This window comes from Cupressus sempervirens, chromosome 1, assembly GCF_028749045.1.
Source record: "Cupressus sempervirens isolate cs-2001-9-10 chromosome 1, ASM2874904v1, whole genome shotgun sequence".
NCBI lineage: Eukaryota > Viridiplantae > Streptophyta > Pinopsida > Cupressales > Cupressaceae > Cupressus > Cupressus sempervirens.
In genome coordinates, this window is record NC_143118.1 from 482,272,017 (window position 1) to 482,416,195 (window position 144,179).

The 144,179-nt window shown below is 34.3% G+C and overlaps 1 protein-coding gene across 1 annotated transcript; it reads right to left on the minus strand.

The window, feature by feature from the left end:
• Positions 1–56,059: 56,059 nt before the first annotated feature.
• LOC149578368 (protein TONNEAU 1a-like) lies at positions 56,060–112,193 on the minus strand. The gene is made up of 8 exons (XM_089828552.1): positions 111,787–112,193; positions 93,372–93,504; positions 76,518–76,606; positions 76,288–76,413; positions 57,637–57,794; positions 57,436–57,527; positions 57,058–57,271; positions 56,060–56,500 (listed from the first exon to the last, which is right to left on the minus strand). Exons 1-8 carry the CDS (start codon positions 111,871–111,873, stop codon positions 56,443–56,445), a joined length of 957 nt encoding a protein of 318 aa, XP_089684678.1. The 5' UTR covers positions 111,874–112,193; the 3' UTR covers positions 56,060–56,442.
• Positions 112,194–144,179: the final 31,986 nt, after the last annotated feature.

The following is a 144,179-nucleotide window of genomic DNA, read 5'->3' on the forward strand; positions in this document are numbered from 1 at the left end:
ATGGGGGGGTTTAATGGCCCTATGAAGTCGATACCCCATTGTTGGAAAGGTTCATCAATTACTATTAGCCCTAGGGGTAGAGCGACCCATGAAAAGTTGACATTTTTCACAGTTTTTTACAAAAGAATATGCATCCTTAAACATACCTGACTAGTAGAAGTAGTCTCTAAGGATTTTGAAAGCAATTATAGTAGATGAAAAATGTCCCCCACAAAAATTTGAATTGTATAATTCCATCAATTTTTTCTGTTTCTCATTGTCCACACATCTCAAAAAGGTTCCATCCACTCCTCTTTTATAAAACACACCATTAGAAATTACATATTTTATTGCCTTCATTTTGTGATTTTGTTTCTCCTTATAACTCATATTTGTGGGGCATTCACCATATGTCAAGAAGTATGCTATATTAGAGAACCAGGGATCTATTGAACTTACCGACAAAATGGAAGGCATTATTTAATTGTCCTCAGGGGATGACTCTTTACTTTCAGCTATTAGTTTGCATAAACCTTGTCCTCTTATCAAAGAGGTGGGTTTGATGGTTAAATCATACTCTTAAACCTTCGCTACCCACATTGCTCTTTAGAATGCTTTTCACTAGTGTTTCAAGTACATAAATAGTTGAATGAGAGTGTAAGATATAATACCTAAATTTTTTTATGGCCTTTACCACAACAAATGCATTTTTTTCCATTTGAGTGTAATTGAATTCATGTTTCTTCAAGGGAATGCTCGTGAAAGCAATTAGGGCTTCATTTTCTTTATCATCCTTCTGAGTTAAGATACTTGACAAAGTATGTTATGAAGTGCAACAATAAATAATAAAATCCTTTTTAAAATTAGGACTTACCAACATGGGGGTATTTGAAATAGTTGTTTTAATATCTTCAAAACCTTTCTTACCCTCTTCTTGCCATCTAAAAGGGTATTTTTCACTCATCATACTCAGCATATATCTCACTTTTTAAAATAATTCAGGAATGAAACTTCTTAAGAAGTTAATCTAACCAAAAAAAGACTTTAAGTCACTCCTGTTGGTGGGCAAGGTTAACTGTTGTATCGCCTTTACTCTATCTAGATCTATTTGTATGCCTTTCTTTGAAAAAATGTGTCAGAGCAATTTGCCTTCTTCCACAAAGAATATGGACTTTTTAGGATTAAGAGATATACTATGTTGTCTACATCAGTTTAGCACCACCTCCAAATCCCTTAAATGGTGTTTCCTTCTTTTGGAATATATGGTCAAATCATCAAGGTATATTACAATTATTATATCCTTCAAATCTTTAAAGGAGCAATTCATTGCTCTTTAAAAAGTTGCCCCTACATTGATCAAACCAAATGGCATCCAATTATAAGCAAAGGTCCCTTAGGGGGTTATGAAGGCTATTTTGTATTGGTCCTTAGGTGCAACACTGATCTAGTTATATCTAGAGTATCTATCAAGCATTGACATGACTTCGGATCCAGCAACTATTTGTAGAATATGATCCATAGTGGGGAGCGTGTAATTGTCCTTGAGGCTAACCTAATCCAATTTTCTAAAGTCCACACAGATCCTTATTTCACCATTTTTCTTTCTCATAGGGACAATATTCACTATCCAAGTTCAGTGATGAATTGGATATATTATGTGGGCCTTTAACATTTTCTCTACCTCCTTAAAAATTGCTTCAGACACCTTGGGACTGTAGTTTCTAAGATTTTTTCTAAAAGTAACTACCTCAAGCTTCAAAGGTATTTGATGTCTAAAATATCCATTTCTAAAGTTCTTCAAGTCTTCATATTCCCATGCGAAGACATCTTGGTACTTGACGAGAAGTTTTAAAAAACCATCTTTTTCCTTTCCTGAGCATGTCTGGCCAATGGAGATCCATTTGGGATTTTCTTCATTACCATTATTTACTCTATCATGTTCCTTTAGATTTTTATTTAGATCATTTTATCTTGAAATACTGCTATCATCTTTCCTTCCAAATAGATGTTCCAAAGAAACTAATCCCTTCGTTATTCTATTTCCTTTTAGTTGAACAATTTACCCTGAATTAGCCAACTCCTCTCTAACTACCTTGTCGTCCTTTTCTAAACCTTCAAAGAATATGTCAGCGAAATTTCTAGCACACTCAATAAAATCTCTTAATGGTGCATTATTATCAAACCTCTGCTAATGATTTACATTATCTAGGACTCTCAGTCTATAAATCATTTCAATTCTATAGGTGGCACTTTTTGAATTTTTGGTGTAGTAACAATAAAGAAGCTGAAATAGCTAAAGAATCAACTTTGGTATTTTGACAATGAGGCACAAATTCAATAGAGAAAGCATCAAAATATTCAATCTCATCCAATGCTAAATTTTTATAGTGCTTCAATTTATCATTTTTCATAGAAAATTGTTTCCTTACCTATTTTACAATAAGTTAAGCATCGCCTCTCACTATTAGTTGCTTTATCTTCTTTTTCTTGGCTTCTTGTAGTCCTAGTAGAAGGGCCTCGTATTTTTTACTATTATTTGGATTGTGGAAATCCAATTTGAATGAGAAAGGAAACACTTCTCCTAAAGGGGAAATCAGAACTGCTCCTGCCCCTGACCTTGAATTAGAGTAGCTACCATCGAATTCCAAAATCCACGAGGTGTCATTACAATTTCTTTTCCTATATTCCTTGGGTTTATCATCAAGAAAGATGACATAATTTCCAAACTAACACTCTTGATACAATATTTGGGCCTTTGGATTGTCTGAGGGCACCACCATGTATTTATTCTTAGATTTCGGTTCTAGTTTTATCCTTTTTTTACCCACTAGGATATAAGCCTCAGACCAATCCATGTTGATCTCTCCACCAATATCCTTGCAGAAGGTTCTACTAAGTAACACCCACAACTAGCTAGTATATCAGCTACTAAGATAGTCAGTTTTAGCCTCTTATCTGAGCAAGCATTGAGAACTTCTTGTACATCTTTCACCTGGCCAACAAGGGGAACTTCCTTTCCATCTATGGAATAGAAATGTTCATAGGTTTTAGTGAGGTCCAAGCTAAGGGCTTTAGCAATAGGGGTTGGCATAATGTTGTCAGAGGCTCCCGAATCTATCATACAATTACAGAGCTTTTGTCCATTTAGAAGCAAAGATACATAAAAAGGATTTGGTTTTATTTCTTCTACTTCTCCTTCTATAGTATTCACAACTAGCTCCATATATTTTTTAGATACAAAAATTGGTATCTTTGGGGATTCTCAATTTTCAATCGTATGGTCAGCAAACTGGGCATTAGTAATAGGTGTACCTTTCACATACTGAACTAACTAATTCAACTCTTTAGGGTTCATTCTTAAATATTCTACTAGAGAAATAGATATGGAAGAAGATTTACAGAAATCTCCAATGCCAAAAGAAGATGTACTAGAAAATGTTTCTATCCTAAATAAAATTTTGAAATTTGTGTTCTTTGCTGGATCATTGTGTATGTGTTCCTTTCCTTTAGAACCTAAAGTAGCTGTGTTAGTTCCAGGATAAGGTTTCTAATTGTTTTGGTTTCTGGTCATGACAGTGTAGGCCAAATCTTAGAGCATCAGGAAGGCATCTCCCCACCTTTTTTATTCAAATTCATATTCAAGAAAATAAGTATTTGCATCTTCACTTTCAGTCCTTTCACTTGCAACTAGCAATTCAGTGCCAAGGGCATCCTTTGCTAGCTAAACACATCACAACCAATCCGTTCAAGTTTCCCCATCATGGTCCATTTTCAAATGGAAAGAACACATATTCTCTTTAGGTGCTCCCTCAATTTGTAACCCTAGCTGAGAAGCTATCAAGAGTAGGGTTTTACCGTGACCTTGTTGTTGTTGGCATCTATTAATGTCTTGATAGGGGGATTGGTAAGGACCATGAGGTCTATTCTATTGCCTTTTCAGCATGGCTATATCATTCATCAACCTTTGCATGAAAGGATCTATGGGGGAAAAGGTAGAAGTAGGCCCAAAAATTTGAACATCTCTCCTCCATTTGCCAACAGTAATGAATGCATCTTCTAACTAGATAGCCAATCTTTGAGCAGTCGCTAAATCAGCAACTGCATCTTTAATGAGGTGAAAACTTACATCAGGGGGAACTGTGTTGACAAAGAATATTTTTTGATTTTCCCCATTTGGTCTGGAGGTAGTTTGAATTCTCTCAATCAACCTATTGAATTTTGCTACAAACTCCCTCTTGGGCTCATGCATTTCCTTCTTCAATTGACTTAGTTGAAGTAATAGAGAGCATTCATTGTCAGGGATCTTGAATCTAATTTTGAACCCTATTTTCATGTCATCACAACTAGTTATAGAATGATGGGGTAGGTGATTAAACCAATCTTCGACAGTGTTAATTAGCATTCGAACAAACAACCTAACAGCAATTTTTTGGGTAGGGACACTTATAACTCTACAAGCCATGTGGAAGGCACTCAAGTGGTCATCTATAGAAATTTTTCTATCCCCACTGAACTTAGGTAAAATTTTGGTTGCACCCTTGGGTAATGCAACAGGATTGACCCCAAGATTCAACCAACCTATATTTTGCACCCACGGTTGGTTGACAACCATGGTTGGTAGCACAAATTGCAATGGTCAGATGTTCAAATGAGAAGGGATTAGAGCTTTCAATGGAAGTAAAGATTGTACCAAAGGTGAGAGAGGGGAAGGTTTTGGGGGAGAACTAGGCTTGCTACAGGATTTACTTTTCTTCTTCTTTGGGTCGTTAAAATCAGGCAAAAAACTCAAGTTTTTCAAAGGTTGAAAATTTTCATCTAAAATGCCCCTTTCTATTTCTCCTCTCATATATCTCCTTTCAGTCAGGTCTACTTTTTATTTAAAGTCTCACGAGGGGTTAAGTGAATCTATTTACCACCACTTCTTCTTGGACTTCTGCAATGTCTCTCAAAAGTTCAGCATGCTCTTCTTCCCTTTCAAGCACAATCAATGCTTGTTGAAATTGCTAATTATTTCGGCATGATGTCTAGGAAATAGATGTCAAATCAAAGATTACGTCTTCCTGTGTGTCTTCAAATCTAAGATTAGATTGCAAAATAGGAAACACATTATCACTCAGGAGGACCATTGTGATTCATTATTACTTCATAGGTCTTAGTCATTTTTTTTAGGGACTTTCCCCAATAGAGTCACCAAAAATTTGTTAGTGCACTAATTGTCTTTTCCAATCAAACAATAATTTACTCTATACCTAGGGAATGGAAAATCCAAAAATATTCACAACAGTTGGGAAAACCTCATATTAATTATTTTCCCTCTGCATTTATAGGTATAGCTCCCTTTTGTAAAATTTGTCAATGGACTCAAAGAAATTAACAATAATGAAATGCACACTTTTTGCCAGAAAGCCCATAAGGAACTCTCATGTACTCTTAGGTACTAAGGTAAAAATTCACATGTCTATTTATAGAAATGATATGAAAATCCCAAAGTCTCTTCATCAACAACAATCTGACTAAAAACTAAATACCATTATAATTCAAACTAATTGTGCAAGAAAATAAAGAGCATAAACTACGAGGAAATAGCATCAGATATCGTATACATAATTATCAAAGTTCACAAAGTAACAATGATAAAATTACTTCAATTACCAAGTTTCAAAGCATAGTAGAAGGTGGTAGATATATATATTCAAAAACTTTCTTTAGCACCAAGTCTTTTGAAAAACATTGACATATATATTCTATTTGTCTATCACTATTTCATTCTAATTAACTTCAAACAAAACTAACTTTATCAAAGTATATTCTAGCCTTCTAATCTCTAACCCCTAACTAGTTAAAATTCTCCAACATTTATAGTTTTTACATATCCAAAAAGGCCTCCATTAAAGCCTAGCCTTTCGGTTAAAATAGTTACAAACAATAAAGACAATTTTTTTGAGACAATTCCAAAGAGAAAAAGACAGTAACTAATTTGATTAACTTTCATCACCAGTTTTCTCTTCATCAACCATGGTTTGTTTCACCAACTTCCAGCTCTTGAAGGAATTCATGAATTCTTGCATTTCATAGGAGTAAGGGTTCTTCAAACTCAGCAACTTGGATCTGCAGACATCTTTTTGCCATTTGAACTCCTTAATCCTTTGACTTTGCCACGACATGAGATTCATGTTTAAATATAACATAGACTCAATATTTGCTAGCATAGTGAAATTTCTAGTTGCAGGTGTATCATTGTCTATTATTTTCATTATTGCATCACTGAAGATTTTTTTCAACCCCTCTGAGTCCATATTGCCATCCTCGAATTGTGGAATTCCTATGGGGTTTACAACATTAATATCCTTCAGGAGTTCTTTATGCATCTTGGAAATCTCAATTTTAACTAATTGCATTTCTTTAATGGCTTCTCTATAGATAGACTCCTTCCAGCCCATATTACCTTTTAGGATGAATAGCATGCACGAATTCACAATTCAAAGGATTTTCACCAAGAAATTTTAGCAGTCCATATTTTTCAACTTCATTAACCTGGAACACAATGGCCTGATATCGATTTTGATCAAATTCCCATCATGGTATGAGGGTTTGAATTTCACCCAATAGTGTTTCTCCCTTAGTGCATGTAGTAGTGAAATCCAAAATAAATTTAGTGCCTTCTTTGATTATGGAAGCTACCTAGTCTAGCATCGTGTCTGAGAGTAGCTTTCCTTTCTGTATTTGTTTGACTAGATGTTGGTTGTCTGCAGAATTAGGATCAAAGGATTGTGGGGTTTGAACCACTGGAAGAGCATCAAGATTCATTAATGAATCTATATAAGCATCCATAGTAATCACCAATGCCTTGAGTTCTTTCTTTTCTTTACTATCCTTTTTCTTATTGGGTCAGCATATGATCCACAAAGAACTTGAAAAAGTGATTACCTGTGTCCCTGTTAATGGTTCCTAATTCCACGGTGGTGACTTTAAGGCCTTTAGTATCAATCTCCCCAGATTCATTCTTTTTTTTTATGTGGCTACTTCCATTGTTATTTTTTTGGTTATGGGATCTTTGATCAGATGAGCATCACATTTTAATTTCTTGATCTTAGAGCTATGGGTTGCGTATTTGGTGACAATGTCCTTTACTGGTGTGGACACAAGTTGTAGGTTCCTCTTCTTACTAATTGAATTGGACAACTAGGATGGGATAACAGGAGTAGTGGAGATTTCCTTGGATTCTTTGCTAGGAATCATGAACTTGGGTTGGTCTGACCTAGGAGCTTTGATTAGTTGCACATCACCATCAGGGTTATCTAAAAAACTAAGTCCATCACCTAGACTCTATTGTTGAGCTATTATCTTTTCTTTTATAATCTCTTATTACATAAGTGCCTCGGACTTGTTTTTAGACCTAGTCCTAGGGGTCATGTTTTGTGCAAGAGATAGCATTCTTCTTTTCCTATTAGGAGTCGATGAACCACCTACAACAAGAGACAAAATCAAAATGTCAAAAGTTAGTGGTTTAGAAAAAGAAATTTTTTTGGGGGATTTTCTAGTTGGTTGTTCATTGACTGTCCTCATGCTAATTCTCCTTAGCTAATTGTCCATGTGAGTGAGGATGGACCTGGTTGTCAAATTTATATCATCATCTTCTTCTAGGTTCCAATCCACTTCTAATTGTTTTGACTCAGTTGCTTCTTCCCATCCTAGTTTGACATTGTCTAAACCATCTTCATCCAATCCTTCCAATTCAAACTTTAGTTTGAGGGAACTAATTTTTTGAAGTATTAATCTCGAATGATCTCTTCTCAACACTTCCTTTTCATTTTTTCAATCCTGCAAAAAATCCTCCAAATGTGGAACTATGGATGATTGGCCTTTTAAACCAAGGACTTGAGCCGCAAATCCTTTACTATCAAATCCCTCCTTTCCTGATAGGATCAAAATTAAAACAAGGAAAATTGCTTCCAATGACTGAGGCATTAGTCATGCTAATGTAGGCTAAATGGCCAAGTTTGATAGAGAAAACTAATTCCCAATTCTCTTGAGGCAAGTTATCTTTAATCATTGAGAAGAATTGCATGTAGACCTCGGCCAGGACAAAACAATCAAGTGCATAGCAAAGCAGTTTCACCAATTCTTCTTCAAACCCGCCTACCCTCAAATAGGTGAATTTAGGAAATTGGATAAAATAGCTCCTATATGTTTGAATTAACCTTTGGGCTTCTAAGGATAACCTTGGCATTGGTGCCTTCTTTAAGCTCACATGCACACTTTCTATTAGCACATCATGTACTTTCCTAAAATCTTCTAACACCCTATCCCTTTGAAGTAGAGGGCAATATTGGTAGAGGGTTATATCTTCACTCTAGGTTTCATGTGAGAGGGAGGTAATATTACCGACACAAGTGATGCAATAAGTCAAATAAGAAGCCATGTAGAAATTCTCTCTAGATTCTTTAGCGTGCTTGAGTTGGCTCCTTAATGAAGTAGTAATTACCTCAGCCCAATCTAACAACTATTGTCCTTTTAGAATAATCTCTATATAGTGATACATCCATTCTTCAAAAATAAAAACATCAGTTGAACCTTTAACCCAATGTAACAAAACCATGAGGTCATGAATATGGGGTTTCATATGGTCTTTAGTGACTATTTTAGATAGTCTTGAACCACCTTTGTAATTGGTTTTTCTATCCATTTCTTGCCTAGGATGCTACAGTGTTTACTTGGGTTCTCCTGATACTCAACCAGAGACTGGGTAGGGGTAAATGCAGCAAAGGTACATTCAAGTAAATGCAAGAGTAAGGAAATGGGTTCTCTGGAAATAGCTAACCCAAGTTCTCAATCATTGTTCTAGAATGCTTTTAGTCCTTACATCATAGTGATCAATACAAAACTGAAGTAATTCAAGACTCAACAGAGCAGAGGGACAAGTTGTAGCTCAATTAGACTGCTGGTTAGGAATTCTAAACAACCATTCATCTCATTGGCCTACTCGAGAAAATTAGCTTGCAACTTTTCCAGCTTGACACCCTCCAAATTAGCATCACAAATGACAAGTTTTTTGCATTCTAGACTTGAAGCATTCTCAAAGAAATGCAAAATTGACTTCATTTCAAACAAGAAAAATAAACTCCAATATGGATTCTTTCTTTGAAATGCACACAGAGGATAGAAAAAAGGGAGGGGTTTTATGTACTCTCACCTATAGTTCGCTAACAAAAATTAGACCCTTTTCCTTCTTTTTCTTCCTCTCCTTCCTCAATTCATTCTTTTGCATGACAAACAAAAAGAAAGAATTTATGTTCTTTAAAAGGAAGGGAGAACATACAAGTGGAAGTACAGCCTCATAATGAGGCATTCATGGTAAATCAGTTGCGGCCAAATATGCACATTGGAAAACCCATGACAAGACCCCTTCATTTAATAACTTTCTTTTGTGGTTTTCCTTGCGATGATTACCATCCTCTGACACACAATCTATTTTTTGGGTGAAATATTTCCCTTTCCAAGTCATGATTACAACTTCCCTCATGTTTGAGATTAAAGCATGACCCCAAATTATTACGTTCTAACATATTAATCAATGCCTCAAGAACTGAGAACCTTTAGGAAAACATAACCACTCTTTGCCTAAAAATCTTCAGTGATAGAACCATTTCGAACTACTTCAAACTGAGCTTCAAAGGGGTTTGAAGTTCTTTGAAAGAAGAGCTTTACAATATTTAGTAGGTCCCACCTACAGGAAAATGGTCAGTATAAAATCCTTTGATTGAACTGCTTTGAATTGCTTCGAACAAAGGTTCCAAGGTGTTCAAAGAGGTTTAAAGACACGAGAGATTGCAATGAATAACATAAAGTAAATTCTTATATGCAAGGTTTGATGGTATTTAAGACATGTGAGACTTAGGAAGATTTGTTTCAACAGATAACTTGGGTGTTTCGAGGGAGAATAGAGAAAACTCAAAATAAAAGGCGAGTCAAAATAAGGCTAACATCTACCAACTAACTAAATGAAAGAAAATAGTGAATCATGGGGGTTTTCAAGCAATTGTTTAAAAAAATTTGTGGTTATGAATGATTATCAATTTATGGATATAATATTAACTCTTATACATTATATAAGATAGGAGCATAGAAATCTTAGAAATATCTTATTATCCAGTAACTATCGCAATAATAAACTTCTCCAAAGTGTGAGCCTGAGATAATGAGATCCTTTGGTAATGGTAAAAGGGTATGGACATCAGGCTCTTCATCCACACTTTTATTAACTTTCCTAATCAATATATTCGAAAGGTTTTTAACACCTATTAAAATATATCTGACTCTGTGACAAAATCTGGTGGAGAATGAACACCCGCGTCATTTCCCTAGCCTATCCAAAATACCTGTTGAGAAAATCATAGAGTGTTTTTTCGGTATGGGTTGAGGCAAGGCTAAGAAAGCTTGTGTAGTGAAGGACAAAGAATACTAGAATGCAAAATCAACATAGAGCTTTGGGTCAAAACTAGAGGAGCCTAATGTTTGTAATGCAAATTGGTATAATTATTGTAAAAAAGACAATAGAGCAAGAGAATTTTCCACTGGGCCATTTTTAGCTAGGCAACTACCCTTTCCTCTTGTTAGACTGAAAGCAAGTGCCAAAATAGTGATTATGGTAATGTATCTAGTAGAAATAAAAGTTAATCCATGAACCCTTACCTTGAAAGAAAATTCCAAATAGAAGAGGATGAGAATGAAAGTTAATCTGTAAACCCTTACCTTCAAAGCAAGTTCCAAATAGAAGAGGACAAGAATGAAAGTTAATCCATAAACCGTTACCTTGAATAGCATTGAAAAGATCTTTGTCACACCTTTGAAGCCTCCCACCCGCACTCTTCTGCATGAATAAATGAAGTTTCAATTTTATTTTTTTTGTTTATATCCTCAACAATGTCAAAATTTTGACGATAGACTTAACTATCATCAAAATTTTGACGTTTCAAGATCATTTTTTTTTTAAAATGAATTTGACAAGCTAAATTGGCCTGCCGTCAAAATTTTAGGCCAAAAATGACCCCCAAATGTACTAGTGCCCTCATCTCAAATTGGCTCAAATGACCTTGTATTAATCATTGTAAATCTTTATCATGTTTAATAATAGTCCTATCAAGATCATTTCTATTCAGTCATAGCCCGTATCATTTGATGAAAAATAGAACTAATTTGAATGAATTAAAGTTAAACTTGAGTATATGATCCAAAATGCCTTAGTATCAATTTTTAGATTGTTGAGAATGTATAGCATTTCTAGATGAAATATTGGTGACCTTGAAGATTTCACTTATTCCAAATTCAAAAGTTTTATTTTTTTCATCTAACCTTTTTATGTGAAAATTATGGCCATGGTATTACATAGCTTTGTGGTCTTTGATCTATAATTATTCAAACATGTCAAGATTAATTGCATCGATCTGTGAGTTGATATTAAACTTATAAGTCATGATTAGTAATCTTTTATTTACCTTTCTATCTATTAAGTCATATGTCAGATCAAGTACCATTGGTGTAATATTAGGATCTTCATTATGATGAGCTTCTTTAACCAATGATGCAACACCGTCCCATGTTAATGAGTGACCATTTTCTTGAGACTGTTGAATCCATACCATCATCCAATCAAATATTGTTTTCAATATACAAATGTAGTGCATCTCACTCACAACTATAAAGAAAAAAACTAGACCAGTTAGAAACAACTTATATTGATGATGGATAAGAAATAATTAACTACAATAACATCTTATAATTACCTCTCACTTTCCTCTCATCACATACTCTCCTTTGAATATATTAATGGAGTTGGGATCCCAAATGTGATCTACATGAATCTTTGATAGAAACTTGAGAACATATTCGCTAATGTACACCATGGTATGGTATACCATATATCCCTCTATCATAGAACCCTCAAGATGTTCTCTTTGTCGAACCAAACCCTTCAAAAATTTCAAGTGTTTCTCAACCATCCACATTGACCTAGCTTTTACATATCCACACAATTCAATCTCCTCAACTTTATGTATGAGGTAGCGTTCTTGAGCACTGAAAAAAGTTGAAGGTAGACACTTTTTCATTTCACACATAAACTGTGAAATTTTTCTCTTCCAATATTTTATATATTTTTTATCAATTTATTTAGATGATAACCACCTAAAAGAGATTCAACACACAAGAACATATAAATGAGATTATAGAGAAAAGTATACAATAAATTACATAAAAAGTAAAGCAAGTAATAAATATAATATATGTACAAAAAATCTAAGAAATAACACTTCTAACCTCATGTATTTTCTAAGATCATATATAACTTATTTAATACTATTGTCAAACTGGTATGGGAGGGATAGAGGTAGGACATACTGCAATCATTAAAAAATGATCTTTTCAATATATTATAAAATAAAACAATGGGTAGTACATGCAATTTTACAAATATATTATAAACAGAGAACATGAATTACCTTACAAAGGTATGCCAATCATGTATTTTCAACCCTTTTCCAAAATCACCTTTCTTCAATACAAGACTACTTATATTTGCAGTAAATCATGGGGTAAATTTTGTGTTTTTTATGACTTCTTTTGATGTATCACTTTGTCGCTCTATTAATAACTAAGGAAGGGCACTTGTATTTATTCAGTCTCCCTTACTATTGAATTCAATGAAATTTTTCAAGGCATGATTGGATTTATGAATGTCATTACAAATTTTGGTAATTTTTTCTCTATCACGCCTTCCATCCAATATTTTCCATAGTGTCTATCTTACATTATTTCCAATATTCATAGCATCAAGCAAATGCATGATTGGAAGATCATTGTAGTACAGTAATCTACTAATTGAGTAGGATAAATTTTTATTCCTCTAGGAAGTTGTTCATTGATGCCTTGACAACCTTCATGAGCATCAATTACATCATTACTAAATAAAAGACAATATCAAAATATAAAATTTAAACTTGGGACCACAAATTAAACATTACCTTGGCGATTTAGTAAATCATATTCCAACTTCCATAGATGAGATGTCATTCTTTGTGGCCTTGATTGTGTCTCTTATTTCCCATTAAAAATATATTTTTTAGTAATTTTATACTTATGATTATTGTAGATAAATTTGCTAAACTCTTCGAACACCTACTTTCCTAAACTTCTTGAATAACGAGATTTCATCTTCGGACCACAAACTAGACATGCAAATTTTCCCTTTGTCTGAAGATCTAAAAGATCATGTACAATTGGATCATGTAAAATTATCATGTGTAATTTAAACATACAAAAATAATGTGTAAGTACTATAACAGACCAAAAATATGTGACCGTAACAATATAACATACCGTAAAAATGAGTTAGCCTAGGGGCATCATGTATTGTCCACACAAGCATTGCATGGAATTAAAATTGTATGTCCTTTTGGTCTAGACAAGTCATACTTAGTGACCCCATTCCATAACTTCAACAACTCATCAATAAGGGGCTCAATATATACATTCATATCGTTAAATTGGTACTTACCTACTAATTGAATGAACAAAAATATTACATAATTATTATAACCATTTTGATGCACTATTTATAAATTAATTTAAATAACTATTAAATGAAAAAAATACCTGGTACAATCATTGACAACATTATGTGATCCCTCTTTATGGACATCCAATGAGGAATGTTATTGTTAATAACAAAAATAAGCCACACTAAATAAACAGATCTCATATCTCCAAATGGATTAACATTGTTCACTACCAATGAAAGCTTAAGATTACAAGGTTCTTCTTTAAAGTGTGACCATGTTTTCTCTATGTCTTTAAATGTAGAACCATTCATAGGTATTTTCATAATCTCATCTTGACTTTTATTACGTGCATGGTAATCCATAAATTGTGCCATGCTATTGCACCTAAATAATGGTTCAAGACGTAGAATAATGGGAATGTATTGAAGAACCTTGTGAGGCACCTTTTTTTCTTATTTGATCTTACTGATATCTACTAATATGACAATCAGGACATTTTCTTGAATATTCATGTTGTTTATGATATAGAATGTGATCATCGAGACATGCATGTTTTGTCTAATACTTCATTCCAATTTGATTCATAATGGTAGATAATTATTCATATGAATGAGGCAAAATGTTTCATGGTGGTAACAAAAACTCACCTATCAACCTACAACAACAAATATGAATTTTTCTAATCCTTCTTAGACTATTCATAATGTTATTGGCAAAGCCATTAATCTAATCTAATCTTTTGACAATTGTGTTGTCACCCACAACTATAGAGAAACTAATCAAATTGTTGACTGGCCTACTAATGTGGCATGCAAAAGTCATGAAAAGTTAAGTTGGAATCAAGGTGATATTATTCCTATCAAGGGGTTGTCCTTGATTGAGTATGATAAAGTTAGAAGCAAACAAAAAAAAAATCATTAATGATGAATATGGCATCAAGGATTAATTATGATTTGGGTAGGATTGGGAAATGACGGGTTATTATGAGTTGAGTAGTGTCTTGTCATTCATTGCCACACAGATTGTGGGTCTATTTTCTTACAAAAATCCTTTGTTGCAATTTCAGCACTAGTTTTTTATTACAAAGTGTTTTTCTGAGGACTGAGAGCACTTACTTTAGTTTGAAGAAAATGGGAGGAAGGATAAAGAGGATTGAACTAGTGAGTTGCAAAGAATGGAAGAAAAAGAGTAAAATTTGGGACATTCTAGAACGAGGGAATTTAACAGGATTTATGGAGAATCTAAAAGGTAGTAACCCTACTATTACCTACCAATTCATCAAAACATGGAAGGATGGAAGTATTTTGGTGGGTAATTATAGAATAGAGGTTACTAAGGCTATTATTGCTAAAGCTATGGGTCTTGACATTGAGGGTATCAACTTCTATTGAGATAGGAAGCTCTCAGATCAGGCAGTAGAAGATTTTACGGACATGGTTAAGGAGCACAACAGGCTGGTGAAAATTGGTAATTCATAATTTAGCCCTGGCTCTATTTATTGCCCTTGGATTTTTGTATTGTTTGTGGTGATTGAATATCTTACTTTAGATGGCTACTTTACAAAGATATATGGACACCATTCTATACTAGTTAACCATTTCAGGCATAAGGTTAGGCTCAATCTCCCCTTCTACCTCAGGCAATCATTGGGTAACACTATATGATCCTGTGGGTGATCATGCTTGTCATGAGGGATTAATGCTTCTAGTTATGAACCTTTTGAAATCCAAAAAAGTGGATAGAAAGCATCTGAGCAAGAAAAACTTAGATTGTGAGATGGAGGGAAGTGAACTGATGGAGGGTTTTGATTAAGATATAGAGGATGAGGTTGTTGAGTTTGAGGTTACAAAGAGGAAGAAATGCAATCCTAGGAGCTTGTCTAGGAAGAAAAGGAAGAAGAAGGAGATTGAATCTGAACAAGCACTGATTCTAAAGAGGAGCAAGAAGAGGGTATTAAGAAGAAATGTATCTCAAGCAAGATTTCTAGAAATAAAGGAAAGAATATACAAAGAGATTTTGTTCATTTTGATGATGAGCTCCTAATTAAAAGAATGAAAGAAAAAGGAAAAATGTACTTGATCAATATTTGGATATAGATATAGGATTTAAGGAGGCTAAATTTGAGAGGAACAAACAAAGAAGGAATGAGGATTACCCTATGCATAACAGGGATGAGGATGACTAGGGATTTTTTAAGGGCATATTTAGTAACCTAGGGTTTATGAAGAAGGATACTAGTAATCTAAAGTAGCCGATGCAAGACATCTTGAGAGAATTTGATTAGCTTAGCAGGGCGGCTAGGTGAGAGAGAACTATGGGTTAACATATTGATAGACTCTTTGAGGTTATTGCCAATGCTGAAGAGGTAAGAATTTGATGAAACGTGTTCCACCACTTCAAAAAAAGAACAAAAATCTAGATCATCTGAACAAATACTTTCACAAAAGATTGGATGGTCTGAACAACAGAGTGGGTAATTTGAAGAATACGATTAAGAAATTGGTCGATCAAAATTGCACTATCTTGAAGACAGTGGCTGAAAACTTTAACACCCTATTGAATAAGCTCAAACAAGGTAAAGGCCAAGGCTCTAAGGCTATAAAAGAGTACTAGGGTCCTAGCAAGCATACAAGGGATAATTCCAAGAAGAGTGAGGTTGTGGAAGAAAAAGAGTTGGATGATATTAAAGCCTATGTAGAAAACATGAACATCTTGGTAGACCAAGCAGCAGATTTTTTGAAGACTTTGTAGTTGTCTCGGTGTTGTCTTTTTGCTTTACTTCTGTTGTCTTTTTATGCATAGTTGCTTCCTGGCCTCTTTTTTAAGTTGGTTTAGCCTGCTCTTTTTAAGGTTTTGAGGCTTTTTTTCTTCTGAGCTACTTTTCTCTTGTTTTTATGATACTTTGTACAAGGTTTCAGATCCTTTAAAATGTATTTTCACATAATCAAAAAAAATATGAATTTTTAATATAATGAATAGTAATGGTGTGCTAACATTGAAGATGACATCTTGAATGCATTTTTCTTACACCTAAATGAGGATGAGCTGATTTGGAAAAATGATCCCAATGGTGTACTCTCAATTGCCTCTGCCTATAATGATTCCTTTGTTGATTATGAAAAAATGTGCTGGGCTAAGGCATGGTTGAAGGGTATGACACCCAAAGTCAATATTTTCTTTTGGATCCTTTTGCATAATAAAGTCCTCACTCTAGTTAATCTAAAAAAGAGAGGGATAATAATAGATGTGTTCTCTATAAGAATGATGGGGAATCGGTTGACCACATCACTTTGCATTGTCCTTTTACTAAGAAGATTTGGGATAAAATTTGCAGCTTATTGAATGTTGAATGGGTTTTCCCCTCCACTATTCAGTTGTTCTTTACTAGTTCGAAGGCTCCCTCTAAGAATACTCTAATTGCTAAACTATGGGACTTCATTCTTCTATATGTGGGATGGGGTATTTGGAAGGAGCGCAATGATAGGATCTTTAGAGATGTGGAATCTAGTCCTAATCAGCTCTTCCATAAGATAAAGATTCTTATGATTGAGAATATTAAAACTATGGGATTTGAACAGCAACCATGTAATGATTGGGAAGCCTATGTTCTTCATAATTGGAATTTGAAAAGTTTGAGTATGGGTGTTCATAGACCTAATCCTAGGGAACATGCTAGATGGGATTTTCCTCCTGAGAATTGGTTTAAGATAAACTTTGATGGGGCATCAAAAGGAAACTCGAGAAAAGCAAGGTGCGGTATTGTGATTAGAAATGCAAATGGTGATAATATGGGAAGTATGGCTATACCAATTGAAAATCAAACTAATCACGTTGTTGAAGCCTCTGCTACTCTTCATGGTCTTATCTATGCTAAGAAAATAAATATGAAAAATATATGGGTGGAAGGGGATTCATTCAATATTATTAATTGCCTTAATAAAATCTCTATACCTTCATGGACAATTAGTAATATTATCTATGAGCCTATTAACATTATAAATTCCTTTGATACTTGTGTTATAACTCATAATTTTAGAGAAGCTAATGGTACTGCTGACTGGGCAACGAATGTCGCATGTAGTAGTGATCATATTATCATTTGGGGAATTAATGATCCTTTACCTATGGATGGGCGACAATTCTTTCATCATGACAAATGGAGGTCATTGCAAAAAGATTTTTAAATATGATAGTGTCAATACAATGTAATTATGTGGAGATAAGTGGCCGCGGGTGTTGGGTTATTATTTTCAATGGTATTAGCATATTTTTGCATGGATTTTGGGTTATTTTTGTCATTCTCTTGGTTTTCTATGAGATTCTTTTTGTCATATTCATTTAGGGGTTTTAGACGAAGAATAACTAGGTTTTTGGAGACAGGAAAATGGGAGGTAAGAGGAAAAGGGTGGAACCAATGAGTTGTTCGGAGTGGATGAAGAAGGAGGAGGTGTGGGATATTCTGAGGAGGGGTAATTTCACTGAGTACATAGAGAGGCTTAACGGTAATAACCTAGTCATTACACAGCAGTTTATTAAAACCTAGAAGGAGGGCTCAGTTATGGTGGGTAATCAACGAATGGAGATTTTAGAGGATGTGATTGCGGAGGCCACGGGCTTGGAATTGGATGGTATTAATTTCTATAGGGAACAAAAACTCTCAGACAGAGCTATCGAGGAATTTTTGGAGTCCAAGCATGAGAAGAGTCGTCTGATCAAAATAGGTAATTCCTATATCAATCAAGCCTCTGTTTCTCACCCATGGTATTTTATTTTTTTTGTGATAATGGAGTACTTAACTATTGATGCGAGATTCACAAAATGTTGTGGGTATCATTTCATGTTGGCTAACCACTTTAGGCACAATGTTAAGATCAATTTTCCTTACTATTTGAGGCAATCTCTTAGCATTTTTTCCAAGCTATTCAAAAAGACCCGAATGGTGAATATTTCTACCATGAGGGTTTCATGGTTCTCATCATGAATGTATTAAAATCTAAGAAGATTGTGAGGACTAGAGGCCATCTGAAGGATGCTAATTATGATATGGAAGGGAGCATACCAGAGAAGGGTTATGACTCTGAAACCCAAGATGAAGCTGAGGGGGGTGAGGAGAATTTGAACAAGGGCATTGGTGGTAGTTCAAAAAAGAAGAAAAAAGTGTTGGTTCACTCTGATTCAGATAAGGAAAGTGAATTTATGGAGGATTTGGTGAGGGATTATAAAAAGAAAAGTGAGAGTAAGGGAAAGAGGAATAAGGGTATCCATGTTGTGAGGGCTTCTTCCCCATCGAATGATGAGCCCTTAGCCCATACGTTGGAAAGGAAAAGATATCCCTCAAGACATCAGGAGAAGAATTAAAGGTATAAAGGGGAGTCGAATAATGAGGAATCTAAGGAACAGGGGATACACCTTCATTTTGGTGAAAAGTTTGAAGGTATGCCAGGGTCTATAAAGGGATGCATGGTAACCATAGTACAATTCTGAAAGAGATTGGGGTTATGAAAAATCAAATATAGATGCTTGGAAGGGACATGCAAGCTTTGAGGAAAGAAGTTGGGCATGCCAGAAAAATTTCTCGTGGTGAACACACACTTGGACAACATATTGATAGATTAATGGAGTTGATGAAGAGTGCAGAAGATGTTAAAAACCTTATACAGAAGATCTCGTAGTTGGAGGCAAAAAATAGGGCAATGGACAAAGAGTTGAGTGCCAACTAGGGGAAGATAACAAAATTGGAAGCCAAGATGAACAGTCTAGAAAATTGGTCAAACAAATTGTTAAGAATGTGAGCACTCTGCTGAAGAAAGTGGAGATTGAGAAAGGCCAGGACTCCCCTCAAGCTGTGGAGAGTCAGGGTCCTAGCAAGCATACTCAGCTCACTCAAAGAAGATTGAGGACACGAGCAAAAAGGATGAGGTGAAGGCAGTGGCTGAAAATATGCACATCATTGTAGACCAAGCGTTGGACCTAATCAAGTCTTCTTAGCTGGTTTTTTGTTCTCTTTTTCAGCAGTTCTCTCAGTGACCTCTTTAGTGTTATTTTTGGAGGTCTATTACATGTATGCTCTATGTTGCTCTCTCTGTTGCTTTCTTTTCTGTTTCTTTCTAAACTTTTTGTATTAAGGTTTCAAGTCCTTTAAAACTTACTTTTACTTAGTCAAAATATTGAAGATGACAAAAATGGCATACCTTAGCATACGTGACATTGCTACATTGGATAATCATTCATAAACTTCAAGTTCACCAACAACACTACAGCAAAGAGAACAGTTGTTTGGGAGCCTTGGTATAGGGGCTTGTATGCCTTCTCAAGTATAGGTATATCAAGACCATCTTCATCATCATTATCATATGTGCTAGTACCATCATCATGATCATCTTCATTAGTTGCACCAATACCATCTTCTTGAATCATGTCCTCTAGCACATTATCATCTTCTTCCATAGGAGCATTATTCTCAACTTGGATATTCACACCTCCATGTTCCTCCAAGTAGAAATCCACATTCACTAATCAATGAAAATTGTGGCCTCCTTCAACGTGACCATGTTGCCTACAATGAATTTGGGATGTTGTGATTAGAATTCTTCGATTCTTTAAACCCTTAAATTTTTTGCAATGACAATTACATTTATCAACTTTTCTTCACAAGACAAAATATATCTGCAAAAATATTGGACAGTTGTACTTAATGTTTATATCTGCATGTAATTAATCAAAAATATTGGACATGTACTTAATGTTTATATTTTCACATATGCTTTTGAAAGAAAACTTTGGTCTAATTAATGTGTATATCTACAAATATATTGGACATGTTGTACTTAATATTTATATTTGCCATATGGTTTTGAAAGAAAAATTTGGTCACTTAGCTCAAATTCACCCCTATTATAATCAATGAAAATTTTTCTACTTAAAATTTTCCTTGATAATATCCTCATTTGTGTCACTTCATTCTTAATTCTTCTTGAAGATGTAAATTCTTAAATATTTATTATTTCACTAGTTTCTGAACTTCATCACTAAAACACCTAATTTTTGGTGTTTGAGTGTTTTGGTGTGAAAAATAATGGAAAACATGTTTTTTTCACCTTAGAAATGCATTTCCTACTATTCATAAAGGTTTGGGATCAGTTGGTGTCTATTAGGATCAAAAATGCAAAAAATTGTCATATTTGACAAGAAATTGCAAATATGCAAATATGTAATTTTGGAAAAGTTGTCAAAAATATCTTTTTGGCCTCCCAACATTCATAACCATAAAAATTTGGTTTGAATCGATTGTATGAAGGTATTTAAAACTCATTATATCCATATCATAACTAATCACCAAGTTGTACGAAACAATCAGCATTTTATGAAGGGAAAAACTTATTTTCTAGAGCAAATTTGTTTTGCATAGCTCTATATGGATAGGTATGGATAGATGATGCACATGTGAATTTGGATGCCTATGTTACCTTTTATTTCAATTTATTTTTTTGAATTTTATTGAGTTTCGAGGTACTTATAGAAAATTTTCAAACTACAGGTCTGAAACCCTCATATCAAGGGTTTGAAGCCAAGAAATAGCCATAACTTGCAATTTTACTGTTGGAAATTGATGCCCTTCAGTGAAATGAAAGTAGGTAGGATGAATTTTGAGACTTTAAAGGCTTAGGACAAGAAAATCCCATTAGCCACTTCAAACTTGATGCCCTAGGCTAAATATTACTATGTATTTAGCCTTAGAATATGTTGTTTGAGCAAGTAATCAACAAGGGAAGAATGTGGGTCAGATTTTCTAGACACAACAATTCATTCTTGGTCTATAGGAGGTCACCAAACTAGTAGATCATTTTTATGCACCCAATGGAGCCAGTTCTAGCAAGCCCTAGCCTAATTTCTAACCTATAAAATAAAATCTAGAAAATCCTATAATTGGAAGTAATTATAGTTTGGACTATAGTAAGAGTTGTCAAAACAACTCATATTTGGAGAGTTGTTGCCTATAAAATAGGATCCATAAAATCCTATAAATATTTTGAACAAAATGTGTGTGTGTGTGTGTGTGTGTGTGTGTGTGTGTGTGTGTGTGTGTGTGTGTGTAACATATTATCTTGTGTATAATGATTTTTGAAATTTTATGTTTGGTTCTTTCTAAATTTCTATCAAGAAGATGAGCCTTAGAGATTATCATCTATTAGAGAGATTGGTTTTTTGCCTTTCTCTTAAAGTAATTGTATTTGATCCCAATCTCTCTTTTTCCAAAACTATTTAGCAACCTCAAAATAGTTGTATTTGATCCCAAGCTCTCTTTTTCCAGAACTATTCAGCAACCTCAAAGTGAACATTCAAGGCAGTGAAGCAAGAGGTATGATGTCTATGTATGTTATGTATTCAAAAAGAATCTAAGCTATTAATAAACACTACTTTGATTAGAGAGTACAAGGGCTTGTTTCACATCACAAAGGATACTTCTCACTCTAAAATGTGGATCCTGAACAAGAATTGGCATTAAATGATAAGATAGGGTGAGAAGAAAACAAGACATAACACTCTAAGCCAACCTTATTGGAAAGCAGGCTAAGAAGTAAAATTGAATAGAGTATCTCATGCTCCAAGTAACAAGTGTTGCTTTTGATCTAAGCTAAGTACTTGAATTGAAACTTTAGCTAAGTTATTCAAAGAATGTAATAATAATGGAAAAGAGTAGCAACATTTAAAGCCTCAAACATAAGTAGAACCCTACAAAATAAAAATAGTATGCCATGGTCCTTTCATTGTTGAAATGAGAAGCAAGCAATAAGATACTACACAAATTACAATATTTACATAATTTCTTGTGTGTATCCATAAATGCTTAGAAGATCATGCAAATACTCTCCCACACTTCTCATTCATCTCTCTACTTCTAGCATCACTACAAATATGATATAATTCTACGTATTCAAATATTCTTCAATTGAAAGAGTCTCAAACACAATTCAATTTAAGAAGCTTCACAATTAGAATTATAAGAGTTAGAGTCATGACAACATTAACTACTCACTTGACATAATCACGATGAGATTAATATTAGAAAAACTTTGAATCAAGTATGATCAAGTGTTAAATTGATACAAACTTCACAAAAATTCAAATTTTGGGCCAATCATAACCTTAACATAATATTGGCAATAGCATATCGATGCCCATCAAATTCAAACATGGTCTAACATTTTCTACTATATTGTTTTTCAGATCTTCTACATACTTTCATTCTGTAGTTGTTGTCAATTGACCTTTTGTTGTATATATATTTGTTTTTTCTAATGAAACAGGCATTAATATTAAAAATGCTTTTCAAAAATATAAATATATCACTTAAAATGGTGAGTAAAGCTAGGCATTAATATAGCAAGAGAGAACCTTAATCATCATATCCAAAGAGAGATACAAATATGATAAGTAGTAAGAGCTAAAGCACCAGTAGTAGAAGGTGAGTCACGATCATCTAGTTATTAGCTAAAGTAATTTATAAAACATTCAATTTAAAATATGATCTTGGGCCTTTATTTACCTAGCATCAATATCTTCAAGAATAAATTTTTGAAAAAATCTTCTTTATACCTATTATAATTGTCTATGGATAGCCATAAAAAAAATCAAGTATATGATAGGTAGAGCAGAAGAACTTAGAGAATACCAATGATCCATGAGTCAAGGAGAAAGAAGGTGTTAGAAATAATAGTCCACCAAGATAAATTGGGGGGTGAATCGGTTATCCAGTTAAAACATTTATCAACCTTAATTAATCTTAACCCTTCAATCAAAGTAAACAGCAACCATAACAAGATGCACATACACAATTACACCAGATTTGTTAACTAGGGAAACCCTTGATCAAAGGGAAAACCTCGATGGGAATGATACCCACAAAGATATATTGATATATATATTCCTTGTTAGAGGATGGACCCTATTATGAGTCTATAAACACACTCAGTACATAAGAGTCCCTGTTAGGATATTTTGAATCCTTGTTAGGAGTTGTGCCAACTCTATTAGGAGTTGTAGAAGGCAGAACGACCCACTGTCCAAATAGCTTCTAGGGCAAGACCACTAGACTCCATTGTCCAACTGATCTCTCAACTATTCCTTGCAAAATAATTGTTTGTACTATTCTTTATCCTCTTTCATATGTCTTGTCAACTGGGCCAATCATTGTCAAACCTTTTAGACCAAGTCAGAAACCTCAGATTCAAATATCAAACCTCAAATCTCCAAATAAAACCTCGGCAATGAATTATTCTAAAACTTCACTCTGCTCTGCTTATCTTCACAATTACTCAAAGTTCATCCCTTTTCTCCTCTTTTTTTCTCTTCGTACTTCATCCAATCATTTATCTATAACAAAGGAAAATGCCCTTCTTTTATACCAAGTCCATAAAACATTTCCCTTGAGTTGTTTATTTCACCTTCTCAATTAATTATTATAGGACCTCATTAAGAACATGTTTTACTTAGCGGTAACATCAATTTGTCGCCTTGTAACTTGAATAACTTTTTGTATGCTTTTGACAAGAAATATTAGTCACATCATCTCCAACATGTCTTCTACATGCCTTTAACTTTTCTTCTCAAAATAACAACTCTGCTAAGAGATATAACAAGTTTACCAGAGCATGCTTTTGTAAACTCTATCTCAGAACAGTCTTCACCAAAACTTGCATAACTCCTTCCAGACTTAATATCTTTTGCACCCGAGGTTAGTTCCATATACAAGACACTTATTAGTATCTCCCTTTGACCTCTCTAGTGAAAATACTCAATGATCTATCCGTACCAACTTGATCTTTACCGATGTTCTTCTGTCAAATACCACAAAAAGCTACTATGTCTCCATCAATGACAAATATAGTCATGAATGTAACATATCATCATGATAATGATCTAATCATGTTTCTACGATACTCTCCCATAGGAATATCATTAGCATTCATGTTTCCAATGGGAGGTGTAGTGGTGATTAAGATGATGAATGAAAAATATGAACAACCAACTGAGCTTGTGGGAATTATTAGGAATAGGATCACCAAAGTCTAAAGGGAGGAGACAAAATTTAATTTGAGGTTTAGGAGGAAAAGAAGATGGAGGAGAAGTATTTGAATTAGTATAATTGTCATTTATTAGTAAGGTAAATAATGATACTTTCATGAAGAACATATTTGAAATAAGTTGAGGAAAATGCATTAAAAGATGTAAAGGGAAAAGCTAGAGCTAACTTCTATGTAGAAAAAACAAAATCCTAAAAAAAATTAGCCCTCACTGTAGACCAGTCATATCTAAAGAACATTATTTCCTTCAAAAATATCTCTTGAGTTCAACCTTAGACAAATCAAAATCTGATCAAATTTGAGCATAAAAGGTATAGAAACAATTGCACGAGATGAAATCCACCTTTATAAAAATCCTAACAACCTTTATGATACTGGTGTTGGGTCTTGATCTTGATCGGCTAAAACAATAACTTCAACTATTGGTAATAAAGCTACTGGATATGGTCCATAGTTTTTATAGACACTTGGAACTGAATATGCATATGGCCCTATTATCCTCGAATCTAATAATGGATTTTCTCGATCCTAATTTGAATAGGAATTGGTACCCTTGGTCACCTACTCCTGCAACTAGCTACTTAGCCACTCTGATAATGCCAACAAATTTCTCACATGCCATGTCCCAATCTCGAACACTAGTATAAAACTTCTCACAAATCTCACACCCTAACAAGGGATATCACTAACAAATGGTATGCATCAGTCAATGCTGCAAAAATAATGGTTTCACTAGCAATTTGAAATAACCTACTGAGAACTATATTGAATGGCAAGACATGTCTAGTGTTGAATCTACATAATACAAGACTAATTGAGTCAAAACTGTCAATTGAGCCATTGACACTAACCTGAAATCGCTCCCACGCAAACTATTGCCAAATAATGCCAAATGCATCTCCAAGTTCAGCTCCCCAGAATGTAGACTTCCAAAGTGTGTAGACCTCCAAATTAGCGACTACCCAAAATGCCCAAATTGTGAAATAAATCTCGCACACACCTTTTTTTTTTTCTTTTTCTTTTTGTTTATGAACCTGATTTGGTCAAAATTTCAATATAAACAAAACAAAACAAAAAAAAAGAATTGAACAAGCCAAAAAAATACCTTGGTCAAAATTAGAGGTCAAAAATTGACCTCAAATGTAGTAGTGAAAAGTTCCCATAACTCACTTTGAACTACCTTCAAATGAGTATGGAGTAATGTTTGGTTGCTTTCAATGCTTAATCTTGGTTTCAGAAAGTGTGCATGACTCACCCTAGTCAAGAAACATGTAAACACCACATTAACAAAGAAATTAAGCTTGCAAAACTAAGTCCCCATTGACTATTTAGCATTTTTAGCCTTAAAATTAGACATTAGCATGTGATGTTTAAACTATACATGTGTGTGTGTGTGTGTGTGTGTGTGTGTGTGTGTGTGTGTGTGTGTGTGCGTGTGTGTGCGTGTGCGTGTGTGCGTGTGCGTGCGCGTGTGTACATTAAATGAAATATTTTGGATCCAACTATGTATTCTCAAACTTTTGCTCCTTGACAACATATTTTTATCTAAAAGGAGAAAGCTAAATTTTTGTTTCGAACACAAACTCTTCACCGACACACATTATCAAGCCTCTGAAGTAGTCACTTTCGAGTTTTTGTTAAAGTCCAAATACAAATGGGAAGTGTAAGGTTTCTAAAGGTCAATGAGACTCATTTAACAACATCAGGTCAAGTTGTTTTTTTTTTTTAAGAAAAAGTGGCAAGCCACTTTAAATTTATTAAAAATTAAATTGGTTCGAAGGTTAAGGAGGAAAGAGTTAGAAAGAAAATCTCCTATCCTTGCTCAAATACAAAGGGAAATGCTAACGATTGATTTTAGCAAGAAGAGAATTAGAAAGCAATTGATCTTGACAAGCCAATCTAATTTCAGACTCAAGAGCCCATAATGAAATTCACCCCTAAATTGGCAAACCAATCAGCAACTTTATTGGCCTCCCGATAGCAATGAGATATTTTGAAACTTTGAAAATAGGGGAGGAGTTTCCTAACCTCGAGAAGGATGTCTTGGAGTTCCCAACTGATGACTAAATTTGTAATGAAAGATGAAGTAATTAGTTGGGAGTCCCCTTTGATATGGACATGCTCATAACCATGAGAGACAACTAGATGGATCCCATCTAGTAATGCACTAGCCTCGGCCACATTGTTCGAACCATCAGGGATTCATGAGAACGTAGCCTTGAGTATATGACCAAAGGGATTGCGTAAAACTATCCCAATTCTAGATATGCTTGGATTCCCTTTAGAAGCATCGTCAAAGTTTAATTTGACGAAAGGAACTATTGGTTCCTCCAACGAACATACATTCTCATCTTAGATTTAGAAATCTTCCCAACTAAGGATCCCTTGAAAGGAATTTTAATAAGTTTCCAATTGTTCAATATCACATTGTCTATTGAGGTAAAAAGGGAGGAAAGTGACTTTGCACACATGGCATAAGTGTTAACTGATTCTAAAATTGTATATTCTAGCTTGTCACAAACTCTCTGAACTGAAGAGAAATCCTTCATGAAGATCGTTTTATTTATTTCCCACCATATGGCCCACACCACAGATGATGAATAATTTGCCAAATTTTGGAAAAGAAAGATCCTTTATCTAACAAAGGCCAACCAACCAAAACCTGAGTGAGGACTGAAGGGAAGAGAACCATGCCAGCAGAGTTTGTTGAGTGCCCATGTCCAGCAAATTTGGGGAAACTCACAATTCAGTAAAAGATGATTGACATCTTTTGTGACCTTATCACACAAAACACAAGAGAAAACCTTAGCAATACCCAACCTCTTGAGTCTATCACTAGTGAGAATCTTATGTTGAAGAGAAAGCCATAAGAAAGTCATTGCCTTGGGGAGTATGGACTTATGCCAACATAATTTACCTTTTCTCTTGGATCTAGTTGGTCCTCCTTGAGTAAGTGATTTGTAGCCATCCTTAACATTATATTTGCCACTTGAAGATTTGGCCCATATTAGTTTGTCCTTCTCCTTGGAATAAGTAATTCTTCTCTGATTAAGAATGTTAATGAGCTAAGATTTATCATTATCCATTATATAGATGTCTGACGGGTCTTTCCAAACTGTCACTAAAAGTCCATCATATTGCTGCAAATGGAAATCATCACAAACTTTTGTTCCCCAACATTGCTCCAAAGTATGTTGGGCATGTGGCAGGATTGCTAATGAGGAGAGCAAGGGCTTGTCATTCCATAACCAGTCCAAAATAAGGCCTGTTTGCCTGATTTGATAACCCAAGATAAATGAGGCAAGATGATGCCTCTGATTTTCATCCTAAAGTTCTATATTGTCAATCCCTGAGGAGGATTCCTAATTGTGAAAATGCGCTCTGATTTGTCACTGTTGAGATATTTTGCTCTGATGATCTTAGCCCATAGAGAGGAAGGGTTTTTAAAGAATTTCTAGGAAAGTTTGGCACCTAAACTAAGATTCCTTTCATTCAAATTATGAATCCCCAAACCATCATCCTCTCTAGAAAGACAAAGTTTATCCCAACAAACTAGAGTGGGTTTCTTCGAACCTTCCAAATTGTCATTCCAAATAAAATTCCTATAAATCTTTCTAAGAGAATCAAACACAGATTTTGGGGCTGAAAGCACCGACATAATATAATTTGGGATGGTGCTAAGAACTTATTTGACCAAGAGAATTCTCCCTACAAATTAAAAGAAAGTCATCTTACTTTCCAACTAGTAATTATGTCCCTAACTGCTTGAATAATGGGTACCCAATAAGCAGATTACTTGTACCTTGGAAGAAAGGGGTGCCCAAATATTTGTTCGGTAGATCAGCTACCTCAAACTGTAAGATTCTTTGAATATCCAACTTCACTTGTTGAGTCATATTAAAGAAGAATGCTTTGAATCTATTTTGATTTAGAACTTGGCCTGAGACTAAACAACATGTTTGAATGGTATCCCTGATAACTAACACCTCTCTAATTCCTCCTCCAAATATTAAAGTATCATTTGCGAATAAATTGTATGTACAAGAGATCTGAGACTGATGTATTTTAATGTCTTTCCAAACCCCAACCCATGTTTGTGTTGAATAAACCTACTCAGACCTTCAACTAAGATCCCTTGGTCTACTGGTGAAGTTGAATGGCTCACAAAGAGCCTAAGAAAAGACCATTTCACCTTGTCATAAGCCTTTTTCATATGCAATATAAGAATCATAGTTGGAGAACCTAAGGCCCCGTTTGGTTGCTGGAATATGAGTGGAATAGGAAAACGAAATTAGAATATGTTTTATATTCGTTGTTTGGTAAGCTCAATCGGAATTGGGAATAGGAAGACATATTCCAATTTTGCCCCTAAAATGAGCATATGTCTATGCCAAAAAATATCTGTTATTGGAATAGGCCATTTCCATTTCCATTCCAATTTTCCATTAAATTTATTTTTATTTTTATTTTTTTCAAAAAAAAAAAAATTTAATTTTTTTTTTATACTTCTACTTTTTCAATTTTTTTTGTTAATTTTTTTTTAATTTTTTTAATAACATTTTTTTAAATTATATCTATTTGTTTAAAAATATGAAAATGAAAATGAATTAACTAAAAAAATAATAAATTAAAAAAAAATTAAGAAAAATATTTTTAAAAATACAAAACTTAACCTTATTCCTATTATATTTTTGTACAACCAAACAATAGATTAACATATTCCGAGTCGAATTCCAAGTGCACCAAACATGATTGAAATTGCCTATTTCTATTCCCATTCCTCATTTCCATTCTCATTCCATTTTTTTATTCTAATTTTCTATTCCTATGCCAGCAACCAAACGGAGCCTAAAAGATTAATAGAGTAGAGGACTTCATGCGCCACGAAAGTACCCTCCATTGTTTCTCTGCCTAGAACAAAACCACCCTGCTGCTCGGAGATGATAGATGGGATGATTCGGGCCAGTCTTGAAGAAATTGTCTAGCATTTTGTAATTGGTGTTCCATAAAGCAATGGGCCTAAAATCTGTAAAAGAGATAGGATGCGAAGACTTCGGTATCAAAGATATAAGAATGGTTTTAACTGTTTTAACATGTTGCCATGAATCCTAGACTCCTCTGCAGCATGTAAAATGTCTGTCCCCATAAAATCCCAGAATTTTTGGAAAAAGAGGGGTGAATCCGTCCGGACCAAGAGTCTTATCCGCTGCCATAGCAAAAACAATCCGCCTTAACTCCTCTAGAGAATGGTTCCATCAGCATTAAGTTATCTGAAGCTGAGACAAGAGAGGGAATGCAGTCTAAAACCTCAGCGCCATCATGAGAGATAGTTTTTGAAATGTGAATCTTGTACCAATGCCATCATGGTCTAATAAAATTATAAGTAGCCACCATCACCAAAGCACAAATAAGGGAAGATTTTGCTCATATGTCACGATTTAAAATGCCTCATTCAGAGTTTATCTCAAGAAATGCTATGATCGATTTAGAAGGCACAAGATGGCTTTATTTATTTAGAATAATTGTGAAACTTTCAAATGTAAGGAATAGGCGTGGATGCTAAGTCCCGCAATATTTATTAGCGTAGCAAGTTGGAGGTATTTCTTTTTAATATGGGCATGCATCATTCATTCAGTCATGCTTAGAAGCAATCTGTTGTCAAATGGTGCAAGTGTCTTCACAGACAGGTATGTGAATGGGAATTATCTCTTGTCATTTGTTGGTCATCTAGCAGATCCACAGTATTGTGATACATCATAAGCTTGAGTGGAGAATTCCCAGAACTACTTAAGACTGATCCACAATCCTAAGCAAGCAAGCCTCTGACATAAGAGATAAGTAGTTACATTTCAAGTAAAGGCAGTAACAGAATTCAAGAGACAGAAACTTGAACAAAAAAGAGGGTAGTTGCAAAATTGAACAGATAGGTAGAGAAAATCCATAAATTAACAATCAAAAGAGAGGAATTTTTTTCCCCAAACCTCCATTAAAATTCTGATTTTGTTTTTAATTTTGAATATAATCTTTCATATAGAAGGCTAAGATCCTTATATATCAATTTGATCATGAACATATAAGCAATTTAATCTTTCATTTAGTTGTTCTCTCTACAATTGTAATCCTTCCTTTGTGAATCTTCAATTGCATTTAATCTTTCCTTCAGATCCATGTATATCCTAAAAACTTTGGGTTCTTATATGATCTAAGAGAGTTCTCATTTTTCTGGTGTAGTTGTTTGTGTGTTTTGGAGTGAATGATCTTTATGACAATTATTACAAAGTCATAACTACATATGTATCATGGTGATGAGTGGGCGTTGAAAAAACTCAAATTCTATCATACGATGAAGTTAGTCCTTTCAAATACATAGGAATATCATTAACTCAATAATGATCTATCTAACTATTAGTTACAATTGACCTTTACTTCTAGGTTAAATGAGTCATTTTGATAATTATTTCTAAAAGGTCAGTCTTCTAACTAACAAATGCATTGGTGAATCTTCACGGCAATACCATGTTGATACCCATTTACAAACCAGTCTCATTGTCACAACCCATCTTGCCATCATCGTAATAAAATGGAAAATGTGTTGCCACGTGGATTTTGTTAGGGAAAATGATTAATGGATAGATTTATTTCCTTCATTAACATCTTAATTATTTAAGATCGACTATTACCTCATTTTTATTGGATAAGGAAGTTATTTGGAAAAGTCATAAATTGGGTCAGTTACACATGATAGTGGTAGTTGAATGAGTCTATGCAATATTCTTGGGTATCACCATTGGGACTTGGTTGGGGAACTAGAGAAGAAACAAGTAGAGTAAAAAAGGGAAGAAAACTCACAGTAGCGATTATAGGTTCCCATTTTTGCACTTCATTTTAATCCTTGTGCTAAAAAATTAAGAACGTAATTGAGTTTGAGAGCAATTTGGAATATTAGTTACATTTTAGATTTAAGAGTTCATTGTGTTGTTCGTGCACATTAAACACTTTGTAATCCATGTGCAAAGTAAGTACACATTTTGTACCCTCCTACAAAACTAATTTCAAGGATTGAGAAAACATAGGCCCGATTGAAAACGTAGAAACTTTCTTCATTGGCCACTGAGCCATTTCAAGATAAATGAATGGGGTAGTTGTTGTAGTTGGCTAAATGTTATGAATAACTCCTATTTGAGACTAGAAACTATTGAGGCAATGTTCTTTTTAATTTCTTTCAATCATAAGTAGCTCTATGTATAATCACTTTGATAAAGTGACATTCTAGAAATTAAGTTAGAAATGGTTTGCAATTAAATTATTGTTTTTCTTATATGTGAAATTATCCTTGCATACAACCTATGGAAGAAAACATTTTAAAATGGTACCAAAAATAATCATTTCTCTCAGCCCGTATAGGAGGAAATAGAAGGCAAAAACATGGATTATAATCATTGTGTAGGGGTTGAATAGAATGGAAATGACAATTGTACTCAATTCTCACTTCCTCTTAGCACAAACGTGCATAGATCATGTTAATTAATATAATCCAAAACTTTATTAGAGTAACTCCTATCAACAGGAAACATAATCCATAATCATGTTGATTCCTCTAGCCATGGTGTTGGTCAAGTAGCATCATTTCCTTTAAACTAAATAGTTAAGTGGAAGAACTAAAATAATTTGTAGTGTATCTTAAACATTGTACGCATCCATTATGCATTGTACAGAATCTCGATCCTAGTCTTGGTAAGCTAAAATCGTTATCTAGACAAGATTTTATAGATATGTATGTATGTATGTATGTATGTATGTATGTATGTATGCATGCTAGAAATCATGTGTGTGTGTGTTCACATTGTTGAAAGATCTTGAATGTACATGAACTACGATAACCTTGGATGATAATGGAGAGTATTATTTTTTCTAACTTTCTTGGTAATGATAATGTATGTCCTTACGTTATTATATGTTGGGGTAGTGAATGAAAGATTGTAAAATTATAGGATGCAAATGCTACCCCACATTGTACAGTGGCACTACCTAATCCCAATGTGCTAAATTGGTGAGTGAACTTCACAACCACAATACCCCCTAAGCAAAGTGAAATGGATGAGTTAAGATCATATCTAAATAGATAGGAAGTTCCCATAAATCATGGACTAACGTCTGCCTATGTGTTGATGGTCAGCAAGGAAACTTCTTGTTGAATGTATTTATATTTGTATAGATGTGTCATTTAGAACATCATTGATACACTAAATTATGATCTTTCTGCCATGAGTGCCAACCGACTTAAATCTGTTATACAGTGATGTTGGACTATCTTACAATGAGGATTTGAATTAGTAGATAAACAAGTTTTATTTCTTGGGGTTGGTGAACACCATTAATAAACCGAGTCACACTTTGAGCTATAAACTCTCTATTTACCTACAAATTGATAGATCAAAGTAGAATGGATTTAGTAGTACATCATTTTATATTAATTTTTTATTGATTCTTAATCCACTTATTGAATGATGAAGGTGACAGTTAAGTTCTCACTACAAGTATTTGACTATGTTCGCATAAGAGTTGAGTTTATTGTATGCATTTATTAAAAATAACATGGCATTTGACCACTCTTCTTCTACCAACCATCATATTTGCCTTGAGAGAAATTAGGTCCTAGGCAACGAAGATAACTTCTTCAAAAGGAAATTTTTGGAAGCCATCGAAATCATGATTTACCCAACCAATCTTAATCCTAATGATGGTTGGATTGTTAGTGCTTTTTGTCATCATCTTTAGTCCTTTGAGCCTCTCTCTCTCTCTCTCTCTCTCTCTCTCTCTCTCTCTCTCTCTCTCTCTCTCTCTCTCACACACACACACGGACATTTTTCCCCCAAATCCCCCATTTTCTTCCTTTCATTGGTGTTGTTTGTTTCCTCACCATGGCATAGTTTTATGTTTGTGTAGTCCAGCTTGGTCCTATTATTTAATTATTATTTTTTACTTATCTTTCATTTTGCAGTTTTGTTCTTATTTCTACTTTTTTCGTATCCTTTTGCTTTATATTTCTCACTTGGTAATATGTTCTACAATTAATTATTATTGCTAAACTTTATTATTTTTTATTTATTTTTTAAGATTTGATAATATATTCTATAGCATGACTTTTATATAGATTTATAATAGATGTACACATACATATATGCACACACACACACACACAGGTGTGTGTGTGTGTGTGTATTGTATTATATTATTATATAATATTATATATCTTTTATAATATAAATATATATATATATATATATATATATATATATATATATGGATGGATGGATGTATGTATGTATTTTATTTTATTTTATTATTTCATATATTATATATATGCACATATATATTATTATGTATACACTTTTATATATGTTTATTATATTATTCATATATATTTGTTGATTTTCCTCTTTTTTGAGTCGTTTACTGTATACTCCTCTGCTATATAATTTATTTGCATTAGTTTTTATTTTTTAAACTGTTTATTAACTTTATGTTTTTTATTTCTCTCTTAGTTACAACTCATTATGAGTGTGTAATTGATCTTATTCCAAGCTCTCATATTTATTTGAATCTCAATCTCACCCTATTTAATCATGACAGGTCTGCAATTTTATCAATTTCTCTTTGCTCTCTCTTGTTTCATCTTGATGGATCACAGAGTGTGATTTGAAACTTTGATGCAAAAGTCTAAACACAATCAAACACTAAAATTCTTACAATAATTATCATGCATTGTGGAAATCTTTTCTCATTGATAATAGGAATTGTTCATTGTTTTCTTCATAATGTTAGATATTAATGATTGCCTATGCATGGGTTGTGTTGGTTAAATACAAGTGACTGTAAACAATGTTCATGTCTTTCAATTAGTGTAAGATCTTACATGTCTGTGTAATAGTGCACATGGAATTTAATTTAATTTTGAACCTTAATGCACTCTCTAAATTTTCCTTTGAGGATGAGTTTTTACTTCCTTATGGTTTAATGTGGCAATTTGGAGGAGATAGAAATGGATACAATATGTTTTAATTTTTTTTTATCAGATAAATCTAGAGCTTAAAGTACTTTGGACAAAGCCATTTATTTTGTTACATGTGTGTAGATATGTTGTTATTTTATTTTCCCTATCATATTATGTAAGTAGGCTACTTAGACATATGTGGAAAGTAGTATGTTTCATGGCTACACCAGATCCATCTAATCTTCTTATTTTGAATTGCTAGGCTTTTGATGCTAGGGTCAGGATGTTTTTCATGTTAGGAAGGACTAGGACTAGTAGATGGACATATGCTTGAGGCAACTTGTTTAAAACTCTTCATGTGATGTAATGTATAAAATCATCTTATATGATGTTATTATTGTAATTAATCATTCTGATGAAATGTAGTTATATATTGATGCACCCATTTGTATAATGTACAACCAAACATATAGATTCTATGGTCAAGTGAGGGTTGAGTGTAGGTCAACATCATGGAATTGACATTTTAATTGCTTAATTAATAAGCAATAATGTTTATCTTGATTTTGGTTAATGACATGGTTAACTACTTGTTAATCATTATTATGGTTTAGTCACTTGAATGGTTGAATAGTCAACTAGTTTCATCTTTGAATCCTATATTTCTCGCACTTTTCGTGATGTGGCTTTGTTAAAGTTGTAGCTTCAATCGGATTGTTTTGATCTGACATACATTATTGTTATTGGTAATCATCATATATTCTTATCCATGTCAATAATATATATTATTGTGTATAATACATATATATTATTGTATATATATATTATTATTATTATTATTTATGTTAATATAATATTATTTAAATTATGATTACATCATAGAGACGTATCTCTTCATGAGACATGTCTCCTCTTCTTATATTTATATGAGATCCAAATCTACATTTGGACATCATCAATAACAATTGTTATGATTCTACATTTGCAGAAATGATACTAAAAATTAACATGGTATCAAAGCAAGACTACAAATGTATTGATCAAGAATTTAAATTAACACGTGGAAAGACTTGATCAGCAAACTAGATAGTTGGCCCTGCAACTATTCATAACATAGTATTGTGAATTGAGGGACCCTAGTTCTGATATATGCAAAAGGAAATACAATAAAAACCTGTTGTGATCTGAGATAATCATCTGAAATTATTTGTAATAAGATCAACACATAAATCTCTATATTAGAAAATGGTACGTGTAAATCTAGAGGAAGTAGCAGATTCATGTATGACTATGAGATACTAGAATTCTCAATATTGTAGGGGTCCAACGAGATCTTAGGTCTCAAATGTTAGTCACTATCAAATATGGTTGGTTATAACAATGAATGATCAGTTGTTAAATACGATCAAGTTCATCTATACAAGCTCGAAGATACATTTGCTATGAATTGATGTGAGCAAGTTCATCTAGTGCATTAAAGTCTTTGTGAATAAATGGTAGGAAATCTTGAATATGAAGTGATAAGATCACATTGATGTACACAAAAACAAAATTATGTTTGAAAGCATCGTTCACCGTGTTAGACATATAAGAAAGCAAGTTCGTCTTCAGAGCAGAGTTCGGAGGAGAAAATACATATTGGAATGAAGTATTTCTTTAGGGACCCAATTTCTTGGAATATAATTGCACGAATAAAGTGTGTCAGAATAATGAGGCAATACACATAGGATGGAACTTATTGAGCAATAGAGAGATGAAGTAAAGAGAATGACGTGGAGTGGGGAGTTCATAAGAAGCACCGTCAAGCACTATAGGAAGAAACCAAATACAAAAATTCCTAACATTGGAGAATATAAAAGTTGGAACGGAGTATCATAAATAGTTTCCAAGTAGGCTCCTATAGACAAAGATGCTTGCATCAAGACAAGAACATAAGGGGAGAAAAGAAGGAATTTTGGTGGGCATATAGATGGCATTCGCACACTGCCAGAATAAACTGTAAATCTTGCCTCCATCTAATAACCCTCAAGAATGATGCATGGGTCAACCGGAGATAAAGGCATTATTGCCGAGAATCCTTACAAGTTGCGCAGTAGAAGAGGGTGAACGTCATCGGCATATTTGTTTAACCATTAATTGTGTTATAAGAGGAGTATTTTCTAAAGGGACAAAAAGGAACCCGTACATGTAAGGAAACAACTAGATTATGGGGCCAGTGTAAGGATTATTTTTTAAGGAGTTGTTTGACTGATCTAAAAGTTAGGGTTGAATAATTTAATGAAGAAGAGACGTTTATCATAACATATTTCTTACTCAAAAAGTTGAAATGTTTTCCCACTCATTGCTCCTTCTTGTTGCGAAGCTAAAAATATCAAAGAAAAGACTTTCTTAGTGGGTTGGGGCCTGTGTTTCTTCCTCATCTAACAAGGGTTATGGTTTGTTGTTGTATAAGGATGTTGTGGTTTCCCCTCCCTCTATGGGTTGAAATCCTATGGGTAATCTTTCTAGTATGGTATTGCTTGTTTCTCCAGATGGACTTGATGTCAATGCTTTGGTTTGGGAGGAAGAGGCTTCTTTGGTGGAGGAAGGTTGGACAAAGGTTAAAGAAAAAAAATGCAAAAGATCCCAACAATTCTCTGATCAGCTTCTTTATTCTCACTCTTTCGGGACTAAAGGGTCCTAAATAGTTTTATGAAGTTGTAATTTGGTGGCAAAAGTGAACTGTGTTAGCTATGTGGCCACCCTAGTCACTTTTTCTCGTCAGTGACTTATTTCTCCTCTGGTCTATTGTATTTTTTTTTTGGGCTCCATTGAAAATTTTGAGATGTAAAGGATTTCAGGCACCCTTCAAAACCTATTTTACTTGATCAAAAACATATTTCTTACTCCATACCAATTCACCAATTCAAAGGGAATTTATGAACTTTCCACGATGGAAGACCCTTTAATATGGGGAAGGTGAACAAGTTTGCAAATAACACAACATACCTATAAAAGCATTGTCCTGAGAAGGCGATAAGGATAATGTAAAAGATAAAATATGGAAATGATATTTGGAAGAAACAATGGGCTCATTGTTGTCTTGTTGCTTAAGTAAGAAATGGTCATACTCTTTGTGCACGTCAAAGGCCACCACTAACGTAAGATGAGGATAGTATCACCCAATGAAGGTGGGGTTATTTTGGTGGCAAGACCCTAATTGGGGTCAAACAAGTATGAAGACCACATGGGGATTAAAGAGTGTAACACCCCACTTATAATACAATAAATTAAGAAATCCTCAAAAATCAACATTGGAAACAATGCAGAAAGGCGATGGTTAATAATAAGACCACATTGGACAAATCATAATTTGAATTTGACTTTTGATAGAAGCATTGTAATGTAGCAAAATATGTGAGCCAAGCTCACCATTAGAAGTAGTTGTAGGTGGTGTAAATGGGCCTACAAGAAGGTGTGAGTGGGAAAATTAAACCCCACATACTTATATTGTATGGTATCCAACGTTGGTTTCTTTGTCATTATCTGAGCACATTGCAGGAGAGGATGATTCTTACAAGGAGATTATGCACTAATCTCAGCCCTAGAGACAGGTGTGGTATTGCTCAGAGAAATGTGTACTACATCTATGTGTACTAATAGGAGACCCCTGTATTTGAAGAAGACATAGGACGAGTGACGAGGAAGGTGTTCAAATCAAATCCATCCACGTGGCACCCACATGATAAATTATCTGACAAGTATGCGGGTGACGAAAGGAGTTAAAAGGCACATCACCTTATTTCACTTTAGAAGAAATGAGAAAATTATAATTGGTCAATTAACCCTGGGTAAGTCAAATCGGAAGTATAGTGATATCCTTGGGTACCCACCCAACACAGTAAGTATAAAGGTATATTATACTTTTTTAAATATTAATCTTTATGAGATGATATTTTTATAAATAATAGGAAAGTTTTTAAATATATGAAATAATAACATATGTATTATTGTTACATATAATGGAATTGGTAATATAAAATAAGTTAAACAATATAATTTATTAGTATTATGTCTAGTTACTAATATTGTTATTAAATATAATGAAATATGAAATATAATTATAAACAAGGAAAATAATTAATAATTAATAAGATGTCATCTTGAATAGAGTAATTATGTTATTTTGAAGGAATAATATTACACTATTATGAATATTATGAATATCTTATTATTCCTTATATTATCGTTATCTTTGAGTATTATAGTAAGCACAGTCTTACTTTTGTATTTGTACACATACTATAAGAGTTATATGCTTTGATCTCTTCCTCTGAGAATGTTATTACAGGCAAAGGGAGATTAAGATTTAGAAGGAGCTTGACATTTCATTATGGGAAACCTTGAAAGAGAGGGAATGAGATAGACGATATGATTTAGTCAACCTTTGGTGATTTTGATCATTGATTCAGAGGGAGTAAACAATGTTGAGATGGATTTCTCTAGTGATCAATAAAATTTCCGATGTCAAGAGGACCGTGATTCACACATAATGACCATGTGATTTTAATGGGCCTACCCCCTATGTACATCATGCATGAGCAAGTGATGACTTCTAAATGATGTCACTTGTATTTGTAGAAGTTACTGTAAAGAAATTTGAGTTGTTGTGAGATGGTAATGAATTTTTTAAGAATTCATTTGAACCATCTAGAGTCTCTCCTTGATGAATGAAACTTGATGTATGAGTTGTAGAGTCATTCATGTAGCACAATCATACATAATTAAGTTATTGGCGTATTGTGGACAAGTTTGACAAAATGGAAGGACATGTTCAGTTCTACTGTTAAACTAAATGAATTTTTGGACCTTCAATGGATGGAAAGAGCAACTTGGAACTTAGAAAGGAGTCATCATATTTGATTCAAAATTGTTCAACAATATAAAAATAAGTGGAAATTTTACATTGTGGGGGGAATAATAGTCAATGTTCCATTCCCACTTGAACCTTCTTTAGAGGGGAGATGTTCCATTCTCAAATAATCTAAAAAGACAATTTATGAATCTCCATGTGTAGATAAGTATTTTTATCTTCTACATTTATCTACTATTTGTAGTCTCTCTTATTTCTAATTCTATACATATTATAAGGGTTATTTGCCTTGATCGTTTCCTTTATGTTTGAGGGTATTCTTACTAGAAAAGAAGGTCGGTACTTTACATATGCTGCCAAATATTGTGTGGACTCAATCTAATGATAGTAGCTCCAAAGACCGTGATGATCAAGATGGATAAAGTGAGGCTCTTGAAGCAAACATCTTTAATGATTTAGATTATCAAATTCTTCTATATTAAGGAGTATGATACTTCTTCTAAGGTAACGTAGGAGCTCAGAGGGAAAAAAAATTGAGGTGCAATCCTTTGTGAACGATATTTTCTCTATGAGGAGAAGTTCTAAGTGAAACTCCTTGTAATGCATTCTTCTCTATGAGATAAAATTAATGTGAAAGCCTTTGCACCACCCTCTGACTGGGTTCATGGTGGTTACTATTTCACATTTGATATGTAATGAAAGATGACAATCTTTCATTGACATATATAAACATAAGGTAAACATTGTAAGATGACGGTCTTATAAATGGTAGACCTGTTATCATGACAGACTTTATTAAATTGTTGTCCTAGAGTGTTAGAGCCATGATAACGAACAGACAGGAAAGGTAACCATTGTAAGATGGCGATCTTATAAATGGTAGACCTGTTATCATGGTTCTTTGGGCTGGATTTTGTCGAACACTATGATAACCAACTCATCATGGTTCTTTGGGTCAGATTTTGTCAGACACCATGATAACCAACTTGTTATGGTTCTTTGAGCCAAATCTTATCAAACACCATAACATAGTTACTATTAGAGACCACACTTAAGGTGGTGTTTAAGCTTATATTGAAGTTATGGAATTTAGTTCAATTGTGTGTTATAAAAAGTGAGATGATATATCTTCATATACTTGAGAGCATAATGTGTTCTATATTAGTCCTCCCTAAGAGGGAGTGTTAAAGTTGTAGCTTCAGTCAAATTGATTCGATCTGATATACATTATTGTTATTGGTAATCATCATATATTCTTATCCATGTTAATAATATATATTATTGTATATAATACATATATATATATATTATTGTATTATATATATTATTCATGTTAATATAATATTATTTAAATGTTGATTTCACCATAGAGACATGTCTCTTCATCAGACATGTCTCCTCCTCTCATATTTATATGAGATCCAAATCTGCATTTGGACATCATCAATAACAATGGCTATGATTCTACATTTGCAGAAATGACCCTAGAAATTAATAGGCTTTGCTTCATAGGACAGGGATCTTACACTCTTAAAAAAGAAATGTTGGGAAAGTGTCTTAACCTTTCATTGACATAAGGTTACTATTTATAATTAGTTCACATTTGGGCATGGATTGGTCCAAAAGCTTTCTTGAAGCTACAAATTGACTAAATATGTATGTCAATAATTTTTCATTGCAAAATCATCTCTATATTTTGTAATGAGCCTTGCTCAAATTGATCACAAATTACCCTAATTTTCTACTGGTAATAAATGGTTACAAGATGCACAATGAATATAATCCTTCCTTTCACCTGTTAATGCACTAAGAAAAAAGGATGCATCTACAACCAAGACATCTTTACAAGATTTGAATACAAACTAATATCAAATCCAAACTCTGGTATCATATATATAAATAAATGCTTAACTCTGATAAAGACTGACACCTATAGTAGTAGCATATAATATGCATGAATAAACAAGAGAAACCTATTTTTTGAAGTTGCTTTGAGTCTCTATTGACAATGCAATCAATATCTCCAGGTATTATGCCCTAATGACAAGATAATGCGTTCCTACAACAAGCTCCTGTAGAAAATTCCCTACTTATTCTTCCTCTTCACACCTGGCCCATGGCCACAAATTTGGCACAATGAAGTGATTGTAATACCACCTCTAATCGGCGATAATTCAGGTGATGTTTCACACCCTCAAAATTGCTATCATTGGGAGTTTTCGTTCCCAAAGACAAATTGATTATCTGCAGGCCCTTTGCTCCACAAATACATAGGCAAATGTCAATAACAAATCCAGATGCCTTCCCATGAGGCTCTCTCCTCTATTTATATTATTCTTGTCCCCCCTTCTAGAAGAATCATAAGTGTTATCTTATCGCACTATTCTGGAAGCTTCCTCCTTTCCAATAATAGATAAGTTGTGCTTCTCGATGATTCCCTAATATTAAATTAATTAAATATAAAGTCATCTCTTTTTTAAAAAAATTTAAAGTATTTAATGACTTTATAAGAAATCAATTTAATTATTTCCACTTAGCCTTCAAAGGACGAAAGACTAAGAAATATATTGAGAGGCTAAAGAGATGGGGACATTATAGTTCGCCCCTCTGAAAATTGCTTGTCCCCAAGCAATCTCAACTCTGGATGTTGCAGAATCTCTTCACTCTCCCATGTAGCATCCTCAATAGGTAGGTTCTTCCATTTAATCAAATATTCTCTAATGACATGGATTCTCAATCTCTTCTCTCTAAAATCTAGTATAGCCTCTGGTATCAAAATCAACTTACCCTCATCGTCTAAGGGTGGTAGAACTACAGAAGGAGCCAAATGATGTCCCAATGCTTTCTTGAGGTGTGATACATGGAAAATATTGTGTACTTTGCTGTCCGCCGAAAACTCTAGCTCGTAAGCCACTTCACCCACACACCTAATGACCTGGAAGGGTCCATAGTATCGTGGCTTGAGCTTCTTTGCACCACTCTTCTTGAGAGTAGACCGTCTGTAGGGCTGCAACATCAAATACACCATGTCTCCAACCTCAAAAGAGTGTTCCACTCTCTTATGATCTGCATATTGTTTTTGTTGGTTTTGTGCCTTCTGGATGTTTTCACGAAGAGCCCTCATGATATCATGATTTTTCTGTAACATGTCTCTGACACTAGGCACTCTACTATCACTTATCAACAAATCAAGAAAGCTAGGAGCCTCATAACCATACAAGGCCATGAATGGTGTCATCTGAATAAAAATATGGTAAGTGGTGTTGTAGCAGTACTCACAAAGGTATATCCACTTGACCCATCCTTTTTGCTTCCCAGCAATATAATTTCTAAGGTATCCTTCCACCCATTTGTTGACTATATTTTTCTATCCATCTATTTGAGGGTGGTAACTAGTACTCAGAGAAAGCTCAGTCCCACACAATCTAAAAAACTCCTTCCAGAAATTGCTCATAAATCGACTGTCTTGGTCACTAACAATGTTTCGTGGTAATCCATGCAATCTAAACACCTCACGAAAAAATAGTTCAGCAACCTGTGTGGCTGAAAATGAAATAGTGATTGGAAAAAAATGTGCAAACTTGGTCAAGTGATCAACCACCACATAAACACAATCCTTGCCTTGCACTTTTGGCAACCCTGTGATGAAGTCCATAGATATAAATTCCCACTTCTTGTTTGGAATTGGAAGTGGCTGTAATAAACCAGCAGGATATGTACGGTTTTGTTTGTTTTGCTAACAAACAACACATTCTCTAACATATCATAGAACATTAGATTTTAGACCCTTCCAAGTGAACCTCTCCCAAATCTTTCGATAGGTTTTGAAATACCCAAGATGGCCTGCCAATGGTGAATCATGAAAGGACCTCAATACTATGTTCTTCACTTTTGATCCTAGAGTCAAGAAAATCCTCCCCTTGTAAATGATAAGATCATTCACCACCATGTACCTATTATCATGTAGTGACCCATCAATAATACTTGAAGCCCAAGAATCCTTAGCATATTCTGCCACAATCAAATGACTCTAATCCTCTAAAACCTCAGCCATAGAGCTCAAATGTGGTCGGCGAGACAAGGCATCAGCAACTATATTTTGTGAACCTTTGACAAAAGAAATGTCAAAATCATAAGATTGCAACTTACTTGCCCACTTTTGTTGACAGTCATTAAGATCTCATTGCCCAAGGAAATGTCTCAAGCTATTATGGTTTGTTTTAACAATGAACTTACTACCCACTAAGTATTGCCTGAACTTGGTCGATGCATGCATAATGGCCAACAATTCCTTGTCATATATACTGTAGCTCCTCTCAAGGCCCCTCAACTTCCTGCTTTCATATGAAATTGGACGTTTGTCTTGCATAAGGCCAGCTCCAATCCCCTCACCTGAAGCGTCACACTACAACTCAAAGGGTTTAGTAAAATCGAGCAATGCAAACACTGGGAAAGTAGTCATAAGTTGTTTGAACATCTCAAAGCATTCATGTGCCTCATGAGTCCAAACAAAACCCCCTTTCTTAGTCAAATCTGTAAGTGGTGCTACATGGCGAGAATACCCATTGACAAATCTGCAATAGAATCCACATAAACCCAAAAATCCTCTAAGTTGTGTCAGATTCATTGGAGTAGGCCACTCAATAATTGCCTTGACCTTATCTGGATCCATTTGAACTCCTCCTGCACTAATGATGTGACCCAAATACAATAATTCTGTCATGCCCAAGTCACATTTAGATTCCTTTGCATATAGAGATTCCTTACCAAGAATACCCAAAACTATGTCAAAATGTGCAAGATGCTATAAACCAAGATATCATCAAAGAAGACTAACACAAATCACCTCAATTGTAAATGAAAAACCCTATTCATAGTAGACTGGAATGTAGCAGGGGCATTGGTTAGCCCAAATGGCATAACCACAAACTCAAAATGTCCACAATGGCAACGAAAACTTGTCTTCTCAACATCTTCTTCTCTCACATGAATTTGGTGGTAACCTGATCTCAAATCAATTTTGGAGAAGTACTTGGCACCATGCAATTCATCAATCAATTCATCAATCCTTGTAATGGGGTAGCGGTTCTTGATTGTTCTCTTATTAAGCATTATATAATCAATACACATCCTTAGAGTACCATCCTTCTTTTTAACCAATACTACTGATGAAGAAAAAGGTGACTTACTCGGTCTAATATGCCCCATAGCTAGCAACTCCTTGATAGTTTTCTCTATCTCATCTTTAAGCCGCTTAGGGTGCCTGTAAGGAGTGACTATAACAAGCTTAGCACCCTCCTCCAATTCGATGATGTGTTATATCCCTCTATCTAGAGGTCTACTAGGTGGAATCTCGCTAAAGACCTTGTCATGCTTGATCCTCAACTCTTGTTTATCAGGATGATAAATAGGTTTTTGCTTCTCTTCCTATGTTGGCTTCAAAACACAACCTGATGCCCACTCAACCATGTCATGACACAAGAGATGTTCCATTATCCTGAGAGAAATAGTCTTGCAACCGGTGTCTCTGAGTGCTTTCAACACATGAGTTTTTCCATCCATCTCATGGAGGTTGAGGATGAATATTCCTATGTCATGTAACCATGTCATTCCCAAAACCATATTTGTGTCTCCCATGTTCACCACATAAAAATCTGCCTTGAACTCATAGTTATTCAAGCGCATGGGAAATTTTGAATTCATTTTGTCACACCTAAGAGTGAAACCATCAGCAACCTTAACTCGAATTCCCTCAAACTTCTTAGTCTATATACCACACCTCTCAACAAGCCTAGTATCAATCAAATTGTGTGTCACACCTATATCAAGACGAGTAATAATCTTTTGACTAGCAAGAACCCCTCGCATCCTAAAAGACCCTTCTCGCTGAATACTTGTGAGATGAGCCTCTTTAAGATTTACTTCTTCCTCTAATTCTTCATCATGTTCTAATTTTTCTAATTCTTAATCATTAATTTCATATTGCTGGTCTGAATCAGAATCTTCAATTAGTGCCCACATTGCATGATTTGACTTCCTCTTAGGTTTCATAGGGCAATCACGGTTAATATCATATGGTCCCTTACAATAGAAGCATAGTTTCTTCTTCCTCAAATCATTAAGAGTCTCATGGTCAAGTGGAAAAGTAGACTTATCTTTAGCTTTGTCCTCCTTCTTAGGAAACTTCTTGTTGTCATGACTGGAAAATGTTCCTTTTGATGTAAACTTTCTAGTAGGGGCAACAAACTCCATGCCTCATGCCTTCTTCATTGCTTCCTGTAGTGAGGGAGGATCGAAAGCTTTCAACCAACCCTTCAATGGCTCCATCAATACTTCCATGAATAAGACCACCAATCTTCTTTCACCGATGTTAGGAACCATGACCGATAACTATTGGAAGTCATTCACATAAGCATCAAGGGAACCATGTTGTTTTAGTTGTGCCAGTTCACGGAAAGTCACCTCAGGATCTTTGACATCAAACTTTTCAATCAACCTGTTAGTAAACTCCTCATATGTAGTGATAAGGTTATGTCCAAGAGTGACTAACCCATGATACCACCACTTGTGAGCAGCTCCTTCAAGATGTAGTGTGGAAAATCTTATGGCATCCTCTTCAGGCATTGGTCTCAAAGAAAGATAATTATCAAGCTTTTGAACCCAAGACCTAGCTGTGCATTTGTTACTTCCATCATAGTAAGGCATGGAAATCTTACCAAGTGTTTGTTGATAGTCATTTCTTGGAGCATAGTGATCATTCCTTCCTCCTCTCCTATTCCTTTGATTCATGAATTGATCAAACGTCCATATTTCTCTCATATCAGGAGGAAGATTGGTATACTCCAAGTAAGCCTATCTACCTTCATCTCCAAAAGAAATAGTTGGAGTAGCATGTGGTTGTTCTTCTCTTGGTATAAAGGTGGGAAAAAGGGGCCTAGAGGTTGATCCTCTAGTTTCTTCAGCATGATGTATAGACCTTCCCTCATTATTTCCACTATGTTTAGCTATGTTTTGATTTTGAGTGGCTGTGTTCTGATTTTGAGTGACTTGCTGATCCATTTTTGCTAATAAGCATGACAACATATCAAGCATGGTATCAAATTTATTTTCAGCTCTTGCATCCCTATTTTCTTCTTCTGCCATATTTTGAATTGTTTTGCTAGTATTTCTTTTTCTTAATGCTTTTGAGGATGTATCCCCTTCAACCTACGGATTCTGATATTGTTGTTTACGTTGTTCCCTGTTATAACATCCGATTTCTCTCTCACTCATCTTTTGTTTGACTGTTCACAGGATGGCAGGATGAAAGGCTCTAATACCATTGTAATGATCCTTGCTCAAATTCATCACAAATTACCCTAATTTTCTACTGGTAATAAATGGTTACAAGATGCACAATGAATATAATCCTTCCTTTCACCTGTTAATGCACTAAGAGAAAAGGATGCATCTACAACCAAGACATCTTTACAAGATTTGAATACAAACTAATATCAAATCCAAACTCTCGTATCATATATATAAATAAATGCTTAATTCTGATAAAGACTGACACCTACAGTAGTAGCATATAATATGCATGAATAAACAAGAGAAACCTAGTTTTTGAAGTTGCCTTGAGTCTCTATTGACAATGCAATCAATATCTCCAAGTATTATGCCCTAATGACAAGATAATACGTTCCTACAACAAGCTCCTGTAGAAAATTCCCTACTTATTCTTCCTCTTCACACCTGGCCCATGGCCACAAATTTGGCACAATGAAGTGACTGTAATACCGCCTCTAATCGGCAATAATTCAGGTGATGTTTCACACCCTCAAAATTGCTATCATTGGGAGTTTTCATTCCCAAAGACAAATTGATTATCTGTAGGCCCTTGGCTCCACAAAAACATAGGCAAATGTCAATAACAAATCTGGATGCCTTCCCATGAGGCTCTCTCCTCTATTTATATTATTCCTGCCCCCCCACCCCTCACTTCTAGAAGAATCATAAGTGTTATCTTATCGCACTATTCTGGAAGCTTCCTCCTTTCCAACAATAGATAAGTTGTGCTTCTCAACGATTCCCTAATATTAAATTAATTAAATATAAAGTCATCTCTTTTAATTTAGTTTTTAAAGTATTTAATGACTTCATAAGAAATCAATTTAATTATTTCCACTTAGCCTTCAAAGGACGAAAGGCTATGAAATCTATTAAGAGGCTAAAGAGATCGGTACATTACATATTTGAAGATATTGTAGTCCCTATCATTGAAAGTTTCAAAGTCAAACTTGAAGAAAGGTTCCCAAAAGTGGTTGCAAGTAGTGTAGCAAGTCATAGCTTGATAAAGCACTTCACAAGTGATAAAGCCTCATCAATCAAACTTTAAAATCAAAAATTATGTTCTCTGATAGTTGGTTTCTTGATATGGGAAATATAAAAAAATGTTGCACATATAAATGAGTTGTGGACAAAAGTTACACGTTGGTGTGGCTTTTATACATGATGTGTCATCGAGTTGATAAAGTAAACACCATTTTTTGGCAATTCCATGTGTTGATGTCTCCTATTAATACTAGTTGACAATTTCACATGTTGGTATCTCCTATATATTAGGTGCATGAGATGGAGGTTGTGTGTGAGCCTTGTAGTATTGTCTCTCACTCTCTACTTGGTGTCATTCCTATTAGAAGTTACTATCCTAGGAGAAGCTTACATCGTATGTACATTGTATAATGTTCTTAATTTCTGAAAAATACATCAATCAACTTTTAAACAAGTGTTTCTCTTCCACAAGGGTTTTCCCCTTGTAAATCATTATCTTATAGTTTGTTTATTTTATTTATTTTATTTATTTTATTTATTTTATTTAAGTATTGTAAAGATTTGGAATTCTCTATAACCCTCCTCCCAAAACTAGTATGTGAAGTTGTTATGTCACCTTAATTTCTCAAGGAGAAAAAGGAGAAAGGAAAACTACACATGAAAAAAGCACTCTCAAAAGAGATGAAAAGATAAAGAGGCCCCAAAGAAGAAATTAGAACTACAAAATACTTCACATTTAAATGGAACAAATCTTAATAGAAGAATTCACTACCAAAAACAACATTAGTGTGCATTAATCTTAAATATTAAAAATACATTATATACTCAACTTCTTCTGAGATTCTCATATGCTTTCACACGATAGTAAATCCTACAAAATTCTTACACTAGTAGTTGCATGCTTTTGTACATGCAACGAGTGCACCGATAGGAGATGAGATTTAAGAGAAAAATGTAGAATGAACATTAAATAATGTAAATATCATTTTTTTTAAATGAAAATAAAAAATAAAATAAATTGAAGATTAAAATATAGATATAAAATTTATAGTATTTTAAAAAATTGAATTTTTTTAAGAAACATGTTCAATAATTTCAAAATTTTACAATTAAATTCAATTTATGAAATATGAAAAAAATAATCATCTTAAAAAAACCTCATCAAAAAATCTATTACGAAAAATTAATAAGAGAAATACAAAAAATATTAAAAAATAACGACGTCTCTAACAAATATTCCATTGAATAAATAAATTATAGAAACTGAAAAATAATATTTGAAGGAAAACCTAAACTAATATAAAAAATAATTTAAAATAATTTAAAAACTAAAACCTAAATCAATTTTAAAAAATCAAAGTTAAATAAATAGAGATCACAACATAAGCTAAAATGTGGAGATCACAAGTAATTATTTTTTAAATAAATAAGAAAAGAAAAACAATAGTTAAAAGTGGATATTTAAAATATAATCTTACATGAACAAATTAGATTATTAATATTTTTCAATTTAAATAACATAATATTTACTAAAACATTTTAAATGGATTAATTTTTTTTTTTAAGAGGGGTAAACGCTTTGACCTGGAGCTATGAACCAGTGAGGCCACAAACGAGGGACCTCATCCCCATGAGATTTGAACCTTGATAGCAAGGATAACAACATAACAACTTAACCATCATAACATGCCACTATTGGCATTTTAAATGGATTAATTAATATTATTTATTTAAATTAAATTTATAAATATGAAAAAAATAATCATTTAAAAAAATTCATCAAAAAATCTATTATGAAAAATTAATAAGAGAAATACAAAAAACATAATATATCTAACAAATATTCTATTGACTATATAAATTATAGAAATTAAAAAATAATATTTAAAGAAAAAATTAAACTAATATAAAATAAATAAATTAAAAATTAAAAATAATTTAAAAATTAAAATGCAAATCAATTTTAAAAATTAAAAATATTAATAATTTTCAATTTAAATAACATATTATTTACTAAAATCTTTCAAATAGATTAATAAATCTTATTCATTAAAATTCAATTTATCAAATATGAAAAAAAATCAATTTAAAAAATCTTATCAAAAAATCTATTATAAAAAATTAATAAGAGATACAAAAAAAACAAAATGAAAAAATAACGTCTTCAACAAATATTATATTGATTAAATAAATTATAGAAACTAAAAAATAATATTTAAAGAAACTAAACGAATAAAAAAAATTAATTTAAATAATTTAAAAACTAAAATCTAAATCAATTTTAAAAATCAAAAGTTAAATAATAGATATCACAATATGAACTAATGTGGAGATCACAAGTAATTATGTTTTAAATAAATAGGAATTCCACAACTAATTATATTTTAAATAAATAGGAAAAAAAATAGTTGAAAGTGGAGATTTAAAATTTAATCTTATGTAAAAAAAATAGATTATTAATAATTTTCTATTTAAATAACATAATATAAAGCTTATGATGTTGGAAGCCTTTGGCTTCCCCCCTTTCTTCTGTAATGTTGTTTAGGTGCTTCTTAATGACGCCTCTGCTCAAGTTGAGGTTCATGGTTCCCTTTCCACCCCCTTTCCTCTTGGCCAATCCATTAGACAAGGTTGCCCTTTAGCCCCTGCGTTGTTCGTGATTGCCTCAGAAGCTCTTTTTAATATCCTCAAGGATAACTCTTTGTCTCCTGAGGTTTGTGGTCTGCATCTCCCTAACGATGATGAGCTTATTAATTGTCAATTTGCTGATGATACTGCCTTGTTCTTTGAGCATTCTAAAAGAAACTTTAAAGCCCTTCAAATCAAGCTTGAAATATTCTGTTCTATGTCAAGTGCTTGTATTTCTCAATCCAAATCCATTTGCTTGGGATGGGAAGAGCAACCCCCTTGCTAGTTTTCCCAGTGCAATTTCTAATGAGGTGGCCCCAACAAGATTGTTAAGTATCTTGGCATCCCCTTCTCTATGGAACCTACTCTTAAAGATATGTGGTCCTAGATTGAGGAGAAGATTGATAAAAAGCTTAATAAATGGCATAATAGAACCTTATCCCTTGCTAGCAAAATACAGGTCTATCAAAAGATGTTGTCTTCATATAGTATCTACTACTCCTCTACCCGGTTGTTCAATAATTATCAGATTTTGGAAATTGAAAAGGCTATCAAGAACCTTCTTTGGTCTAATGGTAAAGGTAATAAAAAGATGCATGTTGATAAATGGGCTTGGTGTCATACTAACAAGATCCTTGGGGGGTTGGGGCTTAAGGACCTTAAAATTCAAGGTATTGCCTTATCTGCTAAATGGATCTTTCACTCGATGGAGGGTAATAGTCCTAGGAAGGTGCTGGTTAGGCATAATATTGAAAGAGGTTTTCCTAAGAAAGCTAGACCTTGGAAAAACCTTATTCTGTCATCTTATTGTTTGTAATTTCCCAGTCATTGTCCAAGGTTCTGTGGTTTTCAAATCTATTTGGACAACTTGGGACCATGTCAAGAATTTCATCACTAACAAGGACTATTTCAATAATATTCAACTCCATGGTGAAAGATCCATTTGGTGGAACTTGCACCTAAATGGCAAACCCCTGGCCCTTTCCCAAGGATGTTCTGCCAAGTTATGGGCTAAGAAGGGTTTAAATCAATTTGTTGATTTTTTTGAGCAAGATCATCTCATTCCTTGGGATGAGCTCAAAATGAAGTATAACATCCCTAACTCTCAAAAGAAGACTTACAATATGATTGTTTAGGCCTCTGATAATCTTCCTACTGTTTGCCATGTTGACTCCCATAGGCATTTAAAATGTAAATGGCTGGATAGATTTGTCATGGCTAATCTCAAGGCTAAAAATATTTTAAAAATTATTGACCAAAATAAAGATATTATTGAGCATATTAATATTGTTTGGTACTCTTCTCTTGAAGTTGATGTTTGGAAGAAGTATTTTGATATCATGTGGAAAAGTCCTATTGAACCTAAAATTAGATGTTGTAAATGGCTTGTTATGCTTGATAAGCTTCCTATTAAGAGAGACTATGCTAATTCTGACATTTGCAGCTTATGCAAGCTCCTTGAAACTGGTAGACACATTCTTTCTTATTGTATATATACTAATAAAATTTGGAGTATGTTTGGTATCATATATCTTATTAATGTGAATATTTTAGATATTATTACTGGTCATATCATTGGTCTTCCTAAAAACACCAATTTATTTTGGAATATGTTGTTCTCTAACATCCTCTGAAAGCTCTAGAAATGAAGGAACGAGGAGAGATACAAAGGTAAGCCAAGGGTTCTTACTGAGTTTTTTTGAAAACTCACACATCTTAAAATTTTCTTGCAAGTCCATGCCACTATGATGATTGAAAAAGATAAACTGAGGAGATTTATTAAAGACGATCATGCTACCTTCTTCTTCTACAAGCCGAAGCATGGGTTTGAATGGAGAAGAACTCTGGATGACTTACAGGCCTTTGAGCAAGCTTGTAAAAGACTGAATAAAGAGATCAAAAAAAATGTCAACACCACAAAAGAAGATTGATTCATGTTAACTCAAATTCAGGAGCACAAGAATGTTGTCTGGATGGAGGGTCCACTTGGTTGGATTGCATGAGTTGATACCCATTATGATATGCTTCACTAGTTGTTATCTCTTCATGTTTTGATTTGTTGTACAATTGATACTCTAGTTTCGTGGTGAGGCTTGGCCTACTTGTTACTCTTTGAAACATTTCAATTTTATTTTTTTTATCCTCTTATATCTAATAGAAAAAACATAATATTTACTAAAACCTTTTAAATAGATCAATAAATATTATTAAGTTCAATTTATCAAATTTTTTTTTTTTTTTAAATCATTTAAAAAACCCTATAAAAAAATCTATCATGAAAAATCAATAAGAGAAATACCAAAAAATAATATGAAAAAATAGCATCTCTAACAAATATTCTATTCACTAAATAAATTATAGAAACTAAAAAACAATATTCAATAAAAAAAAACTAATAAAATAATTTAAAAACTAAAATTTAAATCAAATTTTAAAATCAAAAGTTAAATAAATAGAGACTACAACATGAGCTAATAGATCACAAGTAATTTTTTAAAATAAACAGAAAAAGAAAAACAATAGATAAAAGTGGAGATAACAACTAATAAATATCAAATCAAGAGTTAAAAATGGAGTGAGATAAAAATTGATCCATAAATAATTAACACGAAGGATTTACAATTTTCCAACCAAACTGACAACTTATCCAACCAACTGATAACTTTTTTGGCCAACTGACAACTTCTCCATCAAAAATTCAATTTCGGAGAACAAAGTTCCCACAAATAGCCTATTGACTAAAACAAAGTTCCCACAAATAGCCTATTGACTAAAAAATAACTTAACTTCAACTTTTTGCTTGAAGCTGATGCTACCCCACCCTCATTTTGTAGCACCGTCATTTTGTAGCACCGTCATTTTGTTGGAACACCGAAGATATGTTGAAAGCTAAGACACCGTACCCATGCGTGCGATCATAGTTTTAGACAATTCTCTAACCTTCAACTAGCCACCGAACCCCACTAAAGACAGGTACAATCCACCATAAGACAAACAACAACCCGAGTTAAAATTTGAAATGGCTACCCAGCTAACAGACTAGTCGTTTATTGTAATTTATTTATCATTTAAACACTATAAAATAATTGCATTCTAATTTAAATTTAAATGATAAATAAATGTTCATTTTTTCAGCTGGGTAGGCAGTTCCGCTCAAAAAGACCTTAAACTTCTTACACCATCAATGTTTCATTTATGCGTTCTTACACCATCAATGTTTTATTTATGCGTCCTAAAAATGTCATTGATATTTCTTATTATATCATAAATTGCTATAGATTTTCTTCCAAATTATGTCAAGTGACTATGGGTGACTTTTTAACATATTCCCAATTCAATGTTTCTTACAATCACTACTTTCAGGTCTCGGAAACAACAATCCACTCACAAACACCTACAATTTCTACACAGGCTTCCAATTAGGCTCATTCCAAGATCTTTGGAGCTGCACGTAATAATATTTACAAACATTAATCATAACTAACATAAACTTTACAGCGTTTACCAGGGCTTGCAAGGCAAATAGCTCACATATTACTCGCATCATTTGAAGGTCTAAGTCATACCCACAGTGTTCCAACGGCTGGGAATTATCTCCTTTTCACAACTAGATAGTAATGTCCGTTTGCTGTTAAAAAAACTCCTTGAGAAGCTAATTAAAATTCAGCAAACTGTGCTCACTCTTCAAAATTTTAGCCTTTTTTTTTAATGTTTTTGGTCACTTTTAAGAGTCATCGCCCCACCACCCACAGAATTTGTAAAGGTCCATCTTAGAAGACTACTGTCTCCCAAGTTAGAAGACCCACCTCGAGGAAAATTCGGATGATTGAAGATACAAATGACTAATCATCAGCTAGAGATGGTTATTAGAGAAGATTATAAGAAGCGGCTATTTAAAAAGAAAATTTGGGAAGATTGCACATGCTGAAAGAAAATTTCAATCTTGTAGAAGGGTTTTAGGACTGTATTCCAGCACAAAATACAGACCAACCACTGTTCAAAAATTCCGTAATTAACTTCCACATGAAGATTTGCACAGGAACATTTCCATCACCAACTTCCAAAACAAAATCGCAGAAACATCCCAAAACAGTTCCATCACCAACTTCCCAAGGAAAATTTCACACGAGGGTTCCGAGACACTTCCAGCTCTAACTTCACTTATTCGTCACCAACTTCTAAGGAAACTTTCACATGTGGGTGCCATGACAGTTTCATCACCAAATTCCTTAAAAAAAACTTCAAAAGCACAATTCCAAAACAGTTTCATCTCCAACTTCACAGAAGAAAACCTGCAATCTTGAAGCGTCAATTGAGACTCAAATACCCATTGAGGGGCAAACAAACCTAGGAAACTTTTCAAACGGTTGATTGCAGAAGCCCTTACCAGCTTACAAAATAAACTTTCAAATGCATATTTACAAGGCAGTTTCATCTCCAACTGCAGTTACGCTCACCACAGGAGGATGAACTGTAATCTGTAAGCTGCAGCAAGAGGCTCGAATGTCATAAGAGACCAGCAAGAACCAGCAGTCGACTCCATAAGCCCTCAACCTAATGAATAAATGTAGATTTGGTGCTTCGGATGGGGCTCTAATAAATGTCAATAGATTTTATGAATCGTTTTGTTGTTTACAAGCATCTTGGATCTGATTTTTCCACTCCCTTGTGAGATAATATTCCTGTTTATCATTGGTACCAAGATCTTAATGTGATAATTGATTTTCATTCGTCTTTCAGCATTATAGGTTTTATAATAATCCTACATAAAAGTAAGAAAAAAATATCCTGCGTAAAAGTGTTATTTAACATAACATTATAAATAGCTACAAATGTAGGTTTACTTGATTTCTAAAACAATCCAACTAATTGAGTATATCAGGGCAGAATATTAAGTTTTAATGGAATATCAAAGCCAAGATGATTACCATTGTCGCTCCAGTAACTAGTATTTGCAAATTGTTTTAAGTATTCAATCTGTTATTATTTGTTGATGCTATCTGCAGCATATCTTCTAAAACAGTCTGCAATCAAATCATCTTGATTTCTGAGATTTTTAATTTCTGGATTTGATTGTGTAGAGTTTTTTTACCATCACCGTTTCGGATAATACTGCATGATCCATCATCTTGATTTCTGTCATATAAATTTATTTTATCACATTTGATACCATATGAGTAAATAAAGAAAACCTCAGAACCCTCTGAATAGTTACCATTTTTTATTTGCCTGACGTTCAAACCAGTTAGATGCTTCATGTTGTGACACAAACATCATTCCATGAGTTTTTTATTTTTAAATAGAAAGCACCTGCACTTTTCTTCCTAACCAAAACGATCAAGCAATAGTTTTAAAACTAACAATAGAAAATTAGCATATTTGCAAAGTCTCTATTGATATCATGTTCACAGACCAGCATAACATTTGCAAATTCTTTTGGGAAAAATTTACAGAGAGAAAAATAACAATTTACTTAGGTAGGTTCTTCAAATGGTTAATTATTACACTTCCAGATAGATGAATCCAGCAAAGGCAGGTACGTCATTAATAACATGTTATGGCTCCCAGCAACTCCTCTGATTAATCCTATGGTTGGCTTGCTGACCAGTTCACAGTTCAAAGTTACAAAATATACAATCTCAAACAATGAAGGTTGTTAACAATATAGATGAAATTTTATAAATCAAACATTTTCTCATCATCCATTCTGAAATATGAACATTAGCTTGAAAACCTTCAAAAGCTTCTAGCAATCATTTTGCAAGAAGTATCCCAAACTACTGCAAAAATGCATAGGAATGCACAAGTATTTACATGAGAAACAAATCAATATATTAAATGACTTGGAAGTAAGTCACGATTAGGGATTTAAAACCAGATTAGAAAATGAGATGTGAAGATGAGCTACAATTACCACAAATATAAAGAACCAGAAAAACAAGAACAAATACTGTCTAGTTACGAGAAACAATTACAAAACACTTCTCATGACAAATGCCAATGAGAAGTCATAAGGAGAAACCCAGTCAACCTATGCTAGAACGTGTCTCGTTCTGATTGTGAATCATCCTCTCTAATTCCATCATCAATGTTCCTGCAACAAGTAATTACAGGTCAGCAATAGAGATGAACACTACTAACTAAGCCAGTGCACACTCTCAGTATGCCCTAAATAAGGAAAACTTGCTACTCGTGAAAATACCAGGTTAAAAAGTACAAAAGAAAAATGACTTGTAGAAAATAAAGGAAATCCAAAATAAATAGTGTGCGCTGCATTCAGACATCTTAATTGAGAGATCCCATGTTGCAACAACAAAACTACAACTACATACTTTTAAGTCCATAAACAAAGTAAGAAGAGACAAAGGACATTCAAATGCTCATGATGACACAAAAGATTAACTGATCCAAAACTGATTAAACCAGAGAACCCTAATCACTTCAAATCACAAACAATTACGTCACATGATCGGTTTCAAAGATTTGGTGTTAGATCAAAAAGATTATAACTAAACTAGTTACTAAACCAGAGCACATCACAGTTCAAATCCCAAACATTTAGTCGTAGAGATAATAATCCATCGTACAGATTTGTCTCGCAACTAAATTAATTTGACACTAACCAGACAGATTTGAGCTTAGAGACCTTACCTCCAAGAACTAGTTAAACTGCGAGCTTTTCTATCTAGCTGGATGTTTTCCATGGCATTAGATGCTCTGATTATATCATCTGAATGTTGATCATCATCATATCTCCAACCATTGTCTTCTTTTCTCATTGCTGGAAAAGAACCATTTTCCCTTGAAGTCCCAGCAAAGGGAACATTAGAACTACTTTTACGATTGGTCCCCAGATCAAATAAATCTGCAGGCAAAACCTTTAAATTACTGGACAAAACCAACAAGCTCTAAAGACGAATATGATTGATTCATAAGAGTGCCTTGCAAGTATACAGTATAAGCAAGGGAAATATATTATCATTTGACATGATTCTACACAGTTCAAAAAGTGTAAGGACAGGTACAGACCAGACGAATTAACATCACTCATGCGATCTGAGACATTCCCAAGACTTGAATTTCGTAAAGAACCAGAAGAAAATTGGGCAGATGGCGTGAGCCTACCAAAATCAGTATGCAAACTTATCAGACCTTTTATTAATCAAGAACTTGTGTGATGGATTAATTGATAAGTTCTATACCAAATCATCCCAGCATTATCACATTTACCTTCCAAGTGGAGGTAAACCTCCAGCAAGTGATGTCGGATGCTTGCGAATATGCCTTTCAATGTTGGATGAAGCATCATCTGGACTGGATGTTGAGGCACCTTCTGTAGCAGATCTCCTTGCATTGCTCTTAGGAAAGTTACCAGAAGCATTTTGTTGCTGCCAGAAGCATGGTAAAACATCATAATCTAGTGATCCATACCAAAACGAAATGTTCACAATTGTATCTGACTGTTGCAAGCTCACAAAATTTATGAGTAACTCATAAAATGTTCAAGTGTTCTATAATAAATTGGAGATCACATAATTGACATGAAGAATATCGTTTGATATTAGAAATAATAAATTATTTCATAGGTCCTACAAGAATATAGAGTTCAATAGAGAAAATGAAAGCTGCAGAATCCAAACTGTACGGCAAATATCTCAATACTAGATGAATACTATCCAGTTCTTCATTATTAGTGACAAAAAGGAACAATGTTTTCACCTCTGCAATTGCATTTTTACTGGCAAATTTGAAAAATAGTAGCATATATTATTATTAAGGATGATAAACAGAGCAATAGTTATCATTGTTAAATTCTCAAAATGTTCTCATTATTTGCAGTTTCAATAAAAAATAAAAATAAAAATTCTGAATAGCAAGACTTTGTACCCTTTAGCCATTACTAACAATAATGTTCAAGTATCAAGCATTCCAAAAATACAAGATCATACGATTCCACTAGCCCATTGATCCATTGAGGCTTCTATGAGATCAATTTTGAAAAGCCTCTAAAAGAGCACAAGAAATTAGGCAAGGTGGACTAGGAGGATAGAAAAGATTCCATAGAAGTCATCTTTCATTCAGTCTGTTAGGTTACATCTCACATAACAAGAGGAGATAATAAATTTGGTTAACAAACTATAACTTTTTTCTAATGTCAATCAATGACAAGGTTGCTAAGTTGCTCATTTGGGTACAGATTACTAACTCCATTTAACCGTTGTTGGAGCCTGGTGGAGTGAATGCCTAGTACCTGCTTGTAGCGAGGTGGAGTGAATGCCTAGTCCCATTCATTTCAGTCATGCTTGGATTTTGGATTTTGTATTTTGGATTTTGGAGATCCTTTCAGATTTCTCTTTGAGAAAAGAGGAAGCTTTGGCTTTCAGTTTTACCAGAACCTGAGGATGGAAACCTTCAGTCAGTTTTTCTTAGTAAGCTAAGGAATTCTAATATGCTTGAAACTATAAACCACGGAGCGGGTCTGTCAAAACTATGCTCATAGAAAACAACCAGAACATATGGAGTTGGTAGTCTCTCAAATCAGTAATTCTCCAGTTGATTATTCATATGTTTTCAGTTTAACTGTATGGCCTGTTACAAATAATTGGAATTGTTCAACTGTAGCCCTGTTAAGAAGACTCTAATTGACAAGCAAAGGCTCAACAAAAGGGGTGCAAATTTGGGTCAATAGTCAGTATTAACAGCAAGAAACTAGTCCTCTCATTAGTTTTCCTAAGTTTTTGAAATCAGGATTCAATCTATGGCTTTATGCAGATCTAAATACAAGTCCGAACATTGAAATTAGCATTGGATTTTCTAGTGTCAAGGGAAATCTGTTAAAAATGCCAAGAAAAAGGATGAAATTATTGTCAGTAATTAAAGTCAGAAACTTTTTCATCAAAACTGCATACACCTATATTTGTGATTAAACTGAAGTATTAACGATCAACTTCATACAAAATATTTAGACAAGACTTTGTACTTTACTTGTTTGACAAAATGTTCAGAGAAAGTTGATGGTATCCCGAAAGCTAACTTCATGCTAAATATTTGCTCAAATGTCTAGATCTTGAATCAATTCAAACAATGGAACATCTGAAAAGCAATTTTTTGTCCAAAGAGTATAATGACACTTTCAATCATGAGCAGACAAGGGACTTGCAAAAGAAAAAAGCAATAGGAAACCGAATGTACCTTGTTGGATTGCAATTATAGGCCAAGAATTCAGTGGAGGATCTTTTATCAAATTTGGAAAAGTTGGATTCCTGTTTATCTAAGGTGGATAAGTCTGATTGGAGGCTAATAAATTGGACCTTACAACCTTCAATGGTCACTTTAGTCCAATACAAAATAATGAAGCACCCATGTGAAGATATGAGGTTAAACATTGGTATTTGCCTCAGTAAAATAATCAGAATGCCACCATACATGGTCTCGGCTAAATATTTGCTCAAATGTCTAGATCTTGAATTTGTGATTTAGTACACAATTCAAACAACGGAACATCTGAAAAACAATTTTTTGTCCAAAGAGTATAATGACACTTTCAATCATGAGCTGCCAAGGGACTTGCAAAACAAAAAAGCAATAGGAAACCGATTATACCTTGTTGGATTGCAATTATAGGCCAAGAATTCAGTGGAGGATCTTTTATCAAATTTGGAAAAGTTGGATTCCTGTTTATCTAAGGTGGATAAGTCTGATTGGAAGCTAATTGGACCTTACAACCTTCAATGCTCACTTTAGTCCAACGCAAAATAATGAAGCACCCATGCGAAGATGTGAGGTTAAACATTGCTATTTGCCTCAGTGAAATCATCAGAATGCCAGCATACACAGTCTCGACTATATTTGTGAGAAGAGCAAAGAAGAAGAACCAGCTCCAGAAGTGCAGATTAGTGTTGAGCATAGTAACATGGAGACGCGTCCCCCTCCTTTTTGCCCCACGTCTTGAAGACTTGGATGCACCGGGTACTTGGGGACTCCGTCCCCCCGTCCCCAACAGCGCCATCAGATTCTGCCACCTCCACCAAGGATGGAGGACGTCTCAATGTTGACTATTTGGCACCATAGTTACACCACCCTGAGGGACGGGGGGACGGCGAAACGGGGGGACAAGTTTCCGGGACGGGGGGACAGAGGAGCCTTAATTTGGGGACGGCGGGGGGATGGTGGGGGGACGGCGGCAGGGGACAAGAGGGGTGTATATATCTATGCATATGGTATTTAAAAATGTTAGTTATGAAAATATGTATTGCAATATAGGATGTAAAGATGTAAAAGAGTGAATACTTGAAACATTGCATTGAATTGGAACATCGAACATTAAACATAAATAGTTGAATTTGCAAATAGTGAATAGCAGGATGTCCCCCATCCTCGGTGGAGGTGGTGGAATCTAGTGGCACCGCTGGGGACGGGGAGACGGAGTCCCCAAGTCTCTGGTGCATTGAAGTCTCCGAGACGTCGGGCAAAAAGGGGGGGGACGCGTCCCCGTGTTACTATGCTATTTGCTGATTCGACTATTTATGTTCCATGTTCCATGTTCCAATTTCATCCAATGTTCAAGTATTTACTCTTTTACATCTTTATATCTTATATTGCAATACCTCTTTTCATAACTAGCATTTAAAGTACCATATGTATATATATACACACCCCTTCCTATCCCCCGCCACCGTCCCCAAATTAAGGCCCCTCTGTCCCCCCCTCCCGAAAACTTGTCCCCATGTTCCGTTGTCCCCCCGTTCAACAGGGCGGTGTGACCATGGTGTTGAGGGAGTTGAGGACTCTTTGGTTCAGCTTCAATATAATGATGATCAAACTTGCAAAGTGATGGAATCAGCTATTGATTAATGGTGAGGATTATTCTAGCATTTTATTTCGTGAATTAAAGGTTATTATTGACAAGCATTGTGGTGATCATAAGGCTGAAAATAAATATCTCCATGAGGATAAACTATGTGAAAACAATGACATCATAGTTGATGAGGCAATATATTTGGAGATGGAGGAAAATCATGAAAAGAGCACAGCTAAAAATGATGATGTTAATATAAGGGATTTCAAGGACCAATCAGAAATTTCATTTCTAGTTGATTATTTCAGAGTATATAATTTGGAGGATAAGCTATTACATTGAATGGTTATTGATAACACTCATAAGAGCATTGAAGAGGCATTGTGGAAAGTTAAAATGGAGGAAAGGGAAAAAGGCATAGAGAATAGAATTAATAGTGGATATTTGCATACACTCAAAGGGGCATTGGAAAGGATGAAATCAAAGACAGGGATAACCATCAAAAATGCATAAGATAAAGAGAAGGAGATAGATGAGTTATGTCTCCAACTAAATATGACACAATACTCATTGCGTTAGGCTGAAAATCAGACTTCTACAACAACCACAAACCAAAATGATGATCAAGAACCTAAGACTAAGGAGATGTGACTAACTTCATACCCTTGGTGAAAATGAAGGAGAGCATAATATATACACTTCACCTTATCTATATGAGGTTCATTATGCTAATGATGATCAAAAGGGCCAGAAAAAAGTTAGATTCAGTAATTCTGATTTTTACAACAGTTGTATACCTTCACGTTATCATGAGGATGAGGACAAATTAAGGGATAATAGTTCTGAAATTTCATGTGACGATGATAATCTCCTTGCTGAAGAGGGTAGATTGATTGATGACTCTTGTAGTGATTATGAGACCCTAGAGTTGTCATTAATACATAAGGAAGGCAACTACAGTCCAACTTCAGATTTGTCATTGAGTTGTTATGACATAACAGCAGTTCACTTATTGGTTGGTGATCTTTTCCTCATCCATACTTCACTCATTAGTGGTTGTCCGAATTGGTCACACATTGCATTTTTAGATTTGGCCATGACTACAGGTGATATTGAGTTGCATGGGTATGTCGAGATTAGATATTGCACCTGAGTTGGATTTCTTCACTACACCTAGGGACAATGTCAACTTCAACATCATTCTTCAAGCTAATATATATATATATTATGGCAGCAAGTTTTGGAAATATGATGAGTTGATTTGCATTTATTCAATTGGTTAATTCACGAGGATGGTGGATTATTGGACATCTAGTCCTATGCCCAGGATCGATTTGATAGGTTGATTTGGGATTCAAGAATTGACGGGGTAGATGTTTTGTGTCATGAGAATTCTGTTGTGATACTACAAAGTTTGAGATTTAAAGCATTTATGATTAGAGTCACGCAGCCTACAGATGCATCGGTGTTTCATAGACTGATATGGATCTAGGGATCTTACAGATGGATAAGTTGCATCCTTACTTTGTGTTCCGCAGTATGACACATCTTGATTACATGTTTACTAATACAAGCTATGGAGCGGCTTGCAAATGGATATGGGACAATGGTATTGATTTATGGACCCATGATTGCTTGAGGGCAACCAATCTCGAGGGAGGACTATAATGTCCCTTTTTGGAACATTAAGAAATTAGGGACACATTCATGTAATAATAAAATTGACTTATGAAAGCATAGTGTAAATTTATAAAAAGGGGTCAATTTAAAATTATAAATTGGGCTAAAAAGTGACAAAGGAGGAATAAGACAAAAAAACACGAGAAGGCAATTAAAGAGTAGTTGTTTGGGCATTAAAGGAGTAAGTCCCATTCATTTCAACCATGCTTGGATCTTGGATTTTGGAGTTGTAAGCTATGGCTATCCGTTTTTCCAGAACCTGAAGACAGAAACCTTCAAGCTCTTCTCAATTGATCAAACGCCAACCTAGTTCAGCTTGGAGCAGATTCGAGACAATTCTCCATTGTGCTTACAGATTATTTTTGAGTTTTCCAGTCTAACTGTTTTTAAGATTGGTTTTGGATACCTGGTTGTATTATTGTATTGCTGATTATTATAATACAATAGTGAATCCGAATGTTGTTTTGGAGTGAGAATTTTTAACGAGCATCCGGTGGTTATATTGTTAGTTTTATTTGCAAAAGATATCTGTTGTTTTCTGAAAATTGTTTGCGAGGGAGTTTAGGTAAAATATCCATTTGGGATATTATATCTGAGGATGGAACCCTTCAGGCTTCTTGGTGGATTGGACAAAAACCAGTTCACCTTGCATTTCAGGTTATTTCTTATTACCCAATTTGCCTCTAGCTTTGTGTCTGAGATTAGAATATTTAATTAATTATTGTATTGCCGAATATTTAGTGCAAAAGTGTTTCTTGAATATATTTTGTTGGCCATTATTCTACTATTTGCTGAATACTGTGCATGAAATTATCTAATAATATTCTGGAATTTATTAAGCAAATTATTTGGGAGAATATCCGGGTGAGATATTAAAGAGTGTTAGCCCACCCCAGCTAATGCACCCAACATCAAAGGTCAAGGGGTCAGCTATCCCTTGCAAAACAATGAACCCTAGCAAAATAGATAACAAGTGAACACAAATTAAAACAGCGTGAAATGGCAGATAACCTATCCAAGGGATTCCATCTGTCAGATGCAGTGATTTCAGTGTGTTTCTGCTGCAATTCTAGAGGCAATCAAAGTACATCTTGTTTGTTGTTGACTGGGTAGATGCAATACAGTGCAATAGACATCTCTGTCAAGACTGCTTGTGCCAACTTTATTTATACCAGTTGCCGACAGAGTAGCTAATGACTATTAAGTATATAATGGTCACAAATATGCCCTTAACATCCTTTATAAGGAACACAAATGAAGCATTTTATTTAAAATTAAATATTACTATCTCACTTCACAAATAAATATTACTGCCTTATGTCTAATTAAGATTTTAATTTGTGAAATATTACTATCCCTTACAAGTTGCTATGTGAAATATGAGGAATTTGAATTCATAAAAAAAATTATACCTTGTCATAAGACGTAAAGAAGGTATTGTAGCCAATAATATGAAAGTATAATGATTTTGTGAAATTAGACATGTCCAATGTATTATGGTAAAAAAAAGAATGTGCTTTTAAATAGAGGTCATGAATGATCTAAATATACAAGATACAAGAGAATATTTTTATAACGAACATGAGAGACAAAATGGAAACTTTCTTGAGAGTGAAAAAGAAAGTTTCATAACAAACAAAAGGAGTTTATGGAAACATTACAAAAAGAGTGACCATTAGAAAAGGCCGGAAGAGAAAGTAAATAGAAACTATCTAATATCATAATACCCTCCCTTAATTGTCAATCTATCTTCAAAAAATAGAAATTTGCTTGTCCTCACAAAGCGTAAAACGCAAGTCTCAAGTTGATCAGAGAGGTCTGCATGTTCTGCAATGTTGGCTTGTGGCTGGGATCCACCCTACTTTCATTGATCATAAGCAATGTGAGTCCTACAAGCTTGAAGCACGTGACCAAATTTGTGGCAGTAGTTGCATCATATGTTCTTCTTGGAGCTATCTTGAGACAGCACTGATAAAGGAGATGGGCCTTTATCCTTGTGAAGGGATTGGGCTGATAACGCTTGTTCAAAGGAGGACGAAGGAGCAATGCTACCAAACTATTGTTTCCAACAACCCTGCTACAAAAGCTTCGTGCACAGATTTGTGCACTTCAGGTCAACATTAGTTGTAGTAGTGCTGAGTGTCTCAATAAAGTGCTCATAGAACAATGGTAGGCTTTTCAGAGTAATGACCAACATGGCCTCTTCCTCCATTTTACGGCCAATGGCCTCAAGTTGATCCTTGATGTCCTTAATCTTCAAAAGATGATCTTGTAAGGACATAGGTTCATCCATAATCATGGAGAATAGATGATTTTCAAAAAGAAGGCCCTGCTGTTACCTGATGTCTCATGGAGATCCTTCAATATTTTCGAGATCTTTGCAAGGGTCTTGCTAGACGGCACTTAAGGCAAGTGGTCTTCAGTACTTGAAAGCTTAATAAGCATAACCATTTCACGATTACGCTCACCAAACTTATCTTCAGTAGCAACAACTATGGTAGGATGAGTCTCAGTACCCAAAACAAGCGCCTCGAAGCATTGGTACTCAAAGATCATCATTCTCTACTTCTAGGAGTTGTAGTTCTTTTCGTTGAATCCCTAACTGCCTTCTAGCATAAGATTGGTGAGGGTTACAATTACGTTTTCCAATGAAAAAATGGGAAATGGCACAAACTTTGAGGCAAATTGACAAAAGATCAAAAATGTTTTAAAAGACACCCGGATAAGAGCTCACCCAAATAGAATCTACCATTAGATTTTGATTCCACTAGCTCGAAAGTTGAGGCACAGAAAATGATGCACCCAAAAAAAGCGAGGCTAACCTTGTTGAGATCTGCAAAACACTACTAGAATTTGCAAAAAAAAATTAATCCAACTTGAAAATTTAATTTTGCAGAGTTCTTGAATGAAGGGTGGATTTGGAAAAAAAAAGGCAAATTTTAATCCATGCGAGGGGTTGTGTTAGCTGAAAAATGTAGACAATGGAGGCAAAAATCGCGAGAAAGGTCAAAGAAGCATCACGTTTGTATTATGATAATAGATAGTTTCTATTATCTTTGTTTAGTCTCTAATGGTTATCTATTGTAATCTTCTATAAATATTAGAATTTTCTCAAGGAAACATCGTTCAGTCTCTTGTATACATTGACCTTTCGGTCTTTGTTAATAACAAGCAAATATTTTCCAATTACTTCCGTAATATGGTATCAAAGCTAATACTCTAAATTTTTTCGAAGATAATTATAATTTCCTGGTTGAAACTATTTGCTTTTTATTTTCAAAATTATTTACTTCCAACTCTCTCTATAATCTGACTAGGGTTTGTGTTCTGAGAGATCTATGTCTGCCAACTTCTAGTTCAGTTCTACAACCCATTTCTATCCAGATCCATCCATTTTTTCTACACATTTCTACCATTTTCTGTGGTTTTTTGCAGCAAGATCATTTTTTGTTCAAAACCCTAATTTTCCTATACCAAATCAAAAAAAATTACAAATTCTTGGTGGTTTTTTGAGATCTCAACTAGGTTGTCTGTTTTTCCTACGTGCCTCAATTTTCATGCCTTGATGTTCGAGCCAGCCGATTCAGAAACCGACAACATTCTTTTTGGGGTTTTTGAGCTCTCTTTTGGGTCATCCTTCAAATTTTTGGGGACTTCCCTTTTTTTGAAAATGTGCCTTCGCAGATACTCACGCTTTTTCATTGGAGGACATGCTATGGCATCTCTAACTAATATTTTGCTCAAGGAAAATCAAGAGTTCAACGGTTGCAATTATGGCACGTCGAAAGAATGGATGCTAAGCATCTTCGAATATCATAACAACGATAAGGTGGTTATGGTTCATAGTAGTCTTCCCAACAGAGGTCCTCTGCTCCAGCTTCAAAAGGCTCCAGGAAAAATGAGCATTCAATGCAACTATTGCCACAAGTATGGGCACATGAAAGTTGAATGTCGGAAGCGCTTAGATGCCCTATCTAAGCAATCTGGTTTGCAGTCCACAACAAACAGTGTGGAGCACCTTGAGCAAACAAAATCTGCCTTTTACACTTTTTGAAAGCTTTGTGCTCTAGATAGATTAACCATTAAGGGAGGGTATTATGATAATAGATAGTTTCTATTATCTCTATTTAGTCTCTAATGGTTATCTATTGTAATCTTCTATAAATATTAGAATGTTTCTAATATTTAGTTTTTTGTTTCTAGAATAGAATGTTTCTATTCATTACGATTGTTTCTTAAGGAAACATCGTCTAGTCTCTTGTATACATTGACCTCTTGGTCTTTGTCAATAACAAGCAAATATTTTCCAATTAATTCCGTAATAGTTTGAGCAAAAACGTACCAAAAAAACACTAAAAATGGTGGTGAAACTCGTGCTTTTTGCAGAAGAAGAGGCTGTGGGTGAATAAAACAGGTTGCAGAAGACCACAAAATGCCAAAGTCGTTGATAAGAAACAAGAAAAACATGACCAGAAGTCTGAGATGCGTCTACAACAGGAGGAAGATGCCCACAATCTTGAGGAAAAAAAAGCAATTTTATTGACCTGCAATTTTGCACAAAGAAAATTGCAAAAAAAAATTGGACGATGAATCCCTAATCGGGTTTAAAGGACCATTAGAAAAAGACGGAAGAGACAGTAAATAGAAACTATCTAATATCGTTATAAAATGTAAAATTGCAAAAAAATATTTAAGATGTTTGAAATTTTTTCTGATAATTTGTATTTGCAAGACGAGTTCTTATGTGTGCATTTAATAAGACTAATCAGCCCCATATTTCAAGACCACACTAGATGCAACTTGATTTGACACTAGCACTTACTTTTCTCCAGCATAAGCATGATTTGTGTTATTCTGAATATGTAGGCTGTGAAATGTATATATTTATGATTTTTAACTAAGTTGCCAAAACTGATACAAGGATGGGTACAGGTACAGGGTTAAGGAACAGAAAGTGCAAATAAACAAAAAATTTAACCTCTTTTTTGGTAAGAATACTCGTAAAATTTATAGTATAGTGATTTGCCAAATGTCAATCCACAACAAAAATTACAAGCTATATTCAGTATCTTCATGTTGCTTTTATCAAAGCATCTAAATCAAGATTTGGTCCAATTTCATTTGAACCACAAAATGATTTGCAATACTAATTTCACTTGCCATATGATGTGGACTAGCTGCCTCATATAAAGAGATTTCACCAAGCTGACCGACAATGTTGTCCAATTCAGTACACTCCTAGTCTTCATCACCCCCTCATTGTAATGAAGTTCCTTATTTGACATGAGATGCAAGTTGAACTGCTCAAAGACCAAATTCTTTAACTTCTTTTGCAACCAATCTACTGCATTTGACAGAGCACCAAGACTTGAGGATGGCACTAGTGTGGGTTTGGAAATGGAGACCTCAATGGGTCTACGACTAACACCTGCAACAGGGTTAAGGGGCAACACTCCTAAATAAGACTTGGGTAATAAGCTCAACAAGATCAAGGGGCAATGTCCCTCATGGGATCTAGAAGCAACACGCCTTGTGTGTTAAATGTTTTGGCTTTATATGAAATTGAAAACATTTCAAAAAAGAAAATTAAGACTTAGATCTGATAATGGAGGTGAATTTACTTCAGGTTCTTTTCAATCTTTTTGTGTTTAAGCAGGAATCAAGAGGGAGTTTTGTGTCCCTTACAATCCCTTGCAGAATGGGGTTGCTCAAAGAAAAAACAGGACTATTGTTGAGGCTGCTAAAGCAATGATTCATGATCAGAATTTGCAGATTTTTCTTTGGTCAGAGGCATGCAAGACAGCTGTACAGCTGTCTATGTTTAAAATAGAAGTCCTCATCATGTCCTTGATAATATGACTCCAGAAGAAGCTTTCTCTAGCTCTGAACCTGATGTTAGTCATCTTAAAGTTTTTGGTTTATCAGTATATGTTCATATTCCAAACGATAAAAGATCTAAATTAGATCCTTCAAGTAAAAGGGGAATCTTTGTTGGTTATAGCGAATCTTCAAAAGCTTATAGAATCTACATTCTGGGACAAAAATCAATTGAGTTAAGTAGAGATGTTTCTTTTGAAGAAAATTTTGATTGTTGCAAATCTTCAGATTCTTCTATTGATATTGATTTAGATGTACCTTATGTCACTCAAAATCCTCCTATTCCTGCTCCTTCCAGCTTCTCTGAGAGGGAGGATTCTCCTCCTCCTCCTCCTAAGATTCAAGACATCTCTGAAGCTGGTCCTAGTGCTTTCAAGAATGAAAAGAAGAGACCTTTGTGGCCAAGAAACATTATGCAAGAAGCTGAAAAAATTTCAGCTCCTAAAGGAACATTTCGGGAAAGTAAAAGACCTCAATTTTTTTATAATTATTCTGCTTTAATGTGTAATCTCATTGACGCTAAACCTTCTTGTTTTGAATCAGCAATAGGACAGCAGGTCTGGAAGGATGTCATTCTAGAAGAATACGAGTCTATTATAAAAAATAAAGTCTGAAAGATTGTTCCTTGTCCTTAAGATAAATCAGTCATCTCCTCTAGGTGGTTATTCAAGATAAAGCATGCTACTGATGGGAGTGTTGACAAATTCAAAGCTAGATTTAAATTCAAAGCTAGATTTGTAGCTAGAGGTTTCAGCCAAAAGGAAGGTATAGATTATGATGAAATTTTTGCTCTTGTAGCAAGGTATACCTCCATTAGAACTATTATTGCTATTGCTGCAAGTAAAAGGTGGAAGCTTCATCATATGGATGTCAAAACAGCCTTTCTCAATAGTTTTATTAATGAAGAGGTTTATGTAGAGCAGCCTGATGAATTCATTATTCATAGCAAAGAATCTCATGTTTGCAGACTGAAAAAGGCATTGTATGGTATGAAAGCAAGTGCCTCGAGTCTGGTACGAGCACATTGATGGCTATCTCTTGAGTTTGGGTTTCACAATAATGAAGCTGAACCAAATATTTATCTCATAAGGTATAATGATCTGATGTTGATTCTTGTTCTTTATGTTGATGATCTCTTTGTTACAGGAGATGATGAAATGATTGTCAAATGCAAAAAAGATTTAACTTATGAATTTGAGATGAAAGATATGGGTTTAATGCACTACTTCCTTGGTCTAGAAATTTGGCAACAATCTAATGAGATCATTATCAGTCAAGGTAAATATGCTCTAGACATCCTTAAGAGATTTGGTATGCTTGATTGCAAGCCCAATGTGACTCCTATGGAATCTAGCTTGAAGAAACTACAAGCAGTTTCAGCTGATTCAGAATTAATTGATTGTACTCCGTATAGGCAGCTTATTGGTTATCTCATGTATCTTGTCAATACAAGGCCTGATATTTGTTTTGCTGTTAATACTTTGAGTCAGTTCATGAGTGAGCCAAGAAAATATCATTTCATTGCAGCTAAACATATTGTGAGATATGTTAGAGGAACCTTACAGTATGGATTGAGCTTATATTGTTCTAATGATCTGCAACTTCATGGTTTTTCAGATTCTGATTGGCTTAGTTGTATTGTGGACAGAAAGAGTACCTCAGGTTTTTGTTTCAGCCTTGGTTCAGCCATGATTGCTTGGTGCAGTAGAAAGCAAAAATGTGTCACTCAAAGTACTTCTGAAGCTGAATATGTGGCAGGCTGCTCAACAGCTCGAGATGTTGTCTGGCTTCGAAAACTTCTAAGTGGATTATTTGGAAAATCCTCTAAATCTACTACAATTTTTTGTGATAACCAAAGCTGCATAATGATTTCTGTAAATCCAGTTTTCCATGACAAGTCAAAGCATATAGAAATCAAGTATGATTATTTATGAGACATGCTACTACGAAAGGCTATGGAGCTTAGGTATATCAGCACTGATAATCAAACTGTTGATATTCTTACCAAGCCCCTTTCTAAAGTTAAATTTCAGGATTTTAGAGATAAGCTAGGCATGGTAAATATTAAGACTTAGATGGAACAAAGTCTACTTTTGTAAGATTTATCTATTACCATTTTTGATGTGTGAACTAATAAATATTGTAAGATCAGCTATGACAACTCTTTCACTATGCGATAGTGAATATCATGTTGAGAGAGTCCATGATATTATCATGTTGAGTAATTCCATGATAAGAGTTGATTGTCATGTTGAGAGATTCCATGAACACTCATGTTGAGAGAGTCTGTGAGTAAAGGATTAGCTGTGAGTCTTACATATTTTTCATGTTAAGCAAATTCATGATTATTAGTTATGAATAAATTATTTTTCATGTGAGCTATTCCATGATTATAATTAGTTGAGTTACTATGTTAAAGCATATGAATGCATTTTCATCTAGTTTCTATATTTCATATCAGCTAAGAGGGAATGTTAAATATTTTAGCTTTATATGAAATTGAGAATATTAATTAACATGTTTCTGGAGGATTTGGTTTACGTGTATTGCAGATGTGTCTTAATACTTCATCTTCTCTATCTCTCTAGGTCCTACACCTTAACTAGAAACGCTTATGCTTTGGCAAGGAGGACATTAACTGGCAACCATTACACTTAGGAGAGCTAAGGATATTGAATGAAGGCAACCCGACACTGTGGAAAACGGCAAGCATCATAGATGCTTCCTCTCTATGTCATCACCACCAAGCCAAGTCACACTTTACTCACGCGATGATGGATCACACTTATTTCACGCAATGATGGATTGTGCAGTTTCATTATTCGATCTTGATTATCATCTCACGGAAGATATGAGTTATTTTTGGTGTAAGACGATAATATAACAGAAAGGGGGAACAAAATCAAATATCGTGTGAAGACCGGTCATTTTGGGAGTGCGTGGTCGGTCGATTGCTCTCTCTGATCTACTATTCAAGTTTATGAAGTGTTATTACTCTGATGCATTCTAATAATCGGTTTTCACCTATTTTATCAGAGTTGATTGTATTGTTTTGTTCTTGTGTTCATTGAGCAGTAACTCTGACTTGTGTAATAAAGCTTTCTAAATAAATAAATGAATCATCTTTTGAGGCTGGGTTGTTTCCCTCGTATCAAAGGGTTTTTCCCACGATAAATGGAGATGCTCATTATCTATTTCTAGTTCAGAATTTGACATCATGAGTGTCTCCATATTTGAAACTAGACAAGTCTTCATAGCACACACCATTTTTACAATTTTATCATTTGCAGACTAAATATAATATTTGCTCCTTTTTGGTTTATAGAAATGTCTTTTTTTAATATAATTTTTCCTAGGTTTACCTAAGTTCACCCTGGGTGTTAAGGTGTGACCTTGGGTGAACCCAATGGCATACCAGCCCCAAATTGAACACATGGTAAGAGAGGGTTCTAAGAATACCTAGTAACATAAATTGTATGTTTTTGTATGGACATCTACAATACATACCTAACACCCAATAGAAATTTTTCATTCCAACATACCATACATATATACATTACCCATGCAATCCAACATTCTAAAAAAACTTGTTTTTGTTTCTGTCTTAGTTCACGATTGTTTCTTTTAGAAACATCATCTTTGTAAATCTATACGAGGATCTTTCATCTCCTTTGTTTAATATAACTACAACAACATTGATTCATCATAACATGGTATCTAAGCGGGTCAATGGGATTTCATTAAATTTGGAAATTTTTTAATTAAAAAAATCAAGCCTCCTAATCTGAAATTTCATTAAAATGCAAGCCTGGTTGAGGGTCTTAGTTGCAGAATTTCTTGTTTTGGGCAAATGTCTCTGATTTTCGAAGGTTGCATGTGAGTTGCATGTTGCTTGCATGTGCATTTTGTTAGATGCGTGCACTTAAATGTTGTCTATATGCATTGTTTTACCATGCGAAGTCTCGTGTTTTGCTACATTAAGATTTTTTTTATGGGTTTTTCACAACTTCCGGGTATGATAGTTGCATGGGGTTCTTTTGTGGGTTCATACCTTAGTTACTGATTTGGGATATGAATCTGATTTGGGCACGTGGATCGGATCTGTGGATTCACGATTTTTTTTTCCCAATTAGGATTCGTGAATATATATATATAAGAGAAATATATAATGAGAGAAAAAAACAGAGAGCAAATTTGAGGTGAAGAGTTTTTGGATGTGAAATAAAAGGGTTATTTTAGGGTTAGAAAGCAAAAAAAAAAGTATTAAAAAAGTCATCTATCGATCCACTGAAAACCTTGGCCTATCTATCGATCCTTGAGGATTCATGTTGGATCCTTAAGGATTCGTGCCAGATTCTTGCAGATTCGGGCAAGATCCTTGTTTTACATAGTAGATTCGTCCGAATTCGCAGGCCACGAATCCGGACGAATGCACTATGTAAAACAAGGATCCTGCCTGGATCAGCATGAATCTGGATCCGGCCTCTAGAGCACAAAATCTGGTGGGTTTATGTTTTTTTCCTAAAAAATTATAAGTTGAGCTTTACTGTTTCTCCTCAAAAACAAAGCTTTGTATTCTCAAATCCATGTCTTGAATTCTGTTGTCTGGCTTTCATCAATTATTTACCTTAAAAATCATGTCTGGTTTTCCCAGGCTTTTCTCCTAAAAGATTGTAGCTAATTGCAGTCTGTTGTGGGGCATCATGCTCATCTACAAAGTTTGAAGGGTTTGTCAATATTCCCTCAAAATTGTGCTAGATGTTCTCAATGTTAGTCACTATCTCCAGTGAAGAGCAACTTCGTTATCCAACATCAAGTTGGATGATTTTGTAATGATTTCTAGTTCGATATTTTGTTGTTTCTGGGAAGGTTAGTGGCAGACTCATCTCAATGGCAAAGCTTTCTGATTTACCATAACAGTAATGCCTACATACACAATCCATCAAAAACAATTTTAATATTTTATCTAGATTTACAAATTAAATTATAAGCACACAAACCCTGAAACACCACAAATTTGAAATGGAACAAGGGAAGACAACTTTGCAAAACAGCAATGGGATTGACTAATAAGTTTTGGACAGAAGCATGTAAGAAACCAAACTCGTACAGCAATAGCCTGAACTAATCAAACTTAATGTATATATCGAGTGTGATGACTCCGGTTTTATCCCAGCTTTAACTTTTTGCAATATGGCTAAGATCACAAAATAACACATACAAATACTCAAGAGGAACTCAGCTATAACAGTATACGCTAAAAGTGCATTTAACCAAATGTTCGATTTCTTCAAGTTTTCAATCCAAACATGGTTTAAGATACCAAATAATTCAGGAATGTCACACACATAGATTCATAATTTGGACAATGATCTTAAAGTATATATATATAAACCAAAATACAGAACAAACAACACTAGCACCTAATGTTGTCGTGGACGGGTGACTATCACACAGCGATAGCATGGAAGAGTGTGTTGTTAGCTACCAATGCGACGTCCTTAAGTCGCCATGGATGGTGTGTCTGTTCACATGACCATACCCGGAATATCGTCCCAGTCTATTGCCAATGTTACCAGGTTACTATTGTCACCAATCACACCAACAACACTATGCGTGCATACGCTATATACTCAAGTCTTCCCATGCCGCAAGCTCAACACCTTGACTCCTTGCGGCAAGGTTAAGGAATGTCGGCACCTTTGACCACCACCTCACTGACTCGAGACTATTGTATCCTAAGTCACAAGGTTCGAGTTCGAGTTCGTGTTTGACAACAATAAAATTCGGATGAAGTTCGACAAAAGTAAAAAGTTCGAAAAAAAATTCGACATTTAATTTTCCTTATATAAATTTAATTTTTTATATATAATAATAAATTGATTAAATTATAAAAATAACTTAACATCGTTAGATGAAATTGAAATAAAATAAATTATTTAATTATTTATTAAAATAAAATAATATTACTTTAAATTTGAAACTTAATGTATATATTTTAGTTTTACAATTGATAAGCTAAAATTATAGAAAATAGATCAATGTAAACATTACAATAAATTTAAAATCAGTATAATGTAAACAAAATTAAAGTTTTAATTATTTATTTAATTAACATATAAATTAGAAAAGTCTTATTTATACTATATAGTATATGAAATAATAAGTAATAAATATATCTTAAATATCTACATTAAGTAATGTGTTTTAATGTATTATTTAGTACTTCATATACATTTGCATATACATTTGCAGGACTTAAAAATACTTGGAGGACTTGTATTATCGACACTCATTTTGAGCGCTCACCATGCTGGAGAGGATTTGCATTACAGGGAACAATCCAGACGCCTAGTAGACAATCTCTTTGTGCGGATTTTCTTTTGCAAGGATTTTCTTTTGACTGTTGGCGTATCTTGCAGCGATATGACTTGTACATTTCCCTAGATTCCAACATTGGTGTGTCTTGCATCGATAATATTTCTTCATTTCGGGACTTCCATTCATTTTGCCCGAGAATGTGTTTCAAAGATCCAAATGTATCACCTAAAATAGCCCTAACCCTATTGCATACGATTTTTGGGACGAATAAGAGCGAATTTTATAGATTCTTTCAGAATTCGCCGAATTTTGAATTTCATACATGAAATGCGGCAAACCCTGTGACACAGATTGTATCTAAGGCTCTCGTTGATGGCATGGCCTTTCTATCCACCATCCTCTATAATGACTGCTATCTTTTATTTGCAACTTACTTCGTAGGCTACTTACTTCTGAGTGCAGATTCTTGGCCTCGATGGAGCTTCCTACAAAACTCCACGCTTGATTATGAATATAGTTTCCAATGAGTTGATGGGGCTACGTCCAACTCCTCAAACTACCTCAAGGGGTCTTGTCCTCAAGAGCAACCAGTCACATTTAAGCAACCTTTCATTTGCACAATATTATATTTTCATGGTGTGAATCCCAATGTAGCTCCTTGCTTTTATAACCTCAATATGAGGGGAAATACAAACAACTTGGCAATGTGGGATAAAAGCCAATTCCGTCTTTTAGTCACTTAAGTTAATTTTGTCATTAAGTAACTTTATAAAATAAAGTGACTTAACTATAGGAAGCTCCACATTTAAGTATCTCCCTAACGAAACCAAATAGAATCCTATAACTGGTTGGCATCCTCAAAATAAATGTCGTTAGCCTATACGGATGGAAAGATAGACCAACAAGGCGCCATAAGGCCTAGCACAGAGAAGGGGACATTACAAAGCATGTAATGCCCACATTCACAATCCCTTGAAAACTTGAGAGTAACTATAGCAAGATTTGCAGCACAAAACTATATATAAGACAAAATATATTAGATGAAGTCATTTCCGCTGCCCCAGAGCACTTGATCATATGGCAAAACTAATGCATTGAACAAACAGTGTTTATTCGAAATAAATGATGGGAAACAACTTCCATTGAACTAAACATGGAACAAACCACATTATATTTGACTGTAGCAAACTACTAATAGAAAATACCTCACGGTTCAAATAAGTTTCCAGTACTTCCATCAGCAATGGTCCATTATCACCATCATTACTAGACTCTCCATCAATCTTTGAGCCAAATTTCTCTCTGAGTTCAGACTTCCAGAACCCCTTGGGCTGAAAACACAAGAATGGTAAATCATGAGTTAGTAAATGATAATTGGATTCCACTGGAAGTATAAGATTAACCATGAATTTGAATAATACTTATTAATACTTACCAAATTACACTCAGGCAAATACACTTTCAATGTATGTCCTAATTGTGCCCATTCCAAATATTCACAAATTAGTGCAGTCAATAACTTACCTGCAAATCAACACAAAAACTAATCTTAAATGCAATGCACCGTAAAACTGTTCCTTCAAGTTTCAGATTGCAATTATATATATTCAAAAGAAATTTGGTGAACCATCAAGCATATCATGAGCAATTAATAATATCTGAGGGAAAAAGCAATGACATGAAATTATCTCAGATCATCTAAATCCAAATCAGTTGGGTGTTCTTCAATCAAAAGTTTCAGGCAAAACCTGCAAAGGCTAAAGGCTTTGTTCCCATTCAGTCTGCTCTACAAGATTAGATTCAAAAGCAACACCTCACATCTTATTTTAAAAGTAAAGGATCCCAAAAGGAACTTAACTACACTTGTGAGGATCTCAAGAAAGTAAACAATGAATCTCACTGCAAGGAAGAATACTAGCAACTAAAGGTAGAAAATGCTAAGTATATTTATTTATTACAATACATAAATTGAAAAGATTATGCAAATTATAATTGAACCTATAGGTAAGCATAACTCAATCTTAAAATCTAGCAGAAGTAAAAGACTGTCCAGTGATAATTGCATATGGTTTCTGTCTAAAACACAGGATCTATATTGAAAGAATTCTGCAAATCCCACTTATACATGGGAATAATAGATGGAAAGATTTATACTGAGTTTTGACCCAATGCTTCTCATTTTTAATCCTGTTTGTGGCATGTGCTTCTTATTTTGGACACAAATAATGAATGGAAAGATTTTAACTCGAATTTTACACAAACGCTTCTTATTTTATTTTCCATTTGTGTTACCTATTATTTTTGAGATAGCCCTGCAAGACATAAATTGGTTAAAACTGAATGAACGGAATAAATGGATTGAATATTGCATTAAGAATGAACTCTCAAATAGAGTTTACAGACATTATATATAGTGTAGTCTAAAAATACACTTAACTGAGAAAAATTTAAAAAGAAAGCCTAAATGACCATTAACTAGAAATAGCTAAATATAGCAACACTAAAATATTAAAAATATTGCAAAAATATTCTAATACCCTCTCTTAATGGTCAGTCTATCAACTACCCTGCAGAAGACAATACACATCTTGTGGTTACAACTTCTTTAGAACATTTCGTTGTTGCTAAGACCCTCCTGGATCTGCAGAATGTCAATGACCAAGCGTAGCCAGAAAAAAAGGTGGAACCCTTCTTTACAATGATTTGTTGGTGTGAGAGTAGAGTCTACTACAAAATCATCACAAAATCATCCAACCTAATGTTGAATAATGGAATTGTCCTTCCTTGGAAACAAAGATACACTGAGAAAAGCCACAAAACCCTCCAAACTATTGCAAGTGAGCATAATGCCCCCAAAAGGACTGCAAAATACTATGATTTGAAGAGTACAAAGCATCATTTTTTGGAGAAAAACAATAAAAACCCTAAAATAACATCTCATGCAAACTTCGTGTATCACAGGAACCAAAAACATTTTTTGATAGGTAAAATTGACCAAAACCAAACAGAAGCAAAGATACAGATTTAAGAATTTGGAACTCCATTTTTCAGGGAAAATGGAGAAACCAACTGAATTTTTTTAATGGAAAATTTTATGAAAACCGATAAGATAATTTTTGTGGAAAATTTATCAAAAACCTCCCAATAATATGAGCTGATTAGAACGCACATGAGGCAACCTCATTTGAATATGGAACAGTTGGATCCTTCTGAACCATTTCTGTGAGGACTGCATGACTGCCAATTGTTTCCTGCAATCTTTCTTCTTGTGACCAAATTTGTGACAATTATTGCACTCAACACTCTCTATCTTGAAGATATCAAAGGTTCGCCAAATCCCTTTGCTAAGAGAATTAAAAGGTACCTATGTTCTTGTTTGAGGCTGCACTAGAAAGGCCACCTATTCAAAAGAGGAGGAACTGCCATGACTTCCGAACCGTTGCTTCCATCTATTCTGTTGAAAATGCTTGTTGCAAAGTTCAAAGAATGTCAAGGCAACACTACAAGTGATATTCAGTGTTGGTATGAAGTGCTCATAAAATTGGGGCAGGAGTTTCAGTGCAATCACTACCATATCTTCTTCCTCCATCTTGCACCCAATAGCCACTAACTCATCACATAGATCATTAATTTTCAGCAAAAGAGACTGGAGAGTTTTTTTCTCATCTATCATGACAGAAAACAGCAAAAATTTTAAAAAGAAAGCAAGCTCTTATTTGGTGTCTCACAAAGATCCTTCAAGATGTTCCAGATTTCTTTAGTTGTTTTACCATAAGGCACCTGAGGAACCAATCATCTATAATTGAAAGTTTGATCAACATGACAACTTATTTCTTTCTAAACTTGAGTAGGGCAGACTTTGGTACCCGAAACAATCTTATCAAGACAACAATATTCAAATATCATCATCATGCGTTGCTTCGAAAAGTTGTAATTGCTGCCATTAAACTACTAACTGCCCTCCAACATAATGTTGCTCAATGACACAATCAGAGAAACTAAGGTCTCTGGTCAACCTGGTGAAGACATAAAAATTGAGGCAGATAAAACACAGTGGAAAAAATCTGAAACTTTATAAGCACACAGACTAGATGAACCTGTAGAATTTTTTTTGTTTTTTTGTTTTTTTTCAATTATCAAAAACCCTAATTTGAAAAAACTACAAGAAACCCAAAATGTAGAAATCTGATAATTTCGGATTAAGGTTCCATAAAAAATTTATTGGCCCCAAAATGTGTAGGAAAAGAAATAGTAGGGTGATTGGAAGTTGCCAAAGAAAGGTCAAAGTGTGGCTCGTAGTAAATCAAGCACCAAGTTGGACCCCCACGCTGGTAGACAAAGGACAAGAAATACTGCAAAAATCCGAAGTGCTGAAAATCTCACTGCCACTACTAGCCAAAACAAAATGATGACGTGGACCTGCAATAATCGCAAGATTGGAAGCAAAGTAGGAATGGGAAGAGAAAACTTTGGGAGTTGGGTGTGACCAAAAAAAATTCCAAAATTTGCAAGTTTGTCTTTTTTGAACAACTACCCGGCATTGTGGTTGATCCATCATTAGTGCAGTAAAAACCCTAGTCGATTTTTAAACAGACTGCAAAATAAAAATAAAAATTTCATACTTTCAATTATTTTTCCTATGAAACCATAGTAACAAGACTCACCGCAAATCGGGTGAGTCGTCCGAGTCAATGAGTCAAGTTACCTCAGCCGTGTCAAAATGACCCGTGACCCTGGCTCGGCAGGTCAACTCGCCTGACTCGGCTGGGTGACTCGGCTGATTTCTAATTTTTTTGCCTTTGTAGTTATGTAATTGATGTATGTTACGTATGTGATCAAATTACCTTCTATTTTATGATGTGTTATTGTATCTTTAATCTTTATTCAAGAATGGGTGAATGGAATTAATTTAAATCCAAAAAAATCTCTAAATTTCAAGGGTTTTATCACCTTGCCGAGTCACAGGCGAGTCTGAGCCGGGTCACGAGTCGAGTTACCCTTGCCGAGTCCGAGTCGGGTCGAAGTCTCGTTACTTTGTTTGAAACAAATTATAGAAAAAATAAGTTTCTACGAAATTCGCCCTGAAATCATAAATCATTAAAAATTGAATGAATGGAATAAATGGATTGATTACTACATTAACAATGAACTCTTAAATAGAGCTTATAGACGCTGACTATTACATAGTCTAAAAATAGACTAAAATTAGAAAAGAAAAAAAAAAGGTCTAAAGGACCATTAACTAGAACTAGCTATATATAGCGAGATACTAAATATATTCTAATAGAGACTTGCCACAAACCATGCAGAAATGACAATTTGCTTCATAGTATTAGACCTAGAGCAGTCTCACTTAGTATTATCCCGGTTGAAAACTAAAAGAACTCAAGGATTTCAACTAATTTTCAACCCTTCACAAAAGAAATATCACGGTAGAATTGTAATGTGTTATAACAATTACATTGATCACAGATTTGAATACTACCTAGACTATTCTCTGTCACAGCTACTTAGCAAGTTGCGTCAGCATTGATCCTTAATCATTTTGAGCATTGAACTTCCTACCATCCAATTGTACATATCGTGTCATTGTAACCAGTTTAAAATTATTAATATCTAATCAAAATCCTTTATAGTGTAGGATATTTCAGGATCTTAGCACCAACAATGATTAACCGTTGATCAAAATAATAACCCGTATGGTATTTTTAATTTCAAGTACAAGGAGATGTCCCTGAGAAATCTATTAACTCTTAACAAAAGTGGAGTTAGTAAGGCAGGAATTAAACTTCAAAGAAATTTATAAAAGAATAAAACAGCTAAGCTCGATTGTACCTACAAGTCAATTGAACAATACAAGCTCATAATCTCTTCAATGAACTGTAAGCCAAACAAATATGAACGCAATAAAATGACACTTAGTCAAAGTCAAGTGTCTGAGTTTATGCAAGCCAGTGTATTGCCACAATCCTTTATTTCCACAATACATGCAGTGCCACAATATTACGCATCGCCACTCACACAACAAGAATTGCCTAAAGATTTTATGGCATCATACAGAACCCTTGAGTTTAATATCAATGAAGCAGCATCTTAAGGGGCCAATACAGCTTAGTCACTCACTGATAGGTTCCCTCTTATAATTCAGCACAAGCATTTCCTGAACGAAGGATACAATCTCAACTTAGATCTACCAAACATCATACCTTTCTATTTGATTTCTCCCTGCAATGATTTTGCCAGTTAGACCTCACACATTGATAAGAGTTCTAAGGCCAAAAACACCACCTTAACATGTCCTCAAGCAAAATAGTCAAAACAAGGGCATCACAAATCTTGTCAAGGAAGCAATGCACTTGTCACCACCAATAGTGCTAGTGGGCCCACTCCTACAACAAAAGACAGATCAATAGAAAACAATAGTATGATATTGTTGTGTTGACATATATGTGGTCTATGCATTGTGATTGAATCTCACACCAAAGTCTCTGCTAGTTCACTCTTGCCCTCGCTTCCTCTATGGTCTATGAAGCCAACGTGCTGCTATTGGACCCTGTGTGAACTAATATTTGGCACACTTTGTGCACCTCTTGATCCACAAATATTTCCTCACAACCGATGATCTGTTAATAACAATCTCAAATACAAAAGCAAAACTGAATCCCAGGATATTCTCCCTGCTCTAATTCAATGCTAAAAATTAAGTAAAATAATTTGTTATAATTTCAAATTTAAAAAAATCAAATTTTTATTTTAATATTGAATTTAAAATACTTCTATATTAAAAAGGACTTCCAATCCAAACATAAGACAAAAAGAAAACTATAAACAACTGAACCATTTAATCCGATGTCTGTAGACTCAGACCCTGCCCTGACTCGTGAACCAGCTTGGACTCGGTCGTGACTCGGCAAAGCAACAAAACCTTGAAGTTTTTATTAAAGATTTACCCTTGCCTTCACCCTTTTGGTACCATATATTGAAACTGGCAGAGCTGACCCGGCTCGCCATACTGGACCCGACAGGGCTCACCCGACTCACGGAGAGTCTCGGAACTATGATATAATCACAATTAAAAGAATATACAATATGAATAATAATAAATATAGATAAAAAATAAAGCATGCAAAAAAAAGTCATTCACAGAAGAGGCTGTGTTGGAGGGAAAAAAATCATCTGCCGCAGAATATGCTGGGGAGCAATTCTCAGTGAAAAAGAGACATGACATAGAACAGTGAACAAAAAATCTGTCGGTTCACACTATTTCAGTTGTTGTCCTTGTTTTTTTGTGATTTTCAACCATCAATATTCATAAGAGATCTAGCATTTCAGGTAAGAATGCCTTCGGAATAAGTATGAGCAGAGGCAAACAGAAGTTGTAAATAGTTATACACAAAAAATAAGCGCTTCTAATCTTCATCTTCACATTCATTCAATACAGATTTGTAGTAGCAGTATCTCTTCAATTATAGGAGAACTAGTGCAACCTCTTATGATAACTCCTTCACTTAAACAAGTTTTTCTTATAGCTTGTTATTTACAATCTCGCATAACCAAGTACAATATTATAGATTTGCACAGATACTATTCTAATTATCAAACTATAACAAACCTAACGATGCAAACCATATGACTAATAATAAGTTGATAAGTAGGATATATATTCCACAGCAGGTCAAATTATGACATTGCTATCAGGATTGAACTGTGTGGTGTTTTTAATCAAACTTATTTACAATGAATGCTACATGTTCCATTCATTCTCATGAGAGATGGGTTCTTGTGAGCAGAAACTCATGAAACATGTGTCAATGAGTTTGATTCAAAAAAAAAACAACAGAGTTAAATGCCAATGGTAATATCATAATAATAAGTTGTTACTCAACAACTAATTATACTAATTTCTAACCCATATACCTACATAGTTCTCAAGCAAAAGGTAAGCCCATTGCTATTTAAAGTAGTTGGTTGAAGGGTAAGAATCAACTCAAAACTATTTTAAAAACATGATCTTTAATCACTGTCACCGAAGTAGAATTAGGAAAGAGGATATTCCCACGACAGCATTTAGGACTCGCAATCCATTATTTGCTTCTTGTAATGCCATTTGGTCTTATTAATACTCCTTCATTTCATAGTTTAATGAATTTGATCTTTATGCCATTTTTTAAGTAGTTTGTAACAATGCTCTTTGATGATATATTAATATATAAGAAACATAGGAAGCCCATTTGCAACATGTTGCTTAGGCATTACAAATTCGCCAACAATATCTATTTAATGCTAAACTTTCTAAGTGTTTGTTTTTGTACTCAAAGAGATGGAGTACTTGGGTCACACTGACATTATATCTCATTGAGTAAAAGTTGATCTGAACAACATCAAAGCTATGATCCAGTGGTGAATTCCTGAAACCATTAAGAACTTGAAGGATCTGCTAAGACTCGTTGCAGACCAAAGAAGGTTTGTAAATAATTGTATCCACACAGTATCACCCCTCAACACTTTTGAAAAAGGATGGCCATTTTCTAAAATATTAAAAACATACATGGTTTCCTAGGACTCACTGCATACAGTAAAAGATTTGTAAAAAACTATGGCTTCACAGCTTCACCCCTCGCAACATTTCTTAGAAAGATGCTCTCCAATGGAATGAGGCAGATAATATAGAACTTGGAAGACTGAAGGGGACTATATTTATCACTATAGCTACTCTAAATTTCACTGAAAATTGTGGAGTGTAATTCTCCAAGAAATGGAATAAGAGTAGATCTCATGTAAGAAGGTAAGTCCATTGATTTTGAAGGTGGTCAGTTGAAGGATGAGAATCAACTCAAACAAAAAAACTAAAAAGGCTAGCTATCCTTCTGCAATCAATTATCAAACAATGGTAGCCACATCTAGTGGGCAGACACTTCAAAGTAAAAACAGATAATAATAGTCTGAATTAAAGTAGCATTATCCTCTAAAGAAAAACAAAAGTGATTAAATAAGACATTGAGGTCTGACTTTGAGATCATCTTTATGAAAAAGGAAAATGAATGCAGAGCTTGATGCACTATCTAGAAAGGACAAAAAAGATAAAGCATTATAATGAGCCATTTCAATAATTCATGTAGATTGGATTGAAGAAGTGAAGTTAGAGTAATGGCAAGATGTTGCTACATGGAATATCATTCTGAAACATTTGCAGAACAACACAAGAAGCTCAAATAAGCCTTGATTGAGGGGGCAACACAACCTTGAGCTACCTCCTACGACAAAAAATACATCCAATTTTGCATATCTCTTGTTTAAAGAAGGTTGTCAGTCAATAAAAGTCTACACAAACATTGATACAAGAGCTAGATGAAGAGGTAAAAAATCATCTTTGATCCTAAGATAATTTTCTAGACACGTGGAAATATTTACCTCTTGAAGATACCACATTCGTAGACAAGATTTTGTGTAGAAGCATCCACTAACGATCAACATGAACAAATTTACTTGTGTACGGGACAAGGGGCAGAACACTAAGCCCTTAACCCATTGATTGTATCAGAAACTACTAGTGCTCACATAACCCTTAATTGAGTCATTTGAGTCCTAAGTATAATTTTAGTTTGCTAAGGCAACCTTGTTAAGATTAGTGTACTGGTAATACCCAATGATGCCTACATATAGGAGGTAGTGAGTAGTAGTAAATCATCAGACTGTAAACTCATTGTTATTGAAGACTTTTTGGCAGTTTGCCACCATATATAGGAGGGGCAGTAAGTAGCATTTAATCATCAGATTGTAAATTCTAGTCTTAGTGAAGACTAGAAGTAGTTTGCCCCCTTGAAGTGGTTATTGTTAAGTTTTTACAGTATATTTCCTATTATTATTCTTCCACTGTGCAATGAGTTTCATTACACATAACATATGTTCCCTCCAATTTTGGAATCTTCAGGACATTTGAGCAGAGATTACAAATTTAATTTGGCCACTGCATTGTAGATTAAAGAAAACAAGAAGCTACATTACCCTTCATGGTACTAGCGAAATGCTTATCGCAATGTTGATTAGTTCCATTTTGCAACCAAGGTAAGAAATCTTCAAAGGTGTGCTGTCATAGAACATGATCACAGGACCACAATGCGCTAGACCTCCCAGTAAGTAGAAAAGCAAATTTTAGAAAAGATATCAGTATTTGAGTAGAGATTACAAGATTAATTTGGCCACCCCATTGTTGATTAAAGAGAACAAGAAGTTACATTATCCTTCATAGAACTAATGCTTATCACAATCTTGATTAATTTCATTTTGCAGCCAAGGTAACAAATTTTGGCTTCAAAGTTGTGTGGTCATAGGACATGATCACAGGTACACAATGTGCTAGACCTCCCAGTCAGTAGAAAAAAAGATTGTAGAAAAGAAATCAGACGTGGGAACCAAATTAGCAGAATCAAAATTTAGAAAACCTTTTGTAAACATTTAGAAGCTAAATGTTATTGGAGTTTGTAGCTGCGATAGAGATCTTTATCTCTGGGTGTCATTACCATTATGGTTACCTTCAGCTGAAAAGGACACTTATGTTTAAATTGTAATATAAATATAAAGAAGTGTCATTCGACATGTGTCGAGGCATGGAAATACGAAGAGTTGTATTTGAAAAATAAAGAATTATGTCTGGGAAATTGAAGAGACCTTCGTTTGCACTATGAGACTCTCTCTTGTTGTTACAAATATCACATCAAACAAAGGACATTGTACACTTGAATTTCATTATCAATAAAATGATATATTTTCGTGTGTCACTGGGTTTTTCCCTTCATTTTCAAAGGGTTTTCCCAGGATATTTCTGTGCATCTCTTGTATCTATCTTGGCTATTCTTTTTTGTTGTTTATCACTGTTTTCTGTGTTAAATCCTAAAGCGTAAGCATTTTCCCATTTCGAAAAAAGAATATCGTAATTACTTCCAACCCTTTCTACAGAAAATGTTAATTCGACTTCTGTTTCATGTCTCAAGTTGATTTATGCTGATGTTCTTGATCACCAAAAGGTAGCAAAGTAATGAAGAAGCATCCACGGGTTTTCTTAAGAGCCCTAAAGAAGCAAGCCCATTCTGTAATTAATCATGATCCTGCACTTTTTGGTGTTGGTGTTTACCAGGCCCTCTTTAGATAAAAGATTGCTCTGTGACTTTCTTAGAAAATTGAAATGTAGAAGCGTTCCCCAATCAATCTAAACTTACCGACCTTTTAATACATTTACTGCAAAAAGTTTCCACAGCAAGTTAAGAGAGCTGTGATTATCTAATTGAATAAATTACCAAAATTGCCATATAATTTTGAAGGGCCAAGATTATTCACTGTAATTACCTTGCAGGTGATTAGGACATGGGGAAGGTGTTCCCATGGTACACTAAACTCTGTTGATACACAAATTCCTAACGGGGGAAAATATCCCAGCCACGCCATTTATCACTCATCAAAAAAAAATTGGAAAGCAGAAACAACTCAGCAAAACTTAGGGGGAAAAAAGAGCAAGACTCCTGAATATCCCACATGTATGTGGGACCACTGAGCAGCAAAGAATGCAGAGGAAATCAGCAAATGGAAGAGTATAACTATAAGGGAACACTATTCAATTTACAGCTAAGGTTTTAGATTTAAACATCCATGTGAGTATACAAATTGGTGTCCCAAATAGCAGCATAACTAAATCTGGAAATAGCGTCCTCATCTCTGTACCTGCATCCACTTATCCTATTGGTGACACCAACATTATTGACAACATAATCCCCCAGCCCATAAGAATTAATGTAGCATGCTAATAGAATTAATTAAAAGTTATGATGGCCCCCATTCTGATATAAATTTCATAATAAATAATTTTAAAAATAGTAGTGTTTAATTAAATAAATAATAATCACAGAGATAAAGATAAATTTATTAATGTCCAACAAGAGACCGCAAACAGATCTAAGGGACTGAAAATATTACAAGAAGGCTGCAACCAGTAACATGAGCCCCACACAGTGTCTGTGGAAAGAGCAAACAGGAAAACAAAAAGCAAAGAGACACAGCAAGGAAAGCAAAAGTACTTCTCATAGGCAAGAAGTAATCCAAAACTGAAGCATACAGTCCGGAGAGACTGTGTAATCAGCATGTGTTGTCTCGATGTACCATTGGAGGTAATGCTGCCAAGTGTACCTGCTGCAAGTTCTCATGGATCTGGTGTGGCTCAAAGAGTTAGAAGTAAGGTCGAGTGACCTCTTCATCCCCGAGCAAGGGACCCCAGCATGAACAAGGAGATGATGAGCTGGTCTAAAGTCTGTCTCAGCAAGAACTGAAGCTCAAGAGTGTGATCATGGAGCCACACGGCTTCTTGAAGATGCGCAAAACATTGTTGATAGTGTACCTAAAGAAAGATGAAACATTGTTGATAGTGTACCTAAAGAAAGATGAAAGGCTCCTACACCCTATAAACAAGCAGTAAAATCTCCCACTAATCTCATCACAAATGAGGCAATGAAGAATGAAATTAATCTCTGACTCCACCTCCCCAAGAGAGCAAAGGCGGTAAATCTTGTCCCCATGTCTATCTAATGATCGGTCTGAATACGAAGTCAATAAGAGCCCACCCTGTAAGATCCCAAAGAGATTCAAAGGGCATGAATCCAGCAGCCAACGGCAAGTAAGGTACCAAGGGCGAACAATAATTCCGTCCTGAATATTCATGTAGTGCTTAGCATAAAAGGCCATCCTTGGTCAAAGTCCTCCAGAAGATTACTCTAAATCGTGATAATGTATTGTATGTAGTTGTCCGTCCTCGTGTGCTCATTCAGCTCCTTCTAAAAAGGAAGGAGGTGGGCAGGGGCATCTAGGGAGAACTAAAGAGGTGGAACTGAAGAGGGGGAAGGCGATCATCACAATCCCAATCAAACCAAGAAGCGCAACAGCCTAGGTGAATCAACATCTATCCCTACCAATAGGATCAAACCTCGCCACCACCTCAAAAGAACAATAGGCAAGGTCAAAATATTTGTAGTGGCCCTCAAAAGATTCAGCCAAGCCCCGAAGCTGATGGATAAACCAAACCAAATCAAAGATGGCCCCTAGTTTGTAAGGATAAGCACCAAAGTCAACCATGATGATATTGTGGGGGATGTATTCATGACATTTGATGTTGCATTGAAGCGGTAGGTTCTAAACTGTCTCAACTGCACAACCCAATCGAACTCCAGGCAAGAGGGGCCCCAAATGATAGAGTTGTAGAGGACTATCAGTCTAACCAAGTAGTCCAAGAGGGATATCTTGATCGTGGTATCCTGAAAGTGATGTCCGAAGCACTGTCTCTCAAACATAGCAAGGGAGCCAAGTCCCTTATTGACTCGAGGTTGCGTGACCGGTCTCAAGCTAAAACGAGGTCCAGAGAACTTAATCCCCAAGTAACTATAGGAGGAGGTGATCTCAAACTCACCGCCTTGAAAATAGATGTGGAGACGTGAGGTCTTCAAGTAGTTCAAGACCATCACTTGAGTCTTACCTATGTTCACAACTAAGTTCCTCAAATCACAAGAGGCCAAACCATCAAGAATCCACCTAAGCCACTTTGGGGACAAAGCCAAAAGAACCACACTGTCGGCGAAAAGCACAGTGGATATCAAAACCTAGTGTAAGTAGCATCCATCACCAAGAAGTGAGAAGCCCTGGAGGAAAGTCTCAAGCTCATCAATGTAAATGCCAACGAGAGTGAGGGAGAGAAGGCACCCATGCTTCACCCCAATGGTGCTTTGAATAGGATCCAAGAATCTCTGTGGAGTCCTAAATCTGCTCACTCTCATAAAGCCTCTCAATAGCATACAATTGTCTTTGAGATCTCAATGTCCCTAAGTCTCTAAAAGAGAGTCGTCTGAGGAACAAAATCGAAAGCTTTGCAAAAGTCAACAAAGCAATAATAGACTTTCATAGAGCAACGTCGAGCCTCCTTGATGATAGTCTGCAAGGTTAGAATATAGTCCATGGTCTGAAAAATTGTACAAAAACCAGCTTGCCCCCTAGCCCAATAGTGTTGATGATAAATAATATTAAAAATAAATAAATAATACAATGCAATGTTATTAAACATAAGTACAAGATAAATGGAATATGATTATAATATAATAGATAAAAAATAATGAATAATAATATCAGAATAGTTAATAATCAGCAATAAGAAATGGGCCTCATCTTGAAGATAGGAAAAGAACATCTCAGCCATTCTCGCATAAAAAAAACACCAAATACAATCAATCACTACATTAATAGAATACAGAATTGATATTGATTTCTATGGAGAACCATAATATTGAGGCTATTGAGGCTATTTAAAAATCACAAGGATGTTTATGACATGTAAGATTATAACAATGTGAGATGTAAACCACCGAAGATTACATAGCCAATATACCATGCCTTGTCCATATACAACGATGGGTTATCGACTACATATTCCCGTACAATGCAACATTCTCATCACAAGTAATCAGAGGTGCGATACCAACAAAGGCTTCCTCACTCCACATAGTAAATAAAGGAAATTATAATAGTTATCATGGTTAATCAAAGGGATATGCTTTCAGTCTTCCATATCAATGAAACATTCGTGCCGACCATGGGAATGTAATACAGTATGCAGTTGCATCAAAATCCTATTTTAGAAGTTAAATACGTATTTAAACCCAGCACTATCAATCGGTATGATTAATATAGAGGTCAATGGTATTATGATTAATAACTATTACAAATATTATACAAGCAACTGATTGTGGATGGTTGCAATTTAGAGCTGTGATTAGTTAAGGAAAGGAGGCATTGATGAATAGCCATAAGGCATTGCTGTTAAGAGGTGACTTATCACTGTATTTCATACAATATAAGAAGCTATCTTCAAATGGGGAAGAGATATTTTTATATAATAGGAGATAATATAAATGGAATTGAAAGTTATGGAATACTGTAATTCGAACTCCTCAAAGAAAATGAATCCCTTACACTGCTGAGAAAACCTTTGTGTAACAGCATATAAGGTTGTAAGGTATATATATGCTATTAAGGACAAGGAGCAATCAAATGGTTTTATAAGCATGTATATACATAAAGTAAAATAGATATAATATATATAACTGTGTGTGTGTGTGTGTGTGTGTGTGTGTGTGTGCAATTATAATAATCATACATACATATATATTATATGTGAATTCATTAATGTTAGGAGATCATATATATGTGTCTGTATGTTATATTTCATAAATGAACACACAAGATATATGTGTGTGTGTATGTGCGCGCACGCGCGTGCATACATACATATATGTACACACACACACACACATAGAGAGGGAGAGAGAGAGTGGGGAAAGATGTATTAGCCTATACTAATATATCTGGTATGCAGCTAACTATACAACAGGATCTAGCAATATCCCCGGTAGATATTTACGTATTCTTCCCCAAAATAATATTCAGAATTCAAGCATATGAAAGTGCGTTACATACGAACAGTATAAAACCATTAAATTCTCATAAAATTCCTTAAAACATGTTATTGTATCATTATACAACAGCAATACAATAACCAGCATTCAAAATCCAATCTTAAACACAGTTTTACAGTCAGATTGGAACACTAGGAAAAAAACCTGTAAGCACATGCGAGACACTAGATGTGACGTCTCCACGGACAATGGGTTTGCATCCACTGTCTACCCGTACGAGGGGCTACGTCCTCACATTGGCTGAAAGCTTAAGCTTTCTTAATAACTCTCGCAAGAGAGAAACTGAAATCTGAATCATAAATCAACCATCCAAATGAATGAATCTCTTCTCCTTTTATCATCACAGCTATGACTCTTCAACTCCCTTCCTGGCTTTTCATCTTATCTCTCCTTCTCATTTTTGGCCCACTTTATAATATTAAATTGACCTTTTATAATTTGAATCCACACTCTCAAAGTCAATTTTAATATTATATGAATATGTCTTTAAATCTTCTAATGTCCCAAAAAGGGAACATTACACACACACACACACACAGAGTGGGGGGGATGTATTAGCCTATACTATATATCTGGTACGGTAAAGACGCTATCTGAGAGGAAACAAGAGTGTATAAAAATATGTTTGAGACTCTTCATAAGGAAGAGATGAATAAGGAATATACATGAATACTCAAAGATATGTATAAAACCATATTTGGTCCTACTACTATTTTTGCATGAGAAGAAAGGGGCTATAATATTTCCAAGGAGGGACTTGTCTAAATCCAATCAGTAGTACTATTCTCAAGACATGGTAGGCGTCAATGTTCCTGAAGCCTTGAGGATGATTCCCAAGGGCTTGGACCTGTAACCTTTGAGGGAGCCTATTGTAATTGGTCTCTAAGCACCTTGGTTACATGCCTAATCCTTTATCAAATATAAGTAGTAATAATTTTGGTATGCATGTTAATAATATATATAGATAGAGAGAGAGAACTTAATCTAATGAGATGAATGAATAATTTATCCTTACTGTGATTGTCTAAAACTAAATCATTATATCTTTATCCATACAGCTTAGAAAATAAATATTAAATATGGGTCAAACTGATAACGACTGAGCCTAAGTCTAAAAGGGGACAATACAAAAGTTCCTAAGTAAGAACATACAGAAAAATATAGAAAAAATTAATAACAGAAGATTTTATTTATTCTTTAGATTACTATAACAGTCCAGAAACAAAATCATTGAGCATAACTCACTGCATGTCCCAATATTCAGAACTGGATCCTTTGAAGAAGCAGATTGGATTCTCGATGCACAGACTCAACCCTGTCTTCATCAGGTGATAATGGCCACTGGCAAGGATTTCTGTCCTCCTGGGTATACTACAAATAACACCTGGAATGTCCTTTTCTACATCCAGCTAACTACTACTTAACAGATATGATAACAGCTACTGGAGAGTTACATCCCCGGAATCTGTTGTGGTTGTACCGATGAGCTTTTGCCCAGGGCACAAAAATGAATATAGCTGTACCACTTAGAGGTTTTTTAGGTTGAGTAATTTTCAAGATGACACTCGTCCTTCTGAGCATTGCCTATAAACTCCCCCTCTTGGGATCTTGAACTTATGACCTGAAGTCATGGCAGCCAAACCCATAATCAGGCAAAATTAACTGTCAAGCAACCTCCACAATTTCTGACATTTGACTCATTTCCACATTCCTTCTCTGAGGACAACTACATGGACTTCTTGTGACGAGTCCTTAACAGGGCAGCAACCTGATTTATTTGTTGACTAGCAAAATGGCCTTACTTGACTAATTAACTGGCCAACCAACTTGCCACCTTCTAACTGTGTACTGAGTCAAAAAGAGAACTAACCAAGCCTATTGATTAATTGAAGCTATAAAATAACCCAAAATATTACAGCAGCCACCAACATTGTGGCAAATGTAAGTTAACCAATGAGGACATGCATTTAGCCACCAAAAACAACATGGCTAACCAATTAGCTGAAAACCTTCATTATGGATGGTAGCAAGCCAAAGTAAAACAAGTCATTAAGCCATGAAACAGAGATCACCCTAAAAAATAAGATAGTTTGAAGCCAAGATTTCTTACAGAGAATGAAAAATATGTCATCTTACTTTGGATACCTGGATTTTCCGTAGATATGTAACAATCATTATGCCTGATTACTCTCTCAGAAAGTATGTTAGCAGCAGAAATGGAGCTTATACTTGTATCTAATGAGAATAAATTTCAGTATTACTTCAAAATGTAAGGTATCATGATTTCATTCTTTGTGTTTATCTCCTCATCATTGTACCAAAGTACATTCTAACTAGATTCTCGCTAAATGCCTGTTATAGCCTATTATAAACATACCATAAATTGATGCATCGAATTACTTAAGGGAAGATTGAATCCATGTGCCATACAATGTATGGCATATAAACAACACTCATGCTGCCCCCCTTCATATTCACATTATTTGAAAACCCTACTCGTGTGGCATGACTCTTCCCTTGAAGTCTCTTAGGAAGTTAATTTATTAAACTCTTGTCTTGTAATGCACAGGTTTCTGTGGGTGGCATCCACTTAGCAACATAAAAGGTCAGTTTACCTGCATGAAGGTGTGAACTCTAAACAAAGTCTACCATGATATTGTATGCTTCCATTTTGTCTAGATATTTAGTTAGCAACAAGTGCATTCAAGCTGTAACTTAACTAAAATGTGCATTCAATAGCTCCAACATGACAAATTGACAAAAACAATAATAGAATAAAAATCTACCTGATGGAGAGGCGTGAAGTTGTTTAGCCTTATCATTACAACTACCAATTAAAGCAGGCACTGCTCCTTCGTCATTTTCCAGAGCATGATCCTCGTCTTCAATTGCTTCAAAAACACTTGCTCTCAGCTCCGCCTAAGAAAAACCAATCAAGAAGTGTCAAACAAATTTGGAAGAGATTCATATACAATCTGCAAAAATTAGTCCTACAACCATGAAGATTTGCATACCAATTACCGTGATTTTCACTAACAAATAATGGATACACAAAGAGACCAAGCAAAACTTAATTTAATATCAAATTATCATTTTTTTACTATACAACTTAAGTTATTACCATTTCCTATTTCCATCTTAAGGATAATCTAACAAAATATTTAATAGTGAACAATTAGAGCTTCAGAATATTAAAGAACTATCATATATTCTAGAGGTTAAAAAAACATAAACATTATAGACTGAGATTTTCTCAACATCATTAATTCTATCTAGATCATAACACAAATGGATATTGAAAACCAAAACATGTTTAGGATTCATGCCATTATATCAATACCATGTTATATTACATTTCACCGCTTCTACTAACATTCAACAATCCATTATTATATGTATGAAACAACTATTTCATTCATGTATACTATCTAGTCATGTATTCAACAGAACAACAGAAGTCACTTTTTTCAGGAAACTGAACTTGAATGAGGTACTACAATAACAAGGAGAATTTATTAGGGATAAAAAAGTAGATAAGTACAACCATACAATATTACTTCCCAGTCTTTCTATTTCACAAATAGCTAAAAATTTGTACTCTATGCTATATTTTGAGGGAAAAGTGATCAACCTGCAGAAAGAAACATCTGCAGCACAGGAAACAAGAACTAGAAGGGAAATGCCAACTTTCCATAATCATGATTTACAGGTGCTAATATAGGCAGCCAATCTTTAAAAAAATTATCATACATACATAATTAAAAAGCTAATGCAGGTTTATTGATCAAAAAAAAGACAATGCAGGTTTCAAAAACTGGGAGAGACGCAAGATGTTGAACCACACGTTCTAAAATGGGTGAAAGTCACTGATATTAATCTATTAAACCAAAAATCCTTTGTGCAAATAGTACATCCAGCAAAGATATAGATTACCTTGCTTATGAATGTATCCTAATTCAAGAAGGCTTCTCACATGGAAACATTTTTGGCTAAGCATCCTGTGTAAAATTCTAAAGGAATATGATTGTATTAATCACATACACAAATATATAGAGTTTACAAAAGCTTTTGACAAGTAGTAAAAAAATCAAAAGCAAAGTCCTCTAAAATAGACGACTAAATATAAACTAATTAAGACAACTCAAAAAAAGAACTTAAATGATATTGAGTAAGATTCTAAAATAACAAGCTAAAAATAGCAAGATCCTAGGATACTAAAAACAGTCTAATACCCTCCCTTAACGTTCATGCTATTACTATACCAAGTTGCCCTGTAAACGTTCCCAGATAACCCTAACCAGCACCAAAAAACCAAGGGGTGAAAATCAGGAGTTTAATCACGAAAAAAAGATGCAGATGCAGAGTGAAAAATTGCGGCCACTGAAAATTGTCTGTCACATCAGAGAAACACAGCCAAAATACTCAATTTGAACCAGAAACCCATGCGCGTTTCCATGCAAACAGGATGCAAAAAAGCATTGTTACACATGCAGATACAGGCCCAAATTTGCAGGTTTGTGACGGATTTTAAAAATGAAAACCAAAATTCGCGCAAAAAAATACAGATGTGAGCTCAAACATTGCAGCCACGGAATGATCTAACCTGCATGTTTAGCATGTAAGGTTGCAGCAGAAAAACAAGGAATTTCGCGGACGAAAAACAAAAAAAACGCTGCACAGAATGATCTAACCTGCATGTTTAGCATGTAAGGTTGCAGCAGAAAAACAAGGAATTTTGCAGACGAAAAACAAAAAAAACGCTGGTAAAATTTGTAAGCAAAAAGAATGTGACCATGCAAATCGCAAATGGAAAAATAGGTCACTGAAAAGAAATATGACTTCCTGAGATTGTACATGGAGGATTTCCTGATCTCCTGAAATCATGCATTGAAGTCACAGATTTTAAACCATGGATTTTTTTCATGAACAAACACACAAAAGAAAATTCCAACCCATGCAAACTCAGCAAACCCTCGAATTTTTCTCCACAAAAGTTGTGCACGGATTTCTAGAAATTCTTAGCTTCTGCTATGATACTATGAGACTCTAAAAAATGGAATGGTTATATTAATAATTAATCAAATACACAAAAATAGAGTTTTACAAAAGCTACTAATGAAAAGCAAAAAGCAAAGTCATCTAAATATAGATGACTAAAAATAAACTAATTCAGACAACTCAAAATATTAGCTGTTAAACTTATTTCAAGCCAGGAGTACATTCACATACAAGGCACAGGATGGCATAACTCAATCCTACAACAAGGAATCCTTGACCATTCTTGTTTCGGCAAAAATTGAAACTTCCTTAATACCAGAATGTTGGGTGACGTGCATTCAATCTTTATAAAGGAGGAAAATTCTAAAAGATGTTAAAATATATTTTAAAGCTATAAAAGAATGTTTAAGGAGTAGGAAATTAAATAAATGGAAAATATCTACTACGGTACAAATAGAGTTCAGACTTGATGAAAGAGTGAAATTATCATCCAAAGTGAGATTACTACTGGATAATGGAGCCTGCTTCTGCTATTACTGCAAAGCAAAGTGTTTCTTCTAATGTTGCTGCTGCAAATCTTTTTTCTGCTTCTGCACTCTGGGAATTATCGGAGTCCACTCTGTTGGATTTGGTTCCTAAAAGGTTAAAGGATTGCTTTTAGTCAGATAAATTTGCTGCAGACTGCTGACCATTTTATTGCTCCTGTTTCCAAAGCATTATCCTTTCCCACTGGTGATTGACTGGGTACAGCATGACCTATTTGTTAGCCCAATATTTCATTTTCTTTGGATATATTTTATACTAAATATTATATGACATTTAATTGTTAAATTAAACTTAATTGAATAGAATAAAAACTTGCACATTAATGGGATTATGCGTTTTCATTACCCTCACAAATTTGTAAACTTCGATAAACAATCCCTTGCTTTTTGGTTTGATGCCATATTATCATCCTCTTCAGATTAAGCCTACATATCGTAGCTCTCTTTCCTCCCTTAAATGTTGATTCAAAACATTTTCCCAGTGAGCTCTTAATGCAGATTTGTCTATCTAGCATTTGTGCATCCCTCAAAAACTCTCTCTGTAACTTTATTTATACATTTGCATTTTGAACTTAATTTCACTTCTGAGTTAGATCCGACTACTATGGGCCTGCAGCACACCTCAGAGGATGTTCTTAGACCGCTCTCAATTTATGGCTGTCACCTCCTCCAGCTCTGTGAGTCTTCTGGGTTGTTGATTCTGAACAATTTATCCTTCCTTCCTAGATCGGACCTCTTTACTTGCTGGCCGCATTGTGGTGGTGCAAGTGTTGTTGACTATGTCATTTCCTCTCATTTCTTCCATTCGCAATTTCACCATTTCACGTCTCCTCTTAGTTGATCATGCTCTTCTTAGCATTTCGATTTGCATTTCACCCCATCCGCCCCTACCTTCACTCTGCCCTTCTGGTGCCGTCTCCCTCCCTACCTACTTTCATTTCCCTGAGAGTGATAGTGAGCTTTTTACGTATCACCTTAGGAGATTTCTGACACCCGCTAGCTTTAATGAGTCGCTTGCTGCCTCTAACATGTTTGATTCGCTTGCCTTTGCCATCTAGGATTCTACTCTCCTTTCTATTCCCCACCATTCCCCTTCCTCTCTCAGAGCTAAACGTCGGAATACCTGTCCTATGAATAAATGGTTTGATGCTGATTGCGAAGCTTTCCATTGCTTTGTTCATGTCACCTTTGAGGCTCAATCTCCTACCCTCACCCATCTGCGCCTTTCATACCTTTGTTTCCTTCATCGTAAGACACGTTCCTTTGCCTCCATTCAGTGCAGAACCCTTTGCTCCACGCTTATTTAGAATCCCCAGATCTTTTGGCGTACCCTTTTCCCTTGTTGCTCCCTCCCGTCCTCCACTCTTGACTACCGCTCTCTGACCTCCCATATTACTACGCTTTACGACATTCCTGGGCAGCCACCTCTCCACTCCACTCCACCTCCTTACTGTCGCTTGTTCACCTACTCTAGTATTATGGAGGCCATCAGATCTTTGAGATGCAGCAGAGCAACAGATGAAGAGGGTTTCCAAGCAGAACTTTACAAACTTGGTGCTTCAATTCTTGGATCTTACCTTCCTACACTCTTTAATAGAGAGGTTTGCACTGGGTTTCTTGATTCCTAGTCTAGATATGTGATTTATCCTATTCACAAGTCTGGGCCTGCTTCTGATCTGGGTAACTACAAAACTATTATGATAGGAGACACTTTTGCCAAACTTTATGCCACTGCTCTAAACACCATGTTATCTAGTGAGCTTGATAGACGAGGTTGTAGGGCTAAAGGACAGGTTGGTTTTCGGGCAAACTATCAGACTATGGATCATGTGTTTACACTACGAGCTATCATTGAGGAGGCCGATACCGCTCTCAAAAGGTCTATTGTTGTTTTGTGGACTTTCGTCAGGCCTTTAATTTTGTTCCTAGGTTGGCTTTATTTCAACGGCTTCATGAGATTGGGATCTTAGATATGTTATAGACTGTTATTATGAGACTTTATGAGAGGGTAACCGGTAGGCTCAAGACTTTGGAGGGCTTTTCTGATCCGATTCAGAGCACCATTGGGGTGAAGCAGAGTTGTCCTCTTTCTCCTACATTGTTTGGTTTGTATATTGATGAGTTGGAGGATTTCCTTTTGAAATCCTCCCAATTGGGAGATGGGTGTTATTTGTATCAGGTCTTGATCTCCATTCTCCTCTTTGTTGATGATGTGGTTCTCTTGGCTTCTTCTCATGACAGCTTACAAAGACTCCTTGATGGTCTAGCTTCTTTTTATGTTCTGCGGCAGCTTGTGGTCAATTTGTCTAAGACACGGGTTATGGTCTTTAACTGTTTAAAGACCTCACATCTTCATTTTTTTCTTTCAGGGACGGGAGGTTGAGATTACTCCCTCTTATATGTATCTCAGTGAGAAGTTCTTAGGACCGTGTTTTAGTTTGACACCTGCTATTCAGTCCAAAGTTAGTAAGGGTATGGGTTCCCTGACTTTGCTCGAGAGACAATGCTTCAGGCATCATTTTCAAGATATTTCGTCCAAGTTGTCCCTTTTCGACTCCTTGGTTCGTTCAACATTTCTCTATGGTTCGATTGTTTGGGGGCCTTCTCTTATTACTTCTGATTGGGCTTCTATTGAGCGGGTTCAAATGTTGTTATGACGTATCATTAGATGTCACAGACACACCCCTCACAACATTGTCTTGGCTAAGTTTGGTGCTCATCCTCTCAAACTTGTCATCATTTTTGACTTGATTTGGTTTCTTCATCGGCTTCGTGGTTTTATGGAGACATGTGTTGACCGACATAGATACTATCATCCGGCATACTATTCTTCGGTGGAGATTATAAGATCCGACATTTCTGCTAGGTCTCAATGTTGGTATGCTCATGCCACCTCTTTGTTGGGTTCGATCAAGATTAACATGGATCATCTTCCTCCTTATTAGTTTTTGTTGGATGCTCCTGCTCATCTTCTCCCCTCACGTCAGGAGTTGAATGAGCATGTCCGACAAGATATTTATAGACAGTACATTACCACTACTTGGAGCAATCCCTTGGGGGGTCTACGACCTAGGATGGCCTTCTATGCGGAGCATTTTCTTGAGATTCAGGATGGTATTGTTGTTTGTCCTACTTATCTCTATCAGTGTTGGAATCATGCCTTACAGTTTTCTCTAGGCTCATTTAGAGTTGGTTCTCATCGCCTCAGGGTTCAGACTGACCACCATATGGATCGGGCTAATAGGTTATGTCAGTTATGTACTTTGGTAGAGGTTGAGATTGAGATCTTCATATTTCGTTGTCGTCTTTACTATGAGATCAGAGGGAGATTTTATTGCCTTTTCAGAGATTGTTCTTCTCTTTCGATGCTCTTCAGCTATATTGATTAGTAGTGTCTTACACTTTTTCTTCAGGAGGCCACCCATCTTCGAGATATTACCTTGCAATATTTTATTCCTCAGGGGCATACTTCAGATCAGCTCATTAACGCCTTTTTCTCTCCCTTGTCTCCTCCACGGGATTTGAGAAGGCCTTCCACTACTTCTCATTCCAGATCAGTCACACATTGTACCAATCTCTCCAGGCAGCGACAATCCTATAGCGGTTCTTCACGGCATTCTAAGGCTATGGATAGTTCACAGGTGTACCTCTCTATTACTAATTTCTTTGTGGCAAGGAAGGGCCCTTTGTCCTTACCTTGTCTTCTTTATTGTTTCTCTTGCTTTTGTTTCTTCTTAGTCACCGTTTGGTGCTTCTGCTTTGGCCAACTCTTCTATTTGTATGCTCAGTCCCATAAACCGTTTTGGTTTTTCGTGGACATTAATATTATTATCTTATCTTATCTAGCCCTGTTTTTGAGAGTTCAAGTTCTAGATTTTTCTAATTGAAAAAATTGGAGTTTTTCTATTAAGTTTTCCTAAACACCCATATGTTTTTCTCGTGTTCTATAACAATCTTGATAACCAATAAAGGTTTACAGAAATCTATTGAAAACTCTAGATTTAGATGTGTGATTCGAATGACTGCACACATTCTAGTGATTTTGGTACCATTTTCAGCTATTCCAAAGCGTCCTAAAGGGTTCTACTGAAATATATTAAAAACTCTAGGTTTACACATGTTTTCTTAAAATTTGAACAACTGTGTGCATTCTAGAGATTTTGGTGTCATTTTCAGCTATTCCATAGCATTCAAAAGGGTTGACAAATTCAAATCTGACTCTATAACCACTCAACCAATCACAATTTCAATGGGCTTCACAGCTCTTCATTGCCTTAGCTTGAGGAGTACAATCCTCTTAAGAATCCTTAGGTATCCCTAAGTGGGGTTCTGCAATGCAATAAGAGTTAAGATCTAGAGAGCAACCACACTTGGGATTTAGGCCCCCTTCCTAGGGAAAGTAAACTTTTCAATGCAAGTCAATTTATTGAACCAAATTGTAGTGGATGGACCAATTGACAAGCATAAAACTCATGTAGTTCTTTAGATTAACTACTCAAGACTTTTGTACTACTTGTCAAAATGAATTATATCCTTGTTCTTGCTAAACATTTCTTCATTGCAATCCTCATAAGAAAATTAGGGGTCAATTCAGAATTTCTCAATTGTTTCCTGACTTTGGAAGTCTCTCACTATATGGCCTCAAACACGCCTCAATTCAGAATTTCTCAATTGTTTCCTGACTTTGGAAGTCTCTATATGGCCTCAAACACACCTCTCAAGCCCAGTATGCCAAGATGGACCCCTCCTTTCTACAATCAGGTTCACCTGATGCCTCTTGGATCAAAACATGTAAAATCCACAATAGGATGACACTCTCACATTACTAGAACTGAATGTTGACAACTTCTTGATCACAAGGAGACATTCGTCCACCATTTATGTTGTAAATATTGCTATTAATGAACATTTGTTAATGTGAAACTTGAGACTTTTGGTTTACTTCTTGGGGATTGAAATCACTCAACATCCTCACTTATTCCCATTGAATGGCTCTCTAGATTGAGAAAGATAGATTGTAATCCTACACCAACTCCCTTTTTGTCAAGGGTCAAGTCTGAGGCCTAGTGTCCTACGTCATCAATGGATGCTACTTTGTATCACCAATTAGTTGCAAGTCTCAGATACTTGACTCACACAAGGCTTTCCATTGCATATGTCGCAGGCATGGACTCTCAATTTATGCAAAAGCCACAAGCTACATTAGAAAGCAACCAAGCAGATACTCTATGTGCAAGGCACTCACAAGTGCGGGATTGGGAAACACGCACTCAAATTGGGCAAGTGATTCTCAAGATAACAAACTTACTTCAAGATATTGCTTCTCAGTTGGTTGCAGTTCATTTTGTTCATTGAGCATGAAGCAATCTACAATAACTCTTTCATATACAAAGGTTGAGTCTTAAGGAGTAATTAATGTTTCCATCAAGGTCATTTAGCTTCAAAATATTTGACTAAGATTTGAACACCACTCCAAAAGCCTTCTATCATCTTTTGTAATAACTAGAGCACATTACAAATCTTAAGAAATCCTTCCATCAAATAGCATACCAAACATCTTGGAGTTGATTTATGATCACACCATGAATCTTCAGTTTTGTCTAAAGATCAGAATGAATCACAAGTATCTTCTTGCTTTTTGGTTCTATTCTTTATCCTCATCCTCATCAAATTTGAAAACTATAACGCTATATAATGTAGCTCCCTTTCTTTGAATGTTGATTCGGCAACTTCTGTCATGACCTCCTAATGCAAATATGTCTTCTAGGTTTTGTGCATCTATTAAAACCTCTTCCTATTAATTTATTATGTACCTAAAGATGGCTATTTACTTCTCTCACAAAAGTTTCTCTATTAATGATCTTACAAATTTTAAGACCAATACCCCATATAGTTGTCATTGTTTGCATATAATTGCTAGCTACTCCTAGGTCTCATTTCCATAGTTTTCTTCATTATTTTCCTCTTCCTAATGATGGACCAATGAATGTGATCCAAAATATTAAATAAAAAGCACACATACTTTTATCAAAAAAAATCATTCATATTCTAAACAATGTTTTAGATGGAGAAGAGTCCTCTAGTGAAAGAGGCAGCTAAAATCTAAGAATGTAAATGCATCCTTGGACCTAGGTTCATCTCTCAAGCAACCCACCTTTGCAACTATTATTGGCACTATCCTATGGAGAGAAAGGGTTTTGATCCTATACAATTAACTTCTTGTGCAATTTGATGTTCCAAGGAAATCACTACGTTGGTATCAGGTGATAATGTGAGAATTGAGAAGCTCACTATGCAACAAGCAGAGTAATTTGCAAATTGCCAATCTCTAGCAGAGTTTTTCCAAATCTTCAATCTTAGGTATCATTGAATTGGAAGTCCTTTTTTTCAAATTCTATTGATGTTTACCCCTGCACTAATCAAGGACTTTATTTTATCTTTTATGAATCCATAATTGATAAAGCGAATATACATGAGAATGGACCATGATTTTGGAGACATTCTATTTCACTTCTAGGGTCTTCAACATCTGATGGGGTCCTTTTGAACACTTCCAATTTGGGTTAGACTACCTTATTTCCAATTATAGTTTTGGATTTATTCTAGTTTAGAGATTTGGTAACTCTATTAGAACTTTTTGGCTATTCTCTGGAAACAAATGCTCTTTCCTATCCAGCTTATGCCCACATTCAAGTTGAGTGGCATATTTTGAAGGTTTAACTAATTGAAAGCGAAGGACCAAATTCGAAAATAGCACTTAAATTATAAGATGGCACACTGCCATCAAAACTGCCACATTCTAGAGAATTAAGAAAATAATTGCTCCAAGGTTAAGCCTAAACCATTTAGTCAACCCTCATGGTTTGCATGGTTTGCATTTATGTTACCTAGACTTTTTATACTACCTGTCCTTTTTACTTTTTGCCCTTCCTTCTCCAGGGGCTGCAAAATGGTGTATCTTTGAAGTCTTCCTCCACTCCTATAGCACCCTCCACCCTCCCTTGGGCACGAAGACCCCTTTTCTTCCTTCTGCAATCATTGTGCTTGGTGTTCCTTTCTATCCCCCATTCTCAGTGGTATTATTTTCCCTACTCACAAACCCACCCACGAACCCAAATGGGGAAAAAAAAATTTGCCCGAACCCATCAACCCAAACTCGAACCCAAATTATTTTAATTTAAATAAATGCTCATAAAGGGGATTTGAAGATTACTGCCTTTTGGAGGAAAACTCTATTTGAGAGAGGCTAAGCGAGATGGAGGAGGCATATTGATCAACCATTCTGTTTTCTGATTTCTACACCTTGGTTCCACATAACTTGAGAATGAAAACCCTCTAGTTTTGAAAATGGAGGACGACCCAGAATTCCTTGAAGTGATTTTGCACAAAAATCACCTTTATGCAGATTTGTTATACTTTTCAGTTGGTAATCAAGATGTATCTCATATCTAAAAGCAGATTTACACTTCAAATAAGCAGAAACAGTTTAGGGTTCTAACTGATCCATTCTCGGTAAAGTTTTAGCAGTTTTAGGTCTGTTCAGGATAGATTAGACGGCAAAGTCAGGTAGGTAAACAGTGCCAACAGTTAGGGTTAAACAGATGCTAATCATATTAGCTTTTGAGGCAATCAAAGATTGGGTTAATCCACCATGCTCTTAAGTAGAGTTCACTGCTTGATAACCCAAGAGAATTTGATAGTTTTTGAAGGAAAATTGAAGGACAGAATAGTTTCTAAAAACAATGCCATATTCAAAGGAGAAGAAAGTGTTGAATTCTATGATAAGAAATTTTAGTTGCTGGAGGTATTTTGAATTTCATTAATTGCTGGTTAGGTTTTGGTGAAATTATATAAATAATTGTTTCTGAAGGGGATATTATATAAGCACTTGAATAAACTGCTGGTGATTGTTTTTTGATTTTCCAATCATCTGATAAATTTTATTGAATGGTGGCAATATTTTTGGTCATGAAGATGTAGAATTTATGTTTATAAATCAGTAACGTTCAGATTGAAAACTGAAATGCTATATAGCGTCAGGAATGAGTTTATACCATTTTAAGACAAGTTCTTGATGTAAACCAATAAAGTGCAAGGATGATATTTTTCCTTTTGTCACCTATTTTAATGTTGGTCTTAAAAATTGTTCTCTAATATTATTTGGTATAATATTAGAGGGTCTTTTGGGGGTCCTCGCCAAAGAAATTATCAAACTGATCCAGCCAAAGTCAAAGGATGCCAACAACCACCCCCTTGAGATAGCACAAAAGGCAAAGTCATCATGGCACAGTTATCTCAAAAGATAAAGAAGGCTTTTGAAGTGGTGTTCAAATCTTAGTCAAATATTTTGAAGACAAATGATTTTCATGGAAACATGAAATGCTCCTTAAGACTCAACCTTTGTATATGAAAATGGATTATGAGCAGCAAGATTGGGGTTAGGCCCACTCTCTACGTCAAAATGGATTATAAGCAACAAGATTGGAATTTGGCCCAATTTCTGGCTCAAGATGGATCATGAGATGGGGTTTGGTCAACTTTTTGGATTACGAGCAGTGAGATTGGGGTTAGGCCCACTTTCTAGCTCGAAGAAATGTGGGATCTAACAACTTATCTATATGCTCCATCTTTGCATATACTCGTGTATATTTTGTGCTTTATGGTATGCTTTGTAACAGCATATATTCAAGTGCATGTTTTGTGTTTGGTTCATGTCTAATTTGTTCCACATATGAGGATAGCTAGAGCATAGTAGCTGGAAACTCCTTTGTCCCTCCTCAAGCACATGTATCATCCTGTTGAATTTGAAAATGTATCTGATAGAGCTTGGATATAACTCTAATATTGTACCAATGTGTGCCCAAAAAACATTTGATTTTCCAACGGTACCAAATACTATGTGGTTTTTTTTTAAAATTTGATGTAAATCTTCCCAGATTTAATTTTAAAAAGCTTCATTAATGCAATTTTAAGAAAAAATGGTATAAACAAAACCTACACCAAATGAGAAAGACAAATGAAATGTTTTTCTAATTCATTAACCCATTTTTATTGGTTATCTTGCAATGCAACTCTACTATTCTAGCATAATGTAAAAGTGTTCCATTATCATGTAATTATTTATGTGGCATTTATGTGACTATATTGCTTTTGAGGTAATGAAAATCTCCCCTAATAACTTAGAAATCTGTAAAAAATATGTGTACGTGTTTTTTTCTTAAAATCATTTCCAGCTGTATCCATATTAGGGTATTAAAAAATGTTTGTATCCATATCCATTATTCGTATCCGTGTCCATGCAACTTTGAACTAGAGTAAACAGATACAAATTGCATTTGGGATCATAGCTATGTGTCATGCTTCTAATCCTTATATTAATATATGTTAGGCTCACCCTTGATTTAACACAGAGATATATATTGGATATTGCAAAAATGTTGGGTTAACCAAATTAAATACAGAAAACAAATCTCCAAGAATTGGTTTAGAACCTTCATGATTCAGTTCATAAAAACCTGCATTGCTGGATGACAATCAGTTTTGCGAAGGGCAGACTATCATGTCCCCACCATGTTTAGCACAAGAAAACGTGCCTTAATCTTAAGATTTCACAATTTTCTATAAGCGAAGTGCTGAATCCTCTTCATAATATCACTAACCAATAATGCTCTCAGACAGGGAACAAATACAAGGAATCAGCACATCATAGATTAGAAACAATTCCCCTTAAGCATCAATTTAACATGGTGATTAGAATCAGTAGAAACTTATAGTAAAAATACAGCAAATCTATTTAGAACAGCAATAATTGGTATGAGTATACAACAGCACTCATAAACAGCTAGCAAACCCAGTGATTGTAATATTAAGCAGCATTTAAGAAATGTTATTGGTGGAACTTGGCCTTGAATTGTCATCACTATAGATCAAACCTCAAGGGGCATGGTTAAGAAGGTTGTGACTATTCAGAATGGGCACCAATTATAAAAAGGGTGCCTCTCTTCAAAGAGGCATGAAAGTATAAGACATAGAAGACCATGATGGAGGAATGGGAGAAGGGAACAATGAGAACCTGATTGATACTCACAAGAAGGGAATAAATTCATAAATCAGCATTGGCACTCATCCATGAAAGTAAACAAAATAGAAGACCATGATGGAGGAACAGGACAAGGGAGAAGAAGAGAACCTGACTGATACTCACAAAAAGGGAATTAGTTCGTAAATCAGCATTAGCACTCATCCAAAGAGCAGCGACCAGCATTGAAAGAGGGAACAAGCATCAAGTCAGATCTGTTAATATTGCAACAGAAGACTGAAAGGCAAGATATAGGAAAGTCCCAAAAAGGGTACATCACAGTTTCATCATAGTTTCATTTCAAGAAGGGGACATTACAACTTAGCTGAGGGCTCTCCCCACTTCAGCCTTTTTGCCCAAGGGTGACCTTCCATGTTGAGAATTACTTGCAAATTTCAGCCTAGTAAGCCCAGAGTGGTTTTTAGATCTCAAATTGCTATTACCTTGATTTTCTACAATACTGTAACTCAAATCTCTTAGGTTACTCCTATGCTATTTTATGGGATACTAACATCATCTGCAAGAAAAGGGACACACAGATTCAGCTATCTTTAGGATGTTGTAACTTATAACCAAGGAGCATTCCATATTCAAGTGCACTTTATCATGAAAGCCGGAGGTAATGCTGGGGCCTCTGTCATGCAACTTGAAAACAAAAGCAATTTATTTTTTGTTACAAGAATTACTGTCAAATTCAATGCAATAATTTGTCTTTACCACTTTTCAATTTGCGAGCTGTCATTAGAAGCTGGTTGCTTAACGATTCATACCATCCATTAAACATGTGTAAGTGCTTAAATGTGAATCTAAATTATGTATATTGGAAGGTAAGTTCGTGGCTAAATATTCCTCATTTTATTTCTTTTAGTTTTGTGAAGTGCATAAGCATAGGACCCAAGATTAATTGTCTATTTTTAGGACATTATTAAGGCTATATTAGAATTATCTATTTAATTACACATCTAATTAACTTGTTTAGTTTTAGATTAATATTTTTTACTTGAGGTTTTGTATGAAAGGAAAGGTATTGGACAAGATTATGACAAGAGCTTATTAATCATTCTACTGATGCCCTTTCAATTTGACTTGATTAAGATTGCTGGCCCATCATTCATGCTTTGGCATATTTGGCTGGAGAGGAATCGTCGAATCTTCCAAGATGTTCGGCTTGGTGTTTTGCATCTTTGGTGGAAGATCTCACATTCTCTTCAGGAAACTATTCAAGTGAAGTGTGAGCTAGTTAGGGGTATGGATCCGGTTGATCTTGCTATATGCAATCGCCTCAATTTTCATCTTCAAGATGGGGCTGCAGCTCAAGGGTTTCCTTCTATGTCCAAGCAGCCTCAACATCAGAGGAAAGGTCGGGTGAATCGGGATGGGCATTGGACTCCTCCTCCCTGTGGAGTTCTCAAAATTAACACTGATGGTTCTTCCCGAGGGAATCCAGGCCCTGCTGGTATTGGGGGAGTGGCTCGTTGCAATTCTAGTGATGTTAAATTCTTTTTCTCAGTTCATAAGGGTGATTAAACTAACAATCTCATGGAAGCTCAGTCTATTTTATATGATGTGGAACAATGTTGCTTGCGGGGATGGAGTAAGATTATCTGTCAGTCTGATTCCCAAGTGGTGGTGAACTTGCTTTCCTCGCAGGAGCTTGAGGATGTTAGTTGGCAGCTGGCCACTATTGTTAATCAGATTATTCTCTTTTCTACCTTTTTCAGTTCATTAGGTTCACTTATATTCCTCGTGAATGGAACAGAGCTGATTGTTTAGCCAAATGGGCTTCTAGTCATGCTCCGGGTTGGAATATTATGGATAGGAAGCAACTTTCCTTTGAGATGGTGCAAGAATTTGATGAACTTGTTGCTCAGGATCGAGCTCCTTGTTGAGCTCTCCTTGTTGTATTTCTTTCTGTCTTAATAAATTTTTACCACTCTTTTTCCAAAATTTGACTTGATTAAAAATTTAAAATAGCTTCAATGACAACGTAGGCTAAATAATGTCTAGAGCCTCTTCCCTATTCCTTTGACAAAATATTTTAAACTTACAGACTTGGCCATAGGCTTATTTCCAATCAATCCATTACAAACAGATTTAGTGCTCAACTATATATTGCCAAAATAATAACCTGTTTTAGTTTACTTATCTAGATAAATTTTCTCTAAAATGCAATGGAATTATTACTAGTCTTGATTTAAAGGGAGCCATAAAATCTTACAAGATGTGAACTATGAAAGGAAGCCTTCTTTTCATGCATTGCAGGAACCTTTATTGCTCAAGTCAATAGGAACTTAGCCACATTCCTAAAGAAATGGCTCCAAAAGATTAGGCAAATGCTCACGGGATTCTCCTCTGATATTTGATTGATTATGTGGTTCACTAGCTAGATTTCAAAAAGGGCATCCCAAAAGCCCTCTCACTACTGTACATATTAGTAGACTGAATTGAACAGTCAGATAGTGCCTCATCACCACGGTAGACTGCAACCGAAACTTTTTTACCTCTACAATGAACCATCCACCGTTATATCATAAGAGACCTTCCTCCTTTACAGTGTGAAAAGGCCTCAAAGGATAGCCCTGAAGCACGCCCACGCCACCTTTCAGGCATCAACATTGGGACCATTGCTTGTTGCTAAATAGCCCAAACTATTTGTAAGCATTATAAATTATTTCCGTTGGTTGTGAAGACTAGGTTCCAGCTCCTCTCTGTCCCTGTTATTTTGCCTTAGGTACCCTTTTCTGCTCATTAGATGGTTCACCTCATCACTTTTCTTATTCTACAACTTACATTTCCCTTGGCAGTATGTTTTCTTACTTACTTAGACAACAAGTTCCTTATGTGAATTTGTCGGTTGCCCTCCTATGATCTGTTTACAACTAAATTGTTCAAATGGTTTGATATGAAGTTGGGTTCTAATAACCTTGAAAAGTTTTGCAAAATTGAAAACCATAAATTTAAAAAAATGAAATACATTATTCACTAATGAATCTTTTTTTGGCTCCTCTAAATGAATCCAGATTAGCATTCAAAAGCAGCAAATAAGATTAATACCACTTCTATTTTTTCATTTACAACAAATAGAAAATAGCATGTAGAGAAGTCTTCAGAAATGCCAACTGCAAATGTTCAAAGGTCGATTAAGCGCAATCAAAGCTGTCTCAGATGTCTATTTTCAAATAGCAGATTGAATCAGTTAGCAATCAAACCATTGCATTGAGGAGATGGTGATAACAATCATGTCAAAGTAACTTGGGGAAGATGTGCATCCCATTTATTTTGACCCTTAAGAGATAATGGATCGTTACCGTGCACATGTTTTTTTATACTAGTTCCGTATTTCCTCTATTATAAGCTCAATTAAAATTATTCCAATGCATTTCATTTTTCTGATAATCATAAAGCAAAGATTCTACCATCACGGTACAAGAAAATTCCAATACTTGTACTATCAATTGACATATTTAGTTTTTACACATGAAAATTAATTGCATACTTAAACTTTCATCTCTAGACTTCTCTTCAGAGAATTCTATCTTATTTAGAAGTGTTTTCTCTGCCCTTACTGCAAAATCCTTGTCACCTAGATATTAAAGAAAATCCTCTAGTCATGCCTGATACCAATCCCTTGTGTCCCCAATTGCCTTGAATTAGAACTAGAGTTACCAAATGCAATAATTGAATAATACATGCTTTCTATGGAAATTGAAAGGCCGGGTAAAGTAAAATGTACAATGTTGATCACATAAATGAAATTGCACTGGCATTCCTGTCATACATGTTACTGCAATATACATCAGAGAGAATCTCTATATCATAGGGGGGGTGGGGGGTGAGGGGCGGGAGGAGAGAGAGATTGTACTGTCACTCCCTAACATACATCTTACTATAATATGTCATCGGAAATTTCTACACCATGGATACAGAGACAAAGATGGTGGCGGAGACGGAGAAAGAAAGAATGAGCTGACATTCCAACCATAGATCTAACTGCAATATATGCCATACAGCATATCTATACCGTGGGAAGGGAGAGGGGGAGAGAAAGAGGTTACTGCCACTCCTAACATACATCTTACAGCAACATATGTCGCAAAGAATCTCTATACCAGAGAGAGAGAGAGATTGTACTGGCATTCCTAACATTTGTCTTACTGTGAAATGTCATTAAGAATCACTATATAATGGAGAAGGGGAGAGAAAGAGATTGTAATGTCTTCCTAATATACATTTTCTTGCAATATATGTCAAACAATCTTTATACCGTGAAGAAAGCGAGAGATCATGCCGCCTTCACAAGGTAAATCTGTTTGCAATATACAACAGAGTATCTTTATGCCATGGAAGAGACAGAGACATTGTAATGTGATTCCTAACATAAATCTTACCGCAATATATATCAAAGGGAATCTCTACAATATAGACACAGCGGAGACTCAAGAGAAAGAATCGTTTATCTTACCAAATTTTCACCCAGTATGAATCTTGTAATACTGCTTGAGACCTATTAGAGAATAATAAATTAAGTAGACCTATGTGTTGTTATTAAAATAAATGAGAACGCTATATACGCAAAGGGCTCTGCCAATCAATATTGAATATGCATTGAGATCAAAATGTCAAAAGTTAAAGATAGTCCCGTGCAAAGACACTTCCATTAAAAATTTGGTATAATAATTGGTTGCGCGCATAAAAGAATTCATCATAGTTAATGGCATGCAATCTCTAATCCTCCAATCTGACTAAATATTTTCAGAATTTTCTGCCTGGGTCTAAAACAAGTAAATGCAACTGGATTGTTAAAAAAATGGTGTCCATCAAGAAAACGGCAAGAGGCCCAGTTCAAATGATCATGTGACTACGTATTAAGGAGATTTAGCCAAGTGAAGAGAATACTGAAGAAAACTTATATGACACTTCACCAAATTTTAGAATGATTTGGACAAATTAATGTAGAATCTTCAAATCCCGCAAATTATAGTTAAATAGTACATATAAATGTCTTTTTTCAGATCCGGATCTGGGCAGAACCCCTTGCGGAAATATGTGGAATTTTCTAGCCTTTAGCTATTCCTATATTGTGCTCGATTTTGTACCAACATTGGTTCAATCTGAATTTTACCATTAAACCTACACTGTCAAAATGCACGAGTACAGCACTCAAAAACGTGCCAGAGGACGCTGGCCAGATAGCCAGACCGGATAAAATCCTACTTAACAGACAGAAAGGAGTGACTACGAATGCACCAAATACATGACTATGGGCTTTTTAACGCTCAGAAAAATGCCACACTTGCAAGCATTTCATTTCAAACGCCACTATTTCCAACGCCACGGGAATAAAAAAGAAATTTACCCATACAACTAATGCCTTATTTTCCGTTCCTCAAAACTCATCAAGGAAACAGAAGACCACCAGATGCAAAAGCATTCCGGGATTACGAAATATGCAAATTTACAGGTCCTCTATGAATCGAACAAAAATTGAAAGAAAATGCAATAGACAACACCTACTAATCGGAAAAATTTTAGAGAAGCAAGTAATTTAGCGGGGATTAAACTGAGGGTTTGGAAACTTACTCTAATCTTAGCAAGGACGCCTTTCTTTTCCAAAGATCGAGTCACCAGGGTCTTCAGATCCATCATTTCTCGCATATAATCATCCATTTTCGTTCTGATCGCATGCCCAATTTATATGTTTCAACTGCAAATAACCGTCTTCAGCTAGAAAAGAAACTATTTTGGATGTTTGCTCTCTCTGTGCTTCCTCTACCCCGCAAAAGCTTCAACGAATGCAAGTTCCCTCCTCCGCCTACCCATTCAGAAATTGCATACACAGAAGCGGGCCTTCCAAAATCAACCACTTGCGTTTAATCTTAGATTAAAGTTTTCTACTAATTAAACCCGGCTTCATCACCATATTGAAGGGAAAACGAAATACACTGTCTCCTATTTTTTATTTAAATAAAATTGCCTTTATGGGTGTCATGGGAAACTCCGCACGTGTATTAGTTATATTTACGATTTTCTTATATTTTTCATACAATTATACATTTATTTTTTGACGACGATAATGTTTTAATATAATTGTATTTTAATAAATAGTGAAATTTTATGTAGTGATGGATTTATTTAGATTTAATATATTGGTATTTGGGGATAGGTTGTAATAAGTCCTTTGGGGGATTTGGGCCGAAGGATTTAAGAACTCAAGGTATAGCCTTGTCTGCCAAATGGATTTTTCAGTCCATAGAGGGTGATTCTCCTTGGAAAGTTCTAGTTAGGAGCAATATTGAGAGGGGTGTTCCTAGAAAAGCTAAGTCTTGGACTAGCCTCCCTTTTGTGACCTCATTCTTGGTAATTTTACTATCATGGTTCAAGGCTTTGTGGTTTTCAGGTCTATTTGGAAGGCTTGGGATCATGTTAGGAAATTCATCACTAACAAGGAGTTTCATTCCAATATTCAACTCCATGGTGAAAGATCCATTTGGTGGAATCTCCACCTAAATGGTAAACCTTTGGCCCTTACCCAAGGGTGTTCTGCTAAGCAGTGGGCTAATAAAGGTATTAAACAATTTATGGATCTCTTTGAGTATGATCAAATTATGCCTTGGAATGTTCTTAAGGATAAATATGCTATCCCGGATTCCCATAGAAGAACTTATAACATGATTGTGCAAGCTTCTGTTGGTCTTCCCACTATTTGCCACACTGATTCTCTCAAGTTCCTGAAGTGCAAATGGCCTAGTGGTATCATTACTACTCTGCTCAAAGCTAAGAATATTTATAAAATCATTGATTGTAATATTGATATTATCAATCATGTTAATGCTGTTTGGTACTCTTCTTATGACGTTGATGCTTTGAAAAAGTATTTTGATATCTTGTGGAAGAATCCTGTGGAACCCAAGATAAGATGTTTCAAATGGTTAGTTTTGTTGGACAAGCTACCTATAAAGAGAGATTTTGTTAATTCTGATATTTGTAACTTGTGTAGAGTTCTTGAAACTGGTAGACATATCCTTCTTGATTGTATTTTTGCTAAAGAAATATGGAAAATGTTTGGCATTGTTTATCCTATTAATGTTAATATTTTTTATATTTTTTCTGGTCATATTAATGGTCTTCCTAAAGATACCAATTTATTTTGGAATATATTGTTGTCTAACATTCTCTAGCAGATCTGGAAGTGCAGGAACGAGGAAAGGTATCAAGGTAAGCATAGGGATCTTACTAAGTTTTTTCGAAAACTCACTTACTTTAAAATCTTCTTACAAGTGCAGACTACTATGATGATTGAACGGGACAATATGAGGAGGTTCCTTCGTGATGGGCATGCTGCTCTTTACTACCTTGAGCTTAAGCGTGGGTACCAGTGGTGTAGTACTTTGGATGATCTACATGTTTTTGAGCAAGCTTGCAATAGATTGAACAAAGATATTAGAGAAAAAGGGAATGCCAGAAAAGAAGAGTTATTTATGATGGTGCAGATTCAAGGTCATAAAAGTATAGTTTGGATGGAAGGTCCCTTGGGCTGGACTGCCTGGGTTGACAATCATTATGATCTTCTCAGCTAGATAGTTTTGCTTTTCCTCCTTTTGTTGCTTTGTTTGTTTAACTGATACTTTCTCTTCTCGGTGAGGCTTGGCCTCCTTGTGTATATTCGTATTGATACTTTGGTGTTTTTTTCTGGTTCTGAAACTCTTATTTCTAATATATATAAAAAAAAAAAAGTTTTCATTAATCAGTTATTAAAAGACTTTTATTCCATCAATTATAATTCAATATTTTTATTTTCTATTTTTTGAAAAAATAATTTTCTAAGTTTAGATGTTAATTTTTTCACTTATCTAATTATTAAAATTATTTATCTAAGCAACTTATACCTTAATTTGAACAATCGCTATCCAATTATAGAAATTCATTCTTAATTAATTTAAACCTCAAAACCCCTCCTATTGTTCTTTAACATTAGTATGAATAATTTTCATTTTCATTAACCTTTTAATTATTTTACCTATTTACAAATAGTATTCGATTTATTTGTAACATTTATATTTTTTTTTATTTTTTATTTTTTATTTTTTTATCATATTATTATATATTATTTTTTCACCTTTAATAAAAAATTAAAATTAAATAGGCAAGAGCCTACAACACAATGGTGAATTGTGAGTCTCTTATCAAAGAGGTATTGGGTTCGAATCTATCTGTGCTTAATAAAATAATAATTAATAACAATACATAATAATAATCTTGACTTTGGCCTCTTAGCGATCAATATATATATATATATATATATATATATATATATATATATATATATATATATATATATATATTATAAGTATATTTTTATTCAAAGATAAAAATATTTATTATATTAATGCAATATTTATTATATTAAAATATAAATTTTTAAAATTGAAAATAAAATTTATACTATTTAGTATTTTATATAATATTTCATTGTAAAATCTCATGCCAATTTTATTTCATAGTTTAATTAATTTAATAAATAGTTATTTGATAATATAATTAAAATTATATGTATAAATATATAATTATACTATATATAAATATATAAATTTATAATTTATAATTTTGATATTTTCAATATATTGTCTCTAAGTATATATTAAAATTATAAATATACAAGTTTTATATAAAATATTTATTTTTTATAAAATATAATAAAATTATTAAAATTATTATCTTTTATAAAATATAATAAAATTATTAAAATTATTATCTTTTATAAAATATAATAAAATTACTAAAATTACTATATAAAAGCTTAATTTGTTTTAATACTAATTTGTTAATTTTACTAAATTTGTTCTTAGTTGAATTATATTAAATATTCGAATTATTAGGCAAATGCTTGTCATTATGGTTAAATGATACAAATTTTCATAAGTTGGACTCATTTCCCTAGTTCTTCCTTATCCCTATATGCATATAATATTATATATTTATGTGTATCTATTGATGCATATGACATTGCACCAATTCTAATTAGGAATATTTTACTTTATTTTCATGCACTATTATTTTTGCATTCAAGTATTTTTCATGGGTGCCAAGTCGACCCCACATCTACAAATCTAATCCTTAGATGTCTAAATTTTAAATCGAATATTATTGGACTTTTAGCCATTTAATGGGTTGTTGTGAGTGGACTAAATAAACATTTACATAACTTAATGATGTGTTTTCCATATTTAAAAGAATTGTTTTCCTATATTCTCTCAATATTTAAGTGTTTGAAGATTACAAAAGTAGCTAAATACTTTAATTTGGCGCATTAAATGGGATGAACTTTGGCATGTTCATTTTAGGTCCTTTATTTTCTCCGATCGTATTTTATATTTGACCTCCATGAACATGTCTCCTAGAAACATATTGACAACTTTCTATGTGTAAATATTGTTAGTTGTCATGTTATAGCAAATAGAGGTGAAATTAGTGCTTTGAAGAGAAAGAGTCTACAATGAGTGAGATTGGATTGATTGCCATTGTACCCTTTTATATTTGAGGCATTGACTAATTGTCTCTGTTGGATTTGTATAATTCTAGTATTTGTATGGGGCATTAACAAGTTAATCTTTTAGCGTAATGAAAAATGTATTTCAACAAGGTATACACTAGAGAAGGGTGAATGTATAAGTGAAAAAGTAATCAAAAATCATGAGCTTGATATTGAATAGAGAAAATATCTCTTTATCCATATTTAATCAAGCATAAATGTTTAATTAAGTATAGGTAAAGAGATGTCATTTTTTAGATATGATGGTCAAAACCTAAAATCTAGATCAAAGTCATTCAATATGCAATCATTTGTGCAAAGCGCCCATATCATTCACGCTTGCTTTCTTAGAATAGTATTGATTACAACTTTATTGACACATGTGTCTCTTAGTTATTGATCTAAGTGAATTGTTAAATATGTGTATGTATCTTGTTATACTAGACTATTTATGATGAGGACACTACAATAACTCTTTTTCATCAGCACCCTTTTTGGCTCCACATTTTGCTTCCATGGACACTTTTACTATATTTCTTGTCTATTATTTTTCTAAAAAATGATGCTATTCATTGGGTTGTCGCCGCTCATGGCATTCTTTACACCAAAATGGAGGGTATGGTGCTAGTTTGAGAGCAATGTGATGTTTGTGTTGGCATTAGTTTTTCTGCATATCTTGGTGCCAAAATGAACACCACTTAGACGAGTAAGTGTTGAATTAGGTGCTCTATTAAAGTATCTATTCGTAGGTCCCATATGCTATTTGAAAGTATCCATTTGTAGACACCAAACTAAGTGGTATGCTAATATATCTTGTATAAAATGCAGTTAAGGAAAATGGTTGCAAGGGTGCTATGTAAATCATTTTCATAACCCATATTAATTAATCAATGAATAATGTAGGTTAGTAATGCAGAGAAACAAGAGAAATATTATACCATGCCACCATGTGCCATGTGACAATGAATTATGTACAAAGAAATTACTTAGTAACATGCAGAGACAAAAAAAGCTCCTAGCGCACTGTCACATTCCAATTTAGATGACATGATGCAACTCGATAACTCAGGAAGACAACAAAAAAGTTACAATGTACCACTGCACAGGACCCACAATGAATTATACATGTGTAGTTATAAATGAGTTAAGTTGTCACGTCCTCACATACCTAAATTATAGTTAAAGAAAATGGTTGCAAGCTTGCAATGAGATGAACCGATAACCCAAGTTGGGTAAGTTGCAACCTCCTTACCTTTTATGCAGGTTACTCATTATTTGGAAATATATTAAAAAAGGAGATGTCATGACTAATAGAATAATGCAATTTACGATCTAGAAATCATTTTCTGACAACTTGTGGATCAACCCTTTAAGTGTCACTTCTAACTTTCTATAACCAAGAGAAAAGGCTACAATGACAACTCTTGCAACCATTGGGCAAGGTGTGAATCTTGGGATAGTTTTTAGTTCTTTTTTTTCCCTTTTTTTCTTTGGTTGGGGGGGGGGGAGTTGAAAGTGTGAGAAATAACTTAAAATACAAGAAGAGAAAAGTAGAAACCACTAGCCTAAAGTTCTTATAAACCTAAATTATTTTTATTTAATCACTTTTTCATTTTCCTAATCTTATTTTCTTCCTCATTACTCTTCTAATTGTGATTAAAAGGTGGATTGCCTCCTATCGTGTGACTAATCACCTATTTTTAGGTGACCACCTCTCCATATTTTTCTCTTCCAATCACTTTTGAATTCCTCTCTATAAAGTGGAATTTGACTTTTCCATGTTTTTCCTCTTAATCCTAGCAACACATTCCTTTTGCCTCTTCATCTTTAGCCACTTCCCTTTTCTTAATCTTGGTCATCCATTCTTTTGCCCCTTAATCTCCTCCATCCAAGCTTTTTTAATTTCCATAAAAGGATGTATCTCTCTCATTCTTAGACTAATAATTATCATCTTCTATAAGATCACTTGATCACTTAACATTCTAGCGTTTTACCATTTCACTTTCTTATAATAATAGTTACATTTGCATCATACCTTAGATTTCAATCCATACATGGTAGCTTAGAATTGATTTCATAGTTTAGTCGAATCCTCTAACTTAGCTTAGTTTTCATTTGAATGTATTTTGTTGGTTTCTTGCATTTTCATTCTTTATAATAGATTTTGCATTTGTATTCATCCTTTTTGGTGGATATTTGGGACAAGTTCTTCGTACTTGTTCTCAAAGCCCTTCATTCATTTGTTTTAGTTTGCATTTTTATTTACAAGAAATCAATAGTGATAATCATAATTTCTAAGAGCAAATCAATCAAGGTTCATTGGGTTCCCTTGTTCTAACTTATTGAAAGTTGTGGTGAAAGTTTTTTATGTGTTGTATGTTCATTTTTTAAGATGTCTAGTTTAGGTAAGATCTTTGATTCACTTAATCTTGCATTTTTATGGCTTGCAACATACAAATTGGATAGAAAATGCCACAATGACAACTCTTTCAACTGTTAGGGTAGGTGCAAATCTTGGGATAGTTGTTACTTATTTTTCGTGGGTTTGAAAGTGTGAGCAATAACTTAAATACAATAAGGGAAAATGCAGAATGAGATATACACATGATGTCTAAATTTGGATTTTTCACTATTGGGAGTGTTTCTTTGTTTGAATGCTAAGGATGGGGCTTGTTGAGGCTCCAGTGGGAATTTTATTGTAACAAGTAGTTAGTCGACCAAGCCATGTTGCAAGATACACATTTTGTAATTGTAGAGATATTTAATTTGACTTATGTAATCAGAGAGATACGAAAAGCTTTGGATTTTACTAACTACTCTATCCATGTCATGCAAAGGCCTTTGAGGTCTTAGATTACTATTGTGATTCCATTTGCTATGATGGAAGAAAAGAAAATTTTGAGCATAGACACAAAAGATGTGAATTTGATGTCATTCATTTCTCCCATTCTAGGATGGCAACAAATAAAAGTCTAGGAGTTAACACTAAGATTGGGGATTTGGAGTCATTCATTTCTCTTTGCATTGTATTTTCAAAGTTATCTACATAAGGGTAGATGGTGCAAGTTTTGACTTTTGCTATTTTATGTCTTAAAACCACCATATTGGGCAATAATTCTATGGCTGACAAGCCCAGTTGGATAATAGATGACTCTATGGCCTCCTTTGTATATAGTCAAGGACACAAAAAAAGGTTATAACCTTCATTGCAAGGATATCTTCTATCATCAACTAGTAGAAATTGGTAACATAATATAAAAGTGATACTCTAGCCAGTAGCTTGTTGCATTACTTATGTCCATAAAAGGAATATGAAGCCCTATCTTACGAGTTATGAAAATTCCTTGTAAAGGGACAAATGGAATAGTTAATGTAATAAGCATTTTTGCCAAAAAAAAGGAACGATAAGTAGGAGATATTTTCCATAGCAAGTCAAATTGTGATATTTCTATCAGGATTCAACTATGTAGTTTTTGAGTCAATATAGCTCATTGACTCATGTACTATCATGATTAGTGGTTCACATGAACCTATATCTTATGGGAATGAATGGAACACTTAGCTTTCATTGTATCCAGGTCATGATTCTTACTGAGGTCTAAATACTTCTGAAGAAATGAAATGTATGGATACATCTAAATAAGCTAATTGAAAATGCCATGTGAAGATTGTCTACTACTTAGTTTTCTCTTTGCCACATAAGTTTGTTTGTTTAGAATAGCCAAATTTGTCTCCATGATAATTTCATCAATGTATTTAATGTGTTTACTAATTTTCTTAAAGGAAATAATACTGAAGGAAAATTCTTGAAATGAAATACCTTGATGTAAGTTGGTAACCTTCAAAAAATGATACAAGTGTTTATCATACCCTCATAGAGGTTAAGTTAGATGATAGGTAGTGATCGCGAGTCTCCATGGAGATCTATGGACGATGATAAAAAGTGGTGTCCCATCTTCGCGATGATTAGTGAGCGAAAATTTGAAAGGTCCTTTATTGTCACCTCATGATATAATTTATGGGACTCGATTTTGGACCATGAGGAGGCAACGATGTTACACATACTAGCACTAGATAGTTTTTTTTTTTACCACGGACCTGCGAGGTCAAAAAAATGGCATGGTTGCATATCACAATTAAGTAGGGTAATGACAAATGTTGAAGACCTCTTGTAGCACACCTATCTCGTTTGATTTATGTGGGTCAGGCCACAGTAATGATTTACACTTTTTGGCCAACTTTGACACTAAAATGGATATTTTTAAAACAAATTTCATTTCAAATGCATATTACTAAAAAACCATAAAGAATTTGAAGATGATGTAAACTAGAGAATTTTAGCATTTTATTTCTAGTTTCTACCAAAAAAAAATTTAAAATTTTTTTGAATTCATTTGAAGTCCATTTTTCCATCTCCATTGAGAAGTGAAAATCAATATTTTCAAAGAGTGAGGAGTCATTTGATCAAGATAACTTTTTTTTAAAAATGATGATGACAAAATTCTTTCAAGGATGGAATAGTAACATCAATATCTAGCAATTTTAGTTAGTTTCATTCAATTTCATTAAAAAATATAGATTTTATTTAGTGGCAAAGTGATGCTAATGATAATTTAGACATAGCTTGTTTTTTATCAATATAATTTGATTTGTATTTATCAAAATCATTTTTTTCTTGATTTTATAGAAAGGTAACACACATACATTTGATGGACATATTTTTTTATTTTTTTTATTTTCTAATTGCCTATTTTTTCCAAAGCTTCAAATCGAGATTTGTGAAATGGTCAGACAACCTATATTTAATAAAACTAAAAATAAAACATCACAATAAATGTAATATATACTAAAAATATAGTCATTGGAAAGCTTATTCAAAGTACAACAATTTTCTATATTTAGTTTCAAAATATGGACCTATTTAACACTTGTTTAAGCCCTCAAAAGGGAAAAATTTGATAGAAATTATTAGTAAGTTTGCAAAAATTCCAATTTTGGGACCTTCGAATGAAACCCTTGAAGAGGCTTCAAATGAAGGGGACCTCATTTGAAGCCTCCTAAGGGGTTATTTGGGTGGCCCCAAAGGGGTTCGAATGAAGCCCCCTAACCCACTTTTCAACCACCTATTGGCCCCAAGGGGGTTCGAACAAAGCCCCCTAGCCCACTTTTTGGCCACCTATTTTCCCTGGAGGCTTTGTTCGCCCTAGGCTTCATTCAAAGCCCTTTGTGGCACTTGGCACGAGGACCTTCAAACGAAGCCCTATGGGCCATGACTTTGAACAAAGCCTTAGGGGGGGCTTCATTTGAAGCATGGGAATCATTTGAAGCCCCTGGAAGACGATTTTCCCACTTTTTCATCTGATTTCTTTGTGATGAAAAGTGGGAACCATTATTATGGCCTTACCCATGTAAGTCATCCTGATGGATGCAACCTTGATGTTTGTACTTTCTAAGTTATCATGTTGGGACCAATGAGTGGTCTACACCCTTGGGGTGATTTGATTTATGTTTTTGCATTAGTATGTTGGTTATACTTTATGCTTGATTTATGAGATTATGATGTATTAGGTGGTTTCATTGAGGTTTGTACCAATGGTTACTTGAATTTATATGGTATCACAATGTTGTTCTATCAATACCCATGAGATGTGAACAGTGGTTATACTGTGTGTTATTTGGTCTATTGCACTTGACTCAGTACCTGCAATAATGTTGACTCATGTATTTCACCATGTTGAATTATGATATTTTGGTCATATTTGTATGATGATTCTTAATGATGTTATTTGATGTATATTACATTTGAGGTTATTGATGTTGCTTTGGGATGATTGTCTGAGATATTACGTTATATTGTGCCTTATATGTTATTGGGTTTTTAGTTATTATTTGCATTATTAAATGCTTAGAATATTTGGAAAATGATTTGTATTACAGATATTTATCTTGTTCTTTCAATAGACTTATGCAATGATGAATAATGATTATTTAAATGAAATTAAGTAGATGCTTTATTACGCTATTTCGTGTACTTATTGCTTTGGTTATTATATATCGTGCAGCTACAATTGATGTTGTCTATTTATTACACAAGACTTATATCCCTGACAGTGGCACTTGGAGTTAGTGATCTGGCCATTGATGTTGAACCAATGTCATCATTGTATGAGCAAATTATTTGTATATCTATAATTATTAACCCTCCAATAATTGGTAAATTTGGATTCATAATGCATTATATGATTAGACCCATGAGCGTGTCTCTACATTTAGGGTTCCAAAATGGTCACATAATTATTAAAGTAAATGTTGATTTAATTGATTTAAGGGTTTTTTATTATTTGGTTTTATTTAATTTATTTGCCAACTAATTTGTTGTAGTTGAATTCTAATTTAATTGGAATTGTCTGGTTTATTTGGGAAATAGACAAATAGATTATTAAGTGGGTTAATAATCTATTTTATAAATCACTTGATAAATTACTTATATTATGCCAAAAAGTGAGTTCATTCTCACTTCTCATTTTTGTTATTTCATGGTTTTGGGTAAATTCCTTCAAACCCTATTTGGAACATTTCACTATTTTGCTTGTTTCATGAGCTTGGCTTGATGGATCTTTGCGGGACTAGTCTCATTGGATTCCTATTGGGATTGCTTCGCTTTGTTGAAGGTTTCATGTGATTGGATTACCAAATGTGGGAGGTAGGGCTTTCTCGTTTAATTGTTTTTACTTTATTTTAGTATGTTATTTTGATTGCTAAATGTTAGGAAATGGAGAACTAGTGATCCCCTTCATTTTTGTTCAATTCCATCCCCCGATTGGATGGGGTTGAGCATTTCTTTACCGTAGGTTTTTAGAAATATAAGTTTTGGCATTGTTATGCTATTGGTTTTGGCGTGTGTCTGGAAGTTGAATTTTATTTGTTTTTCCTTAGTCTGGCAATATTTGTGAAATGGGTTTTTGATTTCATCGAATTTCAAGATATTTTAATTTTGAGTGTTTTCATCATTGCCTCATTTTGTGTATCATCAAGTTTTCACTTATTACCCTATTTTACTTGGCTATAAGTTTTATTTAGTAGAAATTGCTACAACAAGTAGGATCATGGAATTATAAAGATTATAAAACATTTCAAGGTATTTTATTTCCCAGTCCAAAGTCATGTTTTCAAATTGATTTTGGTGGACTCGTCATTCTTACTGGATTTGTCAGATTATGGATTTGAACTTGGTTTGTGAATTTTATTGGACTCTTGCTCAATTGAGTACATCTTTAAAATGTGTTTCCAATTTTATTGATTTTTGAGAACTTTGAATTTGGGAATCTCTCTCTTGTCTCATTTTGTATGCCATCCATATTTTGTTGGGATTTGGGTGGCATTTTCTTAGACTATGAAAATGGATTGGATTCCATGTTTTTCTCCATATTATGGTTTTATCTCACGTACATTAGAGTTCATGTTGAATCCATCCTCCTGGATTTAGGCCATTTTTTTTATATTTGATAGTATATTGCATTATATGATTCATGATGAATTTGTAATCCCGACAAGATGTTTGGTTAAGAGACTTATTTATTACTTGTATCATTTGTTGCATTTCTCATATCCAACCTTTATATTGGTATTACTTGATTATATTTGTAAAGTTGGTTATGCCCACACATAAGCACGTGCACATGTGTATGGCAAGATCTTGCAAGACCTAAACTCTTGTATAAAGGTTAGTTGAGGGCCCATTTGGTTGCTGGTATATGATTTGAGAATTGGCGTTCAAAATCCTAGATTTGGCATTTTGGAACTTAGAATCTAGATTACAGTTTTGGGAATTTAGTTTGGGACTGTTTGTTTCAAACCCAAAAATATTTGATATTCTAAATTTGAGACTCCGAACATGTTTGGTTGAAACTTGACATTCCATATCCACAACTTTTGAATCTTTAAAGAAGCCTGCAATTTTTTCATACATGTGTCCATCAGGTCTACTTTGATGACAATGATGATCACTCCTCCACACTTGAACGATGTCATTGGTAAAGGCGATGAAGAAACTCCCTCGCACACCAAATGCCAACTCCAAAGTCTATTGTGGTGGTATTAGTCTTTACATAGTTGTCAGGTATAATGGACCTTACGAGGGCATTACACTCTATTGGGGAAAAACTCAACAAATCCATCTATGTGTTTATCGTATATGAAAATGGCACCATTGTGAAAAACCACGTATACCAAATTTACCTTCGATGCAAGTGATGCTATGAAGTTGTTTTGGGTTGTTGCAGAGGCGATGCAGACATATGTGGATTGTTGTTTTTGCATTCTAAAAGACTCTATCCTCTTTGCCCTTCCTTCTTTGGGTTTTATTGTATGAGAAACAGTTTGAAAGATCTTCTATGCTCTCGATAATGTAACAATGGGTTGTATTGAAAGATCTCTGCTCTCAACGAGAATTTATGCTTCATGCGCTCATGGAGAATTGTTTCTCAGTAGCAATGGCATATGTAAAATCCAATCAAATTTCATTTGATTTGAAATCTTCATTTTGAAAAAGTGGGATTTAAAACGTGGATTCCAAATAACAAGTATTTTGAGGAATTTGAAATTCTTGTTTTGGGGGTCAAATGGGGATACCAGATTCTACTTTTTCTCAATTCCAATTCCATTTGTGCGGACCTAAATAATAGATTAGAATTTTTTTAGAATTCTGAATGCCAATTCCATTTTAATTCTAGCTACCAAATGGGCCTTGAGTTATTGTTCATTTGGGGGTTAGGTTGGGAACTTGCATTATATTGTTAGTTAACAATTTTGCACTTCAAAAGAATTAACGCAAAACAACTCCTAACACCCAGATTGAAATATGACTATCACTAATAGTTGGATAGGTTATCATTTAATTGATAACCTTCCTCTAAATTTTACTGGGTACAATTCCCTGATTCGATATTCAATGCATGTAAGAACAATTAAATAGGCTTTTAACTGGAAAGCACTTAAAGGTTTTAACACTTACCCATCAACATGAGATAAGTGTGAAGAGACTTCATTACATGAACTACACAAACAAAAGAGAATAATGCACAAACTATTCCCTCATATTTACAAATAGAAAAACCACAAGAAGAAGGATGGTAGTTTTGTAATAAATCAATATTCTAAATACATAGATTTAGAAAATTATCTTTTGTATTGATAAGGTTTTATATAATTGAAAGAACTTGATGCACGTCCCCCTATAACTCTAAATAAATTCAATGAAGTACAAAGGACACCCATTCTATACACAAAAGAACATTTTCATTAAAAAACCATAAAAACCATCCTCGTTATAATCATAAAAGTTATCCCTTCTATCCAAGGCACATAGTCCACCAGAAAAAAGAACAGAACCCCTCGATTCTTCTCTATTTCACCTTTTAACTTTCTCTTTCGGTTAGGCCCCATTTGGTTGGGGAAGATAAATTTCACTCATAACTAGGTTTTCAAAAATCCGGTTATGCATTTTAGGAAGATAGTTGGACCGTTTGGTTGACACAGAAGATGAATATACAAATCCATATTTTGCGTTTGGTTGCCAATTTAGAAATTGGAATTGGAACGGAATATGACTGGGAATATCTTTTTCTTGCGTTTGGTTGTTCATTTTCAAATTGGAATTGGAATTTGATGTAAAAAAAATTAATCTTATTTTATTAGTGCAACACAAGTATTATAATGAGTAAAGTATTAATATTTAATTTAATATTTATGATTACTAATTTATTTATAATTAGACTACATTATTATTATTTTTAATTCTTGGATATTCACATTTTTATTTTGTTAGTCAAGAATAAATAAAATGATTTATTTTTTATTTTTTTAAAAAATTTATTAGCAAATAAAAGCAAACAAAATCATACTTGCAATCATTTGTACAAAGTTATTTTTTGTCCCATACTTGGAAATTGTGATCATATATATTATATATTTTTAAAAAATTATATATGAAAAATTTATTGTCGAATTGAATTTATTGTCGAATTCATTTGAACTTCATAATTGTCGAACTTGAACTTGAACCTTGTGACTTAGCCGCTAAATATGAGAACACCAGGAAATCCACGCTCTATACCATTATGGCCCACATTCGATGAGAAACCCTCTCATGCTGCTCATTCTTCCCATTACTGTCAGTATTGTTAGATGGTCAATCCTGCATATATAAACTAGCAATCTCACCTTGGTGTGCAATGGGTATGCCAACTTTATTTTAGAGATAAATTATATAAAAAAATTGTATTTATGTATACATTTGTGTTGCATGTGATCAACTATGCATCCACCCAAAATGATCCAAAAATGTCTTAAACCAAACCTCAAAATAACTTGAAGATAATTAGGCTCCTCACTCCATTAGAAATAGCTTCATGTTTGAGATCTCCATCTTTCTATGTCCTTATGTCTCTCTCGCTTCCTCCATCCCTCTCTCCCCCCCTTCCTTTGTATATGTGTGTGTTTGTGTCCTCCCTCTGTCCCTCTCTCAACCTAGCCCACTCTTCTCTCCCCCCTCTATGTATATAAGGACATATTTCTACAGATGCAGGAACACACAAGCTCCTCTCTCTCGCTCTCTCCCTCTCTCCCCCTTCCTATACCGCACTCTCTGCCCCTCTATGTATCTCTCCCTTTCAATAAATTTATTAAGTTAGTTAATTATTCAACAAAATATGCAGCAAAAATTTTACGTGAAATACTATATAGGAAAAAATATACTATTTTACATTCACACACATTAAACATTTGATGATAACTTTAACAAGAAAAATGATGCTTTGTCAATAATTGTTCTTAAAAAATGTGGAATTTTGGCTACATAGATTTTACATGCAATTTTTTTAATTTTTTAATTTTTAAATTGTCAATATAAATGTCTACCCAAATCTTTAGCCATATATGTCCACTCAAATCACACTTTAGCATGTCTAATGTTCAATCCACTTTGGTGCATGTGCAAATAGACTTTACATCATTTCCCATCGAAAAAAGTTCCAACCCAGATAAAAACCAATTGACCAGGTTATTTTTGTACAACCATTACATCTATAACAATAATTACACATAAAAAAGCCATAGTTTTATTTCTTAAATACTTAAATATCAAAATCTTATTGACTATTTTTATTAATGTTATTTTATTGTTAAAAGGAACTCTATAAAATAGTTTTAGCTTTCAAAATTAAATTAAATTATATTTATACTTAATTTTACTATTTTAATTGTTAACATTATCCACCTCTCTCTCTCTCTCTCTCTCTCTCTCTCTCTCTCTCTCTCTCTCTCTCTCTCTCTCTCTCTCTCTCTCTCTCTCTCTCTCTCTCTCTCTCTCTCTATATATATATATATATATATATATATATATATATATATATATATATATATATAACACTTTCTATCTAGATGCTTTCTTCCTAGAAAAATATAATAACAATCTATTGATAATGGAGTAAAAAAACCTATCTAGTACACTATGTTTAATAAAAATTCTCAAAGAAATTTTGTAGCTTTCAAAGTTAGGGACATCAAAAAATTATTATAGGAAGTTTTTAAATATTTTACTTATAATAAATCTGGAGTGATTAGGCTTGTGTATTTTTACACTATTTGATATGTTACTATGAATCAAGGCAAGGATATGTGTTTGACTTGAGTTAATCCATGATGATGCACACTATATCCATCTTCAAACCATCTAAAATAATTTCATCTAATTTGGGTCTTAACATAGCCATGTTTGGTTTAGGTAAACATGATCATTCCATTAAGCTTAGACAGACATTATCTGTCTTCAAATATTTTGTTCATGTAATCTTTCTTGATTGAATACGATGAAAAGGTGGTTTCGTTATTGCACAGGGTTTTTCATGGCTCTAGCACTCAAAATTATAGCTTGTGAAAACTTAGTTACAAAATTTACAATGGTTGTGAAGTTTTTGAGTGTGCCAACTATAAGAACACTATCATCCCTCACAATTGGACTCAAAGGTGTGCTTTATTGTAAAGCCATAATATAAGAAATACTTCTCTACGGTATCATCCCCTTTGTGTTTGCAAAAGAGTATAGTGTGCATTTAGATATACTAAACATAGGGTATGCTTCTAGTTCTACTTGGTTCACATTGCTAAGTGTTAGTTTATGTAATTAAAACTATTGGCGATGCATGCATTTCAATTTTAGGGTCATATTTGGCATTTCAAATCACATGATTACCAATAAGGAGTTCGACGGTAGGACTCACAAAGGAAGAGTCTCATCACGTGGTTCTATCCTTACATTACCCAAGTTTAGTCACTTAGGGCACACACCCCCAAGAAGGAACAATCGATGTGGATTCAAGCCACCTCCTCATGTTGATAAAGATGCTTAGTTATGCATTACACTGAAAGCATCTTCTCTCACTCCCTTTATGAGCCTAAATTAGCACGCAAGCCAAGGGTGAGGCACATTTTATCTTTATTAGTGTTATCCATAAGTTATTCATTAATTTTTCAATTGATTAATCACTTTCTATAGGTTGTTGCACCAACCCCATGGAAACACTCTCTCCGTTAGTGTCCATAGACTTTCATCTTAGGTGTTAAAATACATATGAAATCCATAACCAAATTTACACACATTTGTACAAGTGACCTCAAGCAACTTTGAGAATAAATAGACACTTAGGTTCTTTCAAAGATCATGTACTAATAAATTTTTATTATTATACAAATTGACATACAATATTATGAAAAGAAAAATAAACTTCCCTCTATGATCATATAAATCATATTTTAACATCATGAAATTCTGATAATGAATTTCACATAATTACTATTTAACTGTTACAACATATATTGACTATTTAACATACACACATATGTACATACATACATACATACATACATACACACATACATACATACATACATGCTTAGCAAAATAGTAAAAATGTGGTTAGTAATGAGTTCCAGTATAGTGTTGTGAGAGATCAATGCAATACCATTAAACAAAGCCAACTAACCATTTGGAATTACTTCACATGCCAATCGTGTGAATGCCAATGAAATGAACAACTAAACTATGTATTGACCAATGCCAATCATGCCAATGAAATGGATGACTAAACTATGTATAGATCAAGTATGTATACATACATACATACATGTGTGTACATACATACACACATATTTACATACATACATACATACATGTACATACATACACACATACATACATACATACATGCTTAGCAAAATAGTAAAAATGTGCTTAGTAGTGAGTTTCGCTATAGTGTTGTGAGAGATCAAAGCAATGCATAGATCAAGTATGTATACATATGTACATACATACACACACACACATACATACATACATATGTACATACATGTGTGTACATACATACGCACATACATATATACATACATACATACTGTTTGTTTCAAATCTGTATAGCAAAATAGTCAATATGTGCTCACTAATGAATTCCAGTATAGTGCTGTGAGAGATCAATACCACTGAAATGAACAACTAAACTTTATAACAATTTCTTGCCAGTAATGAGTTATGGTATAGTGCTATGAGAGATGAATGCAATATCATTAAATAGAGCCAAGTCATAAACTATGTATGGATCAACTATGTATAGATCAATGGCAATCATGGCTTTTATTTATACATAATCAATATGTGCTCAATAATGAATTCCAATATGTGCTCATGTGATTACTTGTATATATCATAGTGCCAATCATAATAGCCATATCATGGTTCTATTTCTAACTAATATCTACTTAGTAAAACAGTCAATATATGTTGTAACTATTTGTTTCGAATTTGTTTAGAAAAATAGTCAATATATGCTGTAACAGTTTGTTTAGAATCTATTTAGCAAAATAGTCAATATGTGCTCACTAATGAATTATAGTATAGTGTTGTGAAAGATCAATGCAATACCATTAATCAAAGTGAATCATGCCAATGAAATGAACAACTAAACTATGGATATATCAAGTATGTATTGATCCATGCAAAATCATTCAACATACTTATGAGGTCATAAACTATGTAGAGATCAATGCAATACCATTAAACACAACCAACTCATAAACTATGTATGGATGTCCATCCTATATTTATGTAGTATACATGGAAGATCAATGGCAATCATGGCTTTTATCTATACATAGTTGACCTATACATAATTTATCATGGTTCAAATCTATTTAGCAAAACAGTCCAATATAGAGATCAATGCAATACCATTAAACACAGCCAACTCATAAACCATGTATGGATGTTCATCCTATATTCATGTATTATACATATAATATCAATGGAAATCATGGCTTTTATCTATACATAGCTTACCTATACATAGTTTATCACGGTTCAAATCTATTTAGCAAAATAGTCCAATATAGAGAACAATGCAATACCATTAAACGCAGCCAACCATAAACTATGTATGGATGTCTGTCCTATATTTATGTAGTATACATGGAAGATCAATGACAATCATGGCTTTTATCTATACATAGTTGACCTATACATAGTTTATCATGGTTCAAATCTGTTTAGCAAAACAATCCAATATATGTTGTAACAATTTGTTTAGAATCTGTTTAACAAATATATGCTCACTAATGAGTTCCAGTATAGTGTTGTGAGAGATCAATGCAATACCATTAATCAAAGTGAATCATGCTAATGAAATGAACAACTAAACTATGGATATATCAAGTATGTATAAATCCATGCAAAACCATTCAACATAATTATAAGGTCATAAACTATGTAGAGATCAATGCAATACCATTAAATGCAGCCAAATCATAAACTATGTATGGATGTCTGTCCTATATTTATGTAGTATACATGACAGATCAATGGTAATCATGGCTTTTATCTATACATAGTTAACCTATACATAGTTTATCATGGTTCTATTTCTATATGCTATCTGCTTAACAAAACAGTCAATATATGTTGTAACTATTTGTTTCAAATCTATTTAGCGAAACAGTCCAATATATGCTATAACAGTTTGTTTAGAATTTGTATAGCAAAATAGTAAATATGTGCTCATTAATGAGTTCCAATATTGTGCCGTGAGAGATCAATGCAATACCATTAATCAAAGTGAATCATGTCAGTGAAATGAACAACAAAACTATGTAGTGATCAATGCCAATCATGCTAATTAAATGAACAACTAAACTATGTATTGATCAATGCCAAACATCAAATAGAGGCAACTCATAAACTGATCCATGCAAAACAATTAAACATAGGCAACTCATAAACAAGAATTACTTCATATGCTAATTAAATAGTCAAAATATGCTCAATAATGAGTTCCAATATAGTGATGTGAGATCAATATAGTTTCAGTTTAGTGCTATTAGAGATTAATGCAAAACCATTGAACATAGTAATCATGCAGCATATGTCATTGCAATCTAGTTAGTAGCTGAAATAGCTAAATCGTACCAAATTTCATTGCAATCCAGTCCACTCTCTCTGCCTCATCCATCATCAAGAACCCTTTGGCTCTTTCACGTTGAAGCATGAAGGTATCATGTGCTTTCACAAAAATTGCTTGACTCAGTTCAGGGATAGCTTTGAGAGCGGTATATGCGGCACTCAAAACATTATCCTCTTCAGATTTATCCACTTTTACAATCTGAGGCTTACCGAGGCCATCTTTCAGTTCCTTCATAGTTTTGCATATCACATCCAATGATGTAGACAAAGATGTATTCTTCCTCTTTCCCCTCCTTGATAATGATGGTGGAGGAGTCCCTCTAGCACTTGCACTCGACTGATTGGAATGATATAACTCTTCATCAAAATCTAGTTGGTTGTCAAGAGGTGTACCACAATTGGTATTGTCCTCATCAAGCATGTTAAATGCATCGTTCATAGGGTGCCCTTCTTCAGCATCAAGGGGCATTGTAGCTACCAACCCTTCAACAATGTCATTGCCGACAATTATAGCCAAGTCATCGAAATATTGGAAAGGTGACCTCTTATATTTTTTTGCATTTTTGAATTCTCTCCTCTATATGTAAGCATTAATAGATGGATTAGGTTGTAAGTTTTTCATTATTAAAATAAGAAGGGAAAATTTCTTCAATGAAAAGAGTACAAAGATCATCCTACCTTCAAAAGCTCATCCCACACTGAATCCTCAACATCCGCAGTTTGAGTTTCTTCATTCCAAGCTAACCCACTTGTATTTTTCAAGTCCTTCATTACTCTATATCCTATTTTTCATGTTTTTAGCTTATTCTTAAAATGATCTCATGATAGATTCAAGTTCATTCCTGCATTGAATGTCCTCTCTATCGCAGTCCACGCCTCTTTTTTAAAACCACCTTCACCTTTTCGTCCGAGATGAACTTGTTCAAGGAGCAAGTCTAGAAACTTGTGTTCCATCTGTTTTGTCCACATTTTCTTCTTTGAAGAAGAAGATTTGTTGCTTGTAGTGAGGGATTCATCTATATCACTCAAAGTAATGGGAGAACACATATGGTTCACATGATTAGATATGTCCATGCTCATCATGAGCTCGGTATATGCCATTGTGTACTCCATGTATTTCATTTCAATTTGAAGGTGATAAACTTTAAATATCAATTTGTAATACATCAGAATGGAACGAGGCTAATATATTGAATAGGTAAATGTATTATGATTTAAAGTAATCATACGACTAAAATTGAAAGTTACTGCTCTTTAAATTTAAATCGAATGCAGCAAGGAGTAACATCATAAAAATAGAATTTTCAGTGAATTTGTTGTTCTCTTGTTAATAGTGGGCTTATGATCTTCATCATTTGGCACTCCTTCCTATATTTCATTTAAAATCGAAGACAATAAACTTTAAATATCATTTTTTAATACATCCTAATGCAATGAGGCTAACATTTAATAAACTTGAAAGCATTTAACTGAAGATGATAAACATTATTCAACTATAGCATGTGACAATTTGAGTGGTTTTGAGGCAGCATATAGGAGGAATAGTTGGGAGATATTTAAGCTACTCCTATCAGATGATACACATTTTAAGCAATAATTGATGATAACACATCAGCATCAAAAAAACTACGAGCAAGACAAAATGGTGATATCAATGGTAGGTAAATAGTCATGAGCCCCATTATGAAGCATGTTATTGTACTTTCTCAATGCAAAGATGTATAATTATTGTGCTTTCTTACATTTAAAACAATGTAGTCTACATTTCAAGTTGGATTGTGTATTGCAGATATGATCAACAGTTTTTGTACATAAAGTAGCTGTGGAATTGAAAGTTAATGCTCTTTTTATTTAATTAGAATGTAGCAAGGATTGATATCAGAATAACGGAATCACACACCATCATTGTATATGCATACATCAATTTAATCATATAAAGCATATTGCCTTATAATAAATCATTTATTCTCGGGATCTATAATCTTCCCACATCCTACTTGCTATATCATCTCGAAATTAGGCCCACTCATTTCTATCCTCCTGAGATAACCCATATGTCTCAGGTAGTGGTACCTCTATCCCATCATGATCATCTTCCTCTTCAATAGCTACTTCCAATGGAAGGCCATCCTATATCATAATGAAATTGTGAAGCATGCAACATGCTAAAACAATATAGGATTGTGTCATGATATCATAAGACGTTGCATGTCTTAAGATTAGAAAATGTTGCTTCAGATTATCAAATGTACATTCTATTGCATTTCTAAGAGAGGAGTGTTGATGGTCGAACAACTCACGTGTAGAGTTTATTGGGTTCTCTCTTGACCACTCTTTCAAGTGGTAGTGTGTACACTGATAAGGAGTGAGAAATCTAGGTGCATTTGGCTATCCAACATCCACTAGATAATATTTTCCTACATAAAGAAAGTATATTGTCAATACTTGAACCATTTAGCATAACCTTGAGTATATTAAAATGTGATTTGGCTTACCAGGGGGAACTACAAGTGGATCTGATCTGGATAGAGTCGAGGCTAGAACATGGCTATCTACAGTAGAGCCTTCCCAACCAGCAAGGCAATACTGAAACTTACAATCAAAGGAGCAGACACCCATAACATTTTGCGATAGGTTCCCTTTTCTATCACAATATTTACCCTGTATGTCGATATCGATTTGCACTGGAATATGGGTTCCGTAGATGGCTCCAATGCAATCCTATGGGATATGATACACTGATCAAATGTATGCTGAAGTAATAATAAGATAAGGACAACATTCTAGACAATAAACTTGTAACAATGTGTGATTTACCTTGAAGAATAGTTCAAAACGATCCTTCCCACTAATTTTGGGAGGAGTGCCTAGACCAGGTGGTATGAAGTAATCTCTATGAAGGGCTAAGATAGCCGTCAAAACCTTGTGGAAGTACTGATTGACTATCTCTCCTGAGTGCCCAAAGTTATGAGCAATCTTGCAATTCCTTAGATTGTGCCCAAGAGTCTGGAGGAACATCACTAGTTGTTCCTCTAACTTCAAGTGGATCGTATCTCTCAAGCTTCCTTTCAGCCTAAGAATACGAGCTAGAGAAAAGAATGTTGCCCTACTCATCTGAATCTGATCATGACAATCCACCTCATTTGAATGAATAATGTCTCTACAAAAGGAATTTCCTTTTCTTATTCGTTTACCCATTTGATTTCCTTCTCGGGCTACCAGTACTTTGGCTATGCCAACAAAAGCAAAAAGAATTGTGAGAATGTGGGTGTATGTGGTCTTCCTAACTATGCTTCCTTCAACCTCTATACTTTTCATAGGATTCATCAGTGACCTGAAATGTGGACAATTTAGCCACTATCAGTTATGAGATATCAACTATCACTTATTGAGATACAACATGATTATTTGCTAGCCTCATTGCATTAAGAAGTCAATTATTTATTCAAATACAACAAGGAGTACCAACTATTGAGGATCATAAGACCATAATGAACAAATTACAACAATGTGTCATTCTACTCTATGTAATCTATCTATACCAATGAAAGCATAATACTGATTCCATTTGTCTATATGTATACACACATGTATGTGTGTGTGTATGTACACACACACATGTATACATGTACGTACACACACACACATGTATGTATGTATGTATGCACGTACACACACACATGTATGTATCACTAGTACATTTTAGATCAAATTTTGACCTTTATTTTCGACCAATGCTCTTAAAATGCTCGATGAATATTTTTTTTTCGTTTTTATGTCCGAGTTGGTCAAAATTTTGACCAACTCGGGTCCATCATAACAAAAAAAGGGAAAATGAAGAAGTCATTTTGCCACCGGCCGAAGGAGGGTTTGTCTACATGTGCGCCATGTGTGGGAGCTCTTTGAGGTGAGGTAAGTCCATGTCGTTACCTCTGGTAGCATATACGTTGTTTTTTAAAGTGATAGGATGCATCATTCAGTAAAACCCTCAATATTTTCATGCTTTGGAGATATAGCACTGGCCATTGGGGAACATTTTGAAAAATATTTAGGTTATGCGATGCCTATGCTTCAGAGTTATATTCAAACAATATGGTGTAAAACATAAAAGTTGCATGATCACGAGAACCTAAGAGGCAGGAAAGATGCTAAGAAATATACTCAAGGCTTACTAGCACCACATGAGGCGACAACCATTTAAGAAATGTAAATAAAGAAATTGATATAACAGAGATGAGACTAAGTTCCATTCTGCCAGCACCAAATAAGAATTTAACCACGCTCATACAGTAATGGCCTGGACACCAAGGAAATCAAATAGACAACAACAAGATCCCCTATATGTTTTTGAATTTTAGAAGGACGGTGGACTTACAATGAGGGTTTTCTAAAGGAACCTATAGAATTGAATGAAACACTTCAAGAGTGTTGCTTCATGTTTTGGCACAATCGTAGATCACAAACATAGTTGATCCTTCTTCAGAATATTTCAAGAATAGTGCTTCCAAAATCAATAACACAAACTTTGCATGCTAGATACCACCTAGAGAATAAATCTTTGATTATTACAAGTGTGTCACTCAGATGTTACGATTAAATTTTTGACCCAACATTGCCAACATGGAAAAAATACGACTGTATTCCATTCATGTGAAGTTTATTGAAAAGCATCGATAGAGTTCAGGGAGTATTAAAATGATAGAATACACAAGCGTATGAAATAGGAGAGCACCTAGGAATGATATCTCGATTATGGTGTTCAATAAATAAAACTATAGAGATTAAGGTGTGAAATAATTTTGTGGTGAAAGCCGATGATTCAAGAGTTGAAGGATGAGAGTAATTACCCATGCCAAAGCCCTTCAAAAGATTGGGTGACAACATTTTATATAAATACAATAGTCTACAAACCGATGGGAATCGCAGTTCATAGAAATTCATAGGCTAGCATTAAAATCATAATTATAAAATGATTTGAGTTGTGTTTAGAGGAAATAGTGATTAATCTAAGATTAAAAGGGGATGAACTATCTTATCATAATTTGGTTTGATTATGATTAGAAAAGATGTTATTTATTTCTAAAGAGCGTGACTCTTGGATATGAGAAGTAACTTTCTTTTATATTTTCAAATAAAAATCTGGAGGAAGAAGACACATTCGACATTAAAAAAAACATTCAACATTCATTTTTGTAAGGAGGAATGAGGAGTCCAAATATGACTTTGTAATATATTCTAGTATTGTGTGCAACATTCATGCAAACAACATGCAACAACCATATTGGATGCGCGAGGCATCCTAAAAGAACATCTACAATAGAAGCATGCTCACTTTCCTGCTTATGCAATCATTTTGACTTCAATGTCTATGCATCCGGAAGTAATTAATATCATTTCCAACATTGCTTAAGCACTTTCTATCCTCCTTTCTCTGCATATACCCACCATGGCCACAATTTTCTGTTTAAAGGTGATTCTATGTTTCAAACTAGAATTTAATACGCTAAATCTATCCTAATACTACTATAAGACTTAGGAATACAATAAGATAAAAGAGTAGAGAAATGCCCAACACTGGAAAACTAATTCTTGAACACTAATGATTAATACATTAATAGTATAAAAAAGCAAAGAATATGAGAGAATATGAGTAAATGAATAAAGGACCTGGAAATAAGAAGATTTTGGAGTTGTCTCTATTTCATTCTTAAACATTACATTAAGGAACTTTGACTGTACTTTTAGTTTAGGAATGAATTATTAGTATCTGATGTTTAAGTCATTCAGAATAGAGGTAAAAAAATACAGAAATGTACTATACATCAAAGAACTAGATGTATGAAAAAGTGATAGAAGCATGAGAACAATGCAAGTGATACAAGGAGGGTCTTTCATAAAAGTGCCCTTTCTGTGACAGCATTAGTACCATTTTAAGGATGAATAGTTGTCAATTAAAACCTAACCATTACATTTTAAAATGTATAGTCATATGATAAAACACCTTAGCCAACAATTAAAATAATAAAACTAGTCAGCACAACATGTATTAACATAACAAAGGTCACTCTTGAAATTGAGTGAATATTTTTGACAACCTTAATGACTAATGAAATACACACATTAGAGGGATATACTCCCCAAATAATGAGCCCAAAGCTTAACTTGAAAACAAAGATTATTGACACTCATCCAAAAGTACTACCAACCTCTATTAAAGTATACATGTAAGGGTTCATGAGGAGGGAATCAAGTCCCTTACAAGAACTAGGCACCTCAACCTATCCTGCCAAGAGAGATCAGACCTTCAGCCAGGGAGGTTTATTGACATTTACTAACTTGAAAGCATGTTCTATTTTCCAATATGAAATATAGTTTCTTTTGAGCATGCATTTGTTTTCAACTTGACATAGTTGCAAGATATTAGTAGAATATAAGCTGACCATACATTTTATGTGGTATTATACAAATCAAAGTACTCAAGAAATTGTTGATTTTACATGTTCAATGGTCTCCATTATGTAGATAATAATGATTTTACCAAACATTTTGCACACCATTCCACATAGCGTTATCAATCCTAAGCAGCATTAATGAGTATCTTGTAACATACTGAATCTAAACATTGGCTGTTTCAAGAACCTCAAACCACATTTTTTATTAGTATGGAGTGCATACAAGTTACAAACATTTTGCTTAGTTGAACAATTTTTTCATATTTCAAGAAACGTATGTTGGATGGAATAGATTACCTTTTATTTAATGCAATCATAGTTTCCAATGTTGATGTTATTTATTTTATTTTACATCTAGTTGTTTATTTTACAATTCTACAACATTGGTGTTTGGTACGAAAAGCATTTAGTTGGAGTTTCATGCAAGGTAATTCTTTGATTCTCCTTTCTTTGGTATCAAATCAATTTTGAATGGCTTTGGTTGACTCGTTTAGGTGTGTAAGTTTGATATCTTCCACAATACTATCTTCTTGAATAGCTCTGAGTTGATTCCTTATAAGAAGCTTGAATAGGCCCGAATGCTTCCACAATGCTATCAAATCAGTTAAGCCTTGCATTTCCTTAACTATTATTCCTCTTTGGGAGATAAGCTTATTGTGCCTTATCAGGTTGCTGCTCTGAGTTCATTCGGGCAGGCGTTTTCTTCATAATCAATGTTCACATCTAATCTCCATTCGAATTATCTTGATAGTAAGGACCATTTCCAAATAATAGTTGGAACACCTAGTTTATTATTGAATTTTAAGGCAGTATTGTAATCCCCATGGCTCCATTTCTCATGATAGGCAACTTCTACGAGTATTCACTTAATTAGAGAGGCAAGGGAGGACGTGAAAGGGGCTATCTACCAAAGCGGGAACAACATTGGTTGAGTTCTCTTGGAATTTGAAGCAGGACACAAGTGTTTCTTGAATACATTTCTTGGTTGGTTCAACTAAATTCCTTATTTGAATACATAGAAAGAGCAATATTTTATTTGTTGCAATCAATCAATTGAAAATTGGAGGATCCTATGTGCAACTTAATACAGGGAATAACCATCATTGATCCTATATTTCTTCAAGATTAGCTAACCCCCCCAATGGAACCACTAGTTAACACTACACACCAAAAGACACTGAAGCATTTCCAACTTGGAGGATCCTATGTGCAACTTAATACAGGGAATCACCATCATTGATCCTATATTTCTTCTAGATTAGCTAACCCCCCCAATGGAGCCAATAGTTAGCACTACACACCAAAAGACACTGAAGAATTTCCAACTTGGCCAAAAATAACTTTGTTACTATCCCATTACACTTATTACATCACTGTTCTACAATTAAATAAGATTTGCTCTTGAAGTTGTGGAAGTAGTTGTTGATGAAATCGGTGCAGAGCGTATGGGAATTCGACTTTCTCCTTTCTCAGCTTATGACTCAAATCACAATCTTGATGCTTATAAAACCAGTGGTCTTTCTCTCATATCATGCAGATCTTTCTGGCTTGTGAGGAATTTGGTTATTGCTCACACACTTTAGGAGCAGATGGAAAATATTCAATGCCTGAGAGCATGCATTTTCTTCCCAATTCAATTGATCATGAAAAGCCCCATTTCAAGTATGTGCATTTTCATTCACCACCTTTCAATACTAGCTATGTTGCGCACAAAGAACATTACAATGAAATAGTTGGATTATTATCAGTCTATGTTTTCAGCATTGTGCAAAGAATATTGCAATGAAACACTAAATTCAAATAGAAATGGTCAATCAAAGGCCTTTTTGATTATTCTCAACTGTATTCCCTCTTCTTTTCAGTACACATAAATTGCAGCTACAGGAGCTCACAATTTAAGAAAATATGAAATTCAATTTTAGCCCAAATTAAAAATCCTATTTCTAAATATAATAATAGAACCAAAGATCTTTTAAAAACATTTCCAGCAATTATGTTAGTAGCATTTTAGTTTTGATAAATTTCGACCAATAATCTCATTAGCCCAAAACCTTATCAAAAGTCTCATCACTTTTCATAGATCACTTTTCCTCTGTACTTGGTATATCTCTTTTATTCACTTGTTTTTGATGTCGATCAATTTGGACTTTTTTTTATTTCTGTTCAAATCTTGTAGGTAAAGGGCTATTTTTGAGTTTAGATTTATCTGTCAATAATATATTTTAGAATTTGTTTCTGTAAAATTTTGTCATAAATGTTCTGCATAAAATAGTGATTTATAATCAGTATATGGAAACAAGAAAAAGAAGTCTGAATTTAAAATTAAAAAAGTCTTGGCTAGGAATCAATATATGAAATGTTGCACATAATATAGGTGTTAAAGACAGACTTGGAAATATATATAGTTTGATTTCAATTTGATAATGGTTTGTAGCCAATAAATCTTTAAATGCATTGGTTGTCTGAATACATTTCAATCACTTTGCATCAATTACTTTAATGAATGGTTGGAATGTTCAATTTTTGCTTTATTCAATTTTATTTTTATTTTCTTATAGTTATATTTGTAATTTTTGTTTTTTTTTTTCATTTTATAACTTGTTCAAAAATAACTTTGTACTTTTAAGTCCATTTTACACTTTGTTGATGTAGAATAAAAATATTGTAGAGTCGTGGCACTTCAATAGATGTGTGGCCATGCACAAAATCTCCAGCTTTTGCTGCCAAGAACATAATTTGATGCTGTAGGTTCTCACTGATTCAAAACTATGATATGGATGATTGTGGGTTTTGCACCAACTCCCATGGCTTCAGAGCTTAAACTGGTAGATTTTTCTATTGTCCACACGATCATTACATCCTGATATGCTCTATTCATTGGCATTTTCTTTTCCAGTCTTCTTCATCACATTAAATCTTTAGTTATATTTGTTTTCAAGTGAGATTCTATACTCATTTATTATTCTCTTTCAATTCCTAACCTTATCCCATTTTTATTCACTTTCAATTCTAAATAGGTTCAATAAGCCTCCTAAAGTGGTTATGGGCTGTTAAAACTTCTAAATAGACCATCCTTTATTTTGGCATTGTTTTATCTCTTTTCTGATGCCAATTCATTTAGTTTTAGTGAAAATGGTTTGAGCCAATAGTGATAATGATTTGAGCCAAGAGCAGATTCTCCATGTTTTTCTTTTGTAAAAATAAAGATGGTGCAACAGAATCTAAAGTCATTATGCCCTAAATATTATAGAGCGCTAAAGCATTTGCACGAGCACTGCGATCCATCTATCATTCACTGTGATTTGAAATCATTAAATGTTCTCCTTGATGCAAACTACAATGCCAAAGTAAGTAAATTTGATTGTAAGGGAATACTCATTATGGTAGAGTCCAAACTAAAAAAACCTTGTACTTGATTGTTGAATATGTTAAAGAAGAAACAAATGCCAGTTAATTTATAGATTGGAACTAACCTGAATTGCTTGATGTATTTTTTAAATGTTGAGATGCATATACTAATGAATTTTTTGTTGCTGCAGGCCAAGCCGCAGTTGACAGATAGGTCAAAGCTTCCAACTATTGTGGATCCTGTGATTAAAGAGTTATTGAACTTGAAATATCTTCAACAAGTAAGTTGCATGCAAAATATTTCTTTTGAAGGGAATTGACATTATTTTTAAAAAAACATTCAGTTTATACAATTTTACTCATATTTTGGTGGATAAAAACTTAACGTTCTTCCACATTTCTTGCCCATTTTATTGCATATCTGAAATAAGACATAATCTTGCCATTTTCCAATAGCTAAATGTCTTTAACTGTGATTGGAATTTGGCATTAAATGTATTTTTAAGGTTAGATTGCCAGCTAGTTCTGGTTGATCGCCATTTGAAAATTAGAGGTGCTAATCCTTTCATTGAAGAGAAAATTTATAGTGCACTACATATCATCACACTTACCCAAAAAAGTTGAGCCAAACTCTAAAAGTCCCATTGAATCTATAAAAGGAAGAGAAGAAATTGATTATCTAGATTGAAAGTCATTGTCCACTTCATAATCTTAGCAAGAAGAACACCATAAGCGCTTGTGAACCGAGTATTTATGATGAAGCAAGAAGGAAAGAAAAATGAAAAAATGTGTTGAGTCAAGAGATAGACATTGGAAAGAAAGCCATTGATTATAAAAAGTATTAAGATCAAGTTTAAAAATAATGTTTTAATTGACAAGCACAAAGCAAGATTAGTAGCTAAAGAGCAACAAATTTTCTTTGTACATCCGTGCACTATCTCCATGATTCCATGTTTGGCCCTTAGCCTCTTTGCAATAACCACATGATCGATGATTGCCAAATAGTGCCAACATACTATGTAGAAAGGCCCTTTCTAGATCATATTTCAATGCAACAATTTATCAAACGATGGTGCTTTGAGGGGAAAATGATCATCTTCAACCATGTGAATTTGGCTCATTGCTTCAAATTTCTTAGAGGATATAGAAATTTACTGATTATAAACAACAAGTATGTTCTTAGAAAAAAAACTCATACTCATTATAAACAGTAGGTATGGACTTAATGCATATTTCATGAGTTGTGGTTCATAAAAACCCATACTCATCAGCTTGAATTGTTTGTTTAATACCCAATGCATTGAGGTGACGCTTACAATTTGAATTCATAACAACCATTTCTCATCAACTTAAATTGTTTGTTTAGTACCCATTGCATTGACGTGACACTTACAAGGTTGAAGTATTGCAACTTCCTAGAAGGTCTGCCCACTCAATTCCATGATGATCCAACTTTCCTTGATCCTTGGGAGAATGATGCAGGAGCATCAAGGTCAAGGTTGAAGGCATGAGAAGACATTAAGGTCTCAAGATAACCAACATGACCATGTTAGAATAGTTGATGTAATAAGACCCTGTGAAGGTCCTTTTTGATATGTTTGTAATCATTTTAGTTACATTTGAAAACATTAATTAACAAAAACCATATGTGTAGATATAAACATTAATCACAACATGTCCAATTTATTTGTAGGTATATTTTCCTGTGAAGAAAGACCATGCTTGACAATATGAACCCAGAACAAAATAATGAGACAATGGCTGCATTGTGGGCTCAGTTCTGAAGAAAACTTGATAAATGTTATTGTCCTTGCAAAAAGTGTAAGGGCTTAAAGAATTGAAGAATTCTAATCACAATAGCCCAGAGTCATTGTAGGCAATATGGTCATGTTGAAGGAGGCCACGATTTTCGTCCATTGCTGAATGTGGATTTCCTACTGGAGGAACATGGAGGTGTGAATATCCAAGCTGAGGATAACACTCCCATGGAAGAAGATGATAATGTGCCAAGGACATGATTGAAGAAGATGGTATTGGGGCAGGTGATAAAGAGGCTCACAATGATGGTACTAGCGAATCTGACAATAATGATGAAGATGGTCTTGATATACCTTTACTTGAGAAGGCACACAAGCCCTTATACGAAGGCTCCCAAACAACTCTACTGTCGGCTATAGTGTTGTTGGTGAACTTAAAGGTTATGAATAGTATATCCAATGTAGCAATGTCTCAATAATTATCAATGGTATTGAAATCCGAGTTGAGCTTTGGGGGAAAATGGGCTACTATATAGATGTCCTTGCTTGTTCATCACAAGACTATTATGAAACACTAAAAGTTATGCACCATCTTGTTATTCAGAGCTTTCAAAGACTCTGTGCTTCATATGCAGGCTATCAGGGAGTAATACTCATTGAGGGTATTTTAAGACCACAATGTGTAGAACAGCTTTAGAAATTCTCTCTACAAAGGTAAAATGGACACTCCATGATATTCTTCCATGCTTGAATAGATTAGCAAGTAGCCTACATAGGTCTCTAATCCCAAATAAGCCACTATTGTGAACTCTAGCAAAAACTTGACTAAGTTCAAGGCTATGTTTTCTAATAATTTCTTATTAAGCATCAAACCAACAATAAATTGTATATTTCTTAAGCAAGAAATTAAAAGAAGTATCTTTGTCATACCAAGAATAGATATCATCTAGTTCAAAAAATTTAGTAGAAGGTGTTGGAATTGATAGTGAACCCCAAGCTCCTAGAAATCACCTGCAACCAAAATGCATGTTACATCTGTGTCTGAGAGAGAATATGATCCAAAAAGCATGCCTACTTTGGTGATTTGGCTATTATTGCAGCACTACAAAGTGTCTTATAGTGTTTCTCATTTTCTTAAATAATAGGCAATTAGTTCATGATTTCATTATATCTTATAGTGGAACAACTCCAAGAATCTTGGGTAAATTGCTTACTATAAGACTTTCTTGTATAGGACACTCAATAATGTGGGCTAAGTGGTGGGCACAAAGAGGAACAAGAAAGGATCTCTACAAGTGCATGGTGCAGTAGAATTCAAAAATGAAATTGAAGTGTTCTCATATATTCATTATAAGAATCTAGTTAGGCAAATTGGCTTTCATCTC

Coding starts and splice junctions, on each gene's coding strand:
- LOC149578368 (XM_089828552.1), bottom strand. CDS start 111,873: ATGGATGATTATATGCGAGAAATGATGGATCTGAAGACCCTGGTGACT. Junction 76,607..93,371: donor ACTTCACGCCTCTCCATCAG/GTAGATTTTTAT, acceptor GTTGATTTGCAG/GTAAGTTATTGACTGCACTA. Junction 57,795..76,287: donor AAACTTATTTGAACCGTGAG/GTATTTTCTATT, acceptor TGCTTCTGGCAG/CAACAAAATGCTTCTGGTAA.